The sequence below is a fragment of the Phodopus roborovskii genome, unplaced genomic scaffold, assembly GCF_943737965.1.
Source record: "Phodopus roborovskii unplaced genomic scaffold, PHOROB, whole genome shotgun sequence".
NCBI classification, from domain to species: domain Eukaryota; kingdom Metazoa; phylum Chordata; class Mammalia; order Rodentia; family Cricetidae; genus Phodopus; species Phodopus roborovskii.
The window spans coordinates 29621598-29743493 of NW_026126469.1; the positions used below are offsets into that span (position 1 = coordinate 29621598).

Below are 121896 nucleotides of genomic sequence, written 5' to 3' on the forward strand. Positions count from 1 at the left end.
TACTTTATACGTGTTATCTCATTAACACAAATTTCATCCAACTCTTATCACCACCTTAGATAGCAGAGCTGTTGGTCTGACAAGCCATGGCTTAGAAATGAGGAAGGGGGACCTCCTTCAGGTATTTCTGGGATACAAACCTGACATATGTAGTTATAATTTGGCATTAAAGAAAGAGAATTCATAAAAAAAGAAAAGAGGGAAGAGGGGCCTACTGAGTGTGGATGTCTATGGTAAAAGTGGGCAAGTGAGGGTTGTGTGGCTTGGAAGCGGCCAGTGGCTGAATGCAGGCAGCCTCTTAGAATTATTGACATGCCGCAAAACCACAGGCTCGGAGACAACGTTTTCACAGGGAAGAGGTTGAGCACAGGTCACCCCCAGGCAGAGGAAAATATTTATTTTACTATTTAAAGTTGTTTTCCTTTCTTTAAACAAACCCTCCTTTAATTCCATAGTAGAACTTTCTTCTGGCACTTGTAGTTATGTGGACCGACAAGAGATTTTCCCAGGGACCCGTACATCACTCAAGTCTCTTGATCATTTCATCAGGTAACAACTAATGTCATGTTCCATTTTATAATAAGGTAGTTGGTGAATTAATAAATCTATTAACTAGTACTGTGTCTATACCTTCTCTGTACAGACTAATGATTTAACAAAATAGCAATTCGTTGATTTGATTGCTATTAGGTTCTTCTACAAAGTATAGAGCGAGGCCTTCCATTTCCTGGGAAATATAGCTTAAATATACAACTCAAACAAAATATGTTATATATATATATGCACCAATGATTTTAATAAAGAATGAAATGCCCCTTTATGAGATATGCTGTTCCCTTTTTTAAGCATTAGCAATAAAGTTAACAAAAGGACCCTGGGTAATTTATTATTATATTAGTCATGAAAATTGCAACATTGTAGTAACTGGAAAATTCCTTAGCATTCATAAGATAAACTCTATTCAATTTATGAACTCTTTGAACACCAAAGACTGCAAGAGACTTGAAGCTTGTCTGGGCTTCGTAGGTCGGCAGAGCTTTTAGTAAGAGGAACAGCCTGTGTCTTCTTTCAGTTCATACTCATGAGAAGTACACCCACCACTGCAAAGCATGTATTTAAACACCTCACTCTGACTGTTGGCTAATGACGCTTCAGAAGACCTGAGGTGGAGGACAGCCTCCTTCCAAATGGAAACTGTCTCTGTCACTCACAAGGAGCCTTCCTGCCTGATCACATAATCATCTAACTGTTAGAAAAACGAGCAAGTCATGACATATCTGGGTTCTGCAGTCTGTTTCTTCCTAAGATACCACAAGTCCTGTACTATGAGGACACTCCCAAACAATGTTTTAATTCAGACATGGGCTATGTGCAATGGCCGTACATTACTAAAACTAAGGAAAGCTTTCAAATCCTCCTTACCCAGTAACCTTCTCTGACTAGAGAATTAGAATTTCTGGGCTCAGGCCCAGGCATGGGTCATTTCTAAACACTCCCTAGCTGACTTGAATGTTCAGTCATAGCTGAGAACTATGAGTGAGACATAAAATTAGGCAGAAACTACACAGGACAAAACAAAACAAAAAACTCCAACCAACCAAACTAACAAAACCAAAATCAAAGCAAGCAAGCATGTAAACAAACAAACAAACAACAACAACAACAAAACACCCCAAATCCAAACCCAAAAAAAGAGAAAGAAGGAAAAAAGAAGTGTAGTTACTCTAGCAAGGAAGTAGAGCAGTGTTCAGCTAACTGCATTGAGCAAATCACCCCCTCCAGTGAATGAGTCTCTGAGACTCATTCTTCTTTTAAAATTTAATGAAGTCAATGTTTAAATTCTGTTTTCCAGTTACTATATTCTCTCCTTATGTTATTTATCTCAACAAAATAATGTGTTCTCAATTACTGTATAGCCAACAGCAACTCATTCACTAATGATGGGGAATAACCATTTCTAAAGTGTATCTAGCCCTGTGTCATGTACCTTGTATATTAGTTTATTCGTCACATCAGAGCTATGCATTGGGCATTATTACCCTCATAGTATGTGAGGAGATCCGAGTTTCAGAGACATTTAATTGGTTGCCTAGATTACACAGCTAGAGATTGCAACATCTCTGATGTCCAAGCATGCTATCACTGCAAATGGTTCTCAGTGTCCTGAGTGTGTTATTATTATGGTGAGGACCTTACTGAGGACCTACAATGAATGTTTTTCGTTGGACTTAGTGCTAATATGGGTCTCCTGTGAGTCCCTCACTATTCTGACTTAGGTTTTCTTCATCTTAAGAACTCAAAAAGGAGAGAAAAGATCAAAGGAGAAACAAGAAGTTGTTTATCCTATTTTATATTACATCTCTAGAAAAGACAAAATTATAGGGAATGTGTTGGCAGTTGTTTAAGGTTGGGAGAGGAAGAGGGATTAGCTGCTACAGGACATGAAGGAAAATTTTCTGGAACATTCTGAACTGGATTTTGGGAAGAGGTACATCCAACAAAATCAAATAGCTTTCTCCATATAAAAAAGAGCATATCTCATGTAGAAAGTCTTTGATTTTGAAAGTTCAACATAATGTTTCAATGTTATAATGGCATGAAAATGTATCCATACAGCTGTCCTTACTTTTGCTTTCACTATATTATTCAATAAACCTCTTGGAACAGACACTTTATTATAAAGTAGGTATTGACTTAGATGATTTTGTGTAACTCTAAATCAGTGGTTCTCAATCTGTGGGTCGAGACCCCTTTGGGGGGGTCACATATCAGATATCTTTAACACATAAAACACTACAATTTATAACAACAGCAAAATTACAGCTATGAAGTAGCAATGAAAATCACTTTATGGTTGGGTATTTCCACAACATGTAGAACTGTATTAAGGGGTCACAGCAGTAAGGAATGTTGAGAACCACTGCTCTAGGCTAACTTAAGTCCATAGTGTAGTTAGGATCAGAAAGGCTAAGCTGTGTTGTTCAGTAGTCCTAGGAAGAAAAATGCTGTGCTTTCTCTCATTCATGGTTTCATATGACTACCTGAAGTCATGTACACATATGTGACATGAAAGTAAAAGAGAAATTGCATAGGGAGACAAAGCAGATGAAAGAGAGAGAGAGAGAGAGAGAGAGAGAGAGAGAGAGAGAGAGAGAGGTGAGAAGGGAGAGGATGCTAAGGCATAGTGTGGAAGATATGCTCAACATACAGCATGTATTGCTACAAACTTAAAAAAAAAACCACCCTGAATTTCTTTGCCTTCCTGGCTCCTCCCTCCCCACCACAGCCACCCATTGGCAAAATGGAGCCCCATTCAGTTCTCTTTAGCTCACTGAGAACTGATTCAAAGGCTGGTGTCAGGCTTAGCATGTACTCACAGTTCAAATTTCTAATGTCTAGCTAATGGTAATGGGACTATTTCCCCAGGGGTTCTGCAAGCAAAGGAGGGTGTACCCTGGTGGGAGGCTCAATCAGGCTGGAGTTGACAGGAACCCTAGAAGCCTGGCTGGGATTGCAGAGAATTCATTAGTCACAGCCTTACATTCCATTCCATAGCGATCACTAGGGGAGAGGCACTCTGGTCCAAACCGAGCTTGAAGAACCACATAAATATTGACTAGTAGCTGCTTTGCTTTCTTTGCTTCTCCGAAAGAAAGGTGGGCCTTTTGTTCTGGTGTTCTTCACTCCCAAGTAGCATGCGGTTGCTTATTTCAAGAACAGAGGCCTTACTTTGGCTGTGCCTAGAGATCCCTGCAAAAAAACTTTGACAACTCAATCTCTAGCTTCTGTGGGTCTCCCTGATATGATATTCCTGTTTTATTTAGCATTTTTCTTCTCTCTTTTTCCAGGATCTGTAGTGATATATTATTTATGATTTATTAAAGCTTGCCTGAGGATACATAAAGGAAAGCTAGCCACAAGCCATAGAGCCAGGCAATGGTGATACACACCTTTGATCCCAGCAGCCACACTAGCTAGCCACAGTGTCAGGCCGTGGTGGCACACACCTTTAATCCCAGGACTCAAGAGACAAGCAGATGGATATCTGTTAGTTCAAGGCCACATTGAGCTACATGAAATTGATCCAGTCCTACAGAGAAATAGCTCACACAAAGGTGATTTCAGCACTTGGGATAACAGCCTTCAATCCCAGGATTTGAGAAGTATAAAAGGAGGAGGCAGCAGTCTGGGATTGCAGTCTGAGGCTTGGTGGAGACAGAATTGCAGTTGGAGGTTTGGTTGGGAGATTCATTCTCCAGCCACACTGAGGAACAGCCAGCCCTTTAAGTCTGAGGGAAGAGCTAGTGGCTGACTGCTTTGCATTTCTGATCTTCAGCTTGAAGGTTTTTTATTTTCCATGTTACAAGGGTGAGCCACCATTTTCACTATGATGGTAAACCTTGCGGGGGGGGGGGGGGGGGAGGAAGGATCTTAACATTTAACTTCTTCTGATAGACAAAAAAAAAAAAAACCTGTGTTCCCATCATTCAGCTCCCCGGACAAGAAAAATAAGTCTGGGAGAGATTGCTTGAGTCCTTTGAAGGAGAAAAAGAGAGAATAATTAACTAGGAGCTACAAGGTGGAAATTGAAGTGCTGTGGTCATTTCTTGTCCTTCAAGAGTGATAAGTATATTGTTTGCCTTCCTCTACTGTATCAAGTGAATGCACCTGCAAAGGAAAAGAAATCTCAGAACTGTTCCTGTGATCCTCAGACAAGGACAAGCTGTGATTGCACTATTTTGCTATTAGTCCAATTAGTAGGAGTTAATGTTTCCCCTGAGGGACAAATGCCAAGCATGTCCCAAGAGGTCACATGTCATTTTGCTCTGTGCTGTCTTAGAAATAAATTCAAGTGGGGAAATCAGGAAGTGAATATCACAAGGGCTCCTGTAGTGTGGCATAGGCGTAGTAAGACGTTGCGAGGTATGTTGGGTTTGGGCAAGAGCTAGAATGCAAAGATTTCATGAATGGTATTTAGGGTAACAGAGGAAATGAGGAGTGTTTTGGAAGGGCTTCATTCTGGTTGTTCCTCTGCTTTATAGCATGTATGGTAGGTTAGAGCTACAAGAAATGAACATAGCCACTGGTGGGCTTATGCTTTGGTTCTAGAGGGTCCTTAGACTCGTGTTCAGTGCTCTGCGGAATCTTACAGGTGGATATGACCTGCAGAGTTCTGGGAGATTACATTATAGACAGGGGAAAAACCATAGTTAGGAGCCAAGAGCTTGATGTAAGGCTCACACTCACTCAGAAATTTGATTTTTTTAAGCATGTCATTTGTATGTCTCAAACACAAATGTATGTTAGTTTATAGCTCACTTAATATTCACTCTTGAAAAATGAACAGTACAATGGCTTCACAAAGCCACTTACCTACTACCAGTCTAATCTATCAGTGTAGATTTTCATCACTCTAAAAACACCCAAACACACCCATACTCGTCAGCAGTCCCTTCCTATTCTTGAGTCCTCTCAGCTATAGACACCCCAAATCTGCTTCCTTTCTGTACAGACATGTCTCTTCTGGATATTTTATGTAAATAGAATCATATAACCCATGATCTCTTTTGAGGGGGAGCTTGCTTCCTTCACTTAGCATAACATTTCCAAGGTTCATCTGAGTTGCAGCCTGTATCACAATTTGCCTTTTTATGGTCAAACACTATTGTGTTAAAATCTGCTGTTGAGACATTCGCTTGCTGTGTGATCCATCCACTAGTCATGTCCACACTGGGAACCTTGATTTTGTGAGCTGAGACTGTGGCGTATTTGCACAGCCTATTGTCCTAAAATGCTGAATACCTTATACCTTATACCTTTTTTTTTTTTTTTTTTTTTTTTTGCAAAAAGTTTTACATTTCAATTTTGCACTCCCTCTGCAAATTAACCAGGTGGATTTGAAGGAACTGTGTATATCAACCCTGTACCAGCCACCTAATGTGACCTCATACTTCAATTAAATAAAGGTTTAATCATTATTATTGTGGGTGTGTATTATGTGTGTGCACGAGCATGTGTGCACACTTCCATGTCACACATGTGGAGATCAGAGGACAATTTTCTGGATCCATTTTTTGGGAGATACAGGGACTGAACTAAGGCCACCAAGCTTAGCAGCAGTCACCTTGCCCTTACTGCTGAGACACCTTGTTTCCCTGGTTCCCACTGTTTCTTTTTCTAAACCAGAAAAGTGCAGAAGCATGCTCTAGGTCAAGCTTTCACAGACTCAATCTGTTTTCCATTCCTCTACAATCATGCTATCATAGCTGGGTAGCTTTGTGCAAACCTTTCTTCCTTGGGGAGGCTTAGTTCTGGTGCCTCTAAGATTTGGGAGATTTTGCATGTCCATGCCTTCTGGGACAGGATGAAAACAGAAATGAGTTGATGGAGACTGGTTGTAGAGGCTGCTCGCGAACATATTTGTCACATTACAGAGGTATCCCAAGCATCAAAAATGCTGCAAATAGGACAGATTTTCAAAAAGACAGAGAGGGCAGCAAATATAGAACTAAGGCGTTTTTGCTTTTGTCTCATGACACGCCTTATGGAGGCTGACACATGGATTGAATTGCTTTCAAGTATGGCAGTCAACGGTAATATGAAACAGAAATGCCTTCGCGATGGCTGAGTCTCTTGTTACCCACTGTCTGAGATGAGAATTAGGAAAGAGTGAGGCTGCTCAAGAATCTACTGTGACTACTGTGTGTGTGCCTAAATAAGACTTAAACCTTGCAAAATTCCACATCATTCTTCATTCACTAATTGTTCGGCTCTCTACAATCTAATGGACACTGACCATATGTGGGCAGTGTTTGGAATACAGATGCTGAATAAATAATCACATGAGTACATATAAAGTGACCAACTGTGACACTGCTAAGAAGATCAGTAAAGAACGTGACAGGAGCTAGAGCAGATCCACCCTAGCTAGCAGTCAATGAAAGCTTTGCTAAGGGAAAGGCTATAAGTAAAGATGTTGGGTTTGAATAGGAGTGGTTGGGAAAGATTTCAATAAGAAAGATACAAGATTTCTGAGAGTTTTAAATAGGGTACTTTTCTTGTGATTACTTGTGTGAGGCTTCTCCTCCTCCTCCTCCTTTATCCTAACCTGACAGGTCCTGTATGTATATATTATGGCTTCCAGCTCTGTGTTTTTTATGGAATGCCTACCTGCATGTCTTTCAGTGTATATATGTTCCTCGTGCTTTTTCTTTGGCTCTCTCTCTCTCTCTTTCCTGTTAGTATTTTAGTTCTAGTTTGATTTGTTTTTGACTTATTTTATTATCAATCTTTACATGCCTATTTGTTTCTGAGAGGCAGAAAGGGTGTGGGTTGGGGTGGGAGAGGAGGTGGGGAGGAACTGGGAGGAGCTGGGGGAAGGGAAACTAATCAGAATATGTTGTATGAAAAAAAAATCTATTTTTTAATCAAAGAGAAAAGAAATAAAAGAAAAATGAAAGCAAGCCTTTAAAAATATAAAAACATCTTAAAATTGATTAAAATTAAAAGTGGGTGCTAAGTGTAGTATTAAAAACGGTGGTAATGCAAAGCAAGGAGGGAAGGAGGGAAGGGTGACAGGGACGGAGGCTGGCGAGCTCGAGGTTCTGTAGAGCTCAGGGTGCAGTTTCAGTTTCATTACTACTACACTCATGCTTGTATTTTAAAACCTCACACCCGTGTACTGTGGAGAAACTGTGAAGAGTGAGCAGGTGTGGATGTAGGGAGGTTTGTTTAAATGGATGTTATGGACCACAGGGCTTGGATAAGTGATGATCTGGTGAGTTGGATTTCCTAGGTAGTGCATCCTCTCCTCAGCCATTCCTCTCTCATGTTATTTTTAGAAAAAAAAAAAAAAAAAAAAAAAAGGCTCTTCGGCGTTGCTGAGATGTATTTTCTCATGATAAGAGTAGACACAGAGCTAAGCATTCTTTTCAAAAATAGCAAACTATAACTATCTGAGAAATGGGGTGCTATGCTTGTTTGTATACTTGATTCGATGGCACCTTAAATGTTTACCAGGCATTGTTTGTTCTGTTCATGGGGATGGTGGTAGAGAAGTGGTAATCCTTACAATGGCAATGAAAAAGAAAATGCGATGTTATTGCACACAGAGCTGTGGCTGAAGTGAACAGAAAACAGCTGGAGAGCATGTGATCCCTTCTACATCTGGGAACCATCAAAGGCAATGGTGGTAAAGGCATTCCAGATGGTTCTTTAGCCACCTCCCTGTGCTTCATAACCCATCTCTCAACATCAGATGAAAGTGGGCAGGCCTTGGGCAAAGATGAGCATGCTAAGTGTTAACCATATGGGTTGCCACTCACAGCCTAGGAAGGGAGATTTATCAGCCAGGGTATCTCCTCCCCTTGCTTCAGATTTCTAGAACAATTTAGGACAGGGAAGCAGGCACTTGTTTTGGTGAGAATATGAATTGTTTATTCTTTCTTCAGGATAAATCTAGTGATATATAAAAATAGCTTCCAAATCTTCATACCATCCCCTCTCATAATTAAATTTCTGTGCACTGAAATGCCCTAATAGGAATCTTGAATCATCTGACATATGTGGTCTGCATTTGTTTGCTTGTTTATATGATAGTTTCTGATATCTTTAGACTGAACCACTCAAAAGAAATGCTCAGATCCTGGTGGTAACTAAAATCTAACCACAAGTGCTGTCCATCTTATCCACGTGCCTCTGCCCCATGTCAAATTCCTCACCCCACACATTTCCCTTAAGACAAGAGAAGACATACATGCCTAGGAAAAGTATAAACAAATATTCAACATAAAAAGAAATCAGGAAGCACAAATATTTATTCTAGTAAATTTGCATAGTAGTTTCATTGAGCAACAATGAGAAGATCTGATAATGTGAATTGCTATGGAGACTAGTCCTGCACATGTACAAGTGCCCGGACCAGTTAGACATTAGCAAGACTGACCTAAGAAAATGGAGTCATTGTCACAGAGTGACTTGTCTGAGACCCAGAATGTTCATTGTAGGGACATAAATCATGGCACCGGCTCAACGGGAGTCTGCTTTTTTTTTTTTTTTTTAATCAGAGCTGTGATCACATTAGTAAAATTTTGTGCTTAGATTCACATCAAACATACTATTTAGGATTTACCAAGAAATAATATTGATGAAGAACAAAATTTACTTTTCAAGTTATTCATGAAATTTAAGTCTATTATACTGTATTAGTACGATATGTCGTATTTCTGGGAAGCACTTCTAAAATGTGCTTCTCTATATTATTTTTCCTTAGAATAGTCATGTCTTTGTTGATTTTTTTTTTTAAAAGAAATTAAACTGAGTGAAAAGTGGACCCTTTCACATCAGAGCACTGCTTGGGCTAGAGGCGGCTGTTAACCTCTCTCCTGTTGTTTTAGATGCAGAGTATTGTGAACCAGCAGCCTCTTCATGTTATGCTCACCTCACCAGACAAATGTCTCCTGTGAAGGTTGCCTCCCTAACGAACCTCTGTGCTTAGGAAGCTGCAGACGTGTTATTAGGTCTCTGGCTCAGTCACAATCGGAGTCCCCATCTGTGATCACTCAGCAACCCTGAGAGAGTTCTAATGCCTCAAGTGCTATGAAGAGAGTGTGAAGAATCTACTAATCAGGGGATGGAAAGTTCAAGGACTTTATCAGTTAGTGCATTATTAGAAGAGTGACATCTACCTGAAGACTTGTTTTAGTGGTTGAAAAAGAGGCATCTGGAACAAGGGCAGGGGAGGGGGTGGTTTTCAAAGAGTAAGAGTTTAGCCTTCATATTGTAGTAGTAGAAGTCCTTTGGTTAGTGATTTACCAAATGTATAATTGCCTCAATTTCTGACAGGGTAAGCTAAATATTCAGAGACATTCTGTTCAGCCCTCACACGATGCAGACTGATGACAGGTTTAATTTTGAGCAGGAACAAACATTAGAAGTCCAGACTTCTGCCTTCTAGTAGCTGCCTAGCTGAACATCTTTTAGGCATCAAGATCCAAAGGCAACTTAAAGGCCCTATACCCAATGGAACCCTCAGGTCCATGGGCATGATTACACCTTCTGATGTGTTGGGACATCATCTCGAAGCTGAAGATCACAGATGATAGCATGGGAATCAAAGAAGTCATGGTTTCCAGGATTGATCTTCCTCCCTCCCTGCCTCCCTGCCTTCCTCCCTCCCTCTCTGCCTCCTCCCCTCCCTATTTTCCTTCCTTCCTTTATGTAAGTTTTCTGTTTTGTTTTGTTCTTAATACATTTTCTTTTACATCTGAGCTGAAGTTTCCCAACCCTCCTTTCCTCTCACCCCACCACCCCATTCCCACCCTCAAAGCCATGCCCCCTCCATTTCTGTTTAGGAAAGGGAAGGTCTCTCATTGTATCAACAAAACCCGGCATGCCAAATTTCAGTAAGACTAAACACCTCCCCATATATTAAAGCTGGGCACGGTGACCAAGTATGAGAAGTAAGCTCCCAAAAGCCAGTAAGAGTCAAAAACAGCTCCTGCTCCCACTGTTCTAAGTCCTATAAGTGTTATAAGAGAACCAAGCTACACACAAAGCTATCAATATATGCAGAATGCGTGGGTCAGTCCCATGCAGGTTCCCTGGTTGTTGGTTCAGTTTCTGGGAGCCCTTATGAGCCCAAGCTACTTGATTCTGTGAATTTTCTTGTAGTGTCCTTGACCCCTCTGGCCCCCTACAATCCTTTCTTGCCCTCTTCTGCAGGATTCCCAGAGCTCTGCCTAGTGTTTGGCTTTGGGTTTGCATCCATTTCCATTGGTTCCTGGATGCAGTCTTTCTGGTAACAGAATATCATTAGGCATTGACATTTTCCCCCTGTAGTCACGTTTGGCTCTATTTTAGATCTCTGGATCATCCAGCCTGTGGGTCCTTGTCCTCCAAGCAGTGTCAAGGGTGGGCTTACTCTCCTGGCATGTACTGTATGTACTCACTCATAAGTTGATATTAGCTGTAAACTAATAGGTTTTTCAAATAGACTTTTAGGAGACTGATATATCTCCTGCTGTGTAAAGGATGTGCCTAAGGCTAGGCTTTATTTTGTTTAGTCACTAAAAGTAAAGACTGAGCAAAATTACTCAAGATATCTAGTTCCAACTATGGAAACATGGACTCCTGTGCTGTAGACATGGCTTTATTATTATTCCATGTATGTACTCTATGTGGAATAAGCACACAATATAGATTATTTGCTGTAATTCTTAACCCCACAAGGTAGCATGTTACCATTACTGTCTTATAATGAGAAAAATACATTCCAGAAAAGTTATTGTGAACTTCCCCCAATCCACAAGATTACTAAGGAAATGCGAAGTCAAGACATTCTGGGTTCATAGCCCATGCTCTTTCCCACTACAGTACAATACATGGCCAACTATTCAGGCCTCCCCATCTACTCTTTCCTCTTCCTCTTTCTCCTCCTTCTTTAACAGAGAATGCACTGATTAGAAAAACAGTTTTGTTCTTTTAACCTCTGTGCACACAAGAAGGTGTCAGCCAATTATATAAGCAACCATAGTGGGGCTACTTTAATTGTTGGTTGAACAAATGACCACCTAGTTCTCACAGAACATATTATTATCCCTTCTGAGTGTATGGGCTAATAAGGAGTTCTATTCAAGTCTAGTCTTTTCTTCAAAGAAACTTCTCATCTGATGCCAGGAGTCTGACAGAACCTTGAACCATAAATATAATTAGTTATTTATCAGAGCCTTCTTCAATTGACCAGGTACGAAGGACACTGTTTTGTCTGCTGCCTGGTTTTAAAACCCTGCTGGGATAACAGGGGGAAATGCAGTCAGTAAAAGTATCACATAGGGATTTGATGTGTTGATGTTTGACTCCAGGAAGGGAATCAACTGTCACAGCACTCAGAATGTCACTCCGTGACCCACAATCTTGTGATGCTGTCCCTCTGCTGACAAGTAAGAAGAGAGAGCCTGTATTCCCTGAGCACCTATTATCTGGCTGTTAAATATGCATACAAGCTGTCCACTTGATTTTGAATGCACCACTCTATGTCTAGGGAGCCGGGCCAAAGTCATTGTCTTACCTTAGACTCTTCAAAGAGGAAGATTGACAAATGAGAGAAGGAACTGGGAAGAGCCTGGTGGTTGTTAGAATAATATTCTTTTCATTTAGAGACCACACAGTCAAAGCTATTTAAAACAGTGTTGGGGGCAGAGACATGGGTCAGTAGGTAAAGGAGCTCACTGCTCTGAATTCAGACCTGAGACCCACATGATAGAAGGTGAGAATAGATTCTTACAAGTTGTCCTCTGATCTCTTCCATACATGTGTCTCCACAATAAATAGCAAAAACTTGATAAAAGTTAAGAATATTGACTTGATACACATGCTTTCTCCTCCTAGGCTTTTTAAAATTCGGGGGATGAAAACTTTTATTTATTTATTTATTTATTTATTTTTGGGCAGGCCTCCCTTTCATGTGTTCCAGACTCCACTGACCTGTGATGAATCTATTGCTGTGTCAGTCACAGGAGACAAGTACACGAAGATGTACCACCATTGCATCTATAAGAAGCAGATGAGCATGTACTCAAGTGGCCACTTAGAAATCACATTCACCAAAGTAGAGTCAAGATCTTCTGCTTTGGGTTTCTGTGTCTGACTCCCTGGCTGTTGTTAATTCAGCATATTTATGGCAGAAAAGTCCTACAGTTTTCTCCTGGCCAGAATGCATGGGTGATAATATTCATTAAAGTGAGGAGCCCATTTTTAACTAGAAGTCTTGATCTATATTTCATTTAGGTTCCCATCCCAATCTTTTCTAGATTAGAGGATTTATTGCATACTTTTAATGTATTTACTAAAAATTTTGCCAATTTATTTTTAAAGGTTTATTTTGGGAGCTTAACAAAAACTATATTTGTTCAAAAGTATTTGGTATGTCTTCCACTTGGTTCTATTTTTGAGAAGTCCGTCATTTAATTGAATCTATCCTAGAATAGCATGGGTGGGTTACCAGTGACTGTAGCCTGGGGTGGTCCTTTTTCTGACTTGTCGCTATGGAATGCTTCTTCACCTTTCTTCCATAAAACTCAGTGTCTTCTTTAAGGCAAAATGGAATAGCAGGAAACATGCAGAGCTAGAAGCAGAGCCCAAAAGAATGCCTAGAGAGAAAGCCTAGAATTTACCCAAGTCATTAGCAATATCTTTGGAAATAGAGGAAATGAGTGTACCGCTCCAAGTCTGACCTTGAAAAGGCAGAAGAGTAAGTCTGGTGGAGCAGAGGTAACTGTCATTTCCAACATTTGAAACCCAAGTGCAGAAAAGGCAAAAAGCTCTCTTCTGAGGACTAAAGAAAGAGCAAGAAACATCATTTACCACCTTATCTAAAATTAACTGTCCAGCAAGTAAAGTCTGACATGGCATACTTTAGAACATACAACAAATTTGATCAACTATTAATTCTTTTAAGGAGGGACCATGTTCACCTTCAGTAGATTGAAGTTGCATGGGATAAGAACTGTAAGTTGGAGTTTCTTAGGCTATCTATGGACCAGTAAGTACAAGAAGACTATTGATTCTCAGCTGCTGTAGACATAGGAACCAACCAACCAACCAACCAACCAACCAGTACTCAGTAGCTGGGTGTTTCTGAGGAAGAGAAGAATGGTCAACACTCTGGCTCTAAGTGTGATCTGCCTCTGTTTTCCCCAAGCTCATTCATGTTAGGTCACCAGTTGTTTAGACACATCAAAGAGAGAATATTCTGAATGGAGAAAAGTTGCTATGATTCTGAGAGACATCTACCAGTCTTCACAGGACTCTGAAGTAGTTAGTTCAGTCATATTTTAATCCCATCCCTTGCCTGCACAGGCCTTTAAAAGGTTCATGTTTTGTTCTCTGTGGTGGTGCCTACATGCTTTAAATGGAGGTTGATGAAACTATGGAATTAGTGTTAAATAAAATCATTCCATGAGGTGGTTAAATAATTCTGGAGATCTAAAATATAGTACAGGAATGATAGTTACTAATGTACTGTATATGGAAATTTGTTAGGAAAATAGGTTTTAGCTTTTTTGCTACATATGTTGTAAGGAGTAAGGTTTTTCCTCCCACCGCCGGTCTTGTCCCACTGCTGTGCCAGCCCCAAATAACACACAGAGACTCTGTATTTGATATAATGCTGTTGGCCAGGTACTAGTTTCTTATCAGCTTGCTCTGTCTTAATTATTAACCCATTTCTATGTATTTCCACGTGGTCTTACCGAGGTTCTGTTCTCTCCAGACTCTCCATCTTGACTCCTCCTTACTGCTTCCTCTTTCCTCCTTATCTCCTAGTCCCACCTATCTTCCTTTCCTATTGGCCAACAGTGCTTTATTCATTAATCAGTATGAGAAACATATTTACAGAATCGCATCTCCCATCAATACGTAGCAATGAAAGATGGCAGATATGAGTGTATTTGGCTGATTTAACCATGGATATATGTATCATTTAACAATGTGTATATGTATAGAAACAGTATGTTGTATAACATATCTACAAATACATTGCTTTAGCTATTCATATGTATGTATATACTGCAACACACACACACACACATGCATTCATGCACGCACACACGCACACATGCACGTGAAAGTCTTATTATACTGCCCAGGTAGGCTTCAAACTCATGATGCTGTTACCTCAGTTTTTCAAGTCCCGGAATTTCAAGCCATACCACTACAGCCAACCCTAGGAGACAGTCTAGTGTGGATGCTATTGTCTTATAACATAAGTCAAAGGTCTCTATTATATTCTTATAATCTTCCCATTTGGTTCAAAGAGGACTCTTAATGATCTCTCCATCCTTCCATTTCTGAGAGAACTCACCCAGGGAGACTTCAAGCAAATACAGAAGCCACACTAGGCAGGGGAGGTCCATACAGGGAAGCACTCATCAGTATCTCAGTATCTCACAGGTTCTGGTTATCAAAGCTTGGTCCCTATTACTTGTTAAAGTAAGTTCTTAATACCTACCCCCAGAAAATTAGATTTGGAGACTGAGCTGTGGGCTCTGAGCTCTTTTTCAATGTAGCTCTAGGGCCATTTGCTGCATACCCATGGTCATGTTTTTATCTGAACTCTAGTGATGGGAGACACAATTGGATTGGGGGAGGGGGTTCTTGGAGTGCCCTATTATGTCCGCTGCTATATTGTCTCTTCATTTCCTCCATATTAGACCTTTCCAGGTTATCCCTAATGAAACCAGAGCTGGAACTTGACAATGTGGGAATCTGGGGACAAGTGCTACAAAGCAGTATGATGCGAGAATCCTACCCTAAGTGTCTAAGAGGATGATGAGTTAAACTCCAGGAAAGCTAGTTTGAGATAGCATAAGCATCTTCCCCCATCACCAGATCAGTGACTCACACACCTGGCCACTCCTCAACAGTACAGTGTCACTAGATCCTCTCTTAAAACAAAATGCCTTGACTGAACAGGCAGCAAAAGTACAGAAAGCATGTGTGTTTAGGTTTCATTTTCAGAGAATATGGGAAATATTAGGTAAGACAGGCACCATGAAAAACGTCCTCAGAAAGTATCATCAGGAAGTATACATGGAGACTGCTTGTGGTTTACAGTGTGGGCCTCGAGAGGCTTCTTTGTTTTAAACTAATAATTGTGAGTCAGTCTTTGCCTTGAGCAGGGTTCAGAGTGTCTTCATACAATGAAGAGGCAGGCAATCCTAGTGGGAAGGGAAGATGTGTGTTCACCAGGCAAGGCAAGAAAGATGCTTAGGACCATCCTTGTAACCGAAAGGAATGAAGATTAATTCTAAAGAGACATTTGTGCTATCACACTGTTTAAACAACGGTTTGTGAGAAATTAGAATTTCTCCAGGAAACTCACACTGGGAGAAAGAAAGGGCTGAAGCCTGGTGCCAGTCCGTGGGAGAGCCTGTCTTTCACACAGTTTTGACCACTAGTCAGCTCACCTTGCAGGAGAAACAGAGGCCCAGATGAGGATGGTGGACAGGCCTGGCTAGCTGTGTATACCTCTTCTTGCCCTTTAAACATATAGCTCATCTCAGGACCGCTCAGAGGTATATTTGGGGAGTCAGCAGACCTCTTTATTCCTCTTGCCCATGTGGCTAAGTTGAATAACCTTCTTTTTTGTTGGTTTGTTTGTTTGTTTTTGGCTTTTCACTATTAACTTGCTTATTGGTTGGTTTATTGAGAGCCTTATAGCTTGTTAAGGCCCAGGGTATGACCCCAATAATTCTGGTAACATCTGAACCTTGGTTGTGAGACTTGAAGACATAGTGCCTATCCCTGTCACTACAATGATGACATCCAAGACAATCATAATGTACCAGGTAACTATAGGTCTTCAAGGCAGTCACCACTGTCAAACTGAGGTCTCTGAAAGGACAAACTCCATTTTAATCTTGGGTACCCAGCATGTGCATGGTACAAGACAAATTATGAGTATGTAAACCTTTGAATCAACCTTCAATTTTTGTTCTAGAGGCCAGCAGTAAGATATAACATTAAAATGGTCAGGATTTATGAGAGTGGGCCCATGAATTTGTATTTAGAAACTTGATTTTGAACTTAATCTCACTTATTTTGGGGGGCGGTTTCAAGACAAGATTTCTTTGTGTAGTTCTGGCTGTCCTGGTACTTTCTGTGTAGCCCAGGCTGGCCTCAGACTCACAGAGATCCACCTGCCTCTGCCTCCAGAGTGCATTCGCCACTACCACCCGGATAATCTCAGAATGGTCACCCTGCCTGGTTTCATGTAGTTGATAATTTTAATGTTTTTCAAAACTGCCAAGATCATCAAATTGGAAAGCAAAATATGTTGGTTAACAGAATCAAGATCAAAACTGAGAAGTATTTTACCAGGCAATAAAAATAAAGCAGCCAACATTCCACACACTGAAGATTAAGGCCACATGTCTGAACAATGACTTTTATTGGTCAAGTAACATACATGCTGAATTTTTAAAAATCAGAAAATACAACTAAGCAAATAGAAGTGGGAAATGTCAGTATGGTAGTCATTAGGACAGTCTTCAGAAATTGCAAATTTCTGAGCTCATATGGATCACACTTCTTATTCCCTTTGAAGTAGCATACAATCTTATGACTTTCATTGAATACCAGGGGCATCATGCACTGTGTACAAGTTGGACTGCATTTTCCAACAGTAAGAGAAACTTCTGAGGCTCCATCTGCCTGGGTCTCTAATGGACAGGGCCCCTCTTATAAACCATATTGGCAAATGCCACAAAACTTGATAAAATGGAAGGTCTTTAAAATTTTTATTTTCTTACTTTTAAGTGTGAGTGTGTGTGTGTGTGTGTGTGTGTGTGTGTGTGTGTGTGTGTGTGTGTGTGTATATACATGAGTGTACTGCCCTTGGAGGCCAGAAGAGGACATTAATTCCTGGAGCTAGAGTTATAAGGAATTGAACTCAGGACTTCTGCAGGAACAGTGTATGCTCTTAATAGCTGTATCTGCTCTTGGACTCGGCTCCTCCAACTCCTTGATGCTCATCTGATGGTATGTTTTGAGTTGGTATTACTTGCTTGACCTTTTAAAAGCGCCTTCCCACCCTAGGGGAATCAAGGCAAGATTTCCCGGGCCACTATTTGGCTATTTGATATCCTCTCTGTGATCTCGACCTGTAGAGTTCAAGAGCAAGACTATTTCTGTCTAAATCAGAGGGCTCTTTAAGCACATTTACGTTTCCCTCCTTGGATGGTCCCCTGGGTCAGTAGGCTTGTTCCAAGTAATCTGTGTGGGCTCTTCCACGTTGTCGGGTAGAGTGTTGGCACAACCTGATGGTTACTACACTGACTCTAACACTGGTTAGAATCACTTGAAGACAAGCCTCTGGGAGTGTTGAAATGAGGTTGGAAGATTCACCCTGATGGCAAGCAACACCAATCATGGGCCGGGGTCCTAGACTGCATCAGAAGGATGAGGCTGGCCAAATCTAAAAATATGCCACTCCCTGCTTCCTTACTGCAGACTCGGCAGTGTCAATGCAGTGTCTGTCACAGAGCCTACTCTGCCAGGATAGACTTCGCTTTGAGCTGTGGGCCAAAATAAACTTTTCTTTCCTTAAGCGGACTTTGTCAGGTGTCTTGTCCCAGCAATGAAACAAGTCATAAATACCCACAAATCCACGGAAGGGCTCTGGGGATCTCTTTCAGAGAGGTTGGGATTTTCCCATGCTCCTCATGCTGGAGCCACCAGTCTTAGAACTTCAGTAAGCACAGTTTCTAGAAATAAACATATAAAGCTGAGCAAGAAATTTTTAAAAAATGTGAAGTTTTGGAATTTTAGAAAGTTCTGTTTTAGGGTAGCAATTGAAAGCAGAGAATAAAGCAGACAGGAACTATGAAGAAAAACAAAACAAAACAAACAAAAAAAGAAAATGGGATTGTGTGTGTGTTACATAATGTCAGTCTATAACTACTAATTCAAACAGTGCTATACCATAAAACACATACATACATTAAATCCCCTTTTAAAAGGCACTATATGTCTTGAGGCACTGAGGATGGAATCCATGGTGAGCAAGTTCTCAGGGACCTAGGTTTCTTAGCCACACAATGTACAGAGATATGTCAAACCCTTTCCCTGTCAGAACATCTTGAGAATAAAATCAAAACTGTCTTATCACCTCCTAAGCTCCCCAACTCCTTATCACCTCTGAGCACTTGCCCAAGATGAGGAATATAGAAGAGAATTGCTTCCCGGCTAGAATTTACCAGAGCAGAAAGATAAAGTCTAAGCAGGAATAGAGCTTGGGAAGAAGTTGGGATGCGCAGAGGTTGCTACAGAAGTAACCAAGTCTTCTCTAACTTAAAGGAGAGTGGAGAGAGCTGGGGGGAAGGTTCACTGGTAGAAATGTGTTTAAATGGAAAGAAAAGGTAACTCAATGTTTTTGTTTGTTTGGTTTGCCAAGCTGAAAAGGTGGGCAGAAAGCACTTCTGGCATATGGCATATGGAATAGTCAAAAAATAAACTCAGCTCTGAATTTTTTTTTTTTTTTTTTTTAGAAGCATCAGTATTTGGTGAGCTTCTGGCTGGCACAAGGCATCTCTTCTTCTTTTCACTGTTCTTTTAACAACAGAGAAAGCAAAGCTACAAGACAAATTCATGGTATAACAAAGCTCCAGCACCCCAGGTTGGTCTTTTCTCATGCTAGGAACCCCCCATATAAAGTTATTTGGATGCTCTGACATGAACATGTGCTACCAGCTGCAATGGTGATCACAGTCTGCCTCCACCACATACTGTTCCTATCATATGGAAACAAAGAATAAAGTCTCTCTTTGGGCTTAGTTTTTCCTTTCTTACCCTGCTTCTATATCTTGGCCTTGCTGACATAATGGAAAAGTACACAAAATTTAGGGCTAAAGAAGACATAAATAAGATTCGGAATAGCTGGTTGCATTTTGATCATTCCTTTGTTCATCAGTACATCCCTGCTTGTGAGCTGGCATCTCATCCTCCAAGGGAATTGCTTATCATGGGACCTAAATGGAGTGCTGAAGGCTTGGATGGTTCCCTGGATTCTTTAAAAAAAAAAAAAACCTGTTCCCTCCCAGGCTGTACTTGAGAGCCTGAGAGTTGGAAATGTGGAAAGAAAGGAATGTATCTGCATAACAGGAAGCAGGAAAAAATGTCTTGGCTTTAAACCAAATTATGCTTGGAAAACTTAAGATCATTCTTAATATTTATATGGACTTGATCTTTCTGTGCATACACTCAAAATAAAATTCAACTATGCCAAATTGCCAAAGAGGAAACTGGCTCTTATAATGAAGCCTGAGATTTGGGTGTGGGAAATAAAATATCCCAAATCAAGCTTGGTAGTGGGGCAAAACATGGATATTTTAGCTTCCTGGAAATCCTGTTTCTTGAGGCATTTGGTGTAGAATTGGAAGAAACTTGGGGAAAGGAAGAAAGAGAAAAAGTGATATGAAAGAGAACCGCAGTGGAATGTAAAGGTGGGCTCGGTAGCAGCTTTTGGGTTTAAAGAAGCAGAGAGAGAGAGAGAGAGAGAGAGAGAGAGAGAGAGATTTTAAAGACTTTCAAAGACTTGATTAGCATGGTCAATAGATGCCCTTTGCATAGGGGGTTATATTTTGAAATTTTTACTGGTTAGACTTTTCTCAACTGTGAAGTCATTGAGAAAGATGCAGGGAGGCAAATTTGTGTCAGAAAAGCTGAAATATTACTTCGGAGGAAATTATGTATATTCTGATCTTGAAAATGATTATGGTAGTGAAAATATTGTGCATACTGCACAAGTGTTAATGATAATCCATTCATTGATTAGTTATTAAGCCTCTATACTATGTATATTTACTGAACTCAGGAGAAAGCCAAGGTTGTATACTGTAAAGGCACTTACATATGAAGTTTTACAGAAAATCCTTAACAATTAAATAATATACACACATATAAAAACACTCATCAAGCCAGGTGGTGGTGGTGCAAGCCTTTACTCCCAGCACTGCGGAGACAGAAGCAGGTGATCTCTGTGAGTTCTAGGCCAGTATAATCTACAAGAGCTATTTCCAGGACAGCCAGAGATACACAGAGAAACCCTGTCTCAAAAAACCAAGAGCAGAAACAAATAAGTAAAAACACTCAGAAAGAAGAAGAAGAGGAAGAAGAAGAAGAGGAGGAGGAAGAGAAGAAGAAGAAAGAAACTACTCAGCAAGGTCTAAGAATTCATCTCAGCTTGGTGTACTGGTCAACTAGTGAGAAACGTGAGTTCAGGGCCAGCCTAAGCTAGATGGTGAGATTCTCACTGGAGAAACATTGTTTCAATGCTACCTGAGCATTCAGACCATCTGCCTGGTCTACTAAACTATGAATATGCCATGGTTCACTGGCATATTTGTAAGTTTTAACCCTAAACATATAATCTAATCTGATCTATCTGACCTGATTTATTAGCCTTTCTACTAATGTATAGCAGGAAGTTAAAAGTGAATAATTCACTGTAACAAGTACCTAACTTACAAATAAACTTTTGGTTCACTTTTTTGTGAACTAGATTCATGTCAGAGTCTCCAGATATTCTATGATGTGGGACAATGCTCTTGGTCACTGTTTAATAAAACACTGATTGGCCAGTAGCCAGGCAGGAAGTATAATTAGGGCTACCAGACTAGGAGAATTCTGGGAAGAGGAAGGCAGAGACAGAGTTACCAGACAGACAAAGAGGAAGCAAGATGAGAATGCTTTCCTGAGAAAAGGTACTAAGATACTAAGCCACATGGCTAAACATAGATAAGAATTATGGGTTAATTTAAGTTGGAAAAGCTAGTTAGTAATTGAGCCATAGGCCAAAGGTTTATAATTAATATACACCTCTGTGTGTTTATTTGGTACTAAGTGGCTGCAGGACTGGGCAGGACAGAAACTATAATTCTTTGTATAAAATCTGTAAAAGGGAGGGTGATGAACAGGCAAATGTTGGACGGCATGATCCAATCACTAAGCAGCAACAGCTGATTAGACTATTATCATAATTGCCCAACGTATGGACTTGCCAATGACTGATAATGACTGGGGAGTTGAATTTGAGCTTGCATATAGGTTTCTAGAAATGTCTAAGTGGTTATTGAAATGTCAGTAAGAACTGTAGCACGAATACATTGTAAAGAACAGCGATTATTAAAGTGTAGTTCCTGGGCCAGCAGCACAAGCATCACCTAGAAACTTACAGAGCCTAACACCTTAAGTTCTCCATACTACCAGGTAATCAGGGTATTGCTCAGATTGCAATACTTGCTATTTTAGAAGTAGGGAAAGAGAAGCCGTGTGAGTGGCCTAATGTAGGTTCCTTAACCTTTTCTACTCATGACCCCATTTTGTCTGGGAAATTTTATATAATACCAGGCATTTAATATAGGTATACAAATCGAACTTCTAGTGATAATAAATCATATATTTATCTTAAATTAACTTTTGTATACACACAATTTTGCCATTTTTAAAAGATGAGGACAAACTTACACAATAGTGAGATGAATGTGCTCACTTGCTTTGGCATGAATAATCAAATACTGGCTGAATGTTTGATAATGCCTTATCTCAACATTCTTTAGAGCTGATTGGTATTTTGGTTTAATGGTCATTCATGCTGAGCACGGTGCTTTGCATAAATAAATAAATAAATAAATAAATAAATAAATAAGTAGTACAATATATCAGGAGGAAATTGTTAGCATCTATCCTAATCCCAAGACAAAAATCATTTACCAGTCCTAAAACCAAAACTCAAGCCAACAAGTCAAACTTTTAAAAGGAACTTTTTAAAATAAAGCATCCTAATCCAGTCCAATCCAAAGACAAGCTAGTAGGAAGATGTCAACGTTTTTTTTCTTTCTGAAATAAAACCATTATAGTTTACTAGGACCAGAAAACTTTGTGTGGATGGAAAAAACAAACAAATAAAATACCTCAGAAAATCATAATCATAATCCCTTGACATTGTGTGCCATGGTGGCACACAGTGCAAAAATGCTAACATTGCATGTTCAGAACTCAGAGCACAATGAAGTCTTCCTGAGTAACACAGGAGAGCACAGCTGGAGAAACCCTCAGACCTATGCTATGTGATTGATTTTGAATTGTTTTTGTATATTCAGGAAACTTTTATTCTTATATAACTTCTACATCTAGTTATGGGGCTCCACAAAGGGCCACGATACACAGTTTAAAAAGCTGGGGCCTAATGGACCATAGAAAATTAACAAGGGTCACTGCCATTATGGATAAAGGACAATGAACAACTGTGACCCCACAGATCACTCAGTCTCTCCTGAGTTAAGTCCACAAAGCAGTTGCCATGTGTTTTGCAGGATTCACACTTGACCTTGATTTCTTGAAACCAAACTGGCCAGACTTGAGCCCTGGGTAGTAAGAGGAGATGTTCTGCAAGAGGCAGTCTAAGATCCTGGAGCCATAAAGGGAGCTAGAACACATTTCACCTAAGGGCATGAAAAGTTTGCATGAACTATCAAGTTTGTGGAAACTGAAGTCAAGTGCAACGTTCTCGGAAAGGTAGTTACCGCCCCTAGGCTGGGTTGGGCACGGTGTGTATATATTTTTTTTAATCATCTTTAATGTGGCCAAACACAGTGAAGCTACCATCAGTTTTCTGTGGTTTGCATAATAAAGCACCACCAGCAGCGGACTTATAGGACACAGATGCTTCCTCACAGCCTTTTGTTTTTCTGAGAGCTTTGAGAGAGGGCTCTGTTCTACGCTTTTCTCCTTGGCTTGCAGATAGACATCTTTTGTGTTTCCTGTATGTGTATATGTGTCCAATTTTTTCCATTTGATCAGAATAGCTTGATTACCTTTGTAAAACTCGACCCCCAAATAAAGTCACTGTGGTGGTGTGTATGAGAACTGCCCCTGGAGGCTCATATATTTGAATACTGGTCCCCAGTGGGTAGATCTATTTGGAAAGGATTAGGAGGTGTGGTCTTGTTGCAGGAGGTATATCACTGAGGTGGGCTTTGGCTATTTCCAGTTAACTCTCTCTCTGCCTCAGTCTTTCAGGTAAGGATAAAAGTTCTCAGTTACCACCCCAGTGCCATGCCTGCCTGCCTGCTGCCTTGCTGTCTTCCATGATGGTCATTGACTGACATTCAGAAATGTGGACACCAATAAACTTTCTTCTCTAATTTGTCTTGGTCATGATATGTCTTCACAACAACAGAAAGTAACTAAGACAGGCTCATTGTAGGATTCTAGGGATTGGACTCCAACCAATCATAGCATCCACATTTTTTTTCAAGTGAAGACTCATATTCACAGAAACTACCTGGGTGCCTCAAGGAAGGAGGTTAGTTGAGTTGTGGGACAAGACCTCCTAGTTCCCATATATAAAACACCTATTTACTGGTGTCTGATAGTTTTTCTGCACTTGCTAAGAAGGCTATATAATTGAGCCAGAAGGAGGGAAGACAATTAAGAGAGAGAAGCATGTACCATCTATGAGGCTAAACCACGTTTCACATTTAAAATCAGTTAGAAGCTATAACATCCATGGTTTTTATCCAGTAGATAATGCCACATATGTCTCTGAAGTGGGATCAGATGAAATTCAACTAACATAATAGGGCTGATAATTTTTTCCTATTGTATTGTACAGGTAGTATCAAATGAATTCAGTGTATGATGCATCCCACAAGCTAGCATCTTTTGAAGGAAAAAAAATAAATTGAGGGAAATCATACAAAGAGGAAAGCAAAAGGAAGAGCAGCAAAATGAAAGTGCCTTCAGCCTTTGTATTTTGGTAAATTCACATTTGGAAGAGGACTTTCCTGATTTCCAGTGATGCATTAAATGGTCCTTTGTTACAGAACAGGATAAAAGAAATACCACAAAAGCTGAGCCTAAAATTTTTTTTTGCTTAATAACAGTACTTTATTAAGATATTTAAGATTCAAGAAATTCACTTACATGTATATAGTTTAAAAAACAGATTAAAGCAATAGTTGTCATGTCTTCTAATTAATAAATATTAACAATATATTTAATAATTATTTCAAGTTTTTAAAGTTTTCATTCACATGATTTTTGTTTTGTTTCTTCAAAATACTGAAGGTAGATTTGTGTCTCACTTGTGTTTGAAACTTTTGTGAACATGGAGAAATTGAGCCTAAATTTTAAGTTGAATATTAACTTCAAATTATAGCATATATATATATATATATATATATATATATATATATATTCTAGATTGTCCCATAAGAAAACATGACCCATTTAAGAAACTATAGTGATGCCATTTTAATAATTACCTCCTTAATGCTGTATAATATAATTAGATACTTGACTTCAGTATGAAGAAACTAGTAACATCATTTGACATGAAAAAAGAAAAATGTCCTTTGGGAAGATGCCCTTATTCCTAGTTATCCACCTTGCCAGTATCCCTTTACCATTTTCTCATGGAATAGTCATGACCTGGGAATTTCTATTTGTGAAGTATGGTGTAACCTTTTAACCAAAACCCCTTGGCTTCCTGTGTCCCTGCATCTGATTTGCCCTTAGTTCTTTCATTTGCTCAATTCCCAACTTAGCTTGATCATAAACCCCTCAGAGATAAGAATAGATTCCTATTAGCAATGCACTTAAGTAGCTTTGTAAGAACATCTTTAGACAGGAACTATTTCTATCTCCGTGTCTTCTAAAATCAGATAGGACCAAGTCATACCCTTGTCATTGGTGTGGGAACCAGCTGACAAATTAAAAAAATATACCTGTTATTGGACTTTTCTCCTTCTAAGAAAAAAGCAAAGGTATGTACCCGAGAAAGTGAGCCATCACTCCTAAATTTGTCTGTATTGTATGGAGCATGGCACACCCTTTCCTTCACACTTTCCCCAGGATAAGATGCAATTGGCCTTTGGCAGAGAGACATTGGGCCTTGGCAAGTTGGACTCAGCATCTGGGATGCTGAAGGGAGATTCTAACTGGATAAACTCTGAGTATGAGGGCCTAATTGGAGGCATGCACACTAGGATGGTAAATTAATATTTAACTTATGAAATAGATAGAAAATTTCATAAATCATAAATAACTTGGATATAGTTTAGATGGAGAGAAAGGAGTCATATATATATTCTCTTATAGACAGAACTAAAGAAAGAAATTTTAATTTTCTGTCATTTATCTTTTCCTATTTCCTTTCTTTCCCAGTCTCGCTTAATTGACAAGGAATAACTTAGAGTGATCTCTAAGGGAATTTATGTATTAAAAGAGTCTTCTCCAAATCCATAAGCACTCCTCCTTACAATTAATTCTCTAGAGGTCCTTATAGGAATGTAACCTGTACCCTAGGAGGGCCTTTCAAAGAGTGGATACTAGGGTTGCCTGCCCCAGGCAATCACAGACTCAGCTGGAGGGAATCTGTGTTGTCACAGAGATGTCTGAGAAGTGATTGCCTTCAGCACTTTCTAGGGAGAATTCAATATCTCTGGGAACACCCCTCCCAAAAAAAAAACCCCAAAACTAAATATATTCCAGATCCTGTAGCAGATCCTCTGAATACCCCAGGACTAAGTTTATAGCTAAGTGATGAGGCATAATTAAAGCTGCTTTGGGAAATGAGTGCTTGAAACCCAGTAGACATCTGGGCTCTCACCAACTTAACAATAAGATATAAATGGGCTCCCACATGCACAACTGTACACAAATGTAAAAAAAAAAAAAAAAAAAAAAAAAAACAGAGCAAACACTTTTACTTATTTATGAGAAGGAAACATATTTAAAGAATTGTTCTCTAGGTCAGCTTTCAGGCCAACATTTCATTATCTTCAGTTTTGTGCTTTTGTTTTGTGATCATTCTACATACTTCTTTTGACTTAGCCTCTAAAATAAGCGAGATGCTGCACATGAGTTGAATTGTATTATTAAAAGGTGCAAGTTGAAGAAGGCCTTAAGAATGAGCTTAGAACATCTGAATTGAACATCATCTAATTGTTTCCAAGCCCCAGTCTCATTGAGGCATTAAGCTATATAAATTCAGCATTCCAAGTGCAGCACCCATACACAGCCCATACCTACTCTCAGTTCTCACTCAGTAGACATGGTGGTTTGAACAGAAGTGGTTCCCCATAGACTCACAGATTTTAATGCTTGATGGTCAGAGAGTGGTATTAGGAGGCGTTGCCTTGTTGGGGTAGGTGTGGCCTTGTTACAGGAAGTGTGTCACTGGGTGTGGGCTTTGAGGTTTCAAATGGCAAAGTCAATCTCTCTCTCTCTCTCTCTCTCTCTCTCTCTCTCTCTCTGTCTGTCTGTCTGTCTCCTGCCTGCCAATCCAGATGTAGAACTTCCCTCTATAATGATTATGGACTAAACCTCTGAAAGCAAATAAACCCCAATTAAATGTTCTCTTTCATAAGAGTTGCTGTGGTCGTGGTGTCTCTTTGCAGCAATAAAACCCTTGCTAAGACACTAGAGATCCTAAACTTTCATCTTTGTCCCTTTCTATAAAATTCTCTTCTGCAGTTGGCTGCCTTTTTAATTCATGCAGAAGCAAGCTCAATGGAATAGTTCAGACTTTGATTCTTAAGGCTGTGTTTTGAAATGTGTAGATCAAACATGTGTTTAACAAAATGCTAGGCTTTGGAAGTCAGAAAGCTACATCAGATCTCCCGGAAGGGAGTTACAGGTGATGGTGAGCCATCATGTAAGTGTGAGAAACTTAATGCAGGTTCTCTGCAAGAGCACATGGATGAGCCATTCATCCAGCCTTACTCCTTCTCTTTTTTTTTTTTTTTAAACATAGCACCATTAAGTATATGTCTTAATTTAGTTTCTTTTCCCCAAACCCATTCCCCACTATGCACCCCTGATGAGAGATGAAAGCAGGATCTCATCCATTGAGAATATTTTCCCAGTCACTGTGTTTGGTTTCTCAATAGCACAGAGGGATGCTGGACTGCGGAATGAAACCACACCCAAGATGTGGAGTTGATAAAAGAACTGGATCATGAAAATATTTCTTTTATGGCTAGGACTGGCCAACCCTGTGTTTAAACTAAAAACACTACAAATTTGGGGCCTAGAAAATTAACAGCATTTGAAATCACAAGAATTTAACATGACAAAAAAATGTGCAGTGTTGAGATACACATTTGACTGAAATTATTTCAAGTCAGCTTTATTTTATTTTTGAAAGATGAGAATAGAAAAAAAAATCACGAAAACCCCAGCAGAGATGCCCTTTCTCAGGACCCTGCATTTCTTCTCACATTTCTCATTTTGACAATTCCTCAGATAGAAAGTACATTGATGACCAGATATACCAAGCCACGTGGCATGTGCACCCCAATGTCTTACTGTCTGATTCCCATCAATTTCCAAGACCCAAAATAATTTCTCCTACTTCCTACTTTGTTGATTTCTCAAGCCTGGAAGAGCCTCAGCTTGGAGAGGAACTCCGCAACCTAATGGTGAGTTGAGAAACATTCCTGAGAAATGTATCCCTATAGCACATCTATCCACCAGCCTTTACTCACAGGCACCTCACAGCCTTGAGTGAGAAGATCCCTTACATGAGAGGACCCAGAGCCCTCAACAGGAAAGGATATCAGGGAGGTCACTTGTGAAGGAGCTCTCCCAGGCATTGCTTTCTCTTCTCCTATGTTTCTGTACATGTAGACCAGCAGTAGGGGGAGGGCTACATCTCTCAACTCTGCCATCAGTAACTCATCCAGCATCCTGGCTAAATAAAATCAATACCAATCGCATAATTTTCCCTAATTCAGTTAGGTTGGATTCTACCTGGCCACCTTCTCTCATCATTGCTTTTCCAAAGAAGAATATATAAAAATGGAGAAGAATATATAAAAATGTCTCCAACTCAAGACATGACTTGGCAGAATTTGAGAAGAAATTCTGCTGTCCTGTGATATTAGGGATAAACTCATGGAGGGAACCCAGCCAGTCTGCTGACATTTTAAGCCTCAGTAATTTTTTCTTTGCTTGTTAAATTTTTGGTGGGTAAGACAAATGTATTAGTTTACTCAATCAACAAAAGTTTATTGAGTACCTGTATAGTATAGACATTCTACCAGATAAGAGATACAAAGAGACATGAATATGATGAGTCATTGTCTGCCTAAAAGAGAAATACAAGTAAACAGGTTTTGATCATTTCAATACCATGGGTGCCATGTAAAGTGATGGAGATAACACAAGATTCTAGAAACTTTGCCTGAGATCTCAGCATCACAGAAACTCTATTTAAAATGTGCCTTTCCCAAGTTATCCAGTTTATGGAGCTTTCTTATGGTAATCCTAGGAAACTGATGCATTTATTTAGGTCCACCATCATCTTCACAGTACCCATGGTTGCTGGGAGGTTGTGGTTTCATCTAAGCCATTTGAGCTTTACCAAAACTGCTGTCAATGAAAGAGATCACTGAACATTGCGGGGACGAACCCTGGGGACAAAGCTTCAGGTGTCAAGGCTGTTGAGAGCCAGGTCTTTCTTACACTTTTCACACTGTTGTAATTTCATAGCTCCTGAAGGGTACCTGAAGTCCATGTTCGTATGCATGTTACATGTCCCTTGTACATCCTTACTCATGCCTGTGTCAACACAGTGGCTCTCTTACTGTAATATGTAAGGGAAATATGTGGGAAATTGGATAAAAATGGGATTCATGAGCCCTTCTGCAAGTAGGACTGACTGGTTGTGTTTATTTGGAGCAGAACCTGGGAGAGCCTGGGAGGGAGGGAGAGAGAGAGAGGATTATGCATGTGTGCCTGTGCATGTGTCAGGTATATACAAGCACGTGTGTGTATGTGCGTGCGTGCGTGTGTGACATACAAACATGTGTTTATATGTCCTCATCACAGCCAGAGGTTGGTGTTAAGTGTCTTCCTTTATTGTTTCTCATTTCATTGTTTGAGCCTAGATTTCTCAATGAACCCAAAGCTTACAGTTTCAGCTACATTAGTGGCCACTAAGCCCTGGGATCCTCTGTCCCCAATCCCTTCACCTACTAGTTCTGGCCTTACAGACAAATGCTACTGCATGTGACTTTTACATGAGTGCTGGGAATCTCTGCTCAGGTGCCTATGTTCATTGCCCACCTTGGCACAAGTTCTTCAATGAACAGCATTAGCAGTGCATTGAAATCACTGACCATTTCTTCCATTAAGGACTGATGTCAGATCTTTGTGAGTTCCATCCTTAGGGTCAAAACAGATAGTTACCATTATGCTTACTGAGCTTGTTTGTTTCTGTACTTAAATCAAAGGAAGGTCAGAGTCCCTGGTTTGTGTGGAAGTGGGCAAGGAGGCACTATTGGTCACAGTTGAGGATCTTCATCTCTCTGGAGAACCTCAAACTACACTCTTTCTGGAGAACTGCATCCCTTAGACACTCAGTCCTCCTTCAGAAGAGCAGACTCGGCCAGCCCCTGACTTTAAGGGCTCACCCTGCCTGGCTATGTGGACACAGGGGAGCACAGGCAAAGCCTTTTGTAGAAGAAAGCAACTCCAGCCTTCAGCAGTGCTGGCATCTCTTTCTTGACAGTCTTACCCTTCAGAAACCTAAGACAGCCTGTTTTTATTATGTATACCATCTGGTCCATGGAAACTTCCTCACAGCTTTCCTGGGAAATTAACAAGGTTTACCTAACTCAGCATCTTCTTTCTCAAAACCCAGGATCACTGCAATGCCAATGGTTTGCCCTGAGTGGGCTGACAGCAGCATCCATTTAAAAAAAAGACTGATGAACACTGATGAATGAATCAGTCCTAGACACCTGCAGTTCCTGGATGCCCTAAGGCTGCTGGACTCACTGTTTTTCTCACTCCAACTACAGCTGCTTCATGAGCTTGGTTGCTTGGCTGAGACCCATTGTCATTGACACTCAGCTCTGTATATGGAGATATCCTTGACTAAGAGACTCTTTCCACTGGCCTCTGTTTGCTCGTCAGCAAAGAGGCATATTCTCACACTGTCCTGGCATAAGAAGTGTTCCTTCTCCTTTGATTTCTGGTTCTGCTCCTGATCTAATATTTATGACATCATTTTCTTTGAATACATTTTTCCCCACTAGTAAAATTGTCACGGTGATAATTCTTAGGACAATATAAATTAAAGTGCTGTATTATTATCCAGCATTTTCAAGCGTATTTCTAGAGTTTTATAATCTGGCATATTACATGTGTGTTTGTGTGTGTGTGTGTGTGTGTGTGCATACTTTAGACAAAAGAATTGTTTCTGAAGGAAAAACCATGAAAACCACAGCTTCCCAAAGGACACCCACTTGACATTTGCATTAGAATAGTAACAAATTAAATGTCAAATTAAATTTGCAATTTCTTGCTAATTAGCAATCTTAAAAAAAGGAAAAAACACATGCACACGAAGACACAGTACACATACATTCACACACACACACACACACACACACACACACACACACCAGGAAAATGGCATAAAACAGACTAAGTTATACAAAGATCTGACCAATAGGTTGCTTAGGGATGATAAATGCTTCCCCAGGCAGATTTCCTACTCCAGGGAGCTTGACATTTGGAAAACTACACCGATGATGTAATGAGAACCTTTCCCAGAGGAAGCACCTTCTGCAGAGGGAAGCATGCACCTTGGAACACAGCCAAAGATCTTCAGCTGTGGGGGCTCTAGACTGTATTTCTCATTACCTAACTTTTCCACTTAATGGAGATCCTTCTCTTTCTTTACAGTATTTTGTGAGAATACTGGAAAGCAAAGTGAATTTCTGGAAACAATATGAGGATCTACAAAGTAAAATAGCTAAAATTCGACAATGGATTTCTGTGGGTTCGTCGAACCACATTACGTAAATAGCTACCAAACTTGTTGCAATCACTAATCAATGTTAGTGTCTTCCTCAATTGCTCTTGGCCTTATTTTCTTGAGACAGGCTCTCTCACTGACCTGGAGCTCACCGATTTGGCTAGACTAGCTGACCAGCAAGCGTTGTCATGTCCACTCCAAAGTTCTGGAATTACAGCCATGGGTCACCATGCCCAGTTTTCACGTGGCTACTGAAGTCAGACTTTTCTGCTTAAGCAACATCACTCTACCATGAGAGCCATTTCCTTAACCCCTGTGTTAGCAATCTTTCTCACACCAAATGTATTGCATCAAATACTTAACCATCTACCCAAATACTTACTGAATGTTATAGCTAAAATCATACAGTGTGAAGATAAAACTAAATGCAGCAAATCAAAAGAAAAGCTCTCTGAAGCTTCAGGTGATAGGCCATGTTACACATCTAGGGAGTTGGCACATTATCTTTATCGGGGTCCTTTACATCCTGGGAAACTTGGGGATGGGGAATTTACTCTCCAACATACTCCCGTGAAGCTGAGCATTCTTTATCATGCTACCATCACCTCTGCTCCTGTCCTGTTACTTGGGAATAGGCTTTAACACATGCCTGATTGGCAGCCATGAAATGTTCAGATGGGAAAAAGACATACTTGGTTGGCAGGAGCTGCTGAGCTAAAAGACTTTATCTTTCTTATCTCCGGGATGACGGGAATTGGGAAGGAGATGGTGTCTGGCAGATCTGCTGAGCAAAGGACTGGCCCCAAATAGGAATGTTTATTTGGGCTTTGGGTTCCCTTTCAGACCATTTGTATTACCTAATGATTTGGGCCGGCTTTCCCCATCCTCATCACGGTCCTTGGACTTGGCAAAGGAACTTGGAGGGAACAAAATCTTCTCTTCTTCATACACAAGGCCTGATCCAAGCCCAAAGGATTGCACATTCAAAACTTAAGCTGCTCATATGCCAAATCCAAGTCAAACCCCAGGATAATGGATAAGTGCTGCTCTTAGGTCATAAGTAAAGTCCTGTTAAATGTGGATCTTCAGAAACAGGTTCCATCTGGCAGTACTCACTGCCACGTGTCTGCCCATGGGTCAGGGGTGAAAGGGAGACAGCAGTTCACTAAAAGCATTGTTTTCATTGGCCCATAATTAAAGACTCTATAAATTGCTCATTGATGGCCAGAGGGCTCTTTGAGAACTTCTGAATCTCGTCCTCAGACACAGATGAGAGTGGGAGTGGGTTCGATGGTATGTGGGAGCATTCCAGAAGTGAGTCCAAGCATTGTCTCTCTGGACTTTGCACGTGGGCTTAGCAAGGCAACATTAAACTGCTGGCAGGGCAGAGCAAGCTGGAGGCTTGGGGCTGGATTTTGGGTGATGAGAGTGTTCCCGAAGACATTAAAATGCCAGGCCATCTTGCCAACCTTCATTCACACGGACCCATTAACACCGCCTACACAGTGGCAGTAACTCTGACATTTGTGGCAGCGTTAGTGGGCATGGGGGAAGGGCGAACTGGCTGGCTGATAGACTAACTTATAGCACTTGTGAGTTCCCCTACATTCCCTGCATTTTTGTACCCGACGTGCCTGTTATCATTCATGGAGTAGAGCTTGGTCTGTAGAGAAAATGAGAGCTCTTTAGTGTATGGTTTTGGCATCCGGCTGCAATCTGTTGTCCTCTTACAATCCTCTCCTGTGCAAACCCATCATTATATCAGCCTGCTGTTTACAGAGTACACCACAAGCATTTGTACATCTCATTTTGATGTACTCTATGGGACACTACGGTTTGGTAACCCAGTCATTGTGCCCAGGTTGACCTCGCTGGACTTTATGTTGAAATCCCTCAGCCTTGCCCTACATACATGGCTCCTAATTCAAGTTTATGCAAATTTATATTTACCTCCTGGAATTTACTGTGAAAATTACCCCAAACTATGTTAGGCAACCATACCGGATATTACTCAGTTAGTGACACTGATGGCTTCCCTAGACTTTCCCTCAGGGGTCATTGTCTCCACTTAATGTTATCTACTTGGCCTTTCATAACTGCCCCCTGGAAATTATCAGTCTGGATGAATCATCTGCTATCCATTAAATTATCAGTCTGGATGAATCATCTGCTATCCATTACCCTAGTCCAAATTTAGCTTCTAATTCTCAATCTTTATCATATGCTACCAGCATTTATCAATTTCTATTTCCCATATGTCACCCACTTCATCTAAAACTGAATCACAAGCTAAGAAATCAAGCCTAAGTCATGACAGAAATGACTATTTCTGTAGGAACTCAATAGCAGCCAGAGGTCCCCCCATGCAATGATTTGGGGTATGCCAGCAACAGAGTATTCCCCATCAGGAACCAAGTCAGTGGGTCTCTGACAGTGGCAGAGGCAGAGCTGTTGAGCATGAGATAATCAAGTTAAAAGGAGGGTTGAGATTTCACCGTTCACTTTAGAACAACTTTCTACAAACTCTTTCATTAAATTCTACAACAATTAAACACAGAAGTCATGATTATCAACCCAACTTGCAGATAACAAAACTGTTGCCCTCTAGATGGTGTCCAACTTGCTCAAAACTGAATTCCAGGAAATTTTAGAAAAAGCTCTGCTCATAGTGAAAATGCCTTTCCAAAACTCTCTTTTATATCACCAGATATTTGATTCACCAATTTAATGGCAAGTATCTGCAACAGGCATACTTAGTGGGATATAGAAAAACAACAGATGTATACAGATGTCTTTCCTTTGATGGCAGGGATTCAGGTCAGGAGACTATGAGAACGCCAAGTTGAACACAGCTGCTCTCTCCTTGTTATACCCAAGTCCTTTTGTGGATCAACTCCTGGAGGAAAATTTCTTTTCATAGACCTGGGGAAAGTCTTTTGATCTCCCTGTTCATATATCTCTGCCTCAAATCAGAAGCAACCACATTGCCTTCTATGTGATGAGAGTAAGCAGAGACAGGCAGAAGGGCAGGTGCCATGTGGGGTGAACTTCTTAAGATGACATCATGAGAAAGCTTTGTCCTGGTTCTTCTTAACTGTTAACCTCTAAAAGCCAAGGGTCCCAGAAGCCTCTGCTATCTAGCAATGGCCCAGCAAATATTAATAAGAGCAGTGATTGTCTTATTCTAAAGTATCTCATGGCATAGAAATACACTTTTCTGGGTGGAATAGTCCATATCAAGTAAGCACTTTGAGAGTAATTGGGGAGTACAAAGGGTCTAAAATACCTCTAAAATTACTAGCAAGACATGTATTTGCACAAGAGGATTTGAGAGAGGGCCCTCTGCTTTTTCTAGGTCCTTAACAATGTTTTTGAACTAAGGTATATATTTTTTAATTTATTTACTTATTTTGTGTATGTGAGTGCTCTATCTGCAAGTATGACTTTATGACAGAAGAGGGCATCAGATCCCACTATAGACAGTTGTGAGCCACCATGTGATTGCTGGGAATTGAACTCAGGACCTCACTGCTCTCTTAACTGCTGAGCCATCTTTTCAGCACCTTGAACCAAGTTACTAAATTGACTGTTTTGTGGATATATATATATATATATATATATATATATGTTTGTTTTACTTGATCCTGCCACATTGCTATGAGAAAAACATTATGATCAACCATAGTTTGCAGAAAATGACAGTAGAGGACAATAGTGTACATAGTAAATAAAATATCTCATGTTAAGACTCAGAGTTACTCTTCTTCCCATTTGTAGTGCATGTGTGTGGATATGAATTCACAGGTGTACGGAAGGGTATTTGCTCTTGTGGGTGAGAGGTGTCTGTGCATGTATGTGGGAGGGTATATGGGTAGGGCATATGCAACCATGTGTGTTAGAGGGTGTCTGCATGTGGAGAGGAAGAAAGAGGAGTAATGAAATATTAAAGTGACCTCTTCCTCACTGACTCTGTTTTCCACTTCACGTTTCAAAGAATGGATGCCCATCCCCCAAGCTTTGGTTCTATGGAGCCCCTGGCTCTGGTCCTCACTTCAAGTCGGATGTTGTTTAATACAGCAGAGTGATTTAGGAAGCAGAAAAGAAAACTTAGTATCTCTTTACTTTTAAGCCTCAATTTTATAGCTACGGAACAGAGTTAAAATAGCACAGACTGGTTATAAAATTAGTGTTCCCTTTTAACGGCAACTAACACAAAAGGGATTTCTGGATGTAGGTTTCCTGCCAGACTTCTGAGGTTCATTTTCTCAACTGAAAAATAACTTTGTGCACGGATTTTAGCTATGAATCTGTTTTGCAATTTTGTTTTTTTCTGGAAGGAACCAGTGGCATGGAGGACAGGGAAGATACTCTACAAAAGCCACCATCTTCCATAGCCTTCTACACTGGTGTCTGGGTACCCTCCCTTACCTGCCAACATTGTGAATGCCAGCCTTACTACTTTCTCCTACTTTTCAGGAAGTGCAATAATCAAAACACTGGAGTGGTGGGCTGAGCCTCTTGTCTGTGGAGAAAAAGTTGAACAGCAGCTTGATTGGAAGGCAAGCTTCAGCCTTTGCCCGAGCTCCTCTGGTACACTCTTCTGAGCCCTGGGGATGAGAGACCTGTGGAGGATTTTCAACTCTCAGCAGCCAATGTTGTGCAATTCCTCTTAGAATGATAATACTGGGGATCAGCATGTTCTCACTCAGCAACTATAAATTAAGACTGGGTAAGTGAAGTCTGCGTCATCAAAGGATGGGAGGTAAGGAGGTGAGGATCCAAGTGTGAGTACTGTACAAGAACCTGCTTCTAGGTCCCAGCTCCTCTGACAGATACCTGCATCTTTATTGAAGGCATCATTGGAGCCTGGGCTTAGAGCAATCAGAAAGAAACTGCCCCCGGAATTTATGGTGCTGCCACCTGCCTAGGCACACAATTTTAAACCTTCTGGAAAATGGGAACTTGAGTGTTCTGGGTCTCTTGGCTCCTGCTACCTTATGAAATCAGACAAAATTCTGTTGTGGCATCTATTAGCTGTGGAGGACAAGAGTGTGATTGCTTTTGAAACTAAAGAGGTCTAGGTTTAGACCTAAATCTATAATCACACACCAACTTATAAATCAGACACTGAGACACATTTTACACAAGAGACAAAAATGCACAAAGGACTAGCCTGTTTTCCCTTGTATTCTGTTATTGGGGAAAAATACATTTTGGATAAGAATCCCAGATGTTATAATTACTCTTGTCAGTTCTATCAAATGGAGTAGTTGGGGGGTCAGGGAAACTTTCTGTCACATTTCTGGGCTACAGACCAGAAGCCAAGTACTACCCAAACAGTGTTACATTGTATCTTCCCTGTAACCCTAGGAGGTCGGTTCTGTTATCTCCACTATACAAACAGAAAGCTGGATTTCAAAGACATTCCAAAACTTGCGTAAGGCCAGGCAACTTGAGAAGTGGCATCAGGGTCAAGTTCAGGCTATGGATATAGCCAATGCTACACTGTTGCTAGAACATCCATCCTCTTCCTATCTATAGGATATTATATTTTCTTAAGCAAATATCACTATAACTGTTCATTTAAATCTTTCAGAGTTGTCATAAGAATACATCCTAGATTGGTACCATGGAAGCAACAGAAATTTTATTTCTCATATGGAAAGCCTGAAGTCAAAGCTCTTGCAAACTTGGGGATTGGTGAGGAGAATCTGTTTCCTGGCTATGGAAGAGGCCTGCTCAGTGTGTATCTATTTGGTACAGGGCACAAATTAGCTAATACCATGGCATTGAGGGGGCTGGGGTTTCAACATGGGAGTCTGGGGAGATGAAATTCAGGTCCCAGCATGACTCTTTTCCTTGTAGCAAGATAAAGATGAAGAGCATAAAATCTCAGACATTGTGGATCACTAAAAGTATCATGTGCTGGCTATACAATACCGATATGGTAATGCTAGTTTAATTAATTCATAATAGCCATTGCTGGCATGTGTCAAAGATGTACTTGAACCACCATGATGAAGTTTTCCAAACATGATTCCATTTGATATTTATGACAACCGGATCAGATCGGGTATATCTCACTTCTGATTTTATAATGATGCTGCCTTGCTACGAAAAAAAAATGTTGTCACCTTAGGTACTAGGCCAGGATTTCAAGGCCAAATCTATCAGGACAGTAAGAAATACTAAATACGTGGGGCCCACTCAAGGGGGACCCCCCTGTACTGTTTTCACAGGGCCAGGACCATATCACAAAGTTAAGTGTTGACCTTCTAGAAAGGAAGTGATAGGAAGAGAGGGAATCTAACTTTTGAAGTCCTTGGTTTCCATTGCCCAATTGCCAGGCATTCATTTCAGGGACAGTCATAACGCTAAAGGCAGCTATGGCTTCCTGACTTTCCCTGGGCTGCAGGGAGAGTGTAGGAGATCTAGTATTTCCCCTGGGCGTGGGAGGAGGAGGAGATTCTCAGAGCTATGGCTCTGGCACCATTTCTCTCGGCTGCCCTCACTCATTGCTCTCCCTTTTCAGAAAAGCAAAATCAATTCTTTACAGTTCTTAAGAACCAGACAGGTTTGAATTCTGTAGTGTTTATAAATCTGCTGAGGGGGCTTGGGACGTGAAGTCATATTTTAACCCAAAGCAAAGAATTAGAATTAAAAAAAAAAAAAAGACTATTTGAGAGTCTGTGGGGATCAGAGCTAGGTATTGGGTTACAGAAATTTTCCATTTCAGACACAAACAGCACTCAGCAGTATGTGGCCAAAAAGGGGCTGAGAGAGACTCCAGGAGGGCCTGGAGAAATAATACCTCCTTCTATCCTGAGGCACGAGGCCAGGTTTTTGGGAGGGTTGTCTAGATCTGGTTCGGATCACACTGGGACACCAGGCATGAGAATGATGGCCACAGAGAACTCCCTAAGACCTCCTTAGAAAGGTCTTTGTCCCTCAGTGCCTCGGTTTATACAATCTGAAAATGGGTTGAAAGTTAGCATTTGCTGAGCATTAAAAACATTACATGCTAGCTATGCAACACTTAACATTAAGGTAATGTTAAGGCAATGTATCACATATCCAATTTCATATTGATAAAGCTGCACTGTACAAAAGTGGCTGGCTATTAAATAATCATCATCTTATACAGTTGACTGAGATTTCAAATTCAAATCTAACCTGACCCTATTACCCACACACTAAACTAATATCCCAGGACAGAATCTGATGGGTGAGGTGGGAGATTCTTTGTTGGATAAAGTTTGTCCTTGTGACATTGTACCTCATCTGTCAGCAGGGTCCCTTTCTGTTTACCATGGAAAACCTTATTTTTAAACAATGTTTTGATGGTTTCTTATGTAAATAAGTTGGCCTTGGGTATTCAGCAGTATTGCCCAAAGTGTGGTATCCCTGAGCAGTGTCACATGGGAACTTGTTAGAAAGGTCCTCTAGTCCCACTCAGATCTCCTGTGTCAAAAACTCTGGGTCCAGGGCTCAGTAGTCTAAGTTTGAACAAGTCCTTAAATAATCCCAATGCAGCAAAAGGTTGACAGCCAATTGGCCTTGGAGGTAAATAAAGGAGAGTTAAATCAAAAATAGAGTCCAACTACAATTCTCAACAGCTGCCAGTGACTCATTCTCCCCACTCTACCCTTCTGAGTTCTGTCCTTTTTAGGAAGAAGGATTTGCCCATGTCCTGTCTTGTATGATACATTTCATCAGCAGTCTGGTCCCTTCTGAATGGAGGCTGTAGTGAGGTGGCTGAGCCCTGCTCCTCTATGTTCATCCAGAGCCCTGCTCCCACCATGGTCATCCAGAGCCCTGCTCCCACCATGTTCACCCAGAACCCTGCTCCCACCATATTCATCCAGAGCCCTGTTTCTCCCCCCCCCCCCATGTTCATCCAGAGCCCTGTTCCCACCATGGTCATCCAGAGCCCTGCTCCCACCATGTTCACCCAGAGCCCTGCTCCCACCATGGTCATCCAGAGCCCTGTTCCCACCATGTTCACCCAGAACCCTGCTCCCACCATGTTCACCCAGAGCCCTGTTCCCCCCATGGTGATCCAGAGCCTGTTTCTGTTTTGGGATCCCCTTGCTCAATTTGCAGTGTGTGTGATTCACTTCAAATTGTCCTTTACATCACAAAAAGGATGGGGTGGGGGAGGGAGGAGTCAGATAAATTGGCTACCTATCAAAGGGAGCAGTTGCTGAGTGGAATTAGTATGTACATATGCTTAATTTTAAAGGTCCCAGCATCATCCTGACCCACCTTCAGGTCCTCATCTAGCAGTCACCTTAGAAGCGGAAACAGCCGAACCCAAAGCAGGTAAAAGTCACCGCCACTGCTTTGTCGTGCAGCTCTGATTCAAGCTTTGCCTTCCTCTTGGCCTCACCATATCTCAGTACTTTCAATGCGGGAAACAAAAATTGCACACACAAACACACCACAAGAATGAAAACAGCTAGGCATTCTGCCTTCTGGCTTGTTTTCCAGAGGCTGTATAAGACAGTCCTTGAGGCTCTTCACAAATCTGCTTCCTAGTAACTGAGTAAATCTTTCAATAAAACCCCTTGACTTGTTGGTTTGTTCCCAAAGCCTTACTTGTCACTGGAGACTGTGTTTTTCTTCATTGAAAAACAGTGAGAAATTTTACTTGGCTTTGCCAGAAAAAATGGAAATCGCACTTATTAATGTGACCTGTTCTTAGCATCTTTGAAACAGGAGTCTATTTTTCTTTTTTATCTCAACAAAGACTTGTGAACATTAAGTTCCTCTTTTAGGGGGAAGTATCTGTGGATTCCATTTCATATCTCCAAATAAGGTAAAATAAAAATGTTTGAAATGCAAGTGTGATTTCTGCTGACAGAAATGGTTTTTGAATAGCCAAGGAGTTTTGCTTAGCATTCCCAGTTGCTATCTAGGCTTATTAATTTTCTGCAGACACACTACAAGGACTAAAGTCATAAGTCCAAGTTAGTAACACATGAGGGCAAGATAAACTATGTGTGTAGAATGGAAAGAACCCTGCAGTCATTTGCGAAAGGGTCAACAGCTCAAGTACAACAAAGAACCCAAGACTGGGGGCAGAAGAGATGGCTCAACAGTTAAAAGTAGGTTCTACTGTTAGAGAAGACATGCACACCAAGTATCCCATCAGGGGGCTCACAGCCAGAGATTACATGTGTGACATAAACAAACACATTTAAAAATATAACCTGAGAAACATAGAAAGAAACCAGGTATTGGTGGCACACACCTTTAATCCCAACATTCTGGAGCCAGAGGCAGGTGGATCTCTTTGAGTATGAGGCCAGCCTGGTCTACAGAGTAAGTTCCTACAGAGGCTCCAAAGTAATACAGAGAAACCCTGTCTTGAAAAACAAAACAAAACACAAACACAAACAAAAATCCAACAACAAAACCACAAAAAGAAGCCAAGACTGAGTATAGGCAGAGACAAGAGGATCCCTTGTTGGTCAACCAGTGTAGATGATTCAGTGAGCTCCAGGCTCAGTGAGAGATTATGTTGAAAAAAAAAAAAAAAAACATAGTGTGAGAGGGACTGAGAAAGACACTGGTTATTGACTTTTGTCCTTCAATTTCACACATATGTATAAGCACACCTCCACTCACATGTGAAAACAGACTATAGACAGATGGACAACACACACACACATTGAATATATGAGACTTCCCATTGTCTTGCCTATTTGACCCAGACACCAAGTTCTCTGACTGGCAAATTGCATACCATTTCCATTATACATTATAATCCAACAATAATCACAGAAACTCTTGATAGACATTTAACTATAGTCTATTGATTAAAAATAAAAATTCTGAACAGTAATCAATCCATGTCCAAAATTTGGCTTAATCTATTATTTAGCTTCTTTGATACATTTTTCAACCTATAAATTTGAATGAAACATATATCACAGACCTGCATGAAAATTTGTTTGTGTAAGGTCCTATGTTGGATTTAGTAGATGACATTTTCTTCGATATCTTAAACCACAATTGGTGAAAACAGTACATAAACATACTAACCCCTTGCTGTTCACATGTGTGAACATATGCACTATGTATATGATGTAACACACACATACACACAATTACAGCACTGTATTTGTCCCCCTGGAATTCAAATATTGGAACTGAACCCACAATGTGAGTGTTAGGATATGGGACCTTTGGGAGTTTGGTAGGTCATGAGGACGGGGCTCTCATGAATAGCATTGGTGCCCTTATAAAAGAGATTCCAGAGCATGATTTAGCCTTTCTACCATGTGAGAAGACAGCATCTCCAGACATGCACCATCTCCATTGTGGACTTCCCAGACTCCATAACTATGAGCAATAAACTTCTGTTATACATATGTTACCAAGTTCATGACGTTATTATTACATTTTTATTCTAATTGGCACTGAGAAGCAGTTCATTTTCTTCCTTCTTTTATTTCTTAATATATCACAGAGGGCTCTGGCTCAGCAGAGAAGAGCATTGGCTACTCTTCCAGAGGAGCCAGGTTCAATTTCTAGCACCCACATGGCAGCTCACTACAATCTGTAACTCCTGTTCCAGGGGATCCAGTGCCCGTTTCTGGCATCCCATGCATCAGCCATGCAAGTGGTATGTGCAGATATACATGCAGGTAAAATGTCCATAAAATAAAATAAAAATCATGATTATTATATAGATTTATTCACAAGAATCTGATGTTTATATGCTAAGAATGGCCCAGGCCTCATGTTAGTGAAATGGTGTTAGCAGGCAAAGCTTACTGCCTGCATATATCATCTAACAGATTATCAGAGCACCTTCTCGAGTTTATCTTGGTGACTGACTCAACCTTTTTATTAATTTCAATCCTATGGAAAATGTCAAACCATAGGCTCCTTAAGTTATACCAAGAGCAAACCCCAAGCAAGCCAAATGAAGCATAAAGCATTTAGAGAATCTTATTAGAAATAATTTAATGAAAACTTGAATTTCTGATACTGCTGTTTAAACACATCCACTCTGTAGCTCAAGCAATGAATCATTAGTGAAAAATATATTATTTTACTTACATTTTGTAAATTGGTTCTTATGACATTGCATCATACATTCTATATTTATTTTATTACATTTCTTTCTTTATTATTTATTTGTTTGTGTATGTGTGCTTGCATGTGTGGAGGTCAGGTTATAGTTGTAGGGGTAAGTGCCTTTATCTTTGGAGCTATCTTACTTTGGAGCTATTTTAAAAGTGGGGTATTTGTGAGAAAAAAATGTCAGAATTTAACATTTTATGGATCTTCAAGCTAAAGTTCTCCCAACTGAGCTATTTCAGCTTCAGAATTTAAAATTTTAACAAGATATGAGTACAGACATTTCTTCCTTTAAAGAACATACAAGCAGATGCATACACACAACATACATGAGGGGGAAGAAAGAGAGAAAGAAAGGAAGAAATAAAGGAGGGAGGGAGAAAACGATGAAAGAAAGGAAGGAGCCCCCACAGATCAGAGGAATGCACAGAGGCCTTAAGAGCCTCACTTTGGTGATGGGGGATGGTCATGCACTCTACTGCACAGTGACATTTTCCCCCATATGGTAGTTTCTGTTTCTGTGGTTTGCTCAGGGCTCAGTCGGTTTTCAGTTATTTTCTTCAAGGTCTTCCAAGGCAGTTTGCAGTTACTTTGTGAAGTATTTGTTCTGTCACATGCTTACTGAGGTCCACCACAATCTAATGAGTGTCGGCCTACGTGCTCTGAGGTACAGCCGAGTCTCCTCCACCTCTTTCCAACTCCTTGCAGCAGAGTCTCTTCATCCCCTTAGTTTACATTTTCCCAGGCACCGAGAGTTTTGACTCAGTCTTGCTACACAACCCACAGGGGACTCCTTAAGATTCATGGTTCATGTCTCCAGTTAGAGGCTTTACAAAATGAACTGAGCATACAGTGCTAATCAGGAATGCTCAGGCCATGAAAGGCTTCAGATTTACAGTTTAGTTTGCTATTTGCTTAAATACTTTTAGTGCAGTCCCCATAAGGTATCTCTCTAAAGTTCATTGTGTAAGAAACAAGGGGCATAGCTCCTTAGCTCTGGCCCCTGCCTGGTCTGTTCTGTCAATTATTGTCTGAACACACCACACACACACACACACACACACACACACACACACGCACGCACGCACGCACGCACGCACGCACGCACACACGCACACATGCACACACACACTCTCTTTCTCAAGCACACACACATTCAGATACACTTACACACACACACACACACATAAACACATACACAAACACACACTCAAACATACACACACATGTGCACACATGCCCACATACACACACACACACGCATACATACACAAACACACCCTTGTTTACTTTATATTTATTTTAACATTTAGTATTTGTTTAATGTTTTATTTGCTGAGTTCACTACTTGACTTACAATTATATATGTATGTATGTATATATATATATGTATGTACATACATAGGTGTGTGTGTGTGTGTGAGTGTTTCTTTTGGTAGTGGGGGAGATGAAGATATTGCAGAATTTCATGGTCTAGAAGATTCATCAAATAAGTCTTTTCAACAGATGAGTTTAAGAAACTTGAGGTAGAAAATGGTCTCCTAGGATCACTTTAGACTTTTGCACACACTTTGAACTGATTATTTATTTTTTATTATTTTATTATTATTTATTTATTATTAATTATTGTTATTATTTATTTTTTAAAGAGACAGAGATGGGAGAGAGAGAGAGAGAGAGAGAGAGAGAGTCAATGTATAGCCCCAGCTGTCTTAGAATTTGCTACGTAGACCAGGTTGACTTTGAACTCACTGAGCTCTACTTGCCTCCGCCTCCCAAATGCCATGCTACACCTAGAGGCATTGCGGGTTATTAATGTGTAACTTTCTTCTTTACCTCTGGCCCTGATGTTTCTTGCTCTCAAACTCCCACAGCAGCCAACTGTTAGGGAATAACTCATGGCTTGTGTTTTCTTTTTTCTCCTGTTCAACCTCCCCCATTCCCTGCTCCTCTTCTTCTCTTTTCAGGGCTAGGCAAGCTTTCTACCACTGAGCTACATCCCTTGGTACTTTTTCAGTGCTTCAGGTTTTAAGATTTAAGTCTTCAATTTTCTATGTTTAACCATGCCTTTGAGGCTACAGTAGCCATCTTGAGAAAACAGTTACTATTTTGTATTTCTTTTCAGTCTCCATTTAAATTCACAGAATGCTTTCACTCAGTTAAATGAGGTTTTTGTTTCTAATTTGATTTTTTCTTAAAATATCAATATCTTGCTGTGTGGGTAAAAAAATATATCGTTTCCTTCTGTATACCAAGAAGCATAGATTTGGGAACCATTGCTTTAGCTGGCGCAGCTGTTAGGTACTCATATGACTCCCTAATCCTTTGTAAAAACGTAATTGGACAGCTGCCTTGATAATATGCAGTCTCAATGGCAGCCTCTGTTGAGGAAAATAATATGCTATTGTAGTAAGTCTTACAGATTAATGATGCTTCTCTGCAAGAGAATGGCTGATGGATAAGAGTTCCCCAAGTGGGGATGAAGCTACACACTGGGGGAAAGTCACCTTTACTATCCACCATGAGATGGGGTTGCATTCTTTGAATTTAGAACTGTTGGCATTTCTGTTCTATTAAGCATTTAATTAGGCAGTGTCAGTATAGTTGAGCAGTGTTTTAAAGTACTTCTTAACAAGGACACCATTGTTACAGGAAAAACAGTCCTTTCATTTGCCCCATTAAAATTACAAGGGAGAAAAATGGGGTGGGGGAATACTCCTGGCAGCATATTTTTTTAGTTCAGCTGTGACTTCTCAATCTGAATCACCGAAGCCCTTGCCAGGCAATTCTTGCTTACTCAGCAGAGTGATTTAGATTCTTGTAAAATTAAATGTTGGTTGACAAATTAAATTTAACACCACTACTCTGCAGGACGTTGGAAATGTGATGGAGATGAGAATAAACAGCAGAGGTGTATTTGTAATAGGCTAATGTAGAGCCAGACTCCAAAAGGCATGGGAATCACATCTCTAAACATAATTTAGTGCAAATCAAGCTACAGTTGCCATTAATTTTTATTACACATGCACATGCAAACACGTGTGTGTGTGTGTGTGTGTGTGTGTGTGTAGCAAGGCTTGAACATGCCACAATACCATATGGATATTGTGGCATCCATAGGAAGATAACAGGACAACTGGCTGGAAGTCAGTTCCTTCCTTCCCATTGGGTCCTGGATGGAACTTAGGTCACCTGGCTTGGCAGCAACATCTTTATCCACTGAGCAATCCTGCCAGTCCTGTGATTAATCATTTTTTAAAATGTAGACCCATATCCCCTTTCTTCACAGATTTCTTTTACGGGGGCTAAGAATTTCCTAGAAATGTCTCTTTGATTCTTAAGTTATGCATGTCTCTGATTTTGCATCATCACAGTGTAAGCAATATTTTAAGAATACTTGAAATACCCAGTTTACATTGTTAGTGATTAAAACAGTCCATCTGTAAATTATCCTCAAAATGAAGTTTTATGAGTTTTTTTTTTTTTAAGAAAAGGGTTTATAGGTCATTTGAAACTTATGCCTCAATAGGTATTAATAGAAAAAACATTTCCACCTCAACCAGGCTGTTTTAAAATACAAGTAAAAATCACTAACAATTTTACCTAGGAACCCATGTTTAAAGTCTGACTTTGAAGCCAGGTGTGGTGGCACATGCCTTTAATCCCAGTACTTGGGGCAGAGGCAGATGGATCTCTGAGTTGGAGGCTAGCCTGATCTACATAGTGAGTTCCAGGACAGCCAAGGGTTGCATAAAGAAACCTTGTCTTGCAAAACAAAGCAAAACAAAAATTTGATGTTGAAAGAAACAGGAAACAATGGTCTCAGTATTTTAAAAATGTCACTAATCTCAAACAGATATCTTAATTTGTAAGCTATTGTACATAACAGAAACCAGGGCGGCAATAGACATGGACATGGGTCAGCTACTTCAGTGGGACTTAATAGCATCATCACTTGACATGGACATTTTCCTCTTTGTTTGCCTTGCAGCCTACACTATTCATCTTTCTTCCATTTTACATTTTTATTTAATTTATTAGTAATGTGTATGTACATGTGTGCATGTCTACACATGTGCGAGCACATGCTCGTGTGTGTGTGTGTGTGTGTGTGTGTGTGTGTGTGTGTAAGAAAGACCTATATGTGTGGAGATCAGAGGAAAACTTTATGGTGTCTGCTTTCTCCTTCTACCTTTATGTAGGTTTTGTGGATGGAACTTGGGTTGTTGGATTTGTGCAGCAAGCATTTTTATCCACCGAGGTATCTATCTTGTTGGTCCCCAGGTCCTTTTTTTTCCTTCTCTAGTTACTGACAGAGACCACCAGATACAAAAATTGAGTCTCCATGGTTAATGTGTCCTTGGGTATTGTCAGGTGCAGCTGATGTTACTGTTGCTGGTCTTTGTGGCAGCCATCAAAGGTGGCACGCTGAATGTGACCCTTGCTGGAGTGCCATTGGTCTCCCTTTTGCTTCCTGTGTTCTCTCTCACACAGTCTTTCATTCTGCCATCTTCCTAGCAACTCTGTGAATTCTTTGATCTTGTTTCAATACAACTCATTTACTCCTTGCGGCTCCATACTTAGTCTGCTTCTGAAACCAAGAACTCTAAACTAACTATAACATCAGGGTTCAACGCCAATGCCTCAGGATCAAACACTTAGGAGGAAACTATACTGTGCCTTTGTAGCCATGGGTGATCCAACCATGGGAGCTACTACATCTCACAAGACAACCAACTCCTGTGATCCAAATATCCAAACAAAATCTGAGATCACTTACACAGAAAGACATACCCAGTAAAAATCAATCAAACAAAACTCAATAAGAAATGGTAAATGAAAGTTAAGAAAAAAAAAAGTACTGATGCAGGAGTTAGGATGTGAAATCCAATTGAAAAGTGTGATTTCTAGGAAAGTGAGAAAGAACACTCGGCACTAAGTAACTTCCTCAAATTTTAGTCCTTTGTATGCTAGCTTAATAATTTTTGTTGTAATTACCTCCTACCCATTCTTTTTTGTACCTAGAACCTCTAATACAATTGTTCTTTTAATTTTAAAATGACCGAATGAAGAATCAGATTTAATACATCCTTTAAAAAAAGATCTATTTGTTATGTGTATGTGTCTGTGTGTATGTGCATCTCATGTTGCATGCAGTTGCATGAGGAGGCCAGAAGAGGCTCCATGGAGCTGGAACTGGAGGGAGTTGTGAGCACTAAGTATTCTTAACCAGTGAGTCATTTCTCCAGACTTGTTACATAGTTTTTAATGTACATGGACATAAATGCATAGCTTTAAAATCATTATCAATTTATACTATATGAATTGGTAAAAGCTTAAATGAACTGGTATTTCACTCTTGTTCAAAATATTGTGCATAAAACTCTATTTGGTCTGTCTTTGCTGACACAAAATGATGACTTTCTACTTTAGTCCTTGGCTGAAGCTTGCTTGTTAGCTCAGAAACTGAAGTTATTATGGATTGAATATGAAATTCCTTCACATGTTTTGGATTCTTGTTTCTAAGCTGAGAGTACAGCTCTAGAAAGTTGTAGAGATTCTAGGAGGTGGAGTTTAGTTGGAGAAAGTAGATTATTTAGGTGAGTCTCCAAAGGTGTTATCTCTTGCTAAATCAAAACATCTGCATTAAGACATCTGTATAGATTTTTAACGTGTCCTCTAGTTGTTTTAATTTAATGTGTGTGTGTGTGTGTGTGTGTGTGTGTGTGTGCTCGCACCAGTGCAGACTCACATTTGTCATACCATTAGTGTAATGGTCAGAGAACAAATTGTTTTTTGCATCTGTGTTGTGTATCCCAAGTCAATCTGGCCCAGGGGCTTCTGGGTGATTCTCCTGTTTCTACTTCCCATCTAGCTGGAAGAGAGCTGGAATTACACATGCCTGCCACAGAATCTGGCTTTTTTGTGTGACTCAGGTCATCAAGCTTGCTCAGCAAGTGCTTTTACCTGATGAGCTATCTCCTTCACTAGTGTCCTTAATTATGAAGCTGCAGCAAATGACATTTCCTCCAGGAGCAAAGTCACATATACATAAATATCTCTTAGTACTCAATTTTTTTTTCAATCTAATATTTCAGCTTGCTTGCATTTCATTGCCAGTGTGGCTTGGCGACTATGTATTCATGATTATGGGTCATACACTTTTCTTCTTTGTGATTTTCTAGTTCACTGAAGGCCCAACTTTCTATCCGACTTCTGACTTTGGGGGTATGGGTTAGTTAGTTACCACGTCATTATAACCAAGTCAGCTTTTGACTGTTACTTGTGTGGCAAAAATTCTTTCCCAGTTCACCGTTTTTATTTATATGTGTTTATAGTATTTGTAAAATGCATTTTAAACATTTATATAGCCAAATCTACCCTAATTAACTTTTGCATATGTTCTTTGTTTCAAACGGAATAAAAGATTAAAACTCCCATGCAGGTTGCTCCATTTAAGGTTTGATGCATGATATGTTTCTAAAATGGGGATACAATTCAACAATCTGTTGGTTCCACTTTAGGAAGCATCAATACCATTTAAGGGGATAAATGTTTATAACTGGACCATAAATGTTTGTCTAAGTCATTCATGTAGTCTAGGTTAAAAGCTATGAAATTTACCCTTCTGACTGACACTGTTTAAAATGAGTTTTAAATCAAAGTTGGATTTGCCAGTCAAAGTAAACCATTGGGCTTTATTCTGGGTGGGCGACCTTATGGTCAATCTTATTTTTCCTGTGTGCCAGGTGCTGACCTCCAGAGCCTTCAGTGTCATTTCTCCAATTCTGTTTGTTCACCATTTCAGTTTCAAGTTGCTCCAGGATAAATTAAGTTCAACTGTGTAGAGGTCAGATTTGTAGCAGGACTATCTACCAGGTAAAGGTCCCTGTGGCCAAGGGGTATTGTGAGAGGTTTGGTTGGAGAGAGTATTTTAAATTGATGTTCCTGTTGAAGAGATGGGCACCAGGCACACTCTGATTCAGGGAACATTTCTACTTTCTTTGTTTCTCTGACTTATTATTTAAAACTCTTTGACCTTCCCTCTTACCTTCCCACTCTAGGGAACAAAGCCACCTTACCCATGGCTACCACAGATCTCCACTCTGGTAGCTTTAGGAGAGCTAGACAAATTCCTAAAAGGAAGCAGCATTTTCTTCCAATTCTGAACTCATATATTTTTGGTTGTGAGCCTAGCCTTTAATGGCTGAGCCATCTCTCCAACCCCCAATTTTGAACTCTTAAAATGGAAGGATGCCAGTCCTAATCTTATTTTATTTGAAATATTGCTGAGCTCTTCCAACTGTCTTCTTGAATATCCATCCACTGGGAACTTGCCTGTGCTGTGTTCATTCCCTGATGCCTTTACAGCCCTGCATGATGCTGTGGTGACTCTTTCATTTCTTTATCCGTTCTTTGAGACATTGGTCTACTTTTTGCGAATAACTGTCAGTGTGAATACCCATCTTGAATTATAACTCTCAGCCCAGAGTCTAAAATGCACTAGATACTCTGTAGATGCCTTCTTATTGGATCTGTGCTAGAACAAAGGAAAACATTTGATTCCAGCATGCTGTTATGACCTTAGCCAAGGGGAGTCGATAGCTTTTGATACAAATGCATCTGAGGAATAGGAGTACCATTTTTGGAGGTTCACCAGATAGGGGTTCAAAGAGGAAGTGTGGTGACCTCAGCTAATCTGTTTAGGGGAAACAGCCAAAGATTAAGCAAAACCAGACATGGCTGGAATACATCTGCAAAAGAGAGTTAAAAATATGTGCAGGCTGTGGACATAATCCAACAAGTGAAGCTTAGGTCACCATATCCATGGACCAATTTCCTCAAATTTTACTAGTTAATATTGTTGATAATATCACTCCAAATCAGATAGATGGTGGCGTGATATATAGCTGAGCATGCCATGAGTTACTAAAGCCATCTGAAGTTCATACAGTTAACCAATCCTGAGATTTATTTAGATTGTCATTGAAGAATTGTTTGCATGCCAAAGGTTCTTGTAGTGTGTATTTTCTAAAAATGATCAAAATATGTTGTAGCAATTTTAAAGCATGGAATATGCTATCAATAGGCATTTTTAAGGACAGTCTTTTAAATGGGTACAAATTAATTCCAGAAATTAAGTATTTGGGTTTTATACAACCCATTTCCAGGAATAATCCTGGTGACATTTTTCTTGTAGAATTTTTACCATATTCGTTGTATTAGGAATCTTTCCATGCAAAGTACACACACACACACACACACACACACTGTGTAAACAGTTTTAGTTCCACCTTAACTATATAGCAAGACACTTGGAGTTCCAAGTACTTGAAAATTTATGGTATGAAAACCACTTCTGGTTGAAATGCTGTCTCCTACCCCTTTGCCCCAGTAGGCAGTAAAAATGGGAATATAACTTCTACTGGCTAAACTATTATTGCTTCAGTCATTGAGATCGGAAACAGATGGACTCTGGCAACCTTGGCTATGAGTGGCTGAGTGAAGGTTATATACTAATGAGTAATTAGGGGACTTTTTAAATGTAGGAAATAGAATACAGTTTTTTTTTTGAGACAGCATCTTACTAAGAGCAACTTTTTCTGTCCTGGAACTTACAGGGTTGATCTCAAATTCAGAGATCTACCTGCCTCTGCCTCCCAAATGCTGGGATCAAAGACTCTGCTTCCACACCTGGCTTTAGGATACTTCATACTATTCAACCCTTTCTCTGATGCCAGAAAATAAGCTAGGCTAGACAGTTTAGTCAATAATAAGAATGAAGTTTAAATAAGAAGCAGAGGATACTCCTTGACTCTAGAACACTCCAGCCTGTATTTTGTCATTTACCAAGAAAATAGATGAGACATTATACTGCTATTTTAACATCATGTCATTTTAGTTTTAAACGTAGTGGGCCTGCATTAAGGCATGGAGGTCTATGTTTTGAGAAAAGTTTGTTCTCAATGGTTTTGGATCAGGAGCCATTCTGATTCTCTTGGGCATGAAGAGATGGTACAAAATAGCATTGTTTGTTTACTTTCTTCTCTTGGGCTTTAGTGGGATGCTTATGGTCAATAGCTTGGAAGTGTTATATTAATTTCTGTTGTGTAAGAAACTGACAAAGGCAAATTAAGGGAGAAAGTGTTTATTTAGCTCATGGTTCTGGTTCCCTTGATTATGGCAGGGAAATTGCAGTGGCAGGAGGTAGAAGCAGCTGGTCATAGGTCCATGGTCAGAGGAAGAGAGCAATGCATGCCTGAATGGTGGTACTCAGCCTGCTCTCTCCATCTTTATACAATCCTGGACTCCCTGCACAGGGAATGGTACTACCCACAGTGGATTAATCTTTCTACCTCAATGCTATTATGATTTCCCTTCCCCCCAAAGACTTACTTAAAGGCCCATATTATAGGAGATTGATGGTAAATTCTGCCAAGTGAACGATGAACACAAACCATTAAAGTTGCCTTTTGGTGATCACTTATTTGTTTTATAGTTTCTTAAACATGACTATAGCCAGTATAGTCATGGACAGTATCAACTAAACTTGATTTATTGGGTTGTCAATAGGTCTTCCTGAGAAATTATCCAAGAAGTTGATTAGATATTAAAAATATAGTGAAAGCTTAGAGGTAGGAAGACTTAGTATTTGTAGATATACATATGTGCATATTTGTATATAAATATGATATATATGACTTCAAAATGGGGCAAAAATTGGCAGTGACATAGATTCTGAATCCTTCTGAGACATAAGAACATCTATGTATAATATCTCTCTTACTTTCTTGTTCAGTCGTTTTGGAATGTGACTCCTCAGTGTTAGTATATGTTAGAAATGATACCATAAACCAATGTGGGTACACAGTGATGCTGCATTTTCTTTAATAGGATTTCTAAACAGGCCTTGGTGTTCAGTGCAATTAGTGGCTTTCTTTGGACAGGACTTCCCTGGGTTGCTTTCTTCTATGCTATGTGTGATGGTTAATATATAGCTACTATCAACTTAAGAGGACAAGCCTTTTGACCTACCTGTGAGGGATTATCTACATTAGGCTAAGTGAGGTGAAAACCCAGCTTAACTGTGAGTGATACCATTCTCTGGGATTAGGTTTTAGACTGAAAACAAAGGAGAAAGAGAGCTGTGCTGGGTATTTTTAGTTTACTTGACACTATCTATAGTCATCTGGAAGGAGCAAACCTCCAGTGGGAAAGAATGTCTCCATAGGTTTCGGCTACAGACAAACCTTTGGAGCATTTTCTTAGTGATTGATCAGAAAGAGCCCAGCCCATTGTGGGTGGCACCAGGACCTGGCTGATGGTCCTGGGGACTATCAGAAAGCAGGCTGAACAAGCCATGAGGAATAATCCAGTAAGTAGCACCCCTCCATGGCTTCTGCATCAGCTGGTACCTTCAGATTCCTACCCTGCTTAAGTTCCTGTCCTGACTCCTTCAGTGATGAACAGTGATGTGGAAGCATGAACCAAATAAAGTATTTCCACCTCGTTGCCTTTGACCATGGTGTTTGATCATAGCAATAGCTATGCATTAGCTGAGTACTAGCTAGCATTCATCTTTTGCTGCTTCCTCACTGTGGATGCAATGCCTCCAACTCCTGCCATCCTGACTCCCCTACTATGATGGACTATACTGCAAATTGCCCAGAACATTCTTCCTCCCTTTGTGTTACTTTTGTCAAGGTGTTTTTTAAATCACAGCAACAGGAAAACAAAAAAACAAAAACAAAACTAATTCACAGTGTCTTAATAAGCAAGCACCAACCCTTTCTTCTTAGGGGGAGAAAAGGAGCGTAGGATGAAACAATCCCCTCTGGGGCTGCGAGTTGCAGTGCTTGAAATGGATGTCGCAGCCCTGCCAGTCATCACCATGCCCTTTCTGTAGATTATAAGAGAGAAATCAGAACCTCTCCAAAGCAAACTGCCGGGCCCTCAGGGAGGATCTCTAATGTGTTCTCACTTCCTTGATGTGCTGTGTTTCATCTCAATAGCCTTTCATGGAGCTTACAAGAAGGAACAGGAGCTCAATAATAAGCTGGCTGAGTAAGCTTGGGTGAGGCAGCTGCCTGGGCTCAGGGAGGGGCAGGTGGAAAGGGTGGTCTCGGAATCCAGAGCAGACTCTTCCCCAGACCTTGACCATGGCTCTGTTCCTCAGCGGGGGCAAGCATCAGACCCATACTCATCAACCTTTTGCTCACATCACCAACTCCCGGTTCCATCTGACGTGCTGCCATGTTTTTTTTTTTTTTTTTTAACCTCAGGCAAGTCTTGTCACCTTAAGAGCCACTGTTTATTTATTAAGGGAAAATGACTGTCAAGGCTGCTCTCTGAAGCACTCATTAGTGACACATGAGAGTCAAAGCTCAGCATCACTGGCAGGTTTCAGCTGGATGTGAACTCACCTGTGGCTCACTGCACCCTCACAGCAGAAAGGGCTCCTTCTTTACAACGATGAGTGACGCCAGCCTCTCCTGTGCATGGCATGTGCAGAATTACATATCTAGGACATGGGAATTTTTTTGCTGATTTTATTTCTATGAATTTGTATTCACTTGTATGAAGTTATGTGCAACATGTGTGGGCAGAGCCTGCAGAAGCCTGAGGAGGGTATAGATCCTCTGGAGCTGGAGGTATGGGTAGCTGTGAGTCACCATGTGAGTCCTCCACAAGAGCACTCAATAAATGCTCTTAGTCTCCAAGAGAGCTCTTCAGACCCTCCATATTTTCTTTACATAAAGATTTTATTTACATATATTGTCATATATGTATTAGGGGACAACCAACCACTCTCTGATTATATTTCATGCCTTCTCCAAAGAAGGAAATCCATGTCTGATACTTAGGCCCTGGGGGAGAACTTACTACAGTTGTTTAGCTAAACAAATACGGTGACAAATCGCTTGCTAATCACATTTATAATCATAGGAAAATGCTACCCTTAACCTTAATTAGAGAAGCTTCTTTACAGTAAATGTCAGTGCTCTAAGTGCTAAGAATAAAGAGACCATTGAGTGCTTAGCCCTAAACAAAGCGTTTATGCTCCTCTGACCCCAAACTTGGAAAACACTTTTGAAGAGGGGGCAGAAAGAATGTAAGTCAGAAGGTGGGAGGAAAGATTGCAAAATACTATCTCCTGGGCATGACACAGCCATTGCAAACACGAACTCATAGCAGCAAGGGTTGTCTGCACAGGGCCTGCACAGGCCTGGGCTTGTCAGTAGGCAGTCATGGTTCTTAGATAGGCTTATAGGATACCACCTCTCCTTCATGAACTGTTGGCTACTTATAGATTCTGGGGTAGTGAGTCATTGATTATAGTTGTGTATCCACTGGGAACCCATCAGTTCTGTTGGATAATTCTAAATCCATGTTCACACAAACAGGCTTGGTTAACCTCGGTGACTCACAAAACAACAACAGGAAAGGCATGAACATAGGAGCAAGGGCATTGGTAGTGTTGGGAGGGGTATCTGAGAGATAGGAAGTGAGAGCAATCAGAATGAATCAGATAGATGTCTGCAATTGTCAGTGAACAAATTTAGTTTGTAATAAAATACAACCCTGGCCTTGAACAAAGCCCTTGGTTGTATAACTAAGAGAAGGTTAAGTGTCCAGTTCATATACTATAAAAGATAAGTTTTTGTTCACTTGGCTTGTATGCTTGCTTTTTCTCCCTGTCTATTCAGAATAATTAGGGAAAAGGTAAGATAGCCTTTTATCAAATGGTTGAGAGAATGTCTCAATGATATATGATTGGATGATATACAATAATGAGATAGTTACCTAGATTACTTGATAGTTTTAGTTCCTGACTCCTCACTGTGAGCAGTAGATAGATGTTAATTTAACTACAAAGTGAGAATGAAAGAAGATAATTATTATAATGAATGTTTTAAATTCTAAAAGTGGTGAATAGAAAAAGAATTTTCATATTTACTAAAGTTTGTGTTAGTCTGTGTTAGCCTATATTAGTTATGCATAATGGGTTTCATAACAACATTTTCATACATATGGATATTGTATTTTGGTCATACCACTCCCCAGTACCCTTTCTCGTTGCCCTCCCACTGATCCTTTTCGTCTTCCTGCTTCCTAATCAGTGCTCCTTCTATTGTCACATCTTTTTTTGGCAGGGTTTTGTGCTTGAGCATCCATGAGAAGTTATTTGCATGGACTTTACCAATGGTGACTTGTGCTGTGTAGTAGTTTCCCCCAAGTTTAAAGCCTTCTATTTTGGATGATTATAGTGAGATGAAATAACAATGAGCCATCTTACTGGCCTTCTGATGTTGTCATCCCCCCCCTCCCAACCTTCTTTGCCTCCTCTTCCTCTTCTGGACAGGGCTTCTGATGGGGAATGTTCTGTATATATGTTTGTCTTACTGGTTGATGAATAAAACACTGATTGACCAGGCAGGAAGTGACGTAGCCTGAAAGATACTGCCACTAGCTAACCATAGAGGTCTAGAGGTCTGTACAGACAGGCAGAAAGTGACATAGTTGGGCAGAATCAGAATATAAGCAGAAACAAACAGGAAATCACTCTCTGCAGAGATGTAGCAGGCAAAGGAACTGCAGAATCATACTGTGTTTTCTCCCCCTCCCCCCCGGCCCTTTTTTTAAAATTTAAATTTGAAACAAGGTTGTGTTACATGTCAATCCAGTTTCCTCACCCTCCCATCCTCCCCTTATACTGGGTTTTCTTGGGTGTCAAGAAGCTTGCCATACACACATGTCTTCCCTGTCAATTCTTCTCCTGGATTTCTGCATTTCCTCTCCTCTTGCACCCTGCTTGCATCCTAACTACAAGCTCTCAGTTGCTCATCCAGTGGAACTAAATGAGATTGCAATAAAATGGCCCAATGGATGAGCACCCTCTTTCCACAGAAACTCACTGGAACACCGGCCAAAGACACTGTCCAAGGTTTTTTCTTAAGAAATACACCCTTAAAAACAGCAATCCAGGGATGGCAAAAGATAGCTTAGTGAGAATTCTCTGCAAGAGTATTTTTGGTAGTGTTTTGGAGATATATATATATATATATATATATATATATATATATATATATATATATAAAGACTTTGTAAGAATTACCACAGTATGTAGTGAAACTTAAATGGAGCCTGCCTTCAAATACAGATGGAGGTTTTCTGTGAAAATCTCATCTTCATTTTACATTCTGGGAGGCTCCAAGCTATGGTAAATTTCCATTATTAATTATTGTTATTAATCATTATTGTTTTTACATTCAGCTCCTTTATTGGTCCTATAAGAAAACTTACCTGGCAATTCGAGACAAGAGTACAACAATTTTGAAGTTGTTATGGGCCAGGATAAGAGCTTTATTCTCTCTAATGCTTACCTCAAACTTACTGATTCTCCTGAACCCCTGCAATGCTGAGAACATGTTTATTTGATAGGTTGACCAGAAGGCACTTATATGGAGATACTAGTGGGTCTCCCACCCTTACCAATACAAACTACCTCAAGGGGCAGGGATTGGGGAATAATGCTTTCATTTACCTCTTTTTTTCTGGTGTGAACTACATTGGTGTCTTACTTTGCTTAAGGGCAAAGACTTTGGTCTTTAGATTTTATTAAGTAACAACTACTGCCTTTGCTTTCATTACTCCACAAAATCTAATTAGAGTAACAGCATTATACCTCTGACCCGATAGAACTGTAGCCAAAAGCAAGGGAACTTCTGTTTGAATGGGTCTCTATAGCCTGAGAACAGGTTATGCAATCATTTGACATTTTTCAGGGCTGAAAATAGCTGTAGGCTTCACTGCTTCCATTTGTAGGCCTTAAGCATCTAGAAGAATCATTATATAAGACATGTATGCAGGCACACACACACACACACACACACACACACACACACACACACACACACTGAGGTCCAAGCTCCATGGGGCTTATTAACTGAGAGAGAGAGAGAGAGAGAGAGAGAGAGAGAGAGAGAGAGAGAGAGAGGAGAAGCTCTTAGTGGGATTGAAAGAATAGAACCTGAATACAGTGCTCATCTCAAATGTCTATTATGACATTAAATAAAACAACTGACGACAGGAAAGAAAGTTTTGAAAAAATTGGGCTTGTAGAGGGCCAAGGACGGCCAGTCATTTTCCAGCATGCCAAAGCCATTATCACCACGCTCACAAAGTGACAATAAACAAAAACTTCTGTTCCCTCTATATTATATTAAAATCAACCAAATAAGCAAACAGAGGGGTATGACAAAAGTCAGAACAAGTTTTGGTCACAGTTTCTCAAATGTGGGCATTGTTGCTTGTTTTATGGAATTTTCCTAGGAGAGAGGGATTTTTACCTCTACAGGGTCAAATATATCCGATGGAGGACAGAGAAACCAAGTAAATGCTCTTGGAAAGGACTCCACCCCTTTATGCTGGCAATGGACAGAGCATATCTCCTGGTGTGTAGACTTCTTTCCCAGAGCACTGGCTAACTCAAAGGATACATGGTGTTCATGAACCTGTGATGTGGCCAAGTTATGTAGGTTTGTTTTATTAGCGCTATTAAACAAGTTTAGTAAAGGGCATCTTATCATTTCTTCATCTAATGTTTAATACAGGTGGACAATTATTCTGAGACATTGTCCTCCTACTTCAGCTGTCTCCAAGTCTTCTGATGTTTTGGGTAAGAATGACAGCTCAGGAGTGAAGATTCATGTGGGGCCAACTGACTAAGCAGGTGGCTATGGTGATTCACACACACATCGCTACTTGTAAGGCCTTTGTTGTCATGCTCTTGAGCTGTGCATGGGCAGGCCAGTGCAAAGAAGAAACCCTTTGTTCAACAGTGTTTAACTGACCACATTTCATGATGGCTTGTCTTTATATTAATTGTGTAAATACTGGGAAATATGGCTGCCTTGGAATTTGTGCCGGACAGGTAATGACATTTTTAAAGATAAATGTGAAGCTAACAGAACCTTGGATTGGAGGGCAAAGGAAGGCTTGTTCCTGTAGATTACTTCTTAAACACCAAGCCACTCAGACTCCAAGCCCACATGGGTCTGTGTCGTAGATATTGGAGCTCTGATAGTATGGGTTGCTAATGGTTCCTGCCCAAAGCCCTGTTCTACTAAATCTCTTGGTTTTAGGTGAGTGGCATTAGCTGGGATGTATAAACTGGTAAACTCTTTAGTTCCCAGAGATGGGGTGGTATCATTTCATCTTCTGGTTTTACATTTCCATTACGGACCATGGGTTTGAAGGTCATGAAATGAAAGGGGCTGAGTCCTAGCCTCAGAATGAACTGAGTGCTCTAGGCCATACTTCCTTTTCCTCCATGCCTGTTTCTTCTTTTACTTCCCATTAAAGAAGTGTGTAGTTCACTGTTTGTGCCTTTTGGTTGTAGTGACACCCAACTGGCCCCCGGAAGGGCACAACGAGGAATCATTGCAGAATCTGTGTTGGTGAGCATTGTTTACCATGCTGGCTTGACTCTCTAGATTATGCTACTCTGCATGCTCACCACTATGAATCACCAGAAAGACAAAAGATTGAGAACAAGGCAGAAGTGTGTCTAGTTCTGGCTCCAGCTCTGACCATACAATTACCTTGGGAAAATCAATTAACTTCCATGGTTTTGGCTTCCTAATGTGTGAAAGGAATGACAGTGCCTTCCCTATGCCACTCACTCTCAACTGTAACCTCTCCCTTGCTGATATGCAAGGTACAGAAAATCCGGCTCTACCCCACTGACCTAGTATGAGCTAGATGCTACACAGAAAGGGGATTTAAGTCCTGGGAGGCAGCATACAGCACTGTGGGTAAATCTAGCCAGTATATTTGAATGCCCTGAAGCCTCTGCCTTCCTCTGACCTGCCTCTGTCACTTGTGGTATTTATAGACACATTTGAGGTTGTAGCTAGAGATGCATTTAACATTTCTCAGGGCATCATCATAGAATCCAGTTCATCATTACCCAAGTTGTTCCTGGGAGGTAGCTTAGGCCTTCTCCAAATCCCAAGTCCTGTTTAATGTCTGCAATGGTCAATTCCTGCATCCAGTTAATCATTAAGGCCACTAAAAATTCTAGTCACAAACTTCACCTGAAGGGATTCACATTGTAGCCATAAATGATTGACCAAATGAGTATCACACATCACTTTGTTTAGTGCATGGCCCAATCTGTTCAGAAGAATCAGGCCTCCCTACCACTAACTACCTCACTAATAATTGTCAGAGGTGGAAATCATTACAGGTCTGTGCGGCAATATGTCACTTGTGTAACCAGTGCAGTGACAGACAGACTCAAGAAGAGTCGCTTAAATTTGTTAAATATACAGTTTCTGGAATGTGTAGAATTGAGCAAGTCTCTACCCCTTCCCCATTACTTGTATATGATGTTGTTCTCTTCCAAGAATCAGTTACTATCTTGCTGGAGCATTAGACTATCTTTCCTGGGTAGTGACAGATGAGGCTCTCTGTAAAGCCACAACCTCCTGTGCTTGAGGTGAAACTAGGCACCAGGTCTGTGTGAGTCTTGATCAAGTTAATGAATCACTGAGCTGATGGGGCCTTGGGGTGCTTCCCACTCTGGAAAGAATCAAGTCCTTTAGGGGTTAGAGAGGCCTATGGGCTCTAGCTTCTATATGACCATGTATGTGTTCTATGGGACAGATACTCTGTTAGGACTTTGGTGGTCTCTTTTAAAGATAGGAGACAGCACTGAGTCAGTAAATGATTGACAGGCTGCCCTGGTAGCAAGCTTAGGTAAACATGTTTGATTCTGCTCCAGGAATTTCAGGACTTTTTAACCCCTTAGGATCCAGAGCAGGAAAAGGCACATGATTTTCTTAGAAATCCTGTCACTTGGAGTTAACCAATGAACAGTATATCCCTCGGAATCACATGCACTGTCCCTCTGGTATATCTGTAAGTAAAACAAAGCATGGAAGTAAAGTTGTGGAGCAAAGAGCTATGCTGGTGGAACTACCATCAACGCAAATTTGTCCATAATCACAAATAGCATGTCCTACGAGGAAAGACGAAAATACGACTCAGCGAACCGTGAAACACGGAACAATCAACAACCTACAGAGGAGAGAAGAGGGAAGGAAATACAGCTGGCTTTCCAGAACATGTCAATAGACAAGTAACTGAATTATGCTGTCATGCACTGATACCTACCACCTCTCCTTCAGCAGGCCATTGCCCAAGACATCCTAGTTACAAGGTGAGGAACGGTGTTTGTCCTATGGTCTTGAGGGAAGGAGTAATGGCTGGCTAGGTTACCTACCTCTGCTGCTGCTTTCCTGTCCAGTCTTTCCCAGCTTCTCCACTCAGCTGGAGTCCAGGGCTGAGGCAAGAATCATCAGCACAGATTTCCACTCTTCCCCAGGCAAGAAAGTGATGTGTCTACCTTTGTCCTCTTCCTTGCAGGTCACAGGTAGCAACTTGCTTATGGTCAGGAGTGGGAGCAGATGGGAAGGAAGGAGTCTGTTGGTCTTGGCTGCAGACCTAACCAATCAATACACACTAGGCCTATTCTAATCCAACCAGTGAGCTGGGCGATAGAACCAGACAGCAGGACATGGAGGAGGTGGCAGAAAGCAGACCCTAACAGCTGTTGACTATCCATGAAGTGATTACCTTGTCACGGGTCTATGGACCAGAGGTCCCAAGAATAATCCACATGAGAAAGGAAAGCTTCAGGAAGGGATCTAGGGAATCTTTTATTAAACCTCCAATTTAGTAATAGAATTTCTTCTTTGACTTTTTTTAAAAAATCATCTTATAGTTCTGTGAAGAAATAGGGCTGTATGTACTGAAAATGTGGTATATGTTAGATATATTATCATGTATTTTGCCACCATTTTATGGTGAAGAGGCTCGATGGAGCAATAGGCACACAACGAGCAGGCAGTGCTAAAAACTGGACCAGATCTGCTCTGAAAGCAAGGCCAGCAGTAATCTTCCCCTGGCACAGTCTGAAATAAACTGGCTAATATCTCTTGAGGGTATCCAGGCCTGGTTTCCAGAACCCATGAATATGTTACCATACATGTTAAAAATGAACTTTGCAAACTTGGTTTTGTTGAGTGTGTGTGCACTTGTGCGTGCATGCGTGCGTGTGTGTGTGTGTGTGTGTGTGTGTGTGTGTGTGTTGCATGTGCCAATTAATTTAGTTAGAGTTACTTTTAGGAACATGGACAACTTACCAGTGGCTGCCCCATTGAAGAAAATGCCTCTCCATTTTCCAGCAGCCACCAATTGCTTATAGGTCTTTAGTAAAAGGTGGTGCCTCATAGATTAAGGATCAAGAGATGGAAGATTATTGTAGTTTATTTAAGTGGGGGTCTTATATAATCATAAGAGGTCAAAATAAGAGGCTATGTAATGCCTGAGGCAGAGTCAAATACTGAGAATGCAATGTTACCAGCTTGGAACATGGACAAAGAGATCCTGAATCTAGGAATGTAGACATTTCTAACTGTTGGGAAGACAAAGAAATGGGTCCTCCTTGAGGACCGTGAGAGAGAACATGGTCTCAGTGCTCATTTTAAACCTTTGGCTTGAGATCTGCAAGATAACAAATTCGTATTGTTTTGAGTTAGGCACAATTTGCGTGGCAAATGGCAATTACTGATGCACTCCTTGCTCAGTGATAGTTTCTTAGAACCCTTCCACCAGGGAAGGCTTTTATTAGCCAGTCTCCATTTTTTGAAATGGTAACGCCTTGCCCTGGTTATTCCCTGCACCCATGGTGCCAGGGGAGGCAGTTGGAAGTGGTGGGAAACTGCACCAGGAAGAGACACAGAGCCTGGACTTCAGCTAATCCGGGTTTGCTTGTTTTCTTTTCTTGTGAGAGTCTGGCCTGGCAGGAGTGTTCTTTTATCCTCTCTATATCTAAAGTCTTAAAATGCTTACATTTGGAACTGAAACCTGGGCTGGAGAGATGTCTCAGCAGTTAAGAGAACCTGACTGATCTTTCAGAGGACCCAGGTTTGATCTCCAGCAAACACAGCTGCTACCAATCACCTGTTAACTCCTGTTCCAGGGGATTTGCTGCCCTCTTCTGGCCTCTACAGGCACTGTGAATGAGCTTTGTGTGTAGGAATATACAGGCAAAAACACCCATACACATAAAATAATAATTAAAAAACAACAACAATCTTAAATCTAAGTTGTGTAACAAGTTGAAAACACTGGGGATATCCACATTAAGTTTCTGTTTTATAGCTCCTCTCCACACTTTCCATCTTACATAACTTCTGGATCCTTCCTTCTAGCTATGCTTCATGGAGAGTTCTGGTTTACTCACCTCCTTCTGCGAGGTGGTGTCCAGACTGTACAAGGCATCCAAGGCTCACCATATCTACCAGTGAGCTTGCTTCCCCTTTTGCTACAGTCCATCTAACTAGCCATAAGTTTCCTCAGACTCAGTGTGGTCATTTTATCTGATTTTTTTTTCTGACTTTACCTCCTATAGTGATATATTTGCCTTGGCACCTGTAGCAGTGACCACCCCAAGGATGCATGCAGACCTTGCCTCCTAGATGCTCTCTGTGTCCTGAAAGAGCCTTCGGAAATTCTGATCCTCTCCTTTTAAGTGGTCACAGTCACACTTGTAGCCACGCCCAAAAGACGTGGTCACTGCTACAGGTGTGGAAACGAATATATGGCTGCTACCTCCCAAAACAGAATACCTGTAATGAATAAACATGAGTCTTAATTCTTTATAATAGGGAGGATCAAGCTTTTCTAGTAGTAGTCTTAAATTAGCCATACAGATTTGCTTTGCAGAGTTTAAGTGGTTCTTCATTTGACAGCTATTGAAAGTCAGTGAGTGGTCTGTAACTACTTAAGGTCATAGATCCTCATTTTAAAAGATGTGCTTTATTGTTTAAGTGGTATGTATATGTGTGTCTGTGTGGGGTATGTGCATGTGCATGAGTGGTGGTGCCCATAGAGGCTAGAAGAAATCAAATTCTCAGGAGATAGAGTTGCAGGTGCCTCTGAGTTACCCAATATGGATGCTGGAAAGCAAACATGGAGCCTCTGGAGAAGCAGTTATAGGCCCTTAATCACTGAGCCATCTCTCCTGCCCCAGGAATAGATACTGTCTTTTAAGAATCCAATGAAAGCTATAGACTCTCTAACATAAAGAAGCACACATTTAGCTGAGATTCTTGCACATCATTTAATCATTTTGCAGCAACTCGCCTCTCCTGAACTAATCTCTGACGTGTGGTAAGTTTACAAGGCTGGTGACTTTAGCAGAAGTCTGTCTCCTGTCTTCTCCCTCTTATGCTGTCTTATGCTTTGCAGAGGGATACAATGAGGTCTCCTAGGCCCAGACTGAGTGAACATCCAATGAAGATCAAGCAAGAAATTCTTCAGGTCCCACAGCAGCTGAGTTTCCAGGTTAAACAAAGATTAGCTTTCAGTGGCCTCCTTATGCAACGAGAACTTCGCTTCTCAGTACCTTTCTTTCCAGGGTAAATCCTACTCTTTAGATGCTTGGTCCCTTGGTAAGGCAACCTGTCTGTCTAAGCCTTCTATCACAGGATGACAGAAGCCCACACTTCCTCCAGGCTCCATGCTACCCCCAAACATTGACCAGCTGTGAAAACACATTGGTCTGACACCTTTCCATGTCATCCTGGGTGAGGTCTGAGGCACACAGACACTGTCCCTAGATTGCGACATCTAACCCTCTGTGAGACTGGAAGACTTCAAGTCTTCAGAATAACAACATACCTTTGGTCACAGGGAACAGATTTACAGAGGGGAAAACAAAAACATGCTTCTGGCTGGAAGAATTCCTTTAGGGGGAAAATGTTAGTCTTACACTAAAATATCTAGGACTTTCAAGCCTCTTAACCTTGGGAATTCACAGAAAGGGAGTTGTGTCCAAGGGCGAAAGATTTGCTCTCTGCATTCAATAGTTACCCAATGTGACCATGGGTGGGGTTGACACAAAGGCTTTTTCCTCCCTCTGGTGTGAATTTTTCCAAATATGGAAGACGGACTTGCACAGAGAACATGAAGTTCCCTTCTGATGAAAGGAAGAGCTGATTTTCTATCTCTCATAGTAGTCTACATGAGTATTTTCTGGGCAATGAATGTCTAAGAAAGAGCATCTCCTAACCCTGTTCTAGGGTAGAGTGTGTGGTAACACCAGCTGCAGGTCCCATCCAAAGAAATTTAGAAAGAGTCAGAAATGGAAGTTATCCCTATAGTTTCTCCGCAAAGTACTCTTTAAAAAGCTTATATCTATTTTGAAAGGGAAATTTCTACCTTTATTTAAAAAAAAACTGCTTTTATAAAGAAAGGGCAAAATAAATATAATGCAAACAAAATGATATTGAACATTAGCTGGATCCTGCTGATTCTTTCTTTTCAGATGATAAAAGTCTCCTCACTCTGCTGCAACTTCACTCTTAACTGATTGGAGTTACTAAATGGTTAAAGGCACTCATTTTATCTAAGGGCACATCACCATGTATGTCTCCCATGGGATGAGTCTCACTGTGTGAACAATACTTATTTGGTGCAGGAATTTCACAACTTTATAGATACCAAAAGACACATTTTCACTAACTCCTTCTAAGATATACTCTGAGAAACAATCGCCATTTCTGGTGTTGAGTCTACAAATATAGATGATGACCAATTCCAAGTCATTGTCTCTGGTGTCTTCCTTACACTGCGTTGATTTCCCTCCCTACTATCCAGATAGGGAAGAATGATAGTGAACTAAGTCTGGGAACCCAACATCAGGCAGAGCTTTTGCGGCAAAGCTCCCACAAGTGGATCACACTGTCTAAAGTTATCACCTCTGTGTCTCAAGGATGAGTTCCTGCTGAATCATTCAATCAACACGGTGGTTGTCAGGCAACTATGTTAAAGGCATGGTATGTTATTTAGAGAGAGGAAGAGCAAAGTCGCAGCCCCTAGCTGTAATATCTGCTCCTGCACGTTTACTCAGCACCACAGTCTCCACATAGAGATTCAGATACAAACTTTGCCTAAGGTCACACATCTGGGAGGTAATGGAGTTCATAAAGAAACCCAGGTCTGTGCATGTGCTATGCTTATAGCCTGGCAGTAACACGAGAAATTAATCTATCATTAGATATTACAAGGGTCCATCCATAATGCAAGAGTTTCTTTGTCACAAAAGCAATGTCTCCATCAAAAAAGTACTTTCTCAGAAGTTGAAGAAGGAGAAAACCATCTCTACACTTACACCACACAGCTCATATTCACTATGATTGACTTTGGGCCTGGTCATAGCATACCACATACATGATGTCACAATGATGAAGCCTGGTATTTTATAGAACTCATACATTACACATGAACACAAGTTTAAAAAACAAACAAACAAACAAACAAACAGGAACCCCAGACCATGGTGCACATGAAAATTGATCAGAGCTGGTGTGACAGGTTTCCTAAAGCTACACCTGAATAGAGCAGAAACATCTCATCTGGGTGATGTTCTTAAGTTGCAGAGTTTGCTTTAAGAGACACATGGACAATTCTAATTACTTGCTTCAACATTTGGCTTTGTTGAGATACATTACTACTCCAACTAAATTTGGTCTCTGCTAAATTCATACAAAGGATTTTAATAACAAATCATTATTTTGAGAACTTATAAGGCAAAAAAAATGGGGAGTGGGTTTGAAGAAATGAAGTAGACCTAGCTATCCCACTAAAAAATAATTACAAGAAGACAAGTACTGTAATCTCCATTGTAACAGAAACATCAGATTTACTCTTATTTATTCATTGTATGCATGGCTAGGTCATTGCTGAGAGTTTTTGCACTCAGCAATTATTCAAATTAGGTGAGTTAGAGATGGTGATCAAGTGGGACTCTGGCTGTCAATAAGGTCTGGGCTAACTTTAACAGAAATGATTGACGTGCTAAGGGTGACCCTTGAAGAAGCCTGGTAGACATGGCTGTGCACACATCCCACACACTGCCCATCTTAGGGAGGGCAGATAGCTTCAGATGAGTCTTCTTCATACCGAATCTTCGACTCTTCAAAACAAAGTTAGACATAGATCAGTAAGAAAACGTTCATTCAAACCACAGAAACATGGCTTTTAAAGATTCATGTTTATTACTAAGATTAAACCTTGATAAGTGGCTCAAATCAAATACAAGGAAACATATCATGTGATCAGACTTATCTACACTTTTTTTTTCACAGTTAAAATGAGGTATTGTGGCTTTCACAATATGTTAGGATGAATCATATGATTTAATCCCATTCACAGGAAAGAAGAAAAGAGATATAATTGAACAATTACTTCCTAAAGGGAAAGAAGCCTAGTAAAACGTGTATGAAGGTGACAAGCCACAAAATACATTTCAGAGTATCAAGTAGCATATATGCACAATTTTATCCCTAACCTTAAAATTGGTAAAACTGATGCCTATTTCTTAAGTTTAGTAACCACATGCATTGCAATGTAAATCAAGTAATAAAAGATAAAACATAATCTCCATTACAGCACTTATCAGATACATGAGTTATCTGAACTGACCAAGACTTATTTTCACTACGACAGTTTCTGTAATTTTAAATTACTGATCAGGGAGGCTAAGTATCACATACATATGGCATATACATAATGCAAATAATGCATCCACAACCTGAATTTAATACTTATGAATACTGGAGTAATAACTAGTAGCAGCAAGGTAATATTATTTTTTGGAATATGATCTAAGGTTTGTCATCTTGATACTATAGATCTATAACTGACTTGTTATTAGTGCTATAAACCTATAACAGGTGTGACATTGCAACTGTACAGAGCTGCCAAAGGCCTATATATGACTTTCCAAAGTGTTATGCTTCTTAATGGGCTTAACACTGTGAGCAAGGCTGTGCTATCTGAATTTTGGTCCCAATTTCAGGGTTCCAATTAAGCATAGTTTTAATGACTAGGTGGGAGCAGGAGGCAAAATAATGCATTTAAAAAGATGAAAAAACCAACTACCACTACAGTCAGAGAGTACCTTCTGTCAGCATCTTGTGATGTACTTATTGGCAGATGGTGGGGGATGCTAGGAGACAGGAGAAAGTAGCATTCTATTGTCAGAAAATGCCTCTAGACTGTTGATGCAATTGCCTCAACAGCCTATGATTTTGAATTCTCCCAAAGAGTAGAGGGCTTATTCAAACCATTTTGTTTTAAAATGGGTTTGATGACTCCTAAGAACAGGTTTGCTGGAGTTGATGCTAAAACACAGTATCTAAAGCAGAATATCTGTATCTTAAGAATGTTTTAACAGTGTCTAAAACTTTGCTAACTTTTAAAATCATTAGCATCATTGTAGGGCTGCTTCTGAGTTAGGCTAGCTCAGACATATGGCTATTAGTGCCAGTGTTTGTTACAGGAAACTGGGGAATCCAAAGGTTGTAGAAATAGGAGATCACTTGGGGCAGTAAAGAGCTGATTAGTATCATCTAGAATTAAGGGGAAGTTTATATTGACATCACTTGTCATTCAGTCACTTCACTCTCCTGTGTCCATGGTGTCACTATTGAGTAATGAAACTGTGGTATCAACTACAAAGAAGCAGCTCCAGAAGAGGGTTAAGATGTACTAGCTAGACAATGGAATCTAGAGGGCCATCCATGCTCCTCTATGCTGTACCAAATCAGCATCCTGTCAGCCTGGATGTTTGATAACCTCAGTGTCTATTGTTTCCTCTTGACATGTTGAGCAAGCCCGCCTTTCAGGGGCCAACATGCACTTGGGCATATTTCTTTGAGTGCCACACATTATATAGACGCCAGAAGGTATAAATACATAGCCAAATTCAATCAGCCTCTACCATACCACACTCTTGGACAATGATATTATATTCTCTACACATGTGTAGAGAAGGAAGAAACACTGTAAAGGTGTGTGGCTAGGCCAGAGTACAAGGCATTCAGGCTGAGGCCTAGGACCTTAAATATTTCACAAACCAGTCAACTGAGATTTGCATCATTATTAACGATGAAAATACCAAGAATAGGTTAGCCCAGGATCAGTTGCTCAGCTAAGGGAGGAGATCTCATGGCTGGGGCCCATTCACTCTCATGTTCTGTTTCTCAGAACTTAGTAGACAATCAAGTGCATTATAAAAATTTAGAAATGATGTTGCTTTGTAGTCCTTCTGCTTCTCTGAGAAAACAGCAGTTTCCTTTCACCCGAATTTCTTCTGGATCTCCATCTTCCTCTTTGTGCTAATGGCTGGTTGCATCATGTCTCTTTGGGATTGCTTCCCACTGGTAAGACTGAAAAAACCCCCATGGATATTCAGACACATCAGAAAGCTCCATCTAACATCAGAATGCTTCATTTCATTGCTGTCTTGGATAGAAGCGCACATTTTCTGACGTGAACATGAAGTTATTAAAGACCTGAGATTCCTAAGGTTTGTCATTTTCCTGCTCAGGTCTTGTGCTTTTCTTTGCATGTATATGAAATCCTGGATTTGTGTCCTAGATTAACTGTCCTAAAACATTCAAGGGTCTAGGTCTAGCACTAAAGAAAATGACGAGGATTAAATCTCAAGCAGCAAATAAATGGAAGGGTTTGTTTGTTTGTTTGCATGACTTCTAAGACTAGCATGATATCAGTCCAAATCCTCAAGCACTCACCATCACTTCTTACCATCGGGTCAACCCTGAGATCTCTGTTCAGGCCTAAGAACATTTTCTCCATCCACCACATACACGGAACTTGTGATACGCTCAGTGTTCAAGCTTCGAGATACTGTTTTAACTCACAGAAACCTAGAAATGTAGAAACGTCTGGGCCATCAAGGAAATATGGCTGTGTAGGAATGGTGCAGAGAGCTCATGGAGAACTCAGTTAAATTTCCAAGCAGAAATGGCCCCAGCTTAGTTTCTGTGAAACTAAGTTAATAAACAGCATTTTAGTTGCTCTGGAAATTGATTCTAAACAATTTTGAGAACCTTATCTTGGTTTTCGAGGACATGTCATATGTTTGGGTCAGAATTCTTTCTGTTAACTATTGCAGAATGAGCTGTGGGGCCTGTGTTCTGTTGTTTTTCTCAAGGAACAGAATACCTGCAGCATTTACAACATTGGAAGCCTTTGTTATGGGGCAGAGATTTCAGTAATTGCAAGAGAACATTGTGAATAACCTTCCCCCTACCTCTCAGACTCTAAAAATATCAACAAGGCCAAGACCCTAAAGCAGCATGGAAGAGCCCGTGCATGTGCTCACCACGGGAGCATGTGCTTACCATGAGAGCAGGCCTGTACACATGGCCTTCCAGTGTGCTGTACTTATGTGTCATGCTTTGTGGTGCAGCATGCAAACATTGAGATGCATGTCATAAGTGGGGTACAACTGTGCACTTAAGAACAAAGGGAAGAGATGAAGTAAACAATTCACTGAACAGTCGGCAGCCTTAAAGGGAAACAGGTATCCAGTGCAGATACCCATTGACACACCTAGCACCAAGCACCTGCACAAAGCTGAAGCTCCAATAACACAGAGCAGAATTGCTCTCCTCCTGCCTCCTTATCTCTTTGCCAAGTAACAAAGGGTTAATGGGATGGAGAATAATCTAGTCCCTGGTAACTGATGGAGAATTAAAACTAAAGCTAAATAACTACACAAAAAAACAAAGAAGCAAAAAAAAAAAAAAAAAAAAGCAACAATAGAAACCTGAGGGTAGGAACCTGAGGGTAGGCTAAGGTTTCCAGAGCATCTCTGTGGAGCTCACTATCATATTTGAAGGGAAATGAAGATGATGAGGATACACACTCCATGCAACAAGGAAGCCCCACACAGAGAAGAAGGCTCCACCAAAAATGACAAGATCATTCTGGAAGCTTCCTCTAGGAGGGATTAAAAATCAAGAACAGGAGATGTTGAACCAGGTTTTCCCAGAGGCATTTGTGCTTGGCCTCCATGAACTATGGAGATTAAAAAATCAAAGCCTAAATTACTTCTGGCAAAAGAAAAGACCAGAGGATGAACAGTGAGGAGCATGTGTGTGCTTTCAAGAGCTCACCCAAGATATCCCCACTACAGTCGGCACACACAATCTGACTAGGAAACCAAAGGATAGAAGTGAGAACTCCTAGGAGAGGGTCCAGCAGTCTCTGCAAATGCCCACTCCTCCCCTCAGGATTGCCTGTTTATAGTCCTCCTTAGCACTCTGGAATCTGACACCTTCACGGGGGATTCTAGAGGGCTGAGGGGTATCAGAGCATGCTCATGTCTGTGCTCAGCTGTTATTCCTAGCTCCTTTCTTCTCAGTGCTTGCCATATGTGCCTGTGTAGTTTTTCATGACCCTTCCACTTCCATCCCGGTGTACGCCTTTGGCAATGGCTTCCTGGATCTAGATCACATCCATATCTGTCCACCACCCTCAGCGGGACTGGAGGGGTGGGGTATGACATCTACAGCAAAGTACAAGGTCACTCACAGCCCTGAGATGCACCATCCAGTGCGTGGGTGGAAGACCACAGCAGCATCCGTCCTGGGTAGGAAAAGTCCAGTAAACATCTGTGTGAGTGCTCGTGAGGCAATTAGCACAGCAGATACTTACTCTATGAATAAATAAGTACAGAAACAAAGCAGTGGAAACAAGAGGGTTCTTATCAATTAAAACAACAACAACAAAAAAATCCCCCTTGAGTTTCCAAGCCCTCGTGCAGTGTTGGTTAGTTGGCAGAATAACCCAGAGAAAAAAAGAGCAAATATGGAAAGAAGTGGAAATATTCCAGCATTGCTTTTTCTCTCACTTGACGATATACAAGTCACCCTAAATGTCCCCGAGGTAGTCTTGTTTACAAGGAGTTACAGACTGGCTCCGAACCCACTTGGAACTTCTCCTTTTAATGCCATTGCACGTTCCCCCATATCCAGTGTCAGCCTCCATCACATCAAGGACAAGCAGCCTTCTACTTAGCATAGGGTCCCACAGCAGACTGGGTCCCAAGCAGACAGCTATAAGATGTGATGCCAGGATCAGGCTCGAAGAACCTTGCTCCAAGGAAGACTGTGCCAAAATGATGCAGGTGCTTGCCTGATAGTCATTTGGGGAGAAAGCTATAGTATTCAATCAAAGAGGTCTAGCATGCAACAAACATGCATGTTTAGCTCTTATGGGCCCTTACACGAAAATTCCCCACCACTGTTCCTTTCATTTTAAACAGGTGGCCCAAAAGGAAATGAAAGGAATCAATACTTTAAGATAGGGAAATACATTTCGGATGCCAAGGGTAGTGTGCACTGTTTACATGAAGAATTGAGGGGACCACTTCTAGAGCCAGCCTGTGGCTGAGCAGTGTGGTAATAAACACATCTTGCTCTCATGGAGAAGTGGTGATGCTGTACAGTTCAGGAGGAACCTGGTGCTTGGCTCCCTAGGAGCCCCTCAGAGTTCTAGGTTGATGGCAGAGACCTCCCAGAGGGTGGCGGGTGCTTGCATGCGCCATTGCCATTGCTCTGACCAGGAATGCCTTTCCAATTTAGACTTCACACAGGCTGAAATGCCCCCAGAAGACAACAGGAAGCTGGGTCGATTGAGATCCACTTTGCATTTGCCGCCATAAGCCACTGGGTAGATCCTGGCCTTGACCATATAAAATATGCATTGTTCCCTTAGACTTAAGTTTTTCAAAGTCTCATGGGGGGAAATGCAATGAAAGTACCTGGAGTTTTAGCCAAAGAGCTATGTGAGGAAAGCAGGGAGGGCCCTTTCTCTTCCTCACTTCATCATGACTGCCTAGGAGTGAGCCAGCCTAACTGGAACCCTCTAGAATCCTACCTTAGATCCACAATCTCAACATCCAATTCAACAAAGCATTAATTCAACACTTAGTCAGAGCTCGGTCCTCTAGAAGGTCATTCAACTCAATCACAGTCGTGGCAAAGTCTACGAGGTCCACAAAGTCAGATGTGATGATATTGACACCCATGACTCCAGGCTTTTGGGTCTTCACCCAATCAAGGATGGCAGGGAGATTCCTACATGAAGAAAGTGTTGGGTGAAAAGAGAAAAGATAGATGGTTAGACTGACAGGCAATGGCTAGAATGACAACTCGAGAAATGGAAATAAGACATTTTTATTACTGTAAAAAGTATATCAGAAACACACGAGGCCCTGGGGCTACATGAGCCTTATATCCCCTTGGATGTGGAGTCAGCATTCCACCAGAGAACGTGCCTTTCCAAGGTTTCTCTTATGGAAGAGCTTATTTGCTTACAGTATCAAAAAGACAGTCATGTTAACGGCACCTCATAACAGCAAGTCCAACAGTCCTTTTATTATTAGGTTCTTATCGCTCCTCATGAAAAACTTCAAACATATGGCAAACGGATAGAATTTTTATAGTAAGTGGATCCATTACCTATCTCTTGCCACAATTTTGCTTTCCACACATCTATTAATGCATTATTTTCCTATCACTGGTGTTTCTATTTTTGACATATTCCACTTGAAAACATATATAAAATCCCTTGCATATGTCATCATGCAGGCAATTAATTGCATTTTTTTCTTTTTATAGCACCATACAATATCCCATTGTATGACTATAGACACAGCTTATCCACTTTCCTGTTGTTAGATACACCGATTGTTTTTAATTTTGGGTCAGTATGAATAAACTATTATGGGCATTCCTCTAGGACTCTTTTTATGGGCTTCATTTTATTTTTCTTGGCTAAAAATCAAGGGACAAAACTGGTCTATGATGGGGTTTATTTATATTTAGTTTTATAAGAAACTGCCAGATCTTTCCTCAAAGAGACTGTTCAACTTCACAGTCCCACCAACAGAGCAGAAAAGCTCTGGACAGTTAATATTATCCCTAAACATTGATCCCACTAGTGTTTTAAGTCTAGTAATTCTAAACCCAGCATGGTGATCATGCCTATAATCCAAGCACACAGAAGATTGAAGCAGGAGGATTGATGGGAATGCAGATTGGCCTGTTATGTACCTTCTTTTTGCAAGTATCTACTCAACACTTTGACATTTTTTTTCCCACTTAGTTTTCAAACATTTTTATGTTCTTGCATTTTCATTTGTTCTCTGAAAGTTTCATGCAATGTGTTTTGATAGTATTTGCCCTTTGTTCTTTTAAATGTTGAGTTTTAGAAATAATTTTTATATCTTTGATACTAGCATTTTGTAAGAAATATTTTGCAAACATTTCTTCTATCCTGTAGTCTGTCCTGCCCTGTCCACAGCTGTTCAGTGCCAAATAAACACATAGAGGCTTATATTAATTACAAACTGTTTGCCTGATTGTTCAAGCTCCTTATTGGCTATCTCTCTCTTAATTATTAACCCATAACTATTAATCTATGTATTTGCACATGGCCTTGTCTTACCAGAGAATGCCTGGGTATCTTACCTCCCCAGTAGCTACATGGTGTCTCTCTCCCAACTCACTTTGTTTCTCTTCCCATAATTCTCCTAGTCTGGTAGTTCTGCCTATACCTCCTGTCTACCCACATCCTGCCTGTCCATTGGCCAAAACAGCTTTATTCATCAACCAATAAGAGAAACATATATTCACAGCATACAGGAGGACATCTCCCAACATTGTAGCTTGACTTTAATTTTCTAAATAAAATATTTTGATGGGGCTAAACTACTGCTTAACTTTTATGGTCTGTAATTTATCAATTATTTTTTCTTTTTCTTAAAAAACAAGATTGATGTGTCCTTATGAGGGTATGTGCATGTGTGTGTACGAGTGTTCACAGAATGTAGAAGGTAGAGTTGGATCCTGGAGCTGAAATTATAGGCTAAGAACTGAAGGTGGGTCCTCTGCTGAGACACCTTTCGAATAGTTACTCTTAACCCCTGAACAATCTCTCCAATATCCCATCGTTTATTATTATTATTTCTGTAATTTTCTTAAAAAATGCATTTACTTTCAATTCACAAAGATTTCTTCCCATGTTTTCTGAAAGCCTCAGGGCTTCACCTTTATTGTACTCTGATGCTATTGGCAGTTGTAATTTGAATGTAATCGGTGCCCATAATCTCATAAGGAGTAATACTATTAGGAGGCGTGGCTATGTTGGAGTGTGTATGGCTTTGTTGTAGAAAGTGTGTCAACTGTGTGGGTAGGCTTTGAGGTTTCCTATGCTCAGAATACCACCCAGTGTCTCAGTCAACTTCCTGTTGCCTGCAAGATGTAGGACTCTCCGATACTTCTCCAGCACCATACCTTCCCGCACGTTGCCATGCTTTTTGTCATGAAGATAATGGACTGAACCTCTGAAACTGTAAGTGAGCCATCCCTATTAAATGTTTTCCTTTCTAAGATTTGCCATGGTTATGGTGTCTCTTCACAGCAATAGAAACCCTAAGACAGCAGTCAACTTTTGCAAAAGGCATAACATAAGGGTCAGGGTTCACTTCCCACACAGGTTGTCACCCCAGCACTCCTTAATAGACTAATATTTAATCAGCTGTCTCTTGAATATAGTTGCTGGGGTATTTTATGAGCAGAAGACTTCTGATGTGATAGGGGCTCAGAGCTGATAACGTGAACAACACTTTTAACCCAGTGTGACATAAGTGTGAGGAACCATAGAGTAGAAGTAGAAGAGAGCATCTCATCTTGCATCATGGTAAACACAGTCCTGCTCACTAAATACTCAACAAAGGACGGTGGAGACTGGCTTACATTTAATGACACGACTGGGGATTCTTTAGGTTGGATATGCTCTAGCTAACAGTGATGGTCCATTCTCTTCTGTTCCTCATGCCCTCTCTGGTCACCACTTTCCCCCATTTCTAGTCTCCTCTCAAGCTGTCCTCCCTTCTGTCATGATGTTCCTTCTCTTCTTGGTCTTCTAGAGTGATGTTAAGCTACATTTTCCCACCTCCTCTTTCTTTTTGTCTTACAGGGATAAACTAAGTTCTCCTCTCACTCAGTGGGATCTATAGTCTACCACAGGCTTTAAAAAAAGTCTTATAAATAGATTTACATTTTTATTTTGATAGCTCCATGACTCACAATTGTCCTTCCGTGTTCAGCATGATCTCTTGGAGATCTTAATTTACTAAAATTCCTTGTCCCTGCTCTATTTCCCTGGGAACAGGGTGCATCAGAAAGATAATACAGTAGTGCATGCATAGAAAGTGTTCAGAGCAAATGCCTGCTTACTGCCTCCATCATATATTTGGCCAAGAAAAAGGGATCATAAACCAGTAAAAAAAAGTAGAGAGAGAAAAATTTGGGGAGTGGGGGTAATAAATTCCATAATATATCCACACAACAAAATGTTGAGAAGGGGAGCTGAAAACACAGACCCCTGTTAGAGACAAAGACCAATAATTCACAGTACTCCTAATGAAGGATACTGGCAGGGAGCCTATAGCAGTCTGGTTTCAAACTATCCTTTGTCAGTGCCTATGTTTGGAGATCTTTCGCCATCTGCTGGTAATTCTGGGGAAATGTAGAATCCACTGGCATTGACCAGGAATAGAGCTCTTTGCAGAAGGCTGGGCTGTGGCACTGGATTTAAATCTTCCCTCTGACCTTGAGGCCACCTCATTTCTTTACCACTCGCGGTGACAGACACTGTTAGCTTCAGACTGTTATTTCCCAGTGGTGAAGAAAGGCACATCCCAGAGACAAGAACTTGTGCAGGGTCACCCTGTTGCCCAGGGAACTGTGTTCGCTTGCTCTGCTGTAACAACACACACACTAGTGACTTCAAAGAACTGAAGTCATTTTCTCCTGTTCTAGAGGCTGCCAGCTAGAGATTAGGATGCTGCTAGACTGGGCTTTATCTGAGGCGTTTATTCTTGACTTGGAGGTGATTTCCTCCTTCCCACATTCCCCTGCCCCCCGTGGTATTTTCTTTATGTGCATACACAGACCTCTGGTCTCTTTGCTTTTTGTTTGTTTTTGGAGATAATATCATACATTCCAAGATGACCTTGGATGTCTGCTCATCTGCTTACAGGCTTGTACCACCCACCATGCTTAGCTTCTATTGTCTCTTCTTGGTTTAAATTTCTTTTTGAACTTCAGTGTGAGCTCATTAAGGCCCACCCTAAAGGCCTTTCAACTTAATTACCTCCTTAAAAGGCAATTTATTCAAACAGACTCACATTCAGAAGCTGTTGGATTGTATTTTATTCTATTTAATGCTGTGGGACATGTGTTTACATCGTGTGAAGACGTGTCACTGTGATTGGTTCAATAAAGAGCTGAAGAGCCAACAGCTAGGCAAGACAGAATAGGTGGGACTTCAGGGGACATTGAGGAACTCAGAATGAATCGGAGAGTTGCCAGGGAGACATGGAAGAAGTCATATACAGAATGAAAGAGGGGTAAAATGCCATGTGACAGAACATAGGTTAATTTAAGTTATAAGAGTTAGCTGGAGCAAGCCTAAACTAAAGGTCAAGCTTATTATTAATTAATAACAAGTCTTTGTGTCATTACCAGGGGCTGGAAGTCTCAAAAGAAAGTTCAACAAGAAAGCTTGCTACAGTTTGAAACAGGGGCTCACTATATAGGCCTGGCTGGCCTCAGACTCTCACAGATCTGTCTGCCTCAGCTTCTGGAGTGCTGGGTCTAAAGGTATGCACAACCACACTAGAATTTTAATTCAAGAATTTGGGCAAGGGAGCATAGTTCAGTGACCTTAATAGGGATCTTGCAAGCTTCTACCTCATGCCTCCTATCTCAGTCCTTGTCCCCACCCAGAGTTCCAGTGGCCATTTGGTCCTCGGTCTTAGGCAAAACTCCCCTTCATTTGATGTTACTATGAATACTATGGATTTGAATTCCAGGTTTCTTCCAGTCTGAACTACAACAGAAATTCAATTTGAATGCACTCTATAAATGTGTGCTTTGCTTCTAAAATGGTGAACCAACGTAAATAGAATCTCATGTTCAAAGCTCATCTGAGAACTATGGATTAGCTTCCCACTGAGGAAATTCCCTCTGGCAGTAGGAAGACATTCCCAGGGTTCCCTGGGTTTGAGCTACTGATCAGCTAGCTAGAACCCCTGTGCAGTTAGCCTGTTAGGACAGGCTTTTGGGGTTCTGGCACTCAGGGGGAGAGCCTATGATTACTCAGTGGTGAATCGACAGCCATGTGATGTTTTTGACATTTGGGAACAGATTCCTGGGCAGAGCCAGGCTTCTCCTTTCAGTTGATGTGTAGGCACAGGAATGTAGGACCACACCCTGAATACTCCTGTGACCAGAAAGGGCTAGGATGCCTAGGTAGCTACTCATTTAAAGGACACATTCTCACTACCAACAAGGAGATCTTACTTTTGGGCTCTTTGGGCTTGTGCTCTCTTCATTGCAACTAAACAGAGAGGCTGAAATTCATGGGTAGCCAGGCTGAAGAATCATGAAAGTGTAGTGACATTGTTGGTTAACAAGGGTAACCAGTGTGAGCTGAGCAGGTCCAGGCACTACTAACTCAATCATGGGCTCAGGGACACCAAGGAACAGGGCACAGGCACCATCCCTGCTTATACCAGTGCTCACACTACTACTCAGGCCAAAGCCCTTCAGTCCCGACAGACTCTTGGCAATTGGAAGCTCTTCAGGCTGCATCACTTAGCTTCCCTGAGTACTGTCTTACACGAAGACAATATGTCTTCGATGGTGTCCCCTTCTCCCCCTCAAGAGGCTGACCTGGATTTAAGCATCATATACCAAATCATTTGCGAAAGGCATCTTTTATTCATAATAAAGGACTTATCCTTACTCTGAAATAGCCTCTTGGGACCACTGCCCACATGGATTAGAAGTGGAGTGGTCTTCACACACAATAAAATGTTGTATAGAAATGTCATGCTAATTTTTGCTGAAAGACTGTCCATGGGCCAAAGGCTACAGAACTCATCTGCCTCTTACTCGATGCTCTCTGCTTTTCTTGAAATTTCAAATGTTATTGAATGACTCAATAAATAATGTTAAGCTACAAATTTACCCAAAGCATGAGGAAAATGGAATGGGAATATGAAAATATAATACATGCAAAGAAAAGTTTATAATTCTAGGTTCTTTAAAGAGATACTGGTTTAGATTTTTTTTAAAAGTTAAACATGGTAGCTCACATTTATAATTCCAACATTCTTAGAGACTGAGGCAGGAGGATTGCAGTTGGTCAGTTTGAGGTCAGCCTGAGCTCCAAAGTGAGAGCCTGTCTCACTCTACCGTACCCTTACCATCATCCCCCAAAGATTATTACCATGTAGCCTACACATGGCCTTTCCTGGCTTTGAACTCACAACCCTCTTGCCTCAGTTTTCCAGGTGCTGGGAATTGCAAGTGCGCAGCACCATGGCCACCCATGGAATTCTTTGTTTCCAGTTAATTTGGTTGCCACGTGGAAGAGCTGCATAGGAATGAGCCTCTTGCTCTGTCCTTGGTTGACATTAGTAGGAGGAAGGAAGAGCACCATTGTTGCTTGTCTTTTAAAGTCTGGGCACATGGCTATTATCTGAAATCATGCTCTTCAAACTCAGAACCAAATGAGAGTGACTGAGCATGTGCCTGGCCATGTGACTGGCCAAAGATTTCACTATCCGAATTGTGGTCACCACCCAGAAGTCAAGAGCCAAACAGATGCTAATATATAATTTAACAGATGTAAATATGATTTTTAGGAAACACGAATACATTCATTTCCAAAGCTTGGCCTACAGCCAAGTGCACCTATACCATCCCTCTGTATACATATACACATACACAGTCTACATACGTACCCATACATGTATACACATGTAATATACCTACTTGACATCCTTTATCCATCAGTCACTGGTGCCCAGGATGAAGACCATCAGCTCATACAAAATGATTAGCACATCCCTATGTAACTGTATATGAAACCTAATTCTGTCCCAATGGAATACTGGAGGCTGTGGCATAGCACTAAAGACTCATGGTCACCACACAAGAAAGAACAAATCCCTGAAGGACCATCTTTCAGTCCCTAGCACAGAGCACCGCAGCTTGTTTAATGATTAAACAGGGAGTACCTCAGCCAGTTGCATGGGCAGTAACAAGATCACCATGGGTGTGTGTCACAAAGAAAATACATGGTGATACTGTGTCAGAGTGCTTGCCATAGTAATGAAATACAGTGAGTATTTATGGAATAATGCAAACATTTTAGCAAAGTGTCCCAGGATTCTTTGGGTACTATTCATGCAATCCTCCTAGAATCCACAGCTTTTCAACAGTATGTTTTATAAGTTGTTTTTTTTTTTTTTGTTTGTTTGTTTCATTTTGTAATGCTTAAAGTCTAGAGTTTTACTGTTGTATATTTACAATAAAATCAAGGTGTATGTGTGTGTGTGTGTGTGTGTGTGTGTGTGTTCATGCAGGTGTACCTGTGTTTGAGTGTATGTGTCTGTGCCTGTCTGTGACGTCAGAAGGCAACCATGGCTGTCAGTCTTCAGATGTCATCCATTTTGTTGGAGACAGTTTCTAACTGGCTTGGAACTTGCCAATTAAGGTAGGCTTGCCAGGCAGTAAGCCTCAGGCATCCAGCTGTTTCTGCTTCTCCAGTGTTGAGATCCTGGCATCACAAGGGTTCATTGTTTCTCAGGACTGATTTTGCATGGGTTCTGGAAATTAAACTCAGTTCCTCATGCGTGTAAGAGAAGAACAAAGCTATCTCCATAGCCTCTCTCTTTCTGCCTGTCCCTCCCTTTCTTCCTCTCTCCCTCTACCGCTCCCTCCCTCCCTTCTTCCCTCCCTCTCTCTCTTTTTCCCTCTCCGTGTGTTCAAACTTCTGTGGGTGGGGATAGGTACGAAAACCCATAATTCCAGTATCAGGGAAGCAAATACAGGAATATCATGAGTTCAAGGTTGCCTAGAACTGAGTCAGAAAACTAATCAAACCAACCAACCAACCAACCAACCAACCAACCAACCAACCAGTCAACTAAGCACACCAAGCAATTAACCAACCACTACTGCCACCAATGAAACAATACCACAAACCCTGCCTATGGGATGAAGCCACCTCTTACCTGTGAACTAGTGTGTTCTTGAGGCCCCCCACTAGGCCTCGGGCAATGGTCTTCACTCTTGGGGTGAGGATGGCCTGGGAGACATGGAAGGCCCCATGTGGAGCACGTTCACTCAGGGTGGTCTCCAAAAAGGGGATCAATTTATGCACACTCGTAGTGTTTGCCCACGGTGCTGGAATTTTCTTTCCTGGCCACAGGAATGGGTATTGCTTGTAGAAGGGACAGTGGTAGAAAATGAGAACCTGAAATATTCAGAGCAGACAAAGGACAGCAACATTTAAAAGCTGAATACAGGGGTGGGGGATGGTGGGAGGTGGAGGCATAGACAAACATGCTCAGAGGTAGAACTGTTCGTGTAAACTGAAATTTTTAAAAGCTACACCTCTGTGAAAGACTGATGATGCTGAATGACAGATTATCACTTCATGAGTGTGGGAAGTTAGAATGTTGAAGTCTAGAGTCCAGTTACCTTGGGCAAGCCTTGATTCTCTCAGTAATCATTTTTGCTCACACCTGTACCAGGCCTAACATCTTTTTGACTATCAGGTTAAAACCTTTGACCACGTATTTGTAGCAGACCACCAGCTTCCAAGAGCAAAAATGTCCATAGTCTGCATCTGAAACCTCCAGTAGCTTCTCTTGCTTTAACTTGCCTAGTTGTGGTAGCTACCAATGTTGATCAATGCATTGCCCTGTGGCTTTCTTTAGTTTTGAGGCTAATCAAATCTCATGTGACCATTTCCACAGCGGACATGGTGTTCCAGGCCATCTGAGTATGTGTCCCCAGACCTTTTTTTTTATTCTCTTTGAGGTGAGAACTATATTTTCCACAGATTTTTTTCTTTTATTAGATGTATTTATTTTTACATGGCAGAGGAATGGGGTGGTGACTTTTGGGAGTTAGTTCCCACCTTCAACCAAATAGGATCTAGAACTTTAACTTAGGACATCACTCTTGGTGGTATGCCCTACCCACTGAGCCCTAGCATTGCCCCTATATATTATTTTTAAAAAATAAAAAGGCAAAGATTTACTGAAAACTTGCTGTTTAATTCAAAGATGACTTCTTTTTTTGACTATGCACATGGTAAAAAAACACAGACTATCTTCTCACAGGGGTGCCTTGAATGCACAAAACAGACAAGACTATAAATTGATATGAAATAAAGGAATTATTACTATTCATATAACAAATGCATCTGTAGGAAATTAATGTAGAGCCTCATGATAAATACATAAGATTCTTTTGACAGAGTCTAATAAGCTTCATTAACTATGAGTTAGTGATGAGCATAAATGGTATTTTAAGACAATCTGCAGAGACCATGACATGGCCATATCCCTAAGGGTAATTGACAGGCCAGACTAACCCTGCCAAGTAGGATACTATTGCCAGCATGCATGACTGGTTTGCATGTGAACCCTTCCACTCAAGGTAAGTAAAAATGAAAATGTCATTTTTTGTTATGGTAGTTTTTGCTTGTTTGTTTGTTTGTTTTAACCAACCAGACAGCCTTATTAAATTCTGTACCACACTCCCTAAGAAGCCTCTAGATCCCAGGCTGAAACGACATATATGGCCCACCCAGAAAGCATGTTCCCTGTGCTCATGGGATTGACATTTAGCTCTTGGAGTTTAGATAAACCCAGTGAACTCATCTGTGATTGAACAGATTTTCAATTGTGTGCACTGGCTCTGATGAAATTCCCCTTCCCAGGGGAGGAAACCGATGTGCCACAAGCTTCAGGGAGAACTTTACTGAGGCCATGGGTCTCCAGAGGGGCCATTCGAGATGGTGGTAATTTTGAAAATAATTAGCAAACTATATCCACAGCATTAATTAGTTTCTGGGAGGCAGCTGGGGGGGGGGGGACAAAATTGCTCTTCTGATTGTCCCAATTGTGAGCGCTGCTGAATGGCTTTCTAGAAGAGCAAGCAGCATCCCTCTCCCCCACTCAAGGGGCACGGGTGAGATCTTCCCAGAGGAATGCCCAGCTCGTGTTTACACTGCAGACTGCAATCTTCTGAGTTGTCCTGCAGGCTCTTAGAGCAGGGATTCCATATGCTCATCTCAAGTCCAGTGTGTTCAGTTGATGATGCAGGCGACTGGAGGCAGGGAGTGCCAGGCAGGGGGCTGCAATGGGGGTAATGTCTACCTTCTTGGTTCTTATTGGTCCTGAGTAATGCTGGGCACGGATGATGACTGTAGTAACCTCGTGTGTTAATGAGGTTAATCACAGGCTCACTGTAAGCAGATTGCTGGGGGAGAGCCAAAGATTTCCTCCTGGCATTGTACCTAGCTGGTTCAGAAGGCTGAAGCCGGTAAGGAGAGCTGCCTCAGGCAGTGGGCTGGAGGTAGGGGGTGAGCAGGAGGCTGGGCAGCCTCCTGTTGCATGCCCCACACGTAGTACTCGAGACACCTGCCCCTGGGCCTGCATCCATGCACTGGAGGACAGTAAAAACTTTGCTCTGCCTCAGAAACTGTGTATTTAGTCCAAATTACACAAAAGAGACTTTCTGTCCATCTCACCCCTCCTCCAGGGGGCGCTTCTTGGGCAGTCTGATCTAAGGGTTTCGGGAAATCTCTGCTGACAGTAGTGTATCTGGCTGGCTAACCTACACCCAAAGCCCAGGTTACAGATCACAGGTGCAGGGACACTCGCTGAGCTCGATCAGAGACTCTCAGAGATGCTCTGTCCCCATCTCTCTGTGCTGTTTTTCTTTGAAATATCTCCCCTCTGGATCAGCAGTTCATGTTCAGTTTTTCTCTTGGACTAAGATGGGAAATCTCATTTCTTTTAAGAACAGTCCCTGGGGTGACCTCTTCTTACTGTGGTGGTTGCTTTACTGGGAGCCTCTGGGATGTAGATTCATGGTATGCTCTACTTCTCAAGCTATTACAAACCCCTTTCCTCACACCATACAGAATACCGGATGTGGTCTTACCCTACAATTGCATATTGATCGTTTTTGTTTATTATTATCTTGGATTGATAAATTATGTTTCCTACTACTATTATTGTTGTCTGCAGGTAGGTGTGTGTATACCATGGCATACACGTGGGCATCAGAATATAACTTCCAGGAGTTGGTTCTCTCCTACTATAAGTTCCAGGGGTTGAACTTGGGTCCCCAGGTTTTCACAGCAGGTGCTTTTAACCCCTGAACTCTCTGGCTGCCCTTTTTATTGGGGATTTTGAGACAGGTCTTGCCATGTAGCCATCTCTGGGCTGGAACTTGCTATGTAGCTCGGACTCAGAGCCACCTTCTTGTCTCAGCCCAAGGGCTGGAATTACAGGTGTGCACCACCCCGACCACTTTGACTGTTTGTTATTTCACTAGAGTTATGTATTTCTTCCCTTCTCATTAACGTCCCAAGTACTTCCAAACTGTAGGCTAAATCCTCTGACTCACTGTGCCCTTAAAGCCTTATCTACTAAAGTATGCTGATATAATCTGTGAGCTGTGACATAATTACATGTTGAGTAAATGAAATGTGACTGGTGGTAGAGCACTTCCTGATATTAAATTCCAATAATAAAGCACCCAGGGCGCGAGGGGAGGGTGTGTGTGTGTGTGGTATGTGTAAGGGAGCTCATTATATAACGAATATTTAAAGCCTGACCACAAGTGTGACACTTCCCCAGCATGGGGCCAATGACTGGTGGCTGTCTTTGAGCGCTCTTCTTTGAGCGGTTAAAAAGAGCCATATAGAAGAAACAGGGATCAGGGGAAGTCATACAACTTAAATGACAACCTTTTTCCTTTCTCTAATACAGTCTCTTTCCCCCATGACTTTAAGACTATTTGTAGTGAACAATGCAGCTCAATTACCACGCCTCTATGCATGTATGTGTGTGATGTATGGTATATGTACTTGTTAGTGTGGGTATATGCATGAGTACATGCGGATGCACACACCTGAGCATGCACACGTATGGAGGCTAGAGGTTAATGTTGGGTATCTTTCCTTGATAGCCTCTCAGCTATTTTTATGTAAAGGTCAGAGGGCATCATCCAGGGTTCAGTTCTCTATTTCCACCCTGGGGTCCTGGGCTCAAACTCATATTGTCAAGGCTGGCTTCAAGTCCCTTACTGCCAAATCCCCTTCTGTTCCCTTTTTTTGAGGGGGGACAGAGTTCTTTGATGAATCGAAAGTACTATTGAGCAGGCTGGCTGTCCAATGCTTTTCAGGGACCTGCCTGTTTATACCTGCTAGCTACGCAGAATATCCTACGTGTACCAAATTATACGATGCTACCTGACCTCATATTTAACCTTATCTGATCCCTGCAATCAAACAACATCTCCCTTTTCTCAATGGAACAGTCTGGGGCCCTTTGAGGATAGGTTCTTAATGAAAAGAAAGTGTTTTTCTTTCACAACACAAGAAAGCTGTTGTGAAATCATCAAGGCCTGTGGCCTCAGAGAGCAGTAGGAGCTGTGGAAATACCAGAGAGGAAGCAGCCAGTGAAGGAAGCCTAGCCCACACCAATCCATCACAGTGCTGCCTTGGCCAGATGTGTTAGTCTCTCCATTCCTCAGTTTTCAATTCTGTAAAATGGGGGGCAATAACAAATGCCTATCTCTGCATCTGAGGCCTATCCTTTTACTGAGTGTGTTCCTCAGGGGTGTAGTTTTGGAGTCTTATCTTTACTGGGGGTACATGGATAGAAGGTATTAAGCAGACATTACAGAAGACAGAATAATGGTCTACTGACCAACTGGTTTATTTCACAACTTTGCCTTGGGCTGATATTAGCCAAGCCATTAAAAGTAAATTTAGATGTCTGCAGGTAAACTTTATTTGGCAGGTGTGGTGGTTTAAATGAGAATGTCCCTCTTCCATTGGCTCAGATAATTCAGATATTTGAATATTTGGTTCCCAATTGGTAAACATGTTTGTCCCAGCTCAAGAGGTTTCAGAGGGCAACAATATTAAAAACTAGAGCCCTAGTTGGTGTATTTAGGCAAAGAAGGTGGCTGTTTTTGTCTTTGTCTTGTGAATTTTCCTAATGCTAAACTGAAAAACAATGAACGAATTTCAAGACGACTTAATAGTGATTCTGCCACGTGGTTATCACACTAATACAATAATCGTGCTTATGCAGGTCTGCAATGAAAATGAGCCAGTGGGACAAAGAGAAATTAGAAAATATGCAGTGGAAAGAAGAAAAGGAGCACCACGAAATCTAACGTTAGAGCCAGACTTGTGATGAAAGATATGAGAAGACTAAAGAGAGGCCCGATCTGAAATGGAAAAAAGGGAGGGGTGTCTCCAGGGTGAGACCTCACCCAGATAAGCTTTCAATTTGTAAAAAAAGGAATTTTCTGCTCCAAAATAGCAGCAGCAAATCAAAGCTACTACAAATATGATTCCAGGGTGCTAAGTTGTTCGTCAAACTTGGCAGTGCCATCCCCATGGTTCTGGCTTCACAGTCACGAAGGAAGGAGGAGAGAGGGGCTATGGAATCTGCCTTCATAGTGAAGGAGGGCCATTGAAGGCAGGCATGAGGTGGGGCAGACCCTGCATGAAGGCGAAAGTGAAGCCTGTATTGTGTTAGAAACACAAAGGTATTAGCGGTGCCAGAGTCATGGGATGTCTGTCAAAGAGGGCTGAGTACAAGGAGTGAAACCAGCTCAAAAGAGAGAAGTACATTGCACGCAGAAAAGCTGCAAGGCAGAACCATGTAAGTTCTTTGACATCAGGCATGAAGCTAGGTATTTGGAGTTTTCTCTGCTGGGTTTTAGTCTTGCTTTAGTCCAATATCCCTTCACTATGTTTCTTATCCTCCCTTTGGGAATGGTCATGTACAATCTGTGCCATTGCATGTCAGGCGTATGTAAGTTGCTTTTTGCTTTTGATTTTACAGGGCTATAGTTAAAAAGATCACCTTAAGTCACAGAAAAAACTTCAGACTTTTAAATCCTTAAGACTGTGAAAGACTATGGGGACTTTTGAATTGGAATCATATGCATTTTGCATTATGACATGGCTACAGGTCTATGAGGACCAGGGAGTGGAATGTGGCAGTCAAAATAAGAATGACTCATATAGGCTCCTACAGTTGAATTCTTGGTTCTCAGTTGGTGGCAATGTTTGGGATGGATTAGGAGGTGTGGCCTTGTTGGAGGAAGCGTTCACTGAAGTTGCATTAAAGCACCATCCTCAGTGCTTTCTCTCTCTCTGTCTCCTGGTTGTGGATCAAGATGTGAGCTCTCGGCTGTTCCTTTGCTTTGCTGTCACTGACCCTAACTCTGACTCCATAAGCCAATTAAATGCTTTCTTTCTTCAGTGCCTTGGTCATGGTGTTTTATCCCAGCAATAAGAAAGTAACTAAGACACCAAACATTAATCCCACTGAATCTCTTGTAGCTATCCCAGAGTCCAGGTACTCGTCTACACATGCTCAGTACATCAACCAATCTCCTCTTCCAGCCCCTCAGCCTTGGGTTGAGCTAGTTTTACAGGTGGCACCCCAAGGAAAGCAGGGAGTTAAATTCTTGCTCTCAGAAGCACATCACCCCTTCCCTCTTACCTGGTACTTCTTTTCCCACAGGTTCTGCAGTGTCATGCTCTCCACACTGCAGGCTGGGCACAGCTTGTTCCCAAAGGCCTCCTGGATCCGCAGAACCAGGCATTTGTGGTGGGCCTCATCCATGGCATAGAAGTGGTTGAAATCCAGGAAGATGATCTCTTGTGGGTGCTGAGTGAGGAACGCATCAATCTCCATCAATCCATCCCAAACCTTGATGCCAAAGAGCCCGTGAATGAAGTAGATCTCTTGGTCAGTGTCCCCTGGCTTGGAGGACACATGTAGGTCAAAGTAGCGAATCCCAGCCTCCAGCTGCTCCCGAAAGGTCAGGTTCTGAGTTACAGACCATTTCTTCATTAGCTTCTTTACCAAGGAGATCCGGGCGAGGCGTTTGACAGCTTGGGTTTGGTCAGGCCCCACTGGGGACTTTTCATCTACCCAGTAGCTGAATGAATCATGGGAACCTGAATAAAGCAATAAAGGAGAAAACCAGAATTGAGACTCTTTAACTGATAACATGACAACAGATAAGAAACGCAAGCACAAATACTTTATAAATAAATACTTGCAAAAACTTTCTAGCCTGCTGGGAATGAAATAAACAAAAATGAAAGTAATGTAATCTTATTAGCAGCTCGTTAAGCCTAGGGTAACACTATAATTCTCACATATTGCTAGTGTAATGTAAATTAATAACTTTTTAGAAAGGTACTTAGAAATATGCTTAGAAATCAGAGCTTTAAAATATTCATTGCATTTTGATTTAGTAATTTCATTTTAGGGAAGCTATTCTGGAGGAAATAAACTCAAACCTTTGGAGAAAATAAAGATGGCTACCAGAGGCTATCATAACAGATTCAAACACAAGGAGGCTTAAGTGTCTCTTAAAAGATGTTTATCCATGTTATTCATTCCATTGAAATGTGGAAGGGTATAGGAACACTGTGCTGAGCTCAGGAATGTTGGGGCAGGAACATCAGTAAAGAATAACAATCACTCCTGACTTCATCATAATAAAAGCCTGGAAAGACTAGGTCTAGAAGGAACATGTCTCAACACAGTAAAAGTTGTAGACAGCAACCCACAGCCACCATTATGCTAAATAGAGAACAGCTCTTATTCCATGTAACACCTGAAGTCTTAGTTCGAACACTGTAACTGAGAAGGAAATAAAAGGGATATAAATATGAAAGGGAAAAGTTAAAACAACCTTATTTCAGATGATGGGATTTTGTTCATAAGATCCCCTAAATGTTCCATCAGAAAATTGTTAGACTGATAGTGTCTTATCTCAGCAAAAGCGCAGGATACACTATTAACAGATAATACTAATAACAATAAACTTTCTGAGAAATAGGGAAACAATACTATTTATGGTAGCCTCAAAACAAACAAGGAAACCAACACCCTTTAAGTAAACCCGATGAAGTAAAGATATCACAATGAAAACTTTAAAACTTTAAGAAAATTGAAGAAAGTACTGAAGACAGAGTAACCTTTCATGCTCATGGATTGGTAGAATAATGAAATGACACACAGCTCTCAAAAGGTGCAATAGAAATGGCCAATGAACATGAAAAGCTTTAAGTTCACTAGTCATCAGAGAAATATAAATTAAAAATACATCACAAGTCCACAATGACAGCCATTAAGAAAACAACAAATGCTATTAAGTATACATACATAATGGAACCTTTGTACACCAATAACAGTAATATATGGTACAGCTACTATGGAAATGAGAAAGAAGTTTCTAAAAGAACTTCAAAACACATCTACCATATGACCCAACTACACCACTCCTGGGTATTTACTCAAAGGTCCCTAAATCAACACGTGACAGGAACATTTGCACAGTGTACATATCAGCACTGTAAACAGCAGCCATTATGAAGCAGGCCTAGGTGACCAACAGCAGGAGCATGGTTAAACATTAGATGAACATACACAATGGAACTCTGACAGCCATAAGGAAGAATGAAAACAAATCCAACTAGAGATAATCACAGACAGGAGATTAAGCCAGTCTCCAAAACACAAACAGCATCTTTTCTCTTCTTTGGGTTCCTAGATTTTAATTCAACACATAAAATATGCCTATATGACACGAGAGTAGTAGCAAAATTGAATCAGGGAACAAAGGAGACTAATGTGGGGGAGGGCTAAGAAGGGAGGGGATAAGGATGCATAGAGTGTGTCTGTTCAATGTACAATATATACTTGTATGAATATCCCTGTATGTAACAGTGCCCTGTGTAATGAATACACAATGGAATTCAGCAAAACAGAAAATCTCTTGTACCTTTTTCTAACATACAGTGTATTACTGTTTTCTATATCCACCTCAAATATTTTGGTGAAACTATTTGTTTAAAATAGTTGTTTAAAATTCCTATTTGTTTAAAATATAGCAAATAAAATGTAAAAGATTATACCTATAAGTAATGTGTGTATATCTTTGACTATGCAATGCTATTATGTATTTAATCTCACACTAATTTGTGTATGACTGGAACCATAATTTTGATCTTCTATAATCTGATTTTTCTTATATACTTGCTTTATTTTAATTTATCCTAATTTCAAAATAAAATTATCTTAACAAATAATTGTACTCACTAGCCCTTGTGTTTAACCAGGACTAGGGAAAAACACCAGAACAAAGCACAAACACACAGTGTGTGTGTGTGTGTGTGTGTGTGTGTGTGTGTGTGTGTTGGGGGGCACATTTACTGATTTGTGCACAGAGGCTGGAACCTCGACACAGACTCTCATTGAACCTGGAGTGTAGAGAGGTGACCAGAGAGCATCTGGAGCCCTCTGGCTGCAGGCCCTTGTTCTGACCCTGAGAACCTTTGTCTTCAGAACCATACCAGGACTCTATTAGTCATACTACTTCATCATCATTGAACGGAACTTTAGAGCAAGCATTTCATACATACATACATACATACATACATACATACACACTGACATTCATACATACATACATACATACATATAACAAAATTACATGGAACAGTTGGTCATATTCTCTCCTTCTTCTGAGAAGAAATCATCCTGCACTGACTTTATCCCATCGTCTCAGAAGAGTGAACAAAAGAAAAATGGGCTAACAAATGGTGCTTTTATTTTTATGTAGCATCCAGAGCATGGAAGAGATTCAGTTAAAGCTTAAGAAACAGTATATTTATTAGTCTTTAGGTGAACCAAATTTCACAAGTGGGAAAATTACCAGCATATTTCAGGTAAAAGAAAAGCTATTACTGATAGAAATGTGGGGCGAGTCCCCGTGGACCTTCTTCATTGGATGCCGTAGCTAATGAGGCTCACTGGCTTCTACCTAATGCGATGCTTCCTTTGGCTGGACAGAAACAGGGAATTTTTATACCTCCTTATTGAGAGATTTATTACAAGTCCCTTAGATATAATGGTGAACAGCCAGTTCTCTCTTCCTTCTAAATTGCATTAATGAGCCAGCTGTTTGGGACACAGTATGTAACCGAGTGCACGGCACATACTCAACTTAATTCTTGCCTGGGCACCAGGGAATAGCTGTTAGCCAACCATGGAGGACAGACAAATCTCCTCTGGAGTGTGCTTGCTGGTGCTGAGCCCAGTTTCAGCTCCACAGGGAGATGTGCTAACAACCTCCAACGCTTGGCTCAGCAGAGAACTGTGTGGAAATGTGACAGTCATGGGACCCCAGGGGCCATTTCTGATTGCACAGGACACACACCATTCCCAGCCCACTCCACCGAAGAGAAGCCCACCCTACAGGAGTGAACAACTAGTCTCCCTTGGTCTCTGTGTCTTCTGTTCACTCTCCTAGCCCACCTCAACCTTCCTAACATCCCCACCCCACCTGTGGTCTGCAGGGTGTGATACTGGTGTAGGCTGTCTTACCTCCGTGCCTACAGAAGTCAAAGGCAACCATCACCCAATAAAATGTATTTTCAATGATTTTGCTCTTTCTACTTGATACCCCACCCCCAGAACCTTTGTTAAAATAGAGTAAATATAATAACAGTGAAGACACTGGGTAACTGGTTGGGTAAAGGAAACTGGATGAGGGGGAGGAAAGAATTTAAATCCAGCCCTAAATTTCAAGTCCCTGTGACTGGATTACTTATCAACAGAAGTTCCAGAGTACTATGCTGAGGGTGGAGTAAGGAATACCTCCTGTGGGGACTGACATCAGCAGCAGGCTTCAGAAATAAGTTAATTTATTGTGTGTACAGACCACCAGGTGGAACTTTCCCAGGGAAGCTGGAAATGTAGAAGTCACACGTTCAATCCTGGTGCCCAGGAAGCAGAGACAGGAGGATGCCATGGGCTTCAGACCACCTGGACTACAAATGAATAGGAACAACTTTGACAGATGAGTCCCTCCTTTGTGGTCTATACTCCCAGGACTAATTTTAGCCCATAGAGAGGAGACAGGTGGGGCTGGAGAGATGACTCAGCCTCAAGGGCTCTTTCTGCTCTTGCGAGACTCAAGAGTTCCGTTCCCAGTGCCCATGCCCATATCATGGCTCACAACCACCTTTAGCTCCAACTCCAAGGGAGCATACATTCTCTTCTGACCTCCTTGGGTTCCTGTACACACACATATACTCATGCAAGCTCACAGAAATACACATATATAAAAATAAATATGTCAACTTTAAAAAATGAGGATTTTTTTCCTCCAAATTCTAGAAACGTAGCTGTCTGCAATCCCTTAATTTTGATAGTTATTGTTATATTGGTTTCTTCCTGTTTTTTTTTTTTTTTTTTTTTTTTTCCTCTTGATGCATGTAAAGCCCTGGAACAACATACGTGTTGGGAGCATAGCAGGAAGGTCCAGAGAAAGCAGGAATGTTAATCTCAGAGGATTGTCTTTCCATGGAAAGATGAAAAACCTGTTCTTCCACCCAAAAAGCTGAGAATTTGGAGTGATAAACTGCTGGTGATCTGCTTTATCTGTCCATCCAGGCCATATCAAGTGCTGACAACCAGGACTGGAGGTGGCTATAATCTAAATGACCCTGATAGCCTGAGGCTTCCTGAAGTTCCCCCAACCAGGACCAGAGGTAGTTTATAGACCAAATGACCTCTGTGCTATCTGTATGATAGCACATAGATAGCACTTAGACCCTTAAGTGAGTATAGGTAATGTATCTCCAGAACACATCTTCTTGGAAGAGATGTGCCCTGAGTTGAGTTTCAATGTAATTACTTCCTTGTGCAAAGGGGATACTTTTCCAAATTAAACTGGGCTTACATACGCTGGGAATAAACTGTTGCTAGCCTCCCTGATCCAGGTTTTCATTCTTATCTCTTTAAGTGGTTTGCTTCCCTGAATGATACCTGCAGGGACCTTTGTATTTTCACGGATTCTTTGTAATGGAAAGCTTTGCTTCCCAGCTTTGGACACATAGCAGAACGTCAGGGGACACACCAATGCCAGGATGACCTCAGACACACCAACTCAGAATCTCTTTGAGGTGGGAGTTGAAACCCACCCACCCAATGTTGTGTTAAATTCTCAGGTTTGGCATCCATTGCCACAAAGGTAAGGTTATTCTTGTCTAACATTTTTAGGTTGTACCAAGAATGCTTTCAAATTTTGAAGCACTAATTTGGCGGCTAGCCGTCACTGACACCCCACTCTCCCTTGAGCTTCCCTTTGACCACCTGACTCGTTATAGCTTATTAATTGAGAAGAGGGTAGCAGGAGGCTTTGCTTTCCCTATTGTTCCTTCCAGGAGTGTCTAGATAGGTGACTTAGGAAAGATTTGGGGTGTGTACTAGGTTAAGTTCAGAACAAAGAGTGCACATCAGCTAAACCATGGGAGAGAGAGATGGAATGTGGGGAGGTTAGTATTGTCTTTGTTCAGAGTTAAGGTTACTCCTTCTTGGACAGCAATGCTGGACAGGATCATCTCAGAGGCCAGGAATAGGAAAATGAGCTGGTCCCCTGAGTTCCAGGCACAACCAGTTTGTTCTTTATCTGGAACACAAATCTCTGCTTCCTTGTTTGTGCTGATTGCTTCTTGGGGATTTAAGAGCTCAAGTGAACACACAGCAAGTTTTAGTTAAGGCGCGTTCATTCCCTAGACCTCACAAACTGGATGAGGGTACTTTCCTGAGCTCAACTGAAAGGAATTCAAAGCCAATTTCCTGGGAACCCAGCTTCTAAATAACACAAAAATTATCCAGACAACACAGTCTTCCATGACACATCACATTATACCACAGTGGCATTTCAGAACAAAGTGACATCCCTTACAGACACAGAAGCAAGAATGGAGGAAGAGGAAGACGAAGCTATGAGGATGAGGAACTTCAGCATCACACCCCCCCCCCCCCCCCCGGTCACAGCAGGGAGGTAGGGATGGTAGCACCACATCAAGAGCTCCTGAACTCATGTATTTAGGAAATTTTCTGTTTCCACCTGCCATAGGTACAGCTCTGCCTTTGGGAGTCCTAAAATTCTGAAGCCCAACAGGCCCTCCAGATGCTTCACTGACCCCGCCTTCCCTAGTCTGAGTTCTTCATTCTTCTTGGGGATGGTGCCTTGAGATACCAACATAATAAAAAGTGGTTCTTAGAGGGGGTGATAACAGTCAACAACACTATTAACAACAACATCTTACTCTATGTCAAAACACAGCTGTATGTGTAGCACACAAACAGATATACACTGATCTTAACTTTTTTAATTAAAAAAAAAACCTCTTTTACTTGTATTTATTTGTGTTTGTGTGTATAAATGGCATCTGTGGGCAGTGTTCAAGGACAGCAGAATAGAACATTGGATCCCCTGGAGTTGGAGTTACAAGAGGCTGTGAGCTGCCCAACATGGATGTGATGAATTGAATTCAGGTCCTCTGCAAAAGCAATACAAGCTCTTAACCACTGAGCCATCTCCTCAGACATCTAGTATGAAAAATTACATGTTCAGAACAGAAATGTTAAAAAGACTTATTATGGGGAGCTTATTGTGAACATGCTGAGGAACACTACTCTAGACTGAGCCCCTAGCTTGTCCAAATGGCACCTTGACTGTCTTATTCTTAATGGGGGTGTTCCTCAGTCCCTTCAGAAACACTTACCACTGGCTGTCCATCAAAAGACCTCATATGGGATATTTTGTTCCCACCCCCATCCCAAAACAATAATAGGGAACAATTCAACTCTCTCATCTCTACTTTTTTCAAGTATTCCCAGATATCCTTCTAAAGAAAAAGCCATTTCTATGTCTACTCAACCCCAAAGGACTCAAATTTACAAACTGTTAATTTAGAACATAGATATTTACAAGTGACTAAAGACAAACTAATTTGGAAAATATCCAGAACTCTGAAAAAGTGAAATGGAGAGTTCCCAACATGGTACCATGCTGCCCGGTTCATCATCCTGGCCCTACTTTTACTTACTATGTGACAGAAATGTAGTGCCTTAGCTTCCTCATCTGTGCAAAGGAAGGACATTAGCAATACTCATTAGTTTGTTATAGAGACAAGTGAGCACTTGAAGGGGTTCCTGGCAACAAAATAAGCTCAAACTTATCATTATTCACCATGTATTGCTTTTTCTCTGCCAGTTGTATCTGAGAACCAAATTATTGAGATCTCAGCAAATATTTCTAGTTGGGGAACTGCCAAGCTTCTAAATGGTTAACATTTAAAGCTGGGAGAGATGAAGTCAAGTATAAGTGATATATTTTTTTATTACATACAAAATTCAGCATCACATATAATTACTTTAGATTATAGTACTACATAATCTAAGCCCAAATTGGCACTACACTTATAAAACTCAACTAAAATTATTAGTGATCTCCAGTCTGCTCTTATGACAACAATTGTCAATAGGGATCACCCAATGTGACTGCATGCTATTGAAAGTCCCAAAGATGTTCTTGAACATTCTCTTTCTAGCCTGATAGAATTAGACATCCTCAAGTGATCAATGGAACAACAAATTTAAAGACTTGTTTTAAATCAGAGTTGGGTAGTGTTTCATTTACATATTGATATGTCAGTTATTTTCTAATATCTTTTGATATCTCCATGTGTGTATACATATCTGTGAATAATGCTAGACACTCAGAATGGTCAGTTCTGAAATGACAGGGATATAGAACCAATTCTCATTCAAAGAAGGAGAAACCACCTCCCTTTTACTTGGAAAAATATGTTAAACGAATTAAAATAAAAATCTATTTCATGGAAATATTTTTACTAGCATCAACATAAGTAAGGTGTAAGAATAAATCCTTCAAGCATTCTTATAAAGGAAACATTAGTCTAAGCTCTTTTTTGAGTCATTAGACTCCTTGCAAATGCTACATTCTTATTGAAATCTGGGCTGGTTACTTTTAACCTTCTACTTGATCCAAATTAGAATTGCACAGGGAGGGAGTTGAGGGGTTGTGTAGATCAGAGTGGTTTGTGGGCATGTCTGTGAAAGACTCTCTTGGTTGTTAACTTACTTAGTCCTCACTGGGTGACACTATTTCAAGACATGACCCTCTGGGTTGGGTAAGAACAGAAAAAGCTAAGTAGCCCAAGTAATCAAGGAAGCAAGCAAGCTTCCATTTGTTTCTCTCTGCTCCTGACTGTGGATGTGATGTGACTAGAAGCTTGGGTTCCTGCCTTGACTTCCCCTAAATGATGGAGGGGATTAAATCCTTTCCTCCCCTAAGTTGTTTTTGGTCAGGGCAACAAAAATGAAGCCAGAAGGGAACTAAAGCCTATCATTTCTATTGCAGCGAAGACGGGCTATTTCAGTTGCAATGTTCAGTTAGGGCTTGCTTGGCTATGTTATCTCAGTCTGAATGTTACTTTGTGTGATGTGTGGTTTGGATGTTCTTTCCCCAACTATTAACCTATACTTTGTCATATGAGGCCAAAGTAATGTAAGTAGCTTGAAAAGAAAAACATCCACATCAAACCATACAAAAAGCCAACTGGTTACAGCCAACTTTCTACTGGAGATGTTGGTGCATAAAATTACACTGAATGTCAAGTGTTTTTCTAAATTGATGTGGAATATACAAGTTTTATGACCTGGGAGAATTAATTAGATTTTAGCCACAGGGACCTTTCCCTGTTCCAAACCAATAAAATTAGGAAATATTAAAATTGTCCAGATCTCATACCTTATCTTAGCCAATCTACATCAGCCACATGATATTGGTGGCCAGTCAGTGGCTTCTATGTAGGAATGAATTCAAAGCTGGGTTTATTATGTTCTGTGTAAACAGCAAGAGACAAAGCAATGTCATACTATGTAGTGACAAGCCATTAGGGTCTAAGCCAAAGAATGACAAGTAATTTGTCTCTCTCTCTCTCGTTTTTATAGACAGGGTTTCTCTGTGTTATAGCTCTTGGTGTCCTGGAATTCATTCTGTATACTAGACTGGTCTCAAACTCACAGAGATCTGCCTGGCTCCATCTCCCAAGTGCTGGGATTAAAGGTGAGAGCCACCACCACTTGCCTGAATCCTCCCATCTCTTAAAGAAAAAAGAATAGACCCTAACTGGAACTGGAATCAGAAATGGAAAGGCTCAGGTACTAGCTCCTCCTCAGATGGGTGTGCAAACACTAAGTCTCAGGGTTGATAGCTTGATTGCTTGGTGCTTACAACTGATTTAAACAGAGCCTGAAAGAAGTGTCCATACAGAATTTCTATTTTTAAAAAATCACATGGCGGGAGTGATGGAACATGCCTGTGGTCTAAGTATTCAGGAGGCTGGGGGAGGAGGGTCTGAGAGTTCAAGGCTAGTCTGAACTATTAAGGAGAACCAGTTTCTAAAATCTAAGAGGGTTAGAGTGGTTCAGTGGTAAAGCACTTGCCTTAGTACGCACAAGGCTGTGAGTTTGAGCCACAGAGCTACAAGAAATAAGATGAGGTACGGGTCCTCCAATCCATTATCTCACACAAAGGGCTGAATGGCCTATGGTTTTTAGGAAGTTCCTCCAAAAATCCAAATGTGTTTAAGTATTGAAAATAAGCTCCCACTCAGGGTTGGGGATGTAGCTGGTTAGCATGCATTAGGTCCTGGGTCCCGTTTTCAGGCCTGAAACCGGTTTCTATCCAAGACCCTTTGCTTCAAATCTGAATCTTTTTCTAAGGTCTGAAGGGCACACTGCTGTTTTACAAACAACTACACAAATATGTGTCCATATGGAGCTAGTGAGCAAGGCTAAGCTTCCGGGTGAAGCCATTTAAGAAGTACTCACTCCCCAGCATGTGCCCATACTCTCAGACTAAAGGACTGAGACACACCTCTGGCCCTTTGGATGGCCCCAGCTGGGCTGGCTAGTGTATGAAGGCCTGACTTCCTCTGGAGACTGGCTATCTCACTTCATTTTTCAGCATCTTCCTGACTCATGACAGCCGACAACTCTGTAGGGTTTTGGGGGTTCTCGATATGGCCATGTTGAAAGGCACATTGGTGAAGCAGCAACAGAAGAAGCCAGGATATTAAAGCAAGTCTAGTGTTGGCTGATGCAAGGCTTCACCAGCGGCTCCTTATGAAATGGGGCAGAGTGTTATGACAAACCAGAAAGCATTTTTTTAATGAGACACTTAGGAGGGAAGGTGACCCATAGAAAACTCCAAGTCTTGAATATAAGCATGTGATAAGGAAAAGGAACTCATTTGTCATCTTCCAAGCACAAGGATACTGGGTAACCATGGTATCGTCTGTTTGCTATGCACAGCTGACATACCCATTTCTAACATGCAGTGCCTTTTGTGTACTTGAAGTGGTCCTTATTATTGGGTGGGATATGCATGTGTGGAGACAGAAGGCTGGGGAGACTTCATCCCCTCTGCTGAGAAGGTGAGAGAAGTGAAGCTGAGGATGCTGGGAGTTGGGGTGGGGGAGGATATCCTAGAGGGCTTCAGGGCCCTCTCCCTTCAGGGAGAGAACTTCAGAGGGCAGACTAGCCCAGTGGAGATTTCTCAAGGATTCGGTGTAGTTTCACCTCTATGAGTCTCGCCAAATGAACAATGTTTTGAAAGTGACCATGGGAATGGGTGGCTGGTCATAAATTTGCCTGAAAGCACACATGGGTCTCAGTCCAACCCTGCTTTGAGGTCCCTGTCTATCTTCTGCTCTGTGGCACTGACTACACTCTTGGCTGACTGAGCTTGAACCAGAGTCTTCAGGGAGCTGCAGATTTAATTCAGGCAGAATGTGGTGCCACAGGCAGGGCAGACATGGGTGGGAATGTGCAAGAGGAAAGGTCCTGATATCAAGACACACTCTTTAAAGACTCACACGTTTTCTTTTTTGGTATCCCGGAATTAAAATATTAATTATGTAAGGCTAGCAGTATAAAGCATTATAATCAATTGATACAGATTTGGAAGGCATCCTAAGAATGAAAGTGATGTGTGACATAAATGTATAAAGACAAAATGGGAAGTGACAGAGAACTACCAGAAACAGCATAGGGCCAATACCACGGAAGTGAGCACAACATCAAGAATATTTTGTTTGGCTACCTTGCTCAAGCATGAGGCATGGGACATCTTTGCAGCAGTTGACAACAGATTTCTAGCCAGAGACGGTCCATCCAAAGCTTCTCACTGCCCTGAAGAATACTGAGGTAGTACAGTTGCTTCAGGCTTTTGATGTCTAGGACCAGCGGTTCCACACCCACAGTTTCAGATGATGAGGGACTTTCTACAAATAATAAGTGTCTCAGCCTCATGAGCTGCCTTTGCTGTATTCAAAGATCACATATTATCAGAAAAGGTGGACAAGCCACTCGGGTGAGGGACAAAGTTTACCAGCTCTGAGAAGCTTTGTACCTGCTCTCAACAATAATCCACACATAATCTACACATACCTCCCTGTGATGATGCTGTCTGGAGTGAATTTAGAAGACGGGCTGGAGAGATGGCTCAGTGGCTGCTCTTCCAGAGGACCCATGTTCAATTCCCAGAACCCCACATGGCAACTCACAACAGTTGCAACTCTAGTTCCAGGGGAGCCAACACCCTCACAAAGATACGCACGCAGTACAAACACCAATGCACATAAGCCAAAAGTAATTTTTAAAAACTAACTTAGAAGATGGAAGGCAGGCCAACATACCTTCTCTCTTCCCTGGTTATACAAGGAAAAGATGGAGGCTCTCCTGAGGTGTTCCTTTTACCCCTATCACATTCTCAACTTATACACTATTGAACCTTTTCCTCCAATTCTCTGACAAGCAGGTGGAAGATACAGAAGGGATGGACAGACCCTGCACTGTGCTGACATTTAAAGGTCAGGACTCATTGTGTCACAAATAATGATATTTCCCTTCCATGCATATGAGATGGATAGCTGTGGACAGATCCTGTAAAAGCTCATTGGGTCAAGGGACTTCATTTACTGCAATTTTGGTGAATACTTTAGCTGAGGAAGCTTTTGTCACAGATTGAAAAATAAAGTAAAAGGACCCAATTATTGTTTCCCCCATATTTTGTTGACCTTAATATGGTTAGCTACTTAATCAATAGAGATTCTCAAAGAAGAGATACCATAATAGAGGGGTCCATTATAGATTTTAAGAGAAATCTGGCACTAGGGAAATGTCCAGAGATCTACAAGGATGACCCCAACTAACAATCTAAGCAATAGAGGAGAGGCTACCTTAAATGTCCTTACCCATTAATGAGATTGATGACTACCTTATATGCCATCCTAGAACATTCATCTCATAGCCGATGGAAGCAGAAGCAGACACCCACAGCTAAACACTGAGCCAAACTCCTGCAAACCAGTTGCAGAGAAGGAGGAGTGATGAGCAAAGGGGTCAAGACCATGCAGGAGAAACCCACAGAAAGTGCTGACCTGAACAAGGAGCTCATGGACTCTAGTCTGAGACCTGGGAAACCAGCAAAGGACAGATCCAGACTCACTGAACATGAGTGTGAGTTAGTAGGACTGGGCATTCTATGGGGCTTCAGGTAGTGGATCAGTATTTATACCTAGTATATGAATGGACTTTGGGAGCCCACTCCACATAAAGGGATACTCTCTCAGCCTAGACACATGGGGGAGGGCCTAGGCCCTGCTCCAAATGATGTGACAGACTTTGAAGACTCTCCATGGAAGTCTGCTCCCCAGGGAGCAGAAAGGGGATAGGATGGGGGTTGGTGGGGGAAAAAGAGAAGGACTTGGGAGGGTGAAGGAACTGAGATGGACATGTAAAACAAGCTTTTTTCTTAGTGCCTTTTCTCAGACCTTAGTGCCAGTGCTAGGAACATGCCACCTAAGGAGGCTGCCATCTGAAGAAGGACACATGGCTAATTCTACGTGTAGTTCCCTACTTAAAAGAGTAATTTAGCTGGGTGGTTGTGGTGCACACCTTTAGACCCAGCACTTGGGAGGCAGAGGCAGGCAGATCTCTGTGAGTTTGAGCCAGCCTGGTCTACAAAGCATGTTCCCCGACATTCACGGCTACACAGAATAATCCTGTCTTGAAAAACCCAAAAGGAAAAAAAGCAAACAAAAAGTAATTTATCATGGAGAAATCACATATTTGGCCATATATTTTTTAAAAGCATCTCTTGTTCTCACACTTAATACTTGGGGAAGACTTTTATTCAAGACTAGAAAGACGTTACTTCTTCAATGCTCAAACCTCAGGCTTCACCACTAACCTGACATTGTCCCTCATTTACACTCTAGTCTGAAAAAAAAACTGTTTCAGTTTCTAGGCTTGGACATTTTGCTCACATCATTTATTCTCTGTCGTAATCCTGAAGGCAGCAGTTACATATGCTTATTATAGAGGAAGAACCCACGGCTGAAGCTCAGACTGGCTTTGTCATGGCTTCTAAGTTGCAAAGTTTGCAAATGGCTGCCTAGGACAGAAATCCAGGTATTGATAACTAGTACTACAGAAGGATGCTGTAGGGATAACACTGTTGCTTCTGTCTCCTTATCATCTAAGCAAGTCAAATGTCTATAACATTCTTAGTCTTGTTTTTATTGCTAAATGCCTAGTTGTCACTCCACTGCAGGAAGATAAATGAAGAAATGAAAGCTTTAGAAATGTTGTAAAGAGCTGAAAAAATTTCTTTGTAGGGACACATGAGGGCACTCTAACCTTCTTTCAGTTAAAGAAATATTTTCTTTGAATTCCACAGCTCACAGTTTCCATACTTGGAGCGCAGCCTCCCTACTCCTAGACTTAAGAAGGTAAGGAATGAGCCTTAGTGTCTATTTCCACTTACTAACTGCTCATTAAAGGAATTTATGGCTCTATTCACCATTGCAAAAACATGGTTTTGAGACTGAGAGATGGCTCAGTGGTTATGCATTCTTACTGTTCTTGCAGAGAAGTTGGGTTCAGTTCCCAGCACCCACACCCAGCAATCTTCAAACCCCTGGAACTCCAGTTGCAAGGCACGTTTCCATTGACATCTGCACACATGTGGTATGCACAAGCATGTACAAGTACACATGTAAACATAAATAAATATTTTAAACTTTTTATTTCTAACTATATTTAAACAGAAAACATGCTTACAGGTTTAACTTAACCATATTTGCAAAACAGCAAACCATACCTGAGGGTTTTTTGTTTGTTTGTTTTTGTTTTTGGTTCATTTGAGAATTTTTTAAATTGCTGGAGAAATCTGTTTCCTTCTCACAGATCTATAGTGAGTGTCTTCACGTTGGTTGACAATGGCTGCCTGGATAGTACATTGACCCCACTGTGGGTACATTCAATTCTTAACATTTGTGATAGTTCTCCTTCATTCATGGCTTTGTGGGGGCATTAATACTCTGGCGGGAAATCCAAACCCCCCAAACCCCTTCCTAGTCTTCTAGTCAGTTCACTTTTCCACAGGGTAGTCAGGATAAGATTCACTGGATGGGGCTAGAGGTCTGGCTCAGTGATTAAGAACATGCATGCCATTCACTTGCTCTGAGGACCTGAGTTTGGTCCCAACACCCACATGGGGCATCTCACAACCGTCTGTAACTCCAAAACCCACTTATAGAGTCTGGGGCACCTATATTCATACATGCACATGCCTTCTCCCCAAAATTAAAATCCAAGGAGGGGAGTGTCTCAGATCTCTTTTAAGACAAGCCAGGGTCTTCTTTGCATTTTGTGAATGAAAGCCTAAGCCAGTGTTCTGCAGGATGAAGGAGGAGGGAAAAATCCAATAAGTTTCATCTAAATTACACAAAATGATAGGATTAGAGAGAATCTGTACGCCTGCCTCAGCAGGGAAAGTGAGCACAAATGCAGCTCACCCCTGAAGACTGACTCTCTGAAGAGCTGCATTGGCTAATGCTTCATGCTGCTTTCTAGTGCAGAAAGTTTCTCTCTGCAGAAGCCTTGCTGGGTGATCACTACACAGACCACTTAAACCACCAGGCTGCTTTTGTTATCAGTCAATAAAAAGCCTCTTGGATGTCTAGTCTTCGAAAGGGGGATAAATGCAACTTGTTCAGGCGAACAGATCAGTGGGTGGTCCTTCATACATAACCAGCATCATGGCACCATGCATTAGAAGGCTGGCATGGCATCAGACAGTCCCAGATGAAAAGAAAATTAGCCCTTATTACAACCAACAAAAAGAACTGAAGTTTTAGCCCAACACTGGCTCAGAACCAGCTCCATAACTGCCTTTTATTTAGATATGATAAAACAACCTTGACAAGAGCCTGTTTTCACAGTTCTACCACTGATACCAAGACTCTTGTTTTTGGCTATCTGCTTAATTTCATTGTGCCTCAATTTTTCAGTCTGAAAATTGGGGAGAAGTGCATCTCCATCACTGAGTTTAACTAGGCTTATGTAAGACAAAGAAACCAATACAGGAATCCTAATTAATCTACATTAGTATTACTAAGCAAGCTATCTCTCTGCTCCTGTTCACATTTTCATACCCCTTATACTAAGTTCAGACTTGTAATACAGTTACAAGCACTTGTCACATCCTGGGCATCAGTACCTGCTTTCTGCTTGTCCTCATTTCTCCTTATGACAACTAGACACACACATCCCTCATGCCTAAATTCTGTCAGTACTTCAAGATTTCGTGTCTCCCTCCTCCCCCCGTCTCCCTCCTGCCACTTTTTTCATCAGATGCCTATTTTGAACCAAACCATCAAGTATATACTGAGATGATGAAACATGGCCATGTGGTAGGGAAAGAAATAGGAAACAGTCCAGTGGGTGCATGTGTGGCAGGGATACACAATGAAGTCCTTGCTGAGCTGTTTGCTGTAGGATGAATTGTAAGTGGCCAACTGAAGCAGGGGTGTGGGATGGAAGGGTATTAGGGCAGAGAAAAGAGCAATTCACAGACTGGAGTCATAAAATGAACATGCTTACTTCAGGGGTTTTCTTTGGACCCTAAACTGACCAACCCCACATAAGACACAAAACAAACCACGATGCTGGACTCATGATTTATTCGGGCTGGACTCTATTTCTATCAGATTGTCCCCACTTCTTTCACCTGTCACTTTTACATTTTATCATTCCAGCCCTTCTTGGTTCCCCGAAGGTGTCCTGTGTCCCCGTTTCTAATTATTCTCATTTACTTCCTTCTGTGTCCTTCTAGAAGTGCCTTTCTTCCTCACCCTTTTAATTCCTGCTCACAGGTCCCCTCTTCCTCAAAGCTATGCTGTAGCCAACTGCACTGGGAAGCAACCTCCCTTGCTTGTAGCTTGTACTAGCTCCAGCCCTGCTAGTATTGATTTAGGAAGCACTGGCCACATTCCTAGTTTGTTGGCCTCATTCCAATTACTCAATATTGCCTACAAGTATATGAACTGTAGTTCACTCATTTCAATTTTGCTGAAGTATCTATGATGGTATTAGGTATAAAATTAAGCAGTCAGGTATAAAATTAACAGTAGCTATATAAAACATTATATTTGTTTTGTGCTAGATAGTGTTCTAATTATACTGTACTTAATTCTTATTTTATCTTCTAGGTTTTTTTGAGATGTGGTCCAGCTATGCAGCCCTGACTTACCTACTGCTCATTATACAGCTCAAGATGGACTGAGATTTGTGGTACCAGCTTTGCCTCAGACATGCACCATCATGTCCTGTTTATCTATTTAATTCTTCATTTTTTCCAATGTAGAATTTAGCCATTACCCAACTAGACATGGTGGTACCTATGCACTTAGCACTTGGGAAGTAGAGACAGGGGGATCAGGAGTTAAAGGCCATCTCAAGGCCTATCTCAAACAAACAAAACCCCCAAAACACCAGGTTTGGTGATGCACACCTGTAGAATTCAGGAGGTAGAAGCATGAGGATTGCTATTGCAATGTGGTCTATATCATAAGTTCTGGATCAGGCAAGGCAAATAACAAGACCCTGTCAAACAAACAAACAAAAAAACAAACAAAATAATTTGGATTTACTAGAAATCTAGTCTGGATCTTTGCTCACCAGAGGCTATGTGGCCTCATGGAAAAGCCTAAGGATGTGACTTAAGGTAGAATTTTGGAAGGATTAAATATTGAGGTCAGCTGTATATGGATGCCCAGCCACATGTGGACATATGAGGCTAGGTGTCCAGAAGTGTTTTGCAAATTGTCACATATCAATCCCTGGGAAGTGATGCTGTCTGTGACACCATAGGGAGTGCACAACTGGAAACTACATGTTTGGAACATTTGTATACTGAACCCTATGTGCCTTTTCTCTGGGTTGATTGTAATCTATAGCCTTGTGTGGAAATAGACAATAACCCAGAACACACAGCTGTCAATGAATTCTACGAGTCTCAGCAGATTATCAGACATAAGAGGATCTTACATTATCATAGTAGAGGTGAGCTTCTGGATTGTATAACTGTGTACAGATATTATAACTAGCTCCATTTTACAGACAGAGAAATTATGGGACAGAAAGGTTAAGCTTTTACTTAAGGTCAAGTAGCTGCTAAGTCTACAGGCATTAGGAGCAGAAGTCAAATTCTGGATGATGGACATCTCTGTACTTCTTTCCAGGCAAATAAAAATGAAAAATAGGCCAATAATTGGCTCTGAGTAAAGGGGCTTGTCCAGCAAGCCTAGCAACCTGTATTTGATGCTTGGGACCCATATAAAGGGAGAGGGAGAGGACAAACTCCAAAAATGGGTCCTCTGACCACTACATACCAGTGGAAACCTAAATGGTCCCATACACACATCATGCACATATGTAGTGAGATAGTCCTTCTGTGGCACTGACCACGCCCATTGGGGGTGGAGCCATGGGTGGAAGTGACCTGGGGAAAGAGGTCGGAGGGGGCAAGGAAAAGGCTCTCTTGCTGGTGTGACTCGGACAGGAGAGGATTGGGTTGAATTTCCTGGTGTTCATCTGTCTAGGTTGTAAGTTATCTCTCCCTGAATAAACATCTATTCAGCCTATTTGTTTATCCTGATCCTTATTTACCGCGATATCTGGTGTCATTAGCGGATTTACCTGGGTTTCACCCCCAGGCGGCAGAAGCCGCCCCCCTCCCCCACCTTCCCCAACGAAAAAAACCTACAATCATTATTACACACACACACACACACACACACACACACACACACACACACACACTAACAAAATTGAAACAAAAACCTCCAAACTCCTAAAGATGGACACAAGTACACATGTATCATCATTTATACAACATCACAGTGTGTCTGGTAAATATGTGCAACTGTTCTATATCAAGTAAAATAATAAGAAAATAGATAAGACACAAATTATTAAGAACAGATATAAAAACAGACATATATTCTTAAATGGTCCTGTCTAGGGCAGGTGTTTCTGGTGGGAAACGTCCAGACTGACCTCATACTTGGGAACCTCTTGGCCTAACTTTTCAGTGCTGAGACTTAGACAGATTAAAGCGGGTTTGTTTTTCAGAACAGGGTCTCACTCTGTAGGCTAGGCTGGCCTGGAACTTATTGCTTTGTAGATCAGGACGACCTCACACTGTGGCAATCCTGGATGGCTCTGCAGTGTTTATAGACAAGTATTTTGTCTCACAGCCCAGGCATTTCATCTCTACAAATTTGATATGGATAAGTGAATTTGCATGTTGAGCTATTTCAGTGGCCTGAGCTGAAAATATAGCAATTTACAAAGCTTTATGTGAGAAACAAGCCTTATGGTTAGGAAATACAGCAAAAGATTCACGTAGGAAATTCCTCACCATTCTTGGGAGCTATTTTATTGTGGCTGGCCTTTCCACCTTAATTACTTCTGTGTGACCCAATTCAAAACTATTAGCTGGAGTTACCTGACGCCAGTCTGCCCCGGTAAGTGCCTGTCTTCCCTTTCTGCTCTGCCTGTACTTAGTGCACCCTTGATGAAGCAAGGTCACTGTGTGGGAAGAAATCTCCATATCTGTCTCCATCACTGGACCTAAGGCAGTCAGGAAAGGGCCATGTGTAATGCATGCCCATCTCTCTATTCTCTGAAGTACTGAAGTACATATGTATAGAGGATGTACAAACACAACCAGAAGGGGCAGATGCTTAGAGACCTGCTTAATGACAGTAAGCTTGGTTTCCTTTGATCCTTTTGCAAACCTCTCTTAGGTCCATCCATTTTCCTCTTACACACAGAGAGAGCTCCTTCTCGTTCCTTTTTCACCCTGAACACCTGTTTACCCCCAGCTCCATTTATTGCCATTGGTCCTTCTGGCTTATCTAGGGCAATGGAGAGGAATGTGTCAGAAGACACACAGGACAAAAATAAACCTGGAAGGATGACTAAAACAGCAGCTATAATAATAAAAAATCTGCAGTGAACAATGTAAAAAGAAAAGTCCTAGAGACTAGATTTCCTGAGTTAGTTTCTCATATCATCTCCCGGGTCCTCCCACGTCACACACCCATTAGGTCCCTGAAGACTGTAGCATTTGTAGAGAAAATCACTTCCTATTAACAAGTACACAAAATTAAGCATCCTTAGGATAGTCAGAGATAACCAACTGAGCCAAGATTCAGGATCAAGGGAACCATTTAGAAATCTCCCAAACCAAAGAACAACATCATTATACCTCATTGCCAATCCAAGGGGATCAACTTCAATTCTCAGGCTTGATTATTTTTCATGAGCCACGTGGGAGAGTGTTAATAATAACTACCAAACTGCCAGCAAAATCTGAGAGAGCCATGTGGCCAATTTAATTTTTAATCAGTTGCCTATTGAATTCATAATTAGTCACAATACACCAAAGCAATGTGTAAAGCTGAAACCTGGAAGGAGAGAGCCTTAATCAACATATTGCTTTTATATGTGGAGAAGCCAAGAGGTCTCCCGCTATCTGAGGAGCAATATAACCCAGGGACCTGGTCTACCGATGCCTGGCTGGAAGGGAGTTGCAGGAAGGAGAGGTTTCGTGGGTGCTTTTCAGATCTAAGTGATTTTCAAACGAAATGTTCATTTGTAAAGCACATACAAGAAGAGTTCTCTGGCCATAGGCACTACTCCACAGGTGAGTGGTTCCTTGAGCTGTCCTAAGAAACAGAAATTTGTACATACCTTCCCCTCCCCATGCCTCTGGAGGGCACACAAGTATGCCATTACCTCCCACGGTCTCCAATTCAGCCCCCATGTCCTGATTACTGCAGGTTTAAGGGGCTTCAATGCCATGCTGTAAAGCTCTATCCATAAGCATAGGTGTCTATTGTCTTTCAAAATATTTTCCTGTTCTTCAAATGTCCAATGAACTTTGATCCCCATCCACAAATACACTGTCTAAATCAGTGGTTCTCAAATTTCCTAATGCTGTGACCCTTTAATATAGTTCCTCATGTTTTGGTGACCCCAGCCACAAGATTAATTTCACTCCTACTTCATAACAATTTGGTTACTGTTATGAATTGTGCCACAAATGACTGATATGCAGGATATTTGATATTTAACTTCCATGAAAGGGTTGTTCACCCCCTACCCCAAGGGTTGTGAGCCACAGGTTGAGAGAACTGCTAGATTACTCACTCAAAAGAAATTCCTTCTCTGTTCTGCTCACTAATGTCCCACTCTGTCTTCAGGCAGAGGGTACCACCGTTATGGGAATCAGCCCTCATTGAGGGGAACCTTCTCAACTCTGAGGTAATCCTGTTTTCCTTAACATTTTAACATGAGAGAAACCGACAATAGTGAAAAATGAGGCAAATGTTTACAGTGGGAGCAAATTTATATTAAGTTAAATATTCTGCTACAAAATTCCTCTGCTTTTATTCAGCCCCTTGGTGAAACCTCAGATGTCAGTGTGTGGGAAAAGTGGTATTTGACAATTGTGGTAAAGCAAGCCCAGTTTCCACTTCACAGAAAGCTGGTGTGATGCACAAAGCCAACTGTCACCCCAGCCCCAGAAGCAGTGCTGCGAAAGAAGTGGTTGGGGAAAGGGGTTGACAGTAAGTGACCTGACCCAAGAAAAACAGGTAGGAGACTCAACCAGCACACAAAAGAACAGACCCTCTGACCCCAGACATCCAGGACTTCTTAAAATAGGTAAAAATCTTAGTTGACATCTAAACAGAGTTATATACTTTCAAAGAGAGGTCACTGAGAATATGGCTCAGTAACATTTGCATAACATTCCTGGAGTTCTGGGTTCGATCCCCAGTGCTGGCCACATAAAACTAAGCACGGTGGCAAGGAGACTCAAGAGCTGGAGCCAGGAGGATCATTCTTGGCTATGTATTGAGTTCAAGGCCAGCCTGGAATGCATAGGAATTTGTTTCAAAACTAAAACAAAGACAGGAATGCCAGTTTATAACTTGGATCATCTGATGTTGCATAGGATAGCTTTGGGGAGTATAGGGAGATGGGCCAACTATGCAATTAAGACTTAGCTCTGATATCATCTTCACTAAGCCATACCCTAAGTCTGAGACAGGTCCCACGCACCTGAAGCTCAGCAGCTCTAAATTGAGCAGATCTGCTTCTCATCGATGCTCACACCTGCTGGTTTCCAGTCCAGGTGTTCTGGGAATGTCTCCTCCTCAACACACAAGTCACTTTCACACCTGTTTCCCTTTCTGTTTAGTCTCAAAGGCCAGTTGACATTTCCTCCTAAGTGTTTCCTGCTTCTGTTTCCTCTCTGTGGTCCACATTGTAGCTTGCTGTCCCTTGAGCCCGGTTGCTTCCTCCTTGGATGACCCCCTGACATGTGCCTTGGCTGCAGCTTCTGCAGCCAGAGTGGTCTTTCAAACCACAATGCTGACACTTTCATTCACCTGTTTCACCCCACCTTCACACTCCTCACCACTGTTTGTTTGAGACAGTCTCATGTAGCCCTAGCTGGCCCCATATTCCCGATGGAGACTAGGATGACCTCGTCTTAAGTGCTGGGATTACAGGTTTGCACCACTCTGCCCTATTTTACAGCTACACTGGGACTTTGCGTGTGCGTTTCCCAACTAAGCTCCACCCCCAGGACCCCTTCATACTCTTGTTAAGGAGATCATAACACAGATTATTGGACAGCTAAATACTTTATGACCTTACCCCCATTACTTTCCCCCTTGTCAACTGAGGCACATCTATAATAAATTATTTCAGTGCATTAAAGGGCTCTCTGGGCTCCGGGATCTTGTTAGGGCACCCCTGCCATATGCTCTCCCAGATGCAGCCTAAACCTCCCCTATTATCTTACATGCATATTATGCTGTAACAGGCTGATTAAATGTGCATTTCTCCAACGAGCTCTTTGAAGGCGGGGACCATGTTCTTACTGACAGTCTTTGAATTACTAGTGCCTGGGAGAGAACCTGCTGTACAGAAGGTAATCAACACATGGGCTGAACATAGTAAATGAAACAAAGCCAAAGCTGTTTTGCTTGATTTGTTTTGTTTCTTTTTGCTCCTAGCTAGCTCTAACAGCTGATGGGTCCTTTTTTTTTTTTTTTTTTGATTCATTTTGCTCTAAGGCAGGGAGTGGTCTTTGATCAACCCCTGAACAAAGTTTCCAGAGGCTGACTTGAGCACGGAACTCAATTTCAGCATGCTGTATGAAGCTCTTTAGGATCCTGCTCCTTCCTGCTGTTCCAGTCTCATCCCTGTCCCCTTATTTAAATGAAATCTATTCTGATCACAGCAGATTGTCTGGGTTTCTTCAAGGTCACCATCGTATTCTATACCTCAGTTCCTCTTGCACGTGACTCTCTTCCTCCTCTCTCCAACACCTTCTAGTCTGTTATGAGTCTACTCAAAGGTCACCTTGAAGTAGGGTAATAAGAAAAGGAAGATTGAGGAGACTCGGGAAGAGAAAGGACACTTCCAACCTGAGTCTGGCTGATGTTTCCTAGTAGCTGAGGTTAAGAGTTTCAGCATAATAACTATTTGCTGGAAAAGGTGCCCCATAATGTTCCTTTTATATAGAGATCTTTTCAAATGGGAACTTAAAATAGCCCCCAAACATACTTAAGCATATATGACATTTGAGTGGGGCCTTTCTCCTTTCTCAGATGCAAACATGTAATTTTGAATATTCTTTCCCAAACAAGACTTGTAAACTCACCTCTCTTTATACCAATAACATGTCTTAATTCCCCTGTGAAACCCTTTGACCTACAGTTGTGATGATATATTGTTTATGATCTAAAGTCAAGTTGAAGATCAAAAAAGCAAAGCAGTCAGCTAGTAGCTCTCATCTCTACCAAGGCTGAAATGGAGCTCTTGTCTTCCCTGTGAGTGAAAACTGAATCTCACATGCCACCCTTTGCTTCTTCCTTGTATACCTCTCTAGTGCTGGGATTAAAGGCCTGAGTGAATCTTTTAGACTGATGTAGCCCTGGGTGGCCCCACAGAGATCTGTCTGCCTCTGTTTCCTGAGTCCTGGGATTAAAGGTGTGTGCCACCACTGCCCAGCTTCTGTAGCTGTCCAGTGTTGCTGGCTTTGCATTCTGATCTTCAGTGACTTTATTAGATCATAAACAATATATCACCACCTACAGTTTTTACTTTCTCAGTTGTAATTCCAGTTAGCAAATCCCAGGAACTATGCTATGATGTCTTTAACTTCTTTAAAACATTTTGAGATGTATCCCCAGGAGCTTCCAAATCATGTATATGCCTATTGTGAAGACATTTAAGTGTCACTTTTACATGAGTCATCTGAAATCAAGAATATATGCGCTCCTTTCTGAAGCATTTCTCTACACACTTTAATCTATATTAAAAGTCTACAATCTTCAGTTGGACATGCTGGCATATTCCTGGCACCTTCCTTTAATTACAGCACTTGGAAGACAGAAGCAGGAAAATCAGGAATTCAAGGCTAGTCTCAACTATAAACGGAGTTTACAGCCTGTCCCAACCCCCACCACAAACAAGAAAAAGTAAATTTCAAGTGTATTTCACACTGACTGATCTGACATTCTGTGGCAAAGCCAAGAACCCTGGCTTTGAATGAGCAGAGTTTTCTTTTCTGGAAGAAACTGCTCTGCAGTGTGTAATGTTTCCTGACCCCTGCTCCACTGGTCATGGACAGTCTCTTGCCTTGCTTTCCTTCTGGGAACAGAACCAGGAGCCAGTTTCTCAGGTGTTACAGATTCTAGGCATTCTTCTCTGCCATGTTTGAATTTTAATTTTTTTCTAGGATCATCATTTCATGAAGACTAGAGAGAAGAATATTTCTAATACAATATGTGGCACAAAAATAAGTATTGTGAATTCATGATTTTCCTTTAAATACGTTATTGTTATTTTTCTACTTAGGCAATGAAAACCAGAAAAGGCAAAAGGATTAAAAATCACTGATATTTAAAGTCAAATTAATACCACATGCTCATTAATTCCCAGGAGGCTCTACACAGACTCTCCGTGCTTGATCTAAACTCAACTCTAGGGAAGATTGAAACAGTTCCCACTTTCACCTGTCTGTTTGACACTCTTCCCCATCTGTTTTCAATTGCACTTTAAGAATATTGCTCTTAGAACATAAGACTTCAAATAATACATGTTCATAAAATATTCATCTCGGTCTGACAGAGTCCTGAATATTTGAGTTCCTCTATTACTGCAGACTATGGCTGTACTCCAAAACACTTATGGGGTACGAATGGCTCCTTTATTCTCTCTTTCATTCTTGCTGGCTTGGAACTCACTGTGTAGCCCAGGCTGTCCTCAGATTTGCAGCAATCCAGCTATGTCAGACCTCTAAGTGGTGTGGGCCACCATTCTTGGCTATTTTTTTTTAATTTTAATATTGTTTGATCTGTTCAGAAAAATACTGATAGGATACAGAATACACACACACACACACACACAAATTCTAGAGTAAGCAGAAATTGCAAACAGTTACTCTTCTAGAAATTTTCTGTTCCTGGAAGACAATGTATCCACAAAGGAGGGGCTCTATCTCAAGAGCTGACATGACTTCAATGTCCCACTTAGAGAGCACTGCTGGCCTCTGTAACCCAAGCTGTTTCCTCGTGGAGTCACCTGGAGAACTGCAAATGTACTCCCCCTATACTCTTTGATTCTCAGGGTGGCTCAGAAATATAATCCAAAGCTTTGAAACTTTTTTTTTTCAAGACAGGGTTTCTCTGTCAAATAGTCCTGTCTGTCCTCGAACTGACTCTGTAGACCAGGCTGGCCTCGAACTAACAGAAATCCACCTATTTCTGTTTCCCAAGTGCTGGGATTAAAGGTGTAGGGCACCACTGCCTGGCAGCTTTGAAATTTTAAAATCATAAGCTGGCCTCCTACTTAGCCATATACATAAACACACAGAACTAGAAATGGATTCTGACCACCTAAATTTGTTTTTTGATGCCTGTTCAAATTCAAACCCACTTACTATAATGTCCATCACTAATCTCTAGAGGCCTAGTGTGAAGCTCTCACTCAGTTGGCATCTGTAGAGTTGAGATCTTTCCCAAAGGTAAAGTTATTTTTTTTATTATTTTGTTTATTTATCTTTTAAATTTATTTATTTATTATACATGCAGTGCTCTGGCATGTAGATAATTGTGTGCCACCATGTGGTTGCTGGGAATTGAACTCAGGTCCTCTGTAAGAGCAGCCAGTACTCTTAACCTCTGAGCCATCTCTCCAGCCCCTGCTCTTAACCTCTCCAAAGGTAAAGTTCTAAGAAGCCAAAGCAAAGCACATGACCCCCTGCTGCCTTTAGTTTGCCTTTGCTCACAAGCTCCTCCTGGAAGAAGAGAGATGTGGAGGTAGGTGATCTGTCACATCTGGCAGAGATCATGTGTTAGAAACCAAACCTCTGGCTTCGGAAGAAGGTCTGGCAGAGGAGCATGTAGGAAAGCGATGACAGACTGTCAGTGGGAAGGGTATCAGAGTGATCATGAGGGGTGAGCAATAAGAGACATCAGAACTTGGACCCTCTCAGGGGGAGGCTAAGACTATAGCAATTGTGTGGTAACTGTGCGGGAGTGCATGTGTGTCGGTGTGTGGAGGTTGATGCATCTGTTTGCAAGGAAGTCGAGTACACAGGGTAGGGGCTATAAGATAACATATATAAACACAGGTTCACAGGAAATCACTCTGTAATACCTCAGTCTAGAACATGAAGCAAACTGACCTGATCAAGGAAGGTGAATGCTAAAGGAATGACAGAAGAAGCACTGAAAACATGGCCTGGGATGGGGCCTGGCAGCTCAGTTAGGAGTAGGTGGACAACACAAAGTCAGTAACAAAAGAAGAATTTTTTTCCAGCTCTCTTGACCAGCTGTTTATATTGCATTTAAGACTCCTTTGGTGTTCACAGCTAGGCAACCATTGACTTCTATCCCGCCCCTCCTAACTCTAACCCTCCTAGGGGTGTGGCCTGGCAAATTATGGTAATCTGATCAGAGGGACTCTCAGGGCTTAATTGGATAGTGGGCTCCTTAATTAGACTGTGAATTACCTGAGGGTATAGATTGCACCTCAGGTCTCTTTTCTTGGTCCATCGTGGCTCAGGCTTTGGATCTTGTGATTGGCTTTAAAAAGACACATAATAATAACTTCATGGGGCTTATTTTGGACCAGAAAGCATGCTATATTAATTAGTTCTTACAGAATGAAAATAAGGGGGGATACTTTATCTTGCCCAAGGTTTCCATACTTGGGAGGGGTGAATCCAGGCGATGCAGTAGAACACTTATATTCTTAAGCAATTCACAATTCTGCCAGAACTTACCTATTTTATTTATATTTATTTTGTGGCGCTATTGGGAATGAAACCAGGGGCCTGGAGCATACTAGGCAAGTAAGTGGTCTACCAGAGCACTTTTGGTGTTTGGGGACAGTCTTGCTACATAACCTGAGATAGTCCTTAACTTAAGATCTTTCTGTCTCAGCTTCTCTAACATTGTGATTACAGGTCTTCACTACTGGGGCTAATTCAGGATCCCATGTCCAAGAGATACAGGAATGTCCTGAATTCTTGCTTTTGTACTGCTGTTGGGACAGGAGTTCAGGAAGTGAAGAGCTGTCTCAGGAGGGAAGACTGTGGGAGTTGCCAATGTTGAAGCTGCCCTGTCTTCACCATGACTACCCGAAGTGAAAACAGAGCTGGACTGGTGGTACACTTTGTGACATCATCTACTCAAGTAGATGAACAAGAAGACAGTGAGTCTAACCAAAGTCTGCCTAGGCAATCTAATAAGACCCATTCTCAGCACACAAAGTGAAAAGATGGCTGGGGATACTGGTTGGTGGCATGTGTGAGGCCCTGGGTTTATTCTCCAGCACTGCAAAAACAAAACAAAACTAAACAAAATGAAAAAGCAACCTTGCTTAAGAAGTCACTTGGTGTCTTATGGTATGATTTAATTATGGAGTTGGTATTATTTGGTTTAGCTTTGCCCTTGCTTTTCCACAGCCTCAAGTCCACCAGAAGAATGGATTGGTTCTGGGTTCAACTCTCAGAACTCTGTGCCCATTCAACACTGTTATATAGTCTACTTTGTTCACCTTTGAAATAATCCCTGAATTTCTTTTAGATGCACCGCACTTCGTGTGACTTCCAAATCTGAGCAATGGCCACTTTATCCTGGTCCCCCTCATTCCCAGTGACTTCATCTCCATGTCACTCAGATAAGCAGAAAGTGTGTATCCATAGAGGGGGGATAGGTGCAGAAATCACTGAGTGGTCATTCCCAAAAGGGTAGGAAGGAAGGGGTGGGGGGCTAAATGCCAGCAACCTGAGAAGACAGCCATCTGGGAACTGGAGCTGTGACAGTCACCCAAGATGGGATGGCCCCGAAGAAGGGGGTAAGATAGGGGCAGGCCAGGTCAGTGGGAGAAAGATGAAAAAAGGAGAGAAACCAGAGCAGAGAGAGACTACAGCAGGGAAGGTGAGATGCTCGGAGCTGGCAAGGGAAGAAGGAAGGTTGAAAGGATGCTGGACCAAAAGCCTGTTCCTTTTCTAATTCTCTCTATGGTCTGGAATTTTCATTTCTTGTGGTGCTGGTGCAGGGCCTGTCTAGAGCTTCAGGAATACAATGTGTACCAACAAGGAATGGGTTCAAAAGTTTTAACATGGTCTTGTGTGGCTTTTGACCAAAGGTGAACCTTGGTGGTCTATTCAATTTAGCTCTCATCATACTGGAGAAGGACTGAGGCAGGAGGATAGCTTCAAATGGAAGTCAGATTTGGCTATATAGTGATATCAAGTCCAACATGGGCTACAGTGTGAGTCCTTGTCTCAGAACACTAAAAATAAGCAACACAACACAACAGAAAATGATGACTATCAGACACCAACATTCTTACTCTGCTGCCTTCTGAATTATTCACTCAACAGTTACCGGTATCTGAACTTCTACCACTTACTCAGTAGAATTGGGTCATAAAGAGATATAGAGATACTTTCAGCAACTAATTCACAGACCCAGAGCAGAACAGTAGGTTGAGAATGTCACAATGAAAGGACTGATTAGGGTCATGAAGGGGGAGGGAAGGTGCCCCCCTCCACTTCCCTCATCATTTGCCTCAACTGGACTATTTTATTGGGACTTCCCCCTTCCCAACGTTAATCTTTAAATAATATTTCTCATAGTCCTGACCCACCTTCTCTCTCTTTCTCGTACAGTCTCACATAGCCCAAGCTATCTTAGAATTCCCTCTGTGGCCCAGACTGATCTCATATCCCAGTCTCAGCCCCAGTCCTGGAGACAGAGGCTAGGGCTATCCAACCCCAGCTCCAAGCATCACTCAAAACTAGGTCGAATGCCATTTTACCAACAAAGCTGACAATAACAGATGGAATTGCTCTGCCCATCCTGTTTGCTTCTGTGACACATTATCTGTACTTTTTTTTGATGTTTGTCATGGATTGCTCTTAACTGTATATGGTGTGTGGAGGGGTCTGCAGAGGTAGCTAGACATTGCTGAATTATAAGCTTCTTTAGAGGTGAGGTTTTCTTCAAATGGACTTAGGATATGAGAAGGTGAAAGTTAGGTGGCTAAAGTGGACCCTGCATCATCATTTCATACAATCATGTTCTTGTTGGAGCCAACATTAAATTCTTGTTTTAAAGGGACATTAAAACATGTCCTTCAGACTTAAAAGGACCCAGCAATCCTTTCCAATATTTCTATTAACAAAGAACAGGTTTTTGAAACTCTAAATCAAATTGGATAGTGGTGGTGAACACCTTTAATTCCAGCATCTGGGAGGCAGTGGCAGGCGGATCTCTGTCACTTCCAGATCAGCCTGGTCTTTAAAGCAAGTTCCAGAACAGCCAAGGCTGTTACATAGAGAAATCCTGCCTTGGAAAAAAAAAAAAAAAAAAAAAAAAAAAACCAACAACCAATCAACCAACCAACCAACCAACCAAACACACAAACAAAAGCCCAAGGCTTATATTGATCTTTAACCGGAAAAAGATTAAGAATTTCTTTGAACTCAGTATTTTTTTTAAATGTTTACTTTTTGAGATGAGTCTCACTCTGTAGCCCAGACTGGTTTAGAACTTGCAACAATTTACCTATTTCAACTTCCCAAGCATGGGGATGATAAATGTGACTCACATGTCCAGCTCTTAATCAGTATCTTAATCACAAGTGGAAATTCTGCTACTTCATACCACAGCTAGAATCAACATCATTACCTAAGACTTGTAAACTCAGAAGCCTCTTCCCAACACACCAAATATCTACTGTTAATAAAGGAGAAAAAAATAGTTGAACAACAAAACAAACAAACAACAACAATAATAAAAGAAGGAAGGGGCATGGCAGTAACGTACACAGAGAAAATGAATTCACTCAAAGTCAGTGTACAGCCAAATGTTCACACTGTAGACCCTACCAGCCACTTGGGAGGCAGAAGATGAAGGATTTTGGTTTAGTTCCAGACCAGCCTGGGCTACACAGTGAAACTATGTTTAAAAACAAAAGGAAAGAAAGGAAAAGAAAGGAAGAAAAACAGTATATGTAATATAATTAAAAAGAAAAGAAAAACTCAGAAAATGTCAATAACATCAACAAAATATTTATATAATAAACTTTAACTTAAAAAAAAGTAGCATTTACAATTTAAAGATTCTTTACCTTGTAGTGATCAAATGACTAGACACACTTGGGAGTGAGAATAACTGGAGTTTCTCCTCCAGGATATTTCAATGTGTTCTAGTGAACACGGAGCTTAACAGGTGGGATTCACAGTTGTGGAAGTAAAGTAATCCACCAGGGCTCTGTTGAGAGCACACATCCACATGTGTTGTCTCCCATCAATTCCTGGGCACATGCGGCATCTGACATAGTTAACTCCATCCAGATCGATGATTGCCAGATTCCTCACCCTTCCCCTAATTGTTTCCGTATCACTGCTGCCATAGCCCTCCTCCTGATGGATCTGCCTCAGCATACAGACACATGGGAATCAAAGCATCAATGTGAATTTCAGTCTTACTGGGTTCCAATTCAAACAAGTCTATCTATCTATCTATCTATCTATCTATCTATCTATCTATCTATCTCAATATCGATCTGTCTGTCTATATCTACTATCTATCTATCTGTCTGTCTGTCTATCATTTATCACACACACACACACACACACATATATGTTACCATTCACGTGTCTATTATATACATCTCTTTAGACACCTTTCCTCTGTATCTAGCTAATGTTCAAATGGGTATATAATTGCTCAGATGAAAACCACGGAGTTCAGGATTGGTGTGGCAGACTAGGCCTGCAATCCCTGGCATGTGAGAGATAGAGGCAGAAGGATCAGGAGTCCCAGGCCAGCTAGAGCTATATGAGACTCTGTCACAAACAAATGGATAACAACAAAAAGCCCACCTAGATTTTTACCATTCTTTCACATACTGCAGAGTATGGCCTGGGAAATCTGCCTTTCAACCAGGAGCCATATCTACTGCCTCAAGGGCACCGAGGCAGTGGGTGAGTGAGTGTTTTTTGTTACATAAGCCTTTACATACTAGCTTTGCCACTCAGCATATATGTAATCTTGAGAAACAATATATTTTCTGGATGGTAATTTCCTTATTTCTTTTTTTTGAGACAGATTTCAAATTTACTATGCAACAGAGGGTGACCTTGTATGCTTTCATGTATTCTGCCTCATTTATATGTTGCTGGGGACCAGACTAAGGACCTCATACATGCTATGCAAGTACTCTAGCAACAGAGCTAACTTCAATCCCTAATTTCCTTTTTCAAAAATTAGGGTATTAATATGTATCGATTTCAAGGAAAAACAAGTACTTGATGTAATGCATGCCAATGGGTACATCAGAGTGGAACTCAGTAATGGATAGTTACCACCAGGCATGGTGGCCCATGGCTGAAATTTGTAAGACTGAGCAGGAGACTCTCAAGGTGAAGCCAAGCTAGGCTGCATAGGAGTGGTATTTCTCAAAGAAAGGTTATGGGGGAAAGTGTGTGTGTGTGTGTGTGTTGTGTATGTGTGTGTGTTGGGGGTGGTGGTGGTTACAATGAAACTAGCAATAATACAGAGGAATGGGCAGATGATGTAGCCTCCTCCATAAATACCTTCCATATATTTTAATTTCTCCTCGGGGTAGGCTGAGCCTGACTGTAAGCCTTTCTCTGGGACACATTAAAAGTTGGGGCCCAGTAAAGATAACCAGCAGTGAGGAGAGGGTATGGACATGGAGGATACTTAATGTTTGAGTCTCTTGCTCTGTGCTGACATTCCTATGTGTGTCTCTAAAGACATCTCACAGTAGTAAATGCAATGTGTTTGGGGAAGTCAGGACACAATTCTCCATTTCCACTTACATTCACAAAGCAGGGTCAACAAACCCTCAGTGCTTCGTAGAGCTAATACTGAGTTCCCAGTATGGTGGTTGTTCTCAAAATTTTATTTCCTCTGGCAATTCTAGTAACTGAAATAAACTCTGGATCAAGAACAAGCACCCAGTTTCTTTGTAAAGTCAGTCAGAATTCACAGTCAAGCTCAGTAGAGCTACAGTTTAAACTGTCCAAAGTACAAGGAAGAAGGAAGCCCAGGATACCGGGACATGCCCTGAATGACACAGTCATTTAGGACCTGCCTAAGATGCCATTCTGTTTGCAAACATGAACTACCCACCATATCACTCAGCAAAATAATTCCCCTGAAGATTCCAAAGGCAAATGACTCATGTTAAAAGTGTCCCATGTATCGTTTTGTAGATGAGTCCATAGGCATCAATTAAACATGGAAAAGACATGTTCTAAAGCATGGCCATCTGGCAGTTCCAAAGGAACTGTAGTTAAGGGCCAGTAAAACAGAAGGGATCGTAAATATAACAAGATTTTGCAACCTTTCCCTTGTTCAGCAGCAGTGAGGGCCCATGAGGACAACGATCCTGGAAGAGCTCCAAAAGAAGAGGTTAGCCAGGCAAAACCTGCATCCAAAGCCAACATCCCTCTTCCCCATGCATAGAAAGCAGATGGAAGTGGCATGAGGTCATCTTTTTAAGGCAGAAAAAAGCAGATAGGTTCACAGAATGCTGGGGAGTTTGCCTGATAGTCTGAAGGTGGACTTTAATTGCTACTTGTCCAAGAAAGAGAAAGAACCGGCTCACCCTTTGCTCCTTGGGTGCTTTCTAAGCGCCAGCATCATAGGACTTGCTCTCCTCACCAAGTCAAGATCAGTGTGGTCTCAAAATCCTTCCCAAGATAACTATAATTTGACAATACTTTCGGTGGAAAGATTAACTAATTACATGAGAGTGATGTCAAGCTTTAAAGCCTCTGCCAGGGAATGCAGCAGGAGCAGAGGTGCTTTTCAAGGCTACAGTTCTAGATCAGCCTGGCAGACACCTGTGTATATATAGACAAAGCCTCAAACAGCATCACTTCATCACACCTAATGACTGCCTGTGAGGACAGCTTGCATCCTCTATTTCTGGCTTTTTTCAACAACAAAACTATGTGTCTTCATATCAAGTCTCAAATCTGAACCTATTTTCCAACGTCTGATTTATTTATTTTTCACACAAGGTCAGATAAACGAGTAAAAGAATTTGTTTTCAGCTTTAATTTTGATCCGGAGCTAAGATTGTTAACGACTTTTAAATCCATTATCCTTGATCTCTCCTGCTTTTCCTTAAATGACTCAAGTTAATGAGCCCTTCAGTACTTGCAGATCAATATTAAGGAGGTTAACATTCTTAGATTGAGACTGTATGGTATAAACAGAATAAAAACAACAAAACAGTGCTGTGACTCCCATTCTTCCCACTGCCCCTTTTGGCAGTGATGATGCTGTCTGCCCAACTCTCTTTAAAGCAGTTACCCACCTATTAAGTTTTTTAAATTTGGAAATAAGAGAGATCACTGACAATTATTGTTTTTTCAATACAACAACAAGCAACCCAGCCCATTCACAAACACTAAAAATGGCAGAATTAAACACAGTGTTACCAAGTAGTTATAGAGGAATACCTGGGATTGCCAGATTGGAAAGGGGGACGTTGTGGAGGTGAGGGGGGAGCGAGGCCATCCAGTCGGCATTGCAGACTTCCGAGGCCGCCTTTGTCCCGCTGGGATTGGGAGAGCAGATGGTCCCCATCCTGAGTTTCCTCCTGGCCTTTCTAAATGCTAGCATCCCTCTTGTCCACGAATTAGACAGGCTCAGCCCAGGGCCACTCACTCTGTGATCATCACCGCTCGGGGCTCTCTAGACATTTCTGAGCCACATGGATCACGCCAGCCTTTTCAAGATGCTTTTCTGGCTGGGAGATGAGTTAAATAGGTGCTTCCCTACCCGCTGCGCCCGCAGTCCCCACCCTCTCCGCCTTGCCTCCGAGATCCACTCTCTTAATCTCCTCAGTGTCCCTGCTCAGTTAAACTTCTTAGTTCCCCTCTGGAGACGCGGGAGGCAGACCCGAAGATACAAACCTCACTGACACCCACAGCATCCAGGAACAGCCACACCCGCAGCTACTCACAAGACAGGTGCCCATAGGGCATAGAGACATGCCAGCGGGCTGCACACACGTGCGCGCCCGGGTTGCACCATCTCTAGTTCATGGGTGCTTCCGTGGGTGTCCCTGGGCTAATACACAGCCCGGGCCTGCCTGCCACCCGCCCCCTGGCTTCTCTGCCCCCTGCCCTGTGCTTTCCTGAAAGGCTCTCAGAAGAGTAACCGGCAGCTCCGGGACTCTGGCGGCCCCGCCCCGCACTGCCGGGCAGATTTGCCAGGCTAGGCGAGCTGTGATTGGCCGCTGATTGGGTACGCTCTGATTGGTTGACGCCCCCAGGGGCCCGCCCCTGTCTCCCTCTCCCACGCCTCCCCTGCCTCTTAGCTCCTCCCTGTTCCACTCCAGCCTCTCTGCCTGTGGACAGACAGTGCAGCGGCCTGCTGCTCCCGAAGCGGAAATGTGCACTGTGGCCATCTGTCTTTAGATCGATCTTTCCACCTAGGTCTTCGATGCGACCACAAATAGTTATCCCCCTTTCCTCCGCCTTGCACTC

General features: G+C 41.4%; 1 protein-coding gene across 2 annotated transcripts; it reads right to left on the reverse strand.

Moving 5' to 3' along the window:
* Nucleotides 1-72182: 72182 nt before the first annotated feature.
* Nucleotides 72183-121601, reverse strand: Plcxd2 (phosphatidylinositol specific phospholipase C X domain containing 2). 2 transcript variants are annotated; one of them, XM_051191561.1, is made up of 5 exons: nt 120865-121004; nt 113860-113932; nt 87006-87466; nt 80466-80707; nt 72183-72447 (listed from the first exon to the last, which is right to left on the reverse strand). In XM_051191561.1, exons 2-5 carry the CDS (start codon nt 113900-113902, stop codon nt 72291-72293), a joined length of 903 nt encoding a protein of 300 aa, XP_051047518.1. In that variant the 5' UTR covers nt 113903-113932; nt 120865-121004; the 3' UTR covers nt 72183-72290. The 2 variants fall into 2 exon arrangements, with proteins under 2 accessions (XP_051047518.1, XP_051047517.1); XM_051191560.1 differs by lacking the exon at nt 113860-113932 and having other exon boundaries at nt 120865-121601.
* Nucleotides 121602-121896: the final 295 nt, after the last annotated feature.

Bases quoted from the DNA above. Each gene is read 5' to 3' on its own strand.
- Plcxd2 (XM_051191560.1), bottom strand. From the start codon at position 121,027: ATGCTAGCATTTAGAAAGGCCAGGAGGAAACTCAGGATGGGGACCATC. The intron at 87,467-120,864 runs GTATTCCTCTAT...TGCTTTATTCAG, and splicing joins TTCCAATCTGGCAATCCCAG to GTTCCCATGATTCATTCAGC. The intron at 80,708-87,005 runs GTAAGAGGGAAG...TGAATATTTCAG, and splicing joins TGTGGGAAAAGAAGTACCAG to GTTCTCATTTTCTACCACTG.